Below are 144,179 nucleotides of genomic sequence, written 5' to 3'. Positions count from 1 at the left end.
AAAGCACTGCCATAGTCCTCATTTAGGGGTCTCGCAATTGCTGCTTGCCTTTCACAGGTGTGACAGACAAAAACAAAACCAAACAAACAAACGAAAAAAAAAAAAAAAAAGAAGGAAAGCATTGACATCCTCAGGATGGGGCTCATGACCAAATAGAAAAACAAGATATAATATAAATTTGCCATGCAAACCGTCTACCTCAGAGCAAGATGCTGAATCGAAGGGGAGGAGAGGCCAGTCTCAACTAGGGGTGTGTGATTTACAGCCCAAGTACAAAGTGACGATAATACCATGTTTTTACTTTTTAAATTGTTTTATCCTATTTTTCCAGCCCATAAGGAAGGCACCTTGGTGTCAACAGAACCCCTTTGTCTTGGTAAGCTATTTTGAAGCAAAATATCAGTAAATTACTTCCCAAACCACCACACAACTAGATCATGCTGAGAAAATGGGCTTTGCAGGAATGCAGTAAATTGTTTCTGTCACAGAAGAAAATACAACCAGTAGAAATAGTTATGGATGAGTCATTATGAGAAGGGGCCAAAAAAATTAACCTTCATCCGTTTTCTTTGTCTTTGTGCAAACAAGGGAGGGTGTTGTGTGTATGTGTATGTGTTTATTTGAATTCACCTGCAACACTTAGCAGTTTGGAGCAAGGAAGGATTTCAGAGATAAGCAAGGGCGGCCCCTTCATTGGCATGCACGAGGGGGAGAAAGAGAAAAAAACCAACCTTAGAATAAAATATTGCTGAGAAGGTATATAGCATGACTGAAGGACATAGGGCTCTGTGATTAAATGAAGAGGGAGAAAAAGCTTTCATTTTAAAACATTGATTTAGTGCTACAGAAGGTGTCACCCCAAAATTCATGTGTTGAAACCTAATCACCCATGTGGTGGTATTTGGAGGTGGAGCCTTTGGGAAGTGATCAGGTCATGAGGGCATCAGGCCATGAAGGGGATAAGTGCCCTTATAAGAGACCCCAGAGAGCTTCCTCAGTCCTTCCACCAGGGGACGACACAACATCTATGAACCACGAAGGGAGTCCTCACCAGACACAGAATCTGTCAGCATTTGCTCTCGGACTGCCAGCCTCCAGATTGTGGGGAATAATTTCTTTTGTTTATAAGCCACCCTTGGTATTCTGTCGTTGCAGCCCAAATGGACTCAGACGTTAAGGCACAAGACTAAAGATTTTACGCACGTTGCCTCTTCTTCTCCTGGCAGTTTTGTTTACTATGTGCTGTTATGACCCTCTTTTGCAGATGGAGAAATTGAGGTTTAGAGAGGTTGCGTGCCTGGTCCAAAGCCTCGCAGCAGTGAAGTGACTGGACTGGGCTTCATACCTAGGAGGTCTGACGTCAAGCCCATGCTTTCCAGAATGCGTCTGTACCTACGTGAGTGGGGAAGATGCTGTGTGGGGGTCACCCTGGGCAGAAGCCAGCACTCTGGAGTCAGGTGCACACCTAAAAGAATCAGAGGAAATTATGCTCGTCCTCCAGGTTTGAACGAGTAGTTTCATAATTGCCTGGTAGACCCTCACCCAGGATGCTCCTCTCTGAACTCTCCCGTCACCGGGAGCCTGAGGCTCCGTGGAGCTCCCTCGGACCCTCTAAGATCACTTACCTCAGCTCCAACCTCTCCTCCCTGTGTGCCCATATAAAATTAGTTTCCAGTCACTTGATAATGATTCTTCCTGGCCCCTCTGTGCAAACAATAATACAGAAAAATGCCCTATCGAAGTGTTAAACATGCCCTAATGTGTGGTAATTGATTTCCCGTATGGAGTCAGGGCCAGGGTAACAGTGTGCAGCAATGGATTTGACACAGGCGCTGTCTGACTTGGTGAACACAGCTGCAAGGAGCTGGTTCTCTGGGCAGGTGCTAACTGCCCGGTAGACTTGGCCAAAGGGCCTGTTTCCATGAAGCAGTGCCCTAGGTGGACAAGATAGGACTCAGAGGGTCACCTTAGTCCTGTCAGGGACCATGTCATCTCCATCCCAATGGCAAGTCAAATCTGTTTACAAGTGACATGAATTTGAGGGCTCTGTCCTACCACACGGGTTTGTGGCCTAAAGCCATCTCTGAAGTGAGCCAGGCTCAGCAGACACCCTGAGGCTGGTGCAAGTCAACATGGATTCCCTGGGGAAAAACGAGTGCAAAAGGCATGCAAGTGGGGAGGTTAGGCCTGCAGAGGGAAAGTTATGTTCACTGCTCACCGACGGCACCCACATCTGGAATCCAACTCAGAGAACTCCTGTCCAAAGCCAAAGGCAACAAGAAACCTGTATGCATGTCGCTGTCTAATTTATGAAGAATTTCCACAGACACGATTGCATTTTATATTTTCTCATCAATATTGCAAGGTTGAGATTCTTACTCACATATAGTGAGAAGTACATTATTAATTCTCAGCTTGAGTTGCACAGTTCCCTTGGCAGCTTTTAAAGAGCAACCAGTACCCAAGACCCTTCTTCCCCACACGCAGCCCAGATCCCGTTTTCGTTGATCTGAGATGGGACTCAAGTGCCAGTGTTTTTGGGTTTTTTTGTATGTGTATGATGATAAAACTATTAATGGATACTGAAATTTGAATTTTATATAATTTTCATGTGCCTCAAGTATTATTTTTCTTTTGATATTTTTCAACCATTTAGAAAGGTAGAAACATTCTTCGCTGTGCTGTACAAAAACAGAAAGAAGGCTGGATTTATCCCACAGTCTATAGTTGGCTAACTTGTTTTAAAACAACCCATATTTAAGTTCAATTGTTAAAATCTCTTCCTGCCTCCAATTCCACCTCCCTCACATGCCCTCTGCTCCCAGTTTGTTTTAAATCCCTTTTACAGCCTCATTTGCAGGAAGACCCACTCCAAGTATCCAACACGCTGATGTTGCCAACCTTTCCTTTCTCCCTTCCCTGTCCCATTTACCAGGTATAGCTTTCTAACTAGTTCTTTTTTTTTTTTTTTTTGACAAATAAAAATTGTAGATCTTTAAAGTGTACGACATGATATTGTGCTATAGTCTATATTATGAAATGATTACGGCAATCAAGCTAGTTAACATATCCATCATCTCACAGTTTCCTTTTTGTGTGTGGTAAGAACACTTTTGATCTATTCTCTTAGCAAATTTCAAATCACAATATATTATTACTAACTATAGTCGTGAAACTGAATTTTAGGTATCTAGAACTTACCTTATAACTGAAGGTTTGTACCCATTGATCAATATCTCCCCTTTTCCCTACCTTTTCAGCCTCTAGATGACAGTATATTTTAAAAGTTCCTCCCCACCCCCACCCTGGCCAAGTGAGTCTAACCTATAACCTGATTGAAAGCCACTAAATCAGAAAAATATTTGTAGATGAACTGGATGAAAAGAAATGTGTTAGAGCTGGAGAAGGACCTAAAATTTAAATAAATTAATTTCAGACATAGGAGAGGAAAGACTAAAAACCCGAGAACCCTTAAATCTGATCTGGTCTGACAGACAAAGGCTGAGGAAAATAGATGAAGTCCTAATGTCCTAATGCAAGGTGAGCACATCCTACATTCTTACTAGCAGGATGCTTTCTTGGGTGACACCCAGAACCCCCGTCATTCATCCAGTCCATGTGATTTAGAAAAGAAAAAAGAGAGTTATCCTCTCAGATGTAGGGTGTGCTTGGTCCACAGTGAGCACAAAAGAGGCCTGAGGAAAAGACTGTTCTCTGTCCTTGCTTTATACTCCACAGATTTACTTAAAACAATTTTTAGAAATATCCTCATCTCCTTGGGGACTCATTTAGCAGCACACAGCCTTCTCTAATGAACTACGAATGGTACTGATATACTAATCTCCAGGCAAGGACAACACTGTTTGCAACTGAGTTTCCACAAGAGCTAGGGAGAATTCCTACATGATTTGATGCATTAGCAACATAATAGTAGTAGTAATAATAATAATAATAATAATAATAATAATAATAATGTCATCAACAACATCTTTGATGTATCATTTGTTGAGTACTTCCTTGGGCCATGACCAAAATTCTTCCCCATTTTGCAAATGAGGAACATGGATCTCAGAGAGGATGAATGTCACATCTGGTGTCACAAGATGTCACATGCCTAGCTCAATCCCCTGATGCTTATGGCGAGAGATGTGCAACATGAAATGCGGGTTTGTTACCTGCCACTTGGAGGAGAAAATAATTGATAGTTGCTGTTTCCTGAACAATTCTTTAAGCCTGGCACCGCGTTAAGCCATTTAAATGTATTCTCTCACTTAATGCTCACAAAACCCTGAGAGGCAAATATTTCATCCTCAGTTTATTCATGAATCGTTATAGGCTCACAGGTAATATAAGTGAGCCCGCAGTCGGTAAGGAGCAAAGGCGCCAAGCGGACATTCACTGACCTGTTGGGCTCTGAAGACTGCATGCTTCACCCTGTGCCCTGGTGCGCACAAGCAAGCTCAGGACCTGTCTCTTTGCCACTCTCAAGACTGTCCCTGCATCAGAGAGGGAGTGGATTCTGTCTTCTAGCTCTCGTTCTGCCATGCTTCCCGGTCTGGCTGTCCTAGGACCGTGGTTCTTTGGGCATCAGACCACAGCTGAGGTGTGCCCCGAATCCAGGTGACAGGCTGCATGAGGGTCAGAGCAGAGCTGACAGTCAAGCCTCCTGGGGCTCAAGTCCTGGCTGTATTGTGTGAACCGAGTGAGTCATGTTGCCTCAGTTTCTTCATCTGTAAAATCCAGTGATTAAAACAGGAACTGCTTGGGGTGTCGAAAGGATTATAAGAAATAGTATATATGCAAACACATAGAGTGCTTAGCCTAGTGCCTGATTGCTTGATTAATGGAAGCTATTATAACTCTTAATGACTAAGGGAACTGGGGCACTGACCCCATATTTTACCACTATTTGCAGGAGTGGAAAAAGGTCCATCACAATTTTCCCATCAATAATGGTCAATTCCATCCCCTAGAGAGATCTCAAGGGTACCTGGGCTGAAAATGATGCTGAGGCACAGCAGTAGGTATGGAGATAACCTAAGACAGGTGCCCCTGCACTGCTTGTGCAGTGCCTTACTGCACATGCTTCTACCTGTGGTCCACGCACACTGGCCTATCAGAGGTCAGTGACCATGCACCCAGGGTGCCTGTGGATGCAAAGATCCTGCTACTCCCTCCATCCACCAGCGTGCGTGCACTCACACACACGTGTACATACATATGTACATAGATACATAGACACATACACACGTGCACACACAAATGCACACCATGGACATACATATACAACCACACACATGCACATGTCCATGTGTGCACACATACGCGTACATATACAAGCACAATTGTGCACACAATTGCACACACTTCACATGTGCACACACAGCTCCACACCATGCAACCCAAGGCAGTCAGTATTCACTGCAGAGAGAAGCATGTTTATCAGGCCCTGGAGCTTCCCTGGGATTGCAGGGGAGGTGGTCCTCTGAGGTATTTGAGCCCCTTCAATGGCTGTAGAAATCTGCTTTCCCCTCAGCCTTCTTTCTGCCAGTCACCTTCTGTCAAGGAGTGATTATGCTTCTTTCTGTCAGGAACACTGAGTGATTGTGGCAAGAAAATTGCCTTCAGCGATAGGGATTTAAGAAACGCTTTTCCTGAAAATAGTGCTCAAATTAATTAACTTGGAGGAAAGGGCTGCTGTTCTTTTTTTTTTTTTTTTTGGTCTGGATTTAATTTATTTTTTTCCAAGAGTTTTTTGTTGTGTGATAAATGGTGAGGAAAGTGTCACCTCCGTGGACATCACCTAAGTCAGGGAGGCCTGGCCGAGGCCAGTCCTAGGAGACTCCAGGGAAATCTGCGGCAGGAAGTTTTACAGAGGACAGAGGAAGCATGCTTTGGTGCTCCACTGGAGAAGAGTGCTGCTTACACAGGGGGAGTACAATGTGATGTAAAGTAGTAGTGGGTGTCGATGAAGAAAAATCCACAGTAGCAATGTCAAATAAAGGTAGCAGTGGGACGTGCACAGGGGTAGGAAACTGACGGCCTGGATTCTAGCTCTGTCTGACACTAACTGGATAATTTCACTTCATTTCTCTAAGCAGCTATTCCTTTATTGTACAAAGGGTAATAACAGCTTGGTTCTGCCAGTCAGGCTGGTTGTCAGGAGGAACAGGTGAGGCCTCTCTGTGGTAGCTGCATTTTATGTTCAGCTTTGTGATTCTTGAGCAGTACCAATCAGAATGTGGCTCAGGCAACAGGGCAGAGGCCAGAGGGTAGAGAGCACCAGCTTTGCTCTCAGGAAGATCTGAAATAAAGGCCAGTGTTTCTGTCAATAGCTGTGTGACCATGACTCAGTAAGTTAACCTCTCTGAGCCTTTGTTTCTTCATTGTACAATAGGCATAAAAAATAAACATATCATAGCATCATTGTAAAAAAAATACAACTATTAGGCACTCAAGAAATGTAGGTATATAATGTATATCTGAATGGATACAAAGGATTAAATATTAGATATGCATGTATTCTTAATAACTGTTGTTTAGTTTTTTTCTCATGCACCCATTGATCCTCGTCAGACCCAAATGAAAACTATTAAAATATCATGTAAAATAACTCCCAGATTCTGGGTAGCTTTCAGTTTAAGGCATACCAAATCAACTCTGTAATCCACATTGGGTTACTCACCTTTCTGTAACTGCTTTTTCTGGACCTTGTCTCTGCCTTACACTCAAGGTTTTTCTTATCTATCCCAAGCAGCACTTCCTAATCTGGAATACATGGATGGTCCATAACCCTTTGAAATTAAACAAAATCTTGTGTGAAGTGCATGTGAGTATTCTATCTATAGCCTTCATCAGGGAAGAAATAAGGGTGATTTATGATCCTTCCCAAAAAATTAAGACAGACCAGTTTATATCAAATAGAATATTGATGACAACCCAACTTTTTATGTCCTTTTTTTTAATTAAACTTTATTGGGGTGACAATTGTTAGTAACGTTACATAGATTTCAGGTGTACAATTCTGTATTATATCATCTATATCTCACATTGTGTGTTCACCACCCAGTCAGTTCTCTTTTCATCACCATATATTAGACCCCATTTACCCTCTTCTAGAGCCTCCCACCCCCTTTACCCTCTGGTAACCCCTAAACTATTGTCTATGTCTATGAGTTTCTGTTCCTTCATTTGTTTATCTTGTTCTTTTGTTGTTTTCAGTTTTATATACTACGTATCAGTGAAATCATACAGTTCTCTACTTTTTCTGTCTGACTTATTTCACTCAGCGTTATAATCTCAAGATCCATTCATGTTGTCACAAATGTTCCTATTTCATCTTCTTTTACCGCCGAATAGTATTCCATTGTGTATATATACCACAACTTCTTTATCCATTCACCTATCAAAGGACATTTTAGTTGTTTCCATGTCTTGGTCACCGTAAATAAAGCTGCAATGAACATTGGAGCACACTTGTCTTTATGGATAAATATTTTCAGATTTTTTGGGTAGATACCCAGGAGAGGGATTGCTGGGTCATATGGTAGTTCTATTCGTAATTTTTTTTTTAACAGATTTTATTGGGTAAGGGGGGAACAGGACTTCATTGGGGAAGAGTGTATACTTCCAGGATTTTTTCCAAGTCAAGTTGTTGTCCCTTCAATCCCAGTTGTGGAGGGCACAGTTCAGCTCCAGGTCTAGATGCTGTTGTTAGTTGCAGGGGGTGCAACCCACCATCCCTTGTGGGAATTGAACCAGCAACCTTGTGGTTGAGAGACCACTGGCCAAGGTGGAATCCAACCGGCAGCCTTAGGCATTAGGAACACGAAGCTCCAACTGCCAGAGCCACTGGGCCAGCCCCTCTTTATAATTTTTTGAGGAACCTCCACAATGCTCTTCACAGCAGCTGCACTCCCACCAATCTGCATTCCCACCAACAGTGTATGAGGGTTCCTTTTTCTCCACAGCCTCTCCAACACTTGTTACTATTTGTCTTGTTGATGATAGCCATTCTAACTGGGGTGAGATGATATCTCATTGTGGTTTTTATTTGCATTTCTCTGATGATTAGTGACGTTGAGCATTTTTTCATATGTCTATTTGCCATTTGTATGTCCTCTTTGGAGAAATGTCTCTTCAGGTCCTCTGCCCATTTTTCAATTGGTTTCTTTGTTTTTGGGTTGTTGAGTTGTCTGAGTTCCTTGTATATTTTGGATATTAGCCCCTTATCGGATGCACTGTTTGCAAAAAACTTCTTCCATTCAGTTGGTTGCCTCTTTATTTTGTCGATGGTTTCTTTTGCTGTGCAGAAGCTTTTAAGTTTGATATAGTCCCATTCATTTATTTTAGCTTTTACTTCCCTTGCCTTTGGAGTCAAAGTCACGAAATGCTCTTTGAACCCAAGGTCCATAAGTTTAGTATCTATGTTTTCTTCTATGCAGTTTATTGTTTCAGGTCTTATGCTTAAGTCTTTGATGCATTTTGAATTAATTTTGGTACATGGTGACAGATAGCAGGCAACCCAATTTAAAATATATAAAATTCCAAAATTGATTATGACATAAAAAATCTTTCAATACTCCTTTTATATTACTTTAAGAAGCTGATTTGAAGAAGTCCCTTCAGAAAACACTCTTCTTAAAGTGAAGGTCTACTCCACGTATCTACATTCAGATTTCACTCACACACACACACACACACACACACACACACACACACACACACACACACTCACTGCCCCAGCCTCAGTACCCACAATGGCATCTCATACTACAGAGAGGCAGAGCAATGAAGAGTTTGTGTTTCTCAGTCTCCTGCCTCTAGGGCATGTGCGAGTCTTTCAAAGCATCTCACTGACCTTGCTCCTGCTGTAAGCTGCTTGTTCACAGATTGCAGGTGAAACAGGAAGGGAGATATCTTGCCCTGAGACATGTAGCAAAGACGGTTTGGCTAATCCCTAACTACTAGACCATAATTACGAGAGGAAGGCAAGAGGCAGAATTTATGCAATCAGAATGACTACTGAAGAGATTTAAAGCATAAGAAGGCAACCATCTTAGCGGGAGCTCTGCTGGGACACAGGTTTACACTCTATTCTGGGGTGCCGCCTTGAGATCCCAGCTATGGTCAGAAGCAGTATGGCAGGCATACAAACACCATTCTGATCAAAGGCAAGAGTGAGGCGTGACGGCTTTCCTACTTTCAAAACACATTAGAAGAAAGGTCATGCTAGGAAATGTGCTTAGCATTTTTTCTGTATTGACTGTAGGACATTCTTGGTTGAATATAGCCCTAGACCTTCATTTAGCTACTACTGCAACTACTACTACTGCAACTACTAAAATATTTATCACCTTATTTACCTGACTTGGTTTTATATTTATACAGTAGCTAAACACCCAGAACAGGAGGCCTAGGGAAGCACATGCAGAAGTGTGTACCCAACCATACTGTGACATGGAGACATTACCCCAGGTTGGGAACTTGGAGGAGCAATTAAAGACAGAAGAAGAACAGCTGATATGGACCCGGGACTCTTTCCTTGTAGCCCATTCAGTGCCCACACGGACCGCTACGTACGGTGAGGACTCAAATGCTACGTAATATCAAGAAATACTCACTTTTTTTTCCCTCACCCTCACCTCAAGAATAATGGCAGTCTTTATTCATTCAAGCAGTGTTTCTCAGAGTGTAGTCCATGAATGACCTGCTTTAGAATCACCTGAGAACCTTATTTAAAATGTAGCTTCTTGCAGAATAAACGAGCAAATAAAACAAACAGACACAGATACAGAGAAAAAAACTGATGGTTGCTAGGTGGGAGGAAGCTTGGGGTGCTGGGGGAGGTCAAGGGATTAGAAAGTACAAATTCGTAGTCACAAAATAGTCACGGGGATGTGAAATACAGTATGAAGAATATAATCAATAATGTTGTATAGATAATGCAGGGTGTCAGATGGGTACTGGACTTATCGGGGGAATCACTTCATAGATTGTGTAGATGCCTGGCCACTGTGCTATGCACCTAAAGCTGATATAGAATAATATTGAATGTCAATTATAATTACATATATGTATATAGTCGCGGGATGTAAAGTACAGCAAAGGGAATATAGTCAATGGTATTGTAACAGCTATGTATGGTGTCAGCGGGGTAGTAGATTGGAGGTGGCGGGTTATCACTTTGTGAAGGGTATAAATGTCTAATTGTTATGTTGTTTTATACACCTGAAACTAATATAAAAAATAAAAATAAAGAATTGTGGAAAAAAATAAAATAAATAAAATGCAGCTTCTTAGACCGGCTTCCAGACACACTGAACCAGAGTCTTCAGAGAGGAAGTCCAAGAATTCCCATTTCAATGAACCACCAAGTGAGCCTTAGGTGCTTTGAAGTTTGGGACCCACTGACTTAGACAAATGATTATTTGTCCAGTAGAATCTTTAAGTCCTCTCTGAAAGTGCTTGGTAAATTGATTAAGCCATGGATTGAGGCATCTCTAAAATAGCAGTCTACAAAGCCTTTCCTCTGACTGATTTAAAATTGAGTATTGGAGGGTTTAAGCGAATTGACGTTGTGGGTAAATTTTACTCGTACTTCTAGCTACTTCATTAAGATTACCTGCTTGCAAGTTAGAGATGATGATCCCAGAATGTTCTTCTTATCTCCAGAACTCATCTTCCTATCTGACCGCATAGCCACATAGACCCAACAGATATCTGCTCACCACTGCCATTGAATTTCCCTGGGCTCGTGACATTATAAACTGGCTGCACTCATCACTGCCATTTTCTTGATAGAACTATTATTATGGGAGGGATTGGATGAGATGTGGAAATGAGAGGAGGTAAGAGAGATGAAAAAAGAAATGGGAAGAGATAGAAAGAGAAAAGAGGAAAGAAGAGGAAGGGAAAGGAGGAGAGGGAAGGGGGAAGAGAGAGGAAGAGGAGGAAGCTGATTCTCTTGTTAGAATAAACCCCTGTTGTGTGGAAAGTAGTCTGCATCAACAAGTCCTTTAAAGGAACGAGGATTAAAGGCTTGGCCCCTGAGGAACAAAACGGAGAAATAAAGAAAGGTGACCGACAGAAGGAAAGAGCAAAGAGAAATAAAGACTGGCGAGAGTGAAAAGAAAAAAAAAGTAAAATACAAAGACACCAGAGAAGTGCTTTCTTTTTTTTTTAACTTTGCAAACACTTCATTTTACTACACTTAATTAATCATAACACAGGAACATAAATGTTTAAAGGGTAAAATAAAATGTACAGAAATATAGTCATACTCAACAAAAATGGGAACACATAAATTGAACATAAGGTTGTCGTTCCAATACTCTCCCAGTGCACAGGATTACAGCATCTTCATTTCAATTCCTCCCAGTCATGAACAAGTTCATACCTTTTTTTCTTTCACTTCCTGCTCTGGTACACACCAGCTCCCTCTTACTAGATTTGGGTGATAGGTAATTTTTCATCTCCTTGAAGCCCTAAGGGACCTGTACATGTTCAAATCCTACCCCTGAAGGTTTGTCATGCATCTGAGCCCCGAAGCTTAATACCCTTTCCAGGCTGCTTGCTATTGGGGCCTGACTTTCAGTGGGCTGTGTCCTACTTGGCCGACCAAAGCATGCTGGGAAGGTCACTGGGGGTCTACTGTGTCTTTGAGAGACTCCACAGGAAAGTGGTTCAGAGTCATGCTATGCCTGTGATCTAGCTCTAGCTGCTTCAGTCTTCTCTGCAATCCAAAGTGGGCATTCCATCATTGAAGCTTACAAATCAGGTTAATCCCCCTACCTTTTTCACAGATTTCAAGTCCTTGAGAGGTCATAGAGTCTAATGGTCAAGGATATAGTCTTTAATGTCACATGTCTGAGTTGAATATTGACTCTATAACTGATTCCTCAAGGGCATCCTCAAGTTGACTTGTTCTCAGGCTATCCCATCTGATGGTCTGTCTTGGGTCTGGTAACCTCAGAAGCAGGTGTATCTTACAATCGGCCCCCATTTGTTCTTTGGTCTATGCAGTGTTGATGTCCTCTGCCTTATCATTGCTGGCCTCATCTGTTCCCCAAGACCTGAGCTCTCCACTGTGTCCCCATTCCACGGCAGGCTCTGCTCACACCTGTCTAGACACTCCAGACTGACTGCACAGGTGAACTTCCATTACCTCTCCTCAGCTCCCTGAAAAATGGGGCTACAACCTTACAGAACTGGTGGAAATGATTATGTGAAGTTTTTAGCACAGAGTGTGTTTTAGCACAGCAATACTGCTGAAAAAGCTGATGAATAGGATCTGCCTCTCTTAAGTCCCCAGGGCTCCGTAATTGTGCTGTGACTGTTAGAGACACAGACTTCAGCTAATGCCAAAGAAGAAAAGACCTGTTACCTTATCGAGGATTCTTCCTGTGCTTCCATTCAATCTCCGTGGCTCACCAGTGCTAGGTTCGACCATAGCCTCTGAACCTGCAGGGCCATTCCGAAGGCCCACTAAGTAAAAACATCATCCCTACAGCGAGGAAATCTCATCCTCCCTTACAGCTCCCAGTTCTCTCCACTTTCTCCTTCCATCTTCCAGGACAACAGGAGAACATCCCAAAACTGATTTTTTCCATGCCCTAAAGTCAGACTGAAGAGTCTACATAATGTGTTCAGGTTTAGTTTGTGCCATTCCTGACAACTTCTAGTATTGTAACCACATCTATTATCCTCGATAATCCCAAAACTAACACAACAACACTGTAGCTTAACCCACAGAAGCTCCAAGGACCCCACATGTAGCTTAATGCTACCTGCCCTATGTGGGAAAACATATGGTTTTCTTAACAAAGGCCTTAATTTTCTGCTTTTCACTTGTGTAAACAGATGTTCATGGATCTTGTAATTGGGCTACAATGACCCATGAGGGGTCAAGATTAATACCCGAGTCACCTGTTAAAAACCAGGTAGTGCATATGCCCTGCCCTCTGAGGGTCTGTGGCTCCTGAGCTAATCTTGACTGTTCATAATTGCAGTGCTGAGTGATAGACTACAATCTGTAAATCCAATTCCAAAAGATTCTAAAGTCACTTCCAAGTTCATCAGCAGACTACAATAATCAATTGATGGTGTCTGATTTGGTCACTTGGGGGATAGGGAAACTATTTCATCACTAGCTCTTAGGGCCAGGAAGTCAGATACTCGCATCCGAAATCTGAGATCACCCTGATATCCTGGAAAATGTGAAAGCTCCTACAATTACCCAGACCTGGTAAGTTGATTGTAAAACGGCTCCAATTCTTTTCCTTTCTTTATTCAGTATCTTACCAGATAGAGTCCATTTCTCCACCCCTAAAATCTGTTCTGGCCTCCTGACTTGCCCATAGAATGCAGTGAAAACCACAGCATGTCAGTTCAGAGCCTAGGACTGGAGGGGCCTTACAATCTCCCTCCTGTGTGCTTTCTTAGAAGCCGAATCTGTCATGAGAACAAGCCCAAGCTAGTTGGCTGGAGACTGAGAAACCACGTGGACCAGAGCTGGACGGTCCCATCTCAGACCATCCTGGAACAGCCATTCCCCACTGAGCCACCAGCTGACTAAAGGCACATGGGTGAGTGCAGTTCAGAAAGGCTGCAGGGAGCTGAAAGAATATCCATCACTTTATGCCACTGATCTTTATGTGTGTTGGTTTGGTTTTCCTACACAGCGTAATTATAGTAATAGATAACGGATTTTAAAAAGGTAGCAAGAGATTACATCCTAATGAGTCCAGCCATAACTACTGATATCCTTTTTTAATTATTAATATTAGTTTCAGGTGTACAAAACAACATAGTGATTAGACATTTACATCCCTCACAAAGTGATAATCTCACCAAGACTACTACCCATCTGACTCTGCACATAGCTATTAGAATACAATTGACAATATTCCCTATACTGTACTTTACATTCCGTGCCTATATATTTTTATTAACTATAGTTGACATTCAATATTATTTTACATTAGTTTCAGGTATACATTATAGCGGTTAGACATTTATATAATTTATGAAGTGATCGACCCAATAAGTCTAGTACCCCTCTGACTATACGTAGTCTTTACAACATATTGACTATAGTCTCCATACTGTATTTCTCATTCCTGTGACTATGTTTTGTGACTACCAATTTGTACTTCCTAACCCCTTCACCTTTCTCACCCACCCTCTTCCCCCTCCTATCTAACCACCATCCATTTGTTTTCTGTATCTATGAGTCTACTTCTGTTTTGTTTGTTCATTTATTCTGTTCTTTAGATTCCACATGTAAGTGAGATCATGTGGTATTTGTCTTTTTCAGTCTGACTTATTTGACTTCGCATAATATCCTCTAGGTCCATCCATGTTGTTGCAAATGGTAAGATTTCATTCTTTTTTTATGGTAGAGTAATATTCTATTGTATGAGTGTACCAAAATTTCTTTATCCAATCATCTATTGATGGGCATTTTGGTTGTTTCCATATCTTGGCTATTGTGAATAGTGCTGCAGTAAACATAGGGGTGCATATATTTTTTTGAATTAGTGTTTTGAATTTCTTTAGATAAACACCCAGGAGTGGAATTGCTGGCTCATAAGATAGTTCTATTTTTAATTTTTGGAGGAATCTCCATACTGTTTTCCATACTGGCTATACCAATTTGCAATCCCACCAACAGTGCGCAGGGTTTCTCCTTTTCTCCACATCCTTTGGAGCACTTACCGATTTATTGATGACAGCCATTCTGACAGGAGTAAGGTGGTATCTCATTGTGGGTTTCATTAGCATTTCTCTGATGATTAGTGACATGAGCATCTTTCCACATGTCTATTGGCCATCTGTATGTCCTCTTTGGAGAAATGTCTTTTCAGGTCATCCCCACTTTTTAACTGGATTGTTTGGGGTTTTTTGATGTTGAGTTGTATGACTTTTTAATAAATTTTGGATATTACCCCTTATCAGATGTATCATTGGCAAATATCTTCTCCCATTCAGTAAGATGCGTTTTTTCCCCCTTTTTCTGCCTCTCCCGGCCCTCAAGTTCAAGCCATTGTTTCACAGTCTAGTTGTGTAGGACACAGCTCCCTTGCCCATGCTGGTATTATGAGCCTTGTGCTCCCCCCGGCGGAGGCTGTCAGTCGTCGGTCATCGGTCGGCCGCTCACAGTAGCTCACAGCAGCTCTCACCGGCTGCCAGCCGCTCATGATGGCTGCCAGCCACTCACGCTGGCCACTGGCCACTCCTGGCAGCACACAGCAGCCCACGGCAGCACACAGTAGCCCGCGACAGCCCATGGCAGCTAACGCCGGCCTAGGATGCCTTTTTGTTTTGTTGATGGTTTCCTTTTCTGTGAAAACAACAACAAAAACAACAACAAACAAAAATAAAAACCTCTTTCATTTGATGTAGTCCCATTGGTTTATTTTTTTCTCTTATTTCTCTTTCTCAAAGAGATATATCTGTATAAAAATATTACTAAGGGTAGTGTCTGAAAGTTTACTTCCTATATTTTCTTCGTGAATTTAAGTCTTTAATCCATGTTGAGTTTATTCTTGTAAATGGCATAAGAAGATGGTCCAGTTTCATTTTTTTGCATGTATCTTTCCAGTTTTCCCATCACCATTTATTAAATGGACTGTCTTTACACCAGTCTTCTTTTACTGGACTGTCTTCTTTTACACCAAAAGAAGCAAATTCTTGCTTACTTTGTCATAGATTAAATAACTGCATGGGCTTGGATTTATTTCTGGGCTCTCTATTCTGTTCCATTGATGTATGTGTCTGTTTTTATGTTAATACCATACTGTTTTGATTATTATAGCCTTGTTGTATAATTTGATATCAGGTAGTGTGACACCTCCAACTTTGTTCTTGTTCTCAGGATTGCCATGGCTATTCAGGGTCTTTTATAGTTCCAGATAAATTTTAGGGTTATTTGTGCTAGTTCTGTGAAAAATGCCATTGGTATTTTGATAGAGATAGCACTTAATCTATACTACCCAATTGCTTTGCATATTATAGACCTTTTAACTATATTAATTCTTCCTATTCCTGAGCCTGGTGTATGTTTCCATTTATTTGTATCTTCTTTAAGTTCTCTCTTCAATGTCTTACAATTTTCTGAGTACAGGTCTTTTACTTCCTTGGTTAAATTTATTCCCAGGTTTTTTTGGGTTTTGTAGTAAATGGGCTTGTTTCCTTAATTTCTCTTTCTGATAGTTTATTATTGGTGTATAAAAATGCAACCAATTTCTGAATTGTAATTTTGTATCCTGCTACTTTATTAAATTAATTTATCTGTTCTAACAGATTTTTGGTTAAAGCTTTGGGGTTCTGTCTATGTAGTATAATGTCATCTGCAAATATAATGACATCCTCCTTTCCAATTTGGATGCCTTTTATTTCTTTTTCTTGTCTGATTGTTCTGGCGAGGGCTTCCAGTAACAGGTTAAATAAGAGTGGTGAAAGTGGACATCCTTGTCTTCTTCCTGATCTTAAGGGGAATGCTTTTAGCTTTTCCCCCATTGAGTATGATATTAACTGTGGCTTTGTCATATATGATCTTTATTTTGTTGGGCCTCTATTCCCACTTTGCTGAGAGTTTTTATCGTAAATGGATGCTGTATTTTGTCAAATGCTTTTGCTGCATCTATTGATAAGACTATATCATTTTTATTTTTCATTTTGTTTATATGGTGTATCACATTAATTGATTTGCAGATATTGTACCAACCTTGCATCCCAGGAATGAATTCCATTTGATCATGGTATGTGATCTTTTTAATGTTTTGCTGCATTATTTGCTGCATTGTTTGCTAATACTTCATTGAGGATTTTTGCATCTATGTTCATTAGGGATATCAACCTTTAGTTTTCTTTTTTTGTAATGTCTTTGTCTGGTTTTGGAATCCGGGTAATGGGAGCCTTCCTTCCTTTTATTATTATGTGATGTCCTTCTTTGTCTCTTATTAAAATCTTCACTTTAAAGTCTATTTTATTTGATATAAGCATTGCTGCCCCAGCTTTTTTCTAATTTCCATTTGTATGAAATATCTTTTTTCATCCCTTTATTTTCAATCTATGTGTATCTTTGAATCTGAGGTGGGTCTTTTGTAGACACCATGTGCATGGGTAAGTCTTGTTTTCTTATCGATTTGGCTACCCTATGTCTTTTGATTGGAGCATTTAATCTATTTAGATTTGAAGTGATTATTGATAGGTACATAATTATTGCCATTTTATTATCTATGTTATTAATCTTCTTTGTTTGTTTGTTTTCCCCCATTTTAAAGAAGTCCTTTTAACATTTCTTGTAATACTGACTTGTTGGTAATGAATTCCTTTAGCTTTTTCTTGTCTGGGAAGCTCTTTATCTCTCCTTCAATTTTAAATGACAGCCTTGCTGGGTAGAGTGGCCTCGGCTGCAGCACTTGTTTTTCATTACTTTGAATATTTCCTGCCACTCCCTTCTGGCCTTCAAAGTTTCTGTTGAGAAATCAGCTGATAGTCTTATGGCAGCTCCCTTGTAAATAATTAATTGTCTTTCTCTTGCCACTTTTAGTATTCTCACTTTGTCTTTAACCTTTGCCATTTTGATTATAATGTGTCTTGGGGTGGGCCTTTTTGGGCTTATCTTTTTTCCGACCATCTGTACTTCCTGGGCTTGTATGTCTATTTCCTTCACCACGTTGAGGAAGTTTTCAGCCATTTATTTCCTCAAATATGTTCTCAATCCCTTGATCCCTCTCATCTTCTTCTGGCGCCCCTCTAATGTAAATGTTGTTATGCTTGATGTTGTCCCAAAGGTTCCTTAAAACTATCTTTGCTTCTTTTTTATTTATTTATCTTTATTTTTGTTCTGACTGGGTGTTTTCTGCTACCTTGTCTTCTAAATCACTGATTTGATCTTCTGCTTCATCTAATCTGCTATTGATTCCTTCTAGTGTATTCTTCATTTCAGTTATTGTATTCTTTATTTCTGACTGGTTCCTTTCTATGCTTTCTGTGTCCTTCTTTATGTTTACTATCTCTTTGTTGAAGCTCTCACCATGTTACTTAAGCATTCTTATAACCAGTGTCTTAAAATGCTTTGGTAGATTGATTGCCTCCATTTCATTTAGTTCTTTTTCTGGAGGTTTCTCCTGTTTTGTTTTGTTTTATTGTGTTGTTTTTGTTTATTTTTGGGGGTGTGGGGAACATGTTTGTTTGTTTCCTCATTCTGGCTACCTCTTTGTGTTTGCTTCTATGTATTAGGTCAATCTCCTATGTCTTTCTGTTTTTGCCAGATGGCCTTATATACTATGTATCCTGTGTGGTCCAATGGTGCAGTCTCCCTGATTACCTGTGCCTGCTTTCTGGGAGTGTCTCTTGTGTGTGTTATGTATATTCTCCTGTTATAGTTGAGCCTTGATTGCTTTTGGTGCATCAGTGGGTGGGGAGTGACTGGCACCGCAGATTGTCTACATCCACAGTACATGAGCTGCTGTATGGGGGCTTACTCCTCAGCTGGGGGATTCACCCCAAAGGACTCACATGCCTATTGAGAGCTCCCTTTGGGTATGCCACTTGTGGGACTAACCAGGTAGTGCTTTGGTGTAGTCTGAAGATGGCCTCTGGGTTTGTTGTTTCTGATGTCTCTTGGGAGGGATTTCCATGGAGGCTAATTTCAGCCTTGCCTGTGATTAGCCCACAGCTACCTGGTAGGAGCCACAAAGCTATATGTGGTTGGTTGCTGCCTGTGCTGGACCTGCAGGCAGGTGGGCTTTGCCTTGCTTGGAACTGAAGCTGGCTGCCACCAGTATTGTGCCTGGGGAAGCTTAGCAAAAGACTATGGCCCCACTAGGGCTGTTGCCACTTGCTGGCTGCCTGTAAAGCTCAATCATTAAAATATCATCCTTAGATGCATGGGCCAGGCTGGTTGATCCACTGTCGAGAGTGACTCTAGCAATGCAGCCACTAGCTGGGGGCAGATGGTGGGGGTCCTAGGGAGTCATGAGGCATGACCAGTGGTTTTCATGAAGTTAATGCAGATTCAGATCTTGTGCCAGTGTCGGGCCTGTGACCATTTCACAAAATGCCCTGAGAACACCACTTGCCTCAGGCTGCAAATCCCCAAGAACCACCCAAGAGAGGCTGCAGCTCAGCTCAAGAGAGGCTTTTTGCCCACCACTGAAAGTTCCCCAGACCACCACAGGCCTTCCAATCTGTAAAAGACTTCCATAGCTTGTGAGGCGCAGCTGGCTGCCCAGGAGTGGAGAGTGCCCTGGGCAATGCAGAACTAGATAGTTGGGGTGGGGACCCAGAGTGTCCCCGAGGTGATGCACATGTGCAGATGTTACCAGACCAGTGTGGTCTCAGATTTTGCCCTGTGAGGGAGGAGTCAACATAGAAAAGATGATGCCCTCTTGTAGGCTACACATGAGGCTGGCTCCACACAGGGACAGTGGGGTTGTCCTCACCCAACAGTCCTCACCCTAAAGACACACAACTCATTCTTTCCCCATAGATCTGGCACCTCTTGAGTTATCACCCCTCCACCAGAGCCTAAGTGAGTGAGTCTATGTGTCAGCCCTTTAAGTGGACCTCTGGCTTTCAAGCTGCCTTTCGTCTCAATGGGACAGACAGTCGTCACTGCTTTTCATTGCCAAATGTTGTGGGGACTCCTCTTCCTGGCACAGGACCCCTGGGCTGGGGATCCTCATGTGAGGCTGGGACCCGTCGCTCTTCTTGCGGGACCTCCACCACTGAGGTGTCCCTCCCAATGTTCAACCACTACCTGTGGGTTTGGGGTCAGCCCATTTTGTATATCTGCCCCTCCTACCAGTCTCGATGTGGCCTCTTCTTTGTATCCTGAGTTGTAGGGGTTCTGTTCAGCTGGTCTTTCTCTTTTCAACTTCAAGATGATTCTTGAGGTTGATTGTTCTATAATTTGTAGTTTTTATGTGATCCTGGAGGATAGCAGGCATAGTGCTTACCTAATCCGCCATCTTGGGCTGTCTTACGTGTTTTTTTAAGTGACTCTTCCCATGTATACCTGATTCAGTCCAAAGCTAGTGTTTTAAGAACTATTGCTTCTCTATCTGTAGTGAAGGACCAGCTTTTTGTTTTACATGGTTTCTTTTTTTCCTTTTTATTTGAAATCATTATAGATCCAAAAGTTTCAACAAAACAAAACAAAAAAGCAGAACAGTCCAGGGAGTGCCAGACTTGGTTTTTTTTTTTATTTTTTTCCAATTTGTTGTTGATTAAGTACTTTTATAAAACATGACAGAAATGAATTACCAGGAAAATAAAAAAAAATAAATAAAGATATATGAAATACTAGCCCAGTTCTTTATTATTAGATTCAACACAACAGACAAACAATTACAGAAAATGTTTATTTTCTGTTTATATATGTGTCTCAAGACCAGTGACAAGTGTTTCATTGCTTGGCCGCAATCCATACACCACACCTAAAATAGCATTACTTTAAACACTTCTGGAGATCTTCTGAGAAGAGAAATGGAAACTAAGCCTGAGTATAACATGGATAATTTTAGTCTCAAATGATCCTATCCTAGAGAAGGTCTCCATAGATGATATTTTTAACATATCATTTACCCTAAGTGCTATAAAAGAGTGTTTTGTGGTTATCTAGTCCTGGATGATGGGGAAAAAAATCGTGAAGCATGCTTCAGCTTCCGTACAGGAATTTTCCTTTACTGATTTTCTTCTTTATTACCACCACTGAAACAAACCAGAAAAACAAAATAAGCAAAAACAACACACACACACACACACACACACACAGCCATATCGGTATTGAAGTACAGATGTTCAATATGCTTGTTTCTAAACAATCTGAATCAAAAAGAAATTAGTACTAGATAATATGCCCTGGTATAAGATTGGGGGTTTGTTGTTATTATTGTTTGTTTGGTTGTTGGGTTAGGTTTTATATATTTAGGGGGTTATTTTTAATTTGCTAAACTTGTCGCCCTAAGGAAGAGAGATGTGGTGAGCTGATGAAAGTTAGGCTGTAGCATCCCCCTGTTCCCCCATCCTGGATATAAGAGAAATAAGTCCTGAAAGACAAGTCCCCTGTTATCTGAGATAAATCAAGATGGAGATGCAGTGAAAAACTTGTTTTGTTTGAAAAGGCAAAAGTGGAAGAGAAATTATAAAAGATCTGGCCACAGACCAGGGCTGCTGAGGTTGGTATAATATCCAAATTCATTAAGACAATACCCTGACATCCACATCTATTCCCCTGGCTCTCTCCAGGATGAGGAAGGTGGGGCTGTGCTCCAGAGGAATCATGAACTCTGTGAGCACCATAAGTCATGTCCCTCCTGAGGGAGAGTCTGTCAGCCATTTGGCATAATGACAGTGGGGGAGCAGGTAATTTGTGCCATTTTTCTCTTTTCCTCTTTGTCCACTTACCTAATAAATTGACTTCTGTTTCTTCAGTGTTACAAAAGAGTGTTTAATTCGGTTGGAGCATGCAAAAGAACTAGAGAATGGCAGAAACCATTTGTAAATTTTAAAAATCATGTTTACTCTTCTGCAACATCTTTTACATCCATTGTTATCTCTTTCCAGTACATTCTCCTTTTAATCGGCAGATCTGATCATGTCATGAAAAGGATTCAGTGGTTTTCTATTGACCTTAGTCTTTCCTATAGTTTCTGTGGTCCAGCATGATTGAAGTTCTAATCAGCACCTCATTGCCATAAAATCTCCCTCTCTCTCACTCTGGCTCCTTCACATTGGCCTTTCTCTTTCGTCAGACTTATCAAGGTCCTTCCCACTTCTGAATCTCCACATCCACTCACAGCCTTGCTCCTTTTCTGTTAACTGCTTATCTTTCATTTTTCAGCCTTCAACTCCAGACTAAGGTAAACCCCTAATATTAGTCCTGACCAACTTAGGCTTCCTCCCACCTTCACACACAGAAACTATCAAAACTGTACTCATATAATTATGTGTGTTGATTCCTCTATAACATCTTTTCCTATCACTAGATGTAAAATCCACGAAGGCAAGAAAGCAGTGTCACTTCACTAGTTCATTCGATATATTTCTTGGATGAATTCAAAGCCATTTCAGTGCCAGCTTTACCAGCAGGATTGAAAGCCCACAGCCTACACACTGTCAAATTCTGCATTCTAATGACAAAGGAAAAACAGCACAAGATCATTTTCCTCTAAAGTTTGAGTTCGGATGAACTCAAAACAGGAGCACATATTTTTTGTTCTAGGATAAGAAAAAAAATTATAACTGAAAATCAAGCTTTCTTGGAAAGCACAGCTATATAAAAGCGCTCTTTAAAGTTGAACAAATGAATTTGAATGCTACAGATTCTTGATAGACTCCTATCTTCCAGGAATGGTGATGACAATGCGCCATGGTAGGATTCCTCCAGTTCCTGCTATGAATTAGAGCTGTCTCCTGTGGCTGTGGTATGACCTACACTAATTAAGATGATTTTCTCTGGCTTCAGCTAATGGTTGCCTTGCCAATATGGTCTCCAACAGCATCATCTTTTGAGATACAGAAAGCCTCCTTCTCCAGTTGAGTGGGAAAGCACAGAGTATACTTGTGCCGGTCCAGATTATCCCTTACATTCAAATAAAATCTTATTCAACTCTCAAATACTTAGATACAAATACAAAGATATCTCCATTAAGAATAGTAATAATCTATTTTTTTCTAATCTGTGTAAGATTTTCTACTAATACATAGATCCCTCAATAATCCCCAAGAACAGCTTAGAAACCATGTCTCCATGGTTTCTGCTGTTATGCTGGCTTCTCTGCTTGACAACGCTGGTTTTGACCTTTAAACAAAATTGTTGATATATCAGTTGTTAATACAGTACCCACTGGTAAAACTTCTGAAATACACCTGATAGGGAAGGCCCAATGACTGTGTACTCAGTGTGTGATTTCTTTTAGAAATAATCTAACAAGTATACTAATTGCTTGTCCAAAAGGAGATCTCCTAAAATGCCTCTGATATTTTCTCTTTCATTCGCCATAAAACCCATGAGTATGAACTTTACATCCTGACAATTATCACTCTTATCTGCCTCCAAATTTTGAGGAACTAAAAGACAAATTTGAATAGATATATATTTTTTTCCATCTACAACTTGAATGGCTGCTCGATATCTTTGTCAATGGAGGAAGCCCTATATTTATGTTTCAAGCTTTAATTACTAGACTGCACACACACACTGCACACTCATCCAGGAGCATACCTACTTTGTACCTTGTAGCTGCAGGAGCTCCAGCATATACACTATAAATGTTTTCTATTGACGTGAATCTGTAAATAAACAAGTAGAATATTAAATTCATACTACAGTCATTTTTTAGTTTTTATTAAAAATATTTTGTTCAACAATATTCCTGCCATGTAATACAACAGATGGCCAGTGGTGTGCAACAGGATGTTTTGTCCAACCTATTATAGTGAACATTAACAATTCCTAATTTTAAAAAAAAAAACTGCATACACAAAAAAACTTTAGATTATAACTACTATTTCTGTACAAACTCATTATGTCAAATATTGTTAAACCCAGGCTCATGTCACTCTATAAAACAGGCCAGAGATCACTGAACCTACCATCATTCTTCATTTATTATTCATTTATTGGTTAGGGACTAAACATTTAGCTATGTTATCACAGAAAGACACACTGGTATAACAAATAGGCTGCCTTGTGACAGCAACTCTTTGAAGGGCTGAAAAGATAGCTGCTTTTAGTCATGATGGGGTAACAAATATTGAACTTACAAAACCGTAATGAACAACTAGAAAGCCCAACAAAATGTATCCATCAACCTTTTTTAGATTTTGCACAATGGACAGGAGGAAATAGCAATTCCTGAAAGAAGATAAAGAAATTAAGTGAACTCAATTCAATAATTGCCCCAGATGTCTGCTGGCTGGCAATTTCTAAACTATACATTCAGGAAGAGCCCCACTAACAGAGTACAGCAACCTTTATGAATTAAGGAGAGGAAGAATGGAGTTCAAGGAAACTGTGGCAGGCAGAAGTTGTAGAACAGAGTTCCAGAAACAAGGGAACTATATAGAAAATGAGCTTTAAAAATCTGCATATGAATCCCCTGAGTCTTTATTGAATACTAGGCTATAGAAAAGAGATTGTATGGCCTGAAATATTTATCATCTGGCTATTTACAGAAAAATTTTGCCAATCTTTGTTTTAGAAATGAAAAATACAATACTTAAAGTAAATTTTTCACTGGATGAAATTAGTAACAGATTAGACACTGCAGAACAAAAGATAAGCAAATGTGAAGACAGTAATAAAACCTACCCAAAATGAAATGAACAAAGGAAAAAAATACTAAACACAAAATGAAGAGAGTCTCAGTGACCGGGAGACAATATCAAGTAGTCTAGCATACAGTTGATAGGAGTAGCAGAAAGAAAGGCCAAAAAGAATGACGTATAAAAATATTTGAAAAATATAATGACTCCACATTTTCCAAATTTTATAAAAACTACAAACTCATACGAAATAAGGTCAATAAATTCCATACAGGGTAAACACAAAGACAACCCCACATCATAATCAAATTTCTTAAAGCCAGTGACAAAGACAAAATATTAAAAACTGCTGGAGAAAAAAGTTGTCCAATTATGTTCAGATAAAGGTAAGAATGTGAGAAGAAAACTATGCAAGGCTTAAATCAATACAACATCTTTTTACAAACTGAAAAAAGAGGGGGGAAAACCCTATCATCTTAGTATTCTATAGTCAGGAAAAATGGCTTTTAAAATAAGGACAAAATAAAATATTTTTCGGACAAAAACTGAAAGAATCTAACACCAGTAAATCAGTCCTGCAAAAAAACATTGAAAGATGTTATTTGGGCAGCAGCAAATGATGAAGGATGGAAACTGGATCTACTCAAAGAAGTAAAGAGCACTTTAAAATGTTAGTATTTCCTTTTTCTCAGGTTTTAATTTCTTTCAAAAATAAATGAATTTTTAAAGCAAAAAAAGCAATATTTTATATATTTTCTATATATTTATATAAATATACACATATATACATTATATACATTATGTAATGTATATATATATATATATACACAAATATATACATTATAATATATGTAGAAATAAAATGTATGATTGCAATAGTACAAAAGCTGGGCAGGAGAACAGAAGTATTCTGTTGTAAGAATCTTACATTATACAAGAAATGATATAATATTGTTTCAGGGAAGTCCAGGATAAGTAAAGTTCATATTAGACACCATAGAACAACTACTAAAAAAATAAAACAAAACAAGAGATACAGCTAACAAGCCAATAGTGGATATAAAATAGAATAATAGCAAATCATTAGTTAATCCAAAAGGTGAATGACAAAATAAGAACAAAAGCACATAAGACAACTAGAAAACCAGTAGCAAAATGGTGGACTTAAACCCAACCATATCAATAATTACGTTAAATATAAATGGTCTAAATACACCAAATAAATGGCAAAAATTCTCAGACTAAATAGAAAAGTAAGATTCAACATTTTTAACCACAAGAACCCTTCCTTAAAAACAAAGATACAGATATGGTCTTTAAAATATTTATGCAAATATTAATAATAAGAAAGCGGGAGAGGCTATATTATCATCAGATAATGTACACTTCAGAACAAGTCATATCACTGGGAACAAAAAGGGGAATTTCAAAATAAAGAGCTAAGAAATTACAGATTTACAAATCCAACCCAATTAAAGTGAACTGCTTCATGGGTTTGCCACTATTAAGCCTCCCAAATGATTAGAATTAAGCCTCATTTAAGCTAGTTTGGACTCAAATCTAAAGAACTAGAAAGTAGACTACATATTCCTTTCTTTCAATTCCACCTTTCAATGTGCAAATCTATGTTTGACCCTTTTTATCTAAGTCTAGGATGATGACCCTTTTATCTACCTCAAGTTCCTTTTTCTCCTCTTGTTTTCTTCTTTTTCTTTTTTTTATTTCAATCGCTATCTCAGTCCAAGCAGTAGATCAATATCTTAATTTGAGATCCATGTTGTCTTGCATTCCTTCTATGTATGCACCTGTGAAAGAGCCCACAAATTGTCCACCAATATAACTTGACCCTACTTCCTTTAATAGCAGAACTTCTGTTTTTTACCTGGGAACATTGGTACCCAGGTGAAGGCTGGCTTCCTTACTTGGCTGCGTGGCCATATGACTAAGGTCTGACACTTCCTGGATGTGCCTTAAAAGGAAGAGCATGTGAGCGGCATGCTTCTAGCCACCTTTTTACTGCCTGAAAAGCACTTTTGATAAAGGGTTCAAGATTTCTATTCTTGTTTAAGAACTGTATTGAGCGGATCTCTTCGTAATAGCAGCTTAGAATAAATCCTAACTAATATAATACCTCTTAATTTTCTTTGCATAAAAGAACTGGTAACTTTGCATAGTAACTCAGATTTCTCATGCAGTCCCGGTGTTATCCCTATGTAAAGAAAACAATAATAATAATTAAAAAAAACTACTATCACTTTTTAACTGGGGACAGGAATATTGAAAAGAAAATCAAACCCCTACCACCCTATGTTAATGCTTGATAACTTTATGCATGATAGAATCAACTTATTTCTTTAAAATACAGCAATTTCTTGTTAGTCTTTCAAAAAGTAAAGACCCTCTAGGGATAGGTATTAAATATAGTTTTGCAATATATAGATAGATTCAAGTGTCAATTTGTGTGACGTGGGATGAGTCCCTCATCTTTCTGAATCTCTGTTGGCTGTTGAAGCCATGAAAGGGGAATGAGTATGCCTGCTGCCCATATTGCATAGGATTTCCTAATCACCTAACTCATTTTCTGGGTCCCAAACGTAGCTTTTTCTAGGCTGCAGGCTTCCTGGTCTCCCTGGGTCAGCTGTTCTTATATCCAGCACTTTCATTTTGATCTCAGAAAGAATTGGATTTTGGAACACTCAGAAAATCTGGTTTGAGTTCCTGTTATGGAGTTATTTGAATCTTTCCAAACAGCCAGTGGAGTATCCCATTGAGCCTCTGTCATGCAGGGTGTCATGCAGGGTCGCTGGTCCCGCTCCCCGCACTAGAATGCAGGATATGGTGAGGCCAAACAGGAACACCCACGGAGCCATAGATAGGGGAGTCATACCACTATATTCTCGCTGGCGTCTCAGCGAAACACACGAAGTAGGATCCACACGATCTGCAACCTGCCCTCTACTTCTCTGCCAACCAACCAACCTCACTTGCTAGCTGCAATCTGCCATGCTAACTGCAATCTGCGCTTGCTAGCTCAGCTACCATCTGCTGCTAGTGTAGCCACGGCAGTTATATCAGTGGCTAATTGGCTAATTGGTTACAGCTGATGGCCAACCAGTCACAGCTGATGACCATCCAATCACAGTTGATGGCCATTTACCACCCGAGCCACCATCCTTCCACATGAGGCCGAGAGCCTAGAAATTGCTCTCTGGGACTCTGTCCCCTCACTCCACCCCTCCAGGGACTCGCCTCACAATCTACATGACAAGCGTCTTCCGCAAGGGGCCCTGTGTCAGGAATGCAGCTCACGAGAAAAAGTTTCAGTCCAGTTCAAGTAATGTCAGGGGGTGCTCCTCAACGTCCACCTATTTTCTGGGTACAGCCAGAGCTCCCAAGGCACCGCCAGGGTTCTTAGGGTACCACCAGTACCAGACTTCCTGCGCACAGCCAGCGTTTGCATAAATAAGACTGCAGTATGCACCAGTGTCAACTAGGGCCAAAACCCTCTGCACATTAGAAGAGGACTAATGTATGGACAGTTCCACGTGGGACTTCCAGTCCCCGCTCACCCCCTCAGACTCAGTACTTTGGCCCCAACCCTAATCAAGCTGAAAGGAGTCGGCCTCAACCGGCCGCATGAAGTCCTGGAGGGACATGGTCGCGCTTTCCCAGACTTCTCTTTTAGGCTTCGCCGGAATTACTGTTCCAGACACAACGGTTTCCAAAGTTCCAACAAGATCGCATTGAGTTGTCGGTCTATTTTTTCCCAATCAACCCCTGCTGCCAGGAGATCACGCCACATCTGTGCGCGTGTTACTCTCTCAGGCCTATAACCTCACCCCTTTACTTTTCATTTGGGCTTCCAGATCTTGACTTTTTGGACCTTCTGTCTTAACTTCCCTTGCTGCTGGCTTTCAACATCCCCCAGGGTGGCCATGGCAATTGTAACTTCATGGATCCGCTGCCCCACATAGGGCATAAGAATGGCAACCAAAGATCCAAAAGCACTTGCAGGGGCAGTATCCAAAACCAGATCTCTCATGCTGGTTGTAAAATCCTTGTCATTCAGCCCCCGCCTATTAGGATTGAACATAGCATGTCTCATACCCATTTCACAGACGATTTGAGTAAGTTCTGTATACGACTGCCATTTACTCAGTTTCTGGCAGCTTGACAGCCTGTCCCCATACTGTGCGTACCGCAGCAGTGAGCCACTCCATTAGAGTGTGGTTGCCCTGGTCTTGGGCCAACCTATGGCAATTCTGTAACTTCTGTCGCAGGGACAGATGCCCTGTCACAGAGGCTAACTTTTCCATTTCTCCTGGGGAGCAGAGAATGCTGTCTGCCCCCTCAGCCCATAAATGCAGTAGCCAAGCCGAGACTGGCTCTCCAGGGCGCTGTCGGCACCAGCTCCTACAACTCAGTGGGAGTGTAAGGGGTGTGAACTCAGTTACAGCTGGGTTACTGGCAGCAATGCCCCGGGGGCCCAAATGTTGCTCATGCTTTACCTTTTGCTTCATAATGGGCCGGGCTTGGGGGTTGGGAGCTACATTGTCTCCACTCCCGTCATCCGCCTCTGCCTCAGAGTGTCCATTGTGGGGCTCATCCTCTAACAGGTGGACCCAAGCTTCCAACGCCTACCACTGGGACACCTGGTCCTGCACCTGGGCTACTCCAGCAAGCGCTTCCTCTGAGTTATGACGCAATGCAGTGAGAACCTCCTCCAACTGGTGGTCCAAGGTTCCAGCACCTCCCCCTGGGGCTGCTGGTCCTGCGCCTGAGCTATTTCATTAAGCGCATTCTCCATGTTACGATGCAAGGTGGTGAGGAATATCCAGCCCACACATCCAGCTGTACCCTTTGCCTCCTCTAGCAACCACTCAGCCAGAACCTGCAGGACCCTCTCCACGTTGGCCAGAGAACCATCCATGTCCTCCCACCCCTCTTCAGAGGTCCAGCTCCTGCGAACAGAGGCTACCACGTACCACACACTGTGTGGGGGCCACCTGTCCTCCTGCCCAGAGTCAGACACCATTCCTACCTGGCCAAAATCCTGCTTGCCGTGCCAGGTGTCTGATTGGGTGGAGGCCTCAGCATCAGATGCCCACAACTCAAAGAGCCCACAGCAGCAGTGGACCACTAAAAGGAAGGTGAACCACCACGGCCAACAGGGTGGTGTGCCATCCGGAGGCTTGAGAGACAGACCCACCAATTCACCGAGGGGTAACATTTCTCCCAAGCAGATCGTGCCTCCTGTTCCTGGCGCTGGTACTCACAGGCTTCCTGAAACTAAGCTTTCATATGTATAAACTACTCCATTACCTTTCGGAGAGTTTCAGCCAACACCACACCCTGCTCACTGCACCATGTGTCATGCAGGGTGTGATGCAGTGTCTCTGGTCCCACTCCCCGCACTAGAATGCAGGATATGGTGAGGCCATACAGGAACAACCACAGAGCCATAGATAGGGGAGTCATACCACTATATTCTCACTGGTGTCTGGGTGAGACACACGAAGTAGGATCCACACGATCTGCAACCTGCCCTCCACTTCTCTGCCAACCAACCAACTCCACTTGCTAGCTACAATCCGCCATGCTAACTGCAATCTGCGCTTGCTAGCTCAGCCACCATCTGCTGCTAGTGTAGCCACGGCAGTTATATCAGTGGCTAATTGGCTAATTGGTTACAGCTGATGGCCAACCAGTCACAGCTGATGACCATCTACTACCCAAGCCAGCATCCTTCCACATGAGGCCGAGAGCCTGGAAACTGCTCTCTGGGACTCTGTTCCCATAGCCTCCCAGCCCCTTTGTAGGTCAGGGTCTACCTAACGTCTGGACAATCTCTTCTCAATATAGACTATCTCTGATTATAACCAGGATGCTCAGGAGGGGATGCTTAGCACTAACATGTTGACTTACTGAGGTTAAGCCATCCCTGGTCTGGTGCCTGGTTATAGAATAATAGCCAGGATTATGTGGCGACCCATCACTTTGCTTTTTAAGAAGATGCTTTACCAGGAACAAGCCCCAGGGTGCCATTACTTAATCAACAGCAGAGAGAGAGAGAGAGAGAGAGAGAGAGAGAGAGAGAGAGAGAGAGAGAGAGATCACAATAAACTCATTGCTTTATCTGGTTTCCTATGAGTGGTTGTAGGACTAGTGGAAGTCCTCCAATTTCATCAAGCAACTAGACAGATTGATTTTGAGTTCCTTAATAGTTGCTGGGCTGGAAGAAAGACAAAGGAAGAGGGGAAAATGAATGCATCATTGGGATCTACACCCTTAATAGAGATCAAGATCTTCCAAAGCTGCTTAGCACCCTGTAAGAGCACTGGGCCAAGAAAGCAGGTCCCTGGACTAAAGCCAGGATCAACATCCAATGCCTCTGAGGAGAGCAAAGAACCTCCAAATAGGAAACTGTGTGCTTTTACATTTGTCTACAAGCACTCAAAACTTCAAATGAAAAGGAAAAATCTGAGTTATTTATCTAGAGATTTTGTTCACATCATATCAAATAGCTTTCCATCCAAATATTTGGTACCATGTTGACTTATAGAGGTGTTTTAGCAAACTCAAAATTACCTATCAGCCTTATCTGCCAGAGAAGAAAAACTGAAAATGTTCCTGAAAAGGACATTAAATAACAAGTCAATTTGATTTTTGGTGTAGGTGCTTCTAACTCAATTCAGAATTGGTAGCAGTTAAGCATATCTATGCTACTTTTTTGAAAGAGCTAGTGACTCACTAAAATATGCGTATTTCTGATCCAGATGTTGTCATGCAGGGCGGCCTGCAGGGTCTCTGGTCCCGCTTCCCACATAAGAACGCAGGACATGGTGAGGCCAAAAAGGAACACCCACGGAGCCATCGGTAGGGGAGTCATACCACTATAGTCTTGCTGGCGGCTGGGTTGGAGACACAGGAGGCAGGAGCCACACTATCCACAACTCGCCATCCACTTGTCTCTGCCAAACAATCTCACTTGCTAGCAATCCGCTTCTCTGCAATCTGCAATCCACACTCCGCCGCTTGCTAGCTCAGCCACCATCTTCTTGCTAGCCCCCATTTTCTGCTAGCGTAGCCACAGCAGTTATATTAGTGGCCAATTGGCTAACCAGTTACAGCTGACGGCCAACTAGCCACAGCCGACAGCCATCTACTACCCGAGCCAGCACCTTTCCATGTGAGGCCGAGAGCCTGGAAACTGCACTCCTGGCTCTGTCCCCACAGATGTCTTATTGTTTTATAGAACAGTTACAGTCTTTGAAGATTATATACAAACTAATTCAATAGTAAAATACAGTTAAATGGGCAGGTTTGCTTAGAAGAATAACAATCTACTAAACAGATAACTAACTCAATATTTCAGGTTTTTAATATTAATTTTTATATACTGTGCTTTCTTTAAACCCTCACAACTATTTTCTGTCAGTGTGAGGTTCAATCAAAGTAAGCAAGATGCTTTTTAGACAGGATCAGTTAGAATTTCACAGCAGCATTCTACTAGGCGACAGTTTCCCAGAGCCCTCTTTTCTTTTCAGTGGTCCAAGGTAACTTACAAGATCCCGTCATTAACTGCACAAATATTTACTATCTATTGTGGGCTAGACATTGAACTATTATTAGTGATATAATACCTGCACATGTAAGCATGGTCCTTTATCTCAAATGACTCCAGATTTCTCATGGGGTTGGGAAGTGTGCTCTGAGAGGACCCAGGAAGCAGCCATGACTTAATTTAAAAGAAGGTATAGGTTGATAGAACTCAGATGAGTAGGGTTTGCCCTGGGAAACAGATGGAGATTATCCCGGCAGGACCAACAACTGAGAGGAATCTGAGGAGGAAAAGCATGTTATGTTTGAGGAACTCAAAGAAGTACACAGGAGTTTAGAGAGGAAGGCAGAGAGCAGCAGGACCTAAGGCCAGGTGTGCCCAGTGGGGAACACTGCTGCAGAATTCCTAAGGAATGTATGCCGATTTACATGATTTTAGAGAGAAAGCACGGCCCTGAAGACTTCTTGTCACAGAGAACTGACAGATTTGGATTTAGAAAAGTTTATTTTGAGTGCAGATTGCAGAATCCATAGGGGGTGGGAGACAACAAAGCAGAAGGTTAGGCGATCTGTTACGAAGCTATTGAGGTCATCATGGAAGTAGACAGGGACTGGGTATGGGTAACCTGCATATTCTGTTGCCCCCTAACTCCAGTACTACCTACAGCCTGATGCCCCCACAGGGCTTCACTCACCCCGACCCAGCTCAGTGAATGAACCTATCATTAGACTCTTCCATGCTCCCATTCTCTAGATTCTGTGAGCAAGGCAGCAAGTTGCTCAGTCATGAAAACGTAAAGGCAGTAATAACAACTGTGAAATTAAACCAGGTACGTTCTAAATGTTCCATGAAATAGACACAATTTTTTTCTGGTAGAGAGGAAAGTTTGAGATAAATAACAGAGAATTGGTAAATAATTCAGCCTATGACCTTGATGCTTATTGATTCCTGCAGCTGTTTATCTTTCTTGAGGCTACACAGGGAAAGAAAAAAAAAAAAAACCAAACAAACAAATCTCCAAAAGAACAATTATCACTTAATTATAAGATTGCTTGGTTTGGGAGAGCCTTCTGGTTGGTTACTGAACACTGCAAGGGGATAAGTTAATCTCTGTAAACCACCCTGCCTGACTGAATCTGCTACTTAAAATTCCTAACCATAGCATCATTATTCTCTGGTATGAATTAAAAAAGAAAAAGAACTAAAGAAAGAAACGCCCACATTTTCTTCTCATTTTCAGACACTTAGGGATGGTTAGCCCATGAAACAACTTGGATAGCTGGCTGTTTCTCACCTGGGGGATTTGAATTCTGATGGATTCCAGCCTTGGAGGCTCCAGATGTGGTGCACAGAGGGCACTTGTTCCATGTCGGCTGCTGGTGGTGGGAGGAGTGGTGGTGGTTGGGGTGGTGGCAGTAATAGTTGTGATTGTTGCTGTGGCAATATTATATTTCATATTGGGCTACCAAAGGGAAAAGGAAAAGAATAAGATATTTTTTTTAATACAAATATTTTCTTCAACCTCATTGTGGATGAAATGCTGCGGCCTAAAGCCAGCCTTCGTTCTCACCAGTCATTTCCTGGGGGTGGGGGAGCATTTCCTGGGGGGGGGGGTTTCTCACCACTAGAGTCAACAGCCACTCTGAGCAGGAGGCTTGATCATGTCAGAGGGGTAGATGAGAAGTCAGCCAACTGGAATTTTGGAATCAGAGCTGATAAACTCTTAGCCCAGCTTGCCCATTCCTCTGTATTTGTTACCTTAACTCACTGATCATTAAAAAGGCTTCGTTCACAAACAACCCTATTAGAAATGGACAAAGGACTTGAATAGACATTTCTGCAAAGAAGATATACAAATAGCCAAAAATCACATGAAAAGATGTTCAACCTCATTAATCATTAGGGACATGTAAATCAAAACTACAATGAGACACATCTCATACCCATTAGAATATAAAAAAAATGAAAAACAGAAAATATTAAGTGTTCATGAGGATGTGAAGAAATTGGAACTCCTGGGAAATCTTGGTGGAAATCTAGAATGGTGCAGGCACTATGGAAAACAGTGTGATGGTTCCTCAAAATATTAAAAATAAAATTACCAGAGGACGTCATCAAATGGAGGCATGAGGTGAGCCTCTGGAAATCTCCCTTGGAATTTACAACAAATTGAAAAACCATAACTCCACAAAGGACTCCCTGCACAGCAGACAGGCAAGACGAAGAGGCTCACTACTGAATTCACCTAAAGTTGGGCGAATCACGCGAGCCGGGGAGGAGGGAAGGGAGAAGTGCAGAGACGGAGATGCGCGGGCGCAGGACGCAGACCTACCTCCGTGCTCTGAGCTCGCTGCATCCCGGAACTACCGCAGCTGCACGAGAGGGAAGAACTCAGACTGCTAGGGCTCTGTTTATGGCCCACAGGGCTGAGGGGACAGCATATAACACGGATGAACCCAACGCTCATGGGAGAGACCTTGGCAAAAAGACTGAGGAAAGATGGCTGAAAACGGTGGTTTAAGCCCTCACTGCTGAGCAGAGAACGGAAGCTGTAGGCACTGAGACTAGCCGCCCCCTCCCTACCCTCCCAGAGCTCGCCCCGCCCCCACGTGCCCAGTGCTAGAAGCGGAACAGTAGTAGTGTCAGATCAAAAGAACAAAATATTTGCAGTTCTGAGAACTGTGGTCCACAGACAAGATTCACAGCCCAACTAGTTCCGGCAAAGGGGAGGGAGCTGTGGAAGCAGGACTGGCTGTGGTGGTGGTCGCCCCTATGGCTCTGGGCCAATTCTCACAACTCACCCCACCCCTGTCCCCACCTATCTGGGTGGATCCCTGCAGGAGTAAACAGAACTGCTGAAACATATGGGCTCTGAATCTGGTGCAGGAAGAGCTTTGGAACTTCAAAAGCTCTCTGCTTCCCCACAGGGATACGGAGCCCTATGACCCAGGTGAACTGTTAACAGAGGAGAAGCCCGCCTTCCAGGGAATCCCCCCATTGTGTGAGAAGCTGGAATAGTGCAGAGAAAACATAGCACTACCGTGTGAGAGAGAAAAAAAGGCTGCAGCTGGAGAGAAAATAAAACATTCTACAAACACGTACTGGAAACAAAAGAAAGACCTCTTCCTATCAACCTGTTGCAGAACCCACTCCTGTAGATGTCTAGGAAAAGAAACAATAAATCATTAATTGCCATGAATAACCAAGGCAACAAGACAGCTGAGAAAAAAAGTGAAAAGTTTCCAGAAATGAACTTAAAGATATGGAAATATGTGACTCAAATGATAGAGAATTCAAGATTGCAGTTCTGAAAAAACTCAATGAGATACAAGAAAACACAGAAAGGCAGTTTAATGAACTCAGAAACACAATCAAAGAACAACATGAACATTTTACCAGAGATCAAAATTTTTAAAAAGAACCAAATAGAATTTCTGGAGATTAAGAACTCAATAGAAGAAATTAAGAATCAAATAGCCAGCTTAGATAGTAGAGTTGACCAAATGGAGGAAAGAATCAGTGACATCGAAGATAGAAATATGGAAATAACACGGATGGAAGAAGAAACAGACTTGAGACTTAAAAGAAATGAAAGAACTCTACAAGAACTTTATTTTCCATCAGAAAGAGCAATATAAGAATAATGGACATACCCGAAGGAGAAGAAAGAGAGAAGGGAACAGAGAGTATATTCAAACAAATAGTCGATGGAACTTCCCAAACTAGTGGAAAGAACTGGATCCTCAAATCCAAGAAGCAAATAGAACATCTAATTACCTCAACCACAACAGGCCTTCTCCAAGGCACATTGTTTTGAAGCTGTCAAAAACCAACGACAAAAAAAGAATTCTCAAGGCAGCCAGGGGAAAGAAGACAGTAACCTAAAAAGGAAAACCCATTAGAATATCATTAGATTTTTCATCAGAAACTCTACAAGCCAGGAGGAAGTGGAACCAAATATTCAAACTATTGAAAGAGAGAAATTATGAGCCAAGAATAATATATCCAGCAAAGATATCCTTTAGATATGAAGGAGGAATAAAGACCTTTCCAGACATACAGAAGCTGAGGGAATTTTGTAATACATGACCTGCACTACAAGAAATACTAAAGGAGGCTATTCGATCACAATCAACAGGGACAATTTGTGGCAACCAAAACATAAAAAGGGGGAGAATTAAAGGCCTCAACTGGAATATGGGAATGGAGAAAGTAAGCATGCTGAAGAAAATGGAATACTCTAAATATCAAACGTTCTTTTACATAAACTTAATGGTAACCACTCAAAAAAAAAAAAAAACAGAACTGAAATATATATCTAATAAAAGAAGAAACAGAGGGAAACATCATCGAATACCACCACACAGAAATAACAGACAACAACAAAAAGGCAAAGAAATAATGGAGACACAGCCTTACCAGAAAACTAAAGATAGAATGACAGGAAATCCTCACATATCAATAATCACCCTAAATGTAAATGGACTGAACTCACCAATAAAAAGCCACAGAGTAGCAGATTGGATCAAAAAACTAAACCCAACCATATGCAGTCTCCGAGAGACACATCTCAGCTACAAGGACAAGCATAGACTTAAAGTGAAAGGGTGGAAATTGACACTCCAAGCAAATGGTATCCAGAGAAAATCAGGTGTATCCATACTGATACCAGATGAAAGAGACTCAGGTAAAAAAAAAAAATAACAAGAGACAAAGATGGACATTTCATAGTGGTAAACAGGACTATGCAACAAGGAGACATAACAATCATCAATATTTATGCCCCTAATCAGGGAGCACAGAAATATACCAAGCAACTACTAACAGAACTAAAGAGAGAAATTGACCAAAACGCAATTATACTAGGGGACCTAAATACAAAATTGACAGCTATGGATAGATCATCCAAACAGAAAATAAATAATGAAATAGCACCCCTAAATGACACATTAGATGAAAAGGACATAATTGATATTTATAGAGCACTTCATCCTACAGATCCTTCAGCACTTCATCTGACATCCTAAAATGTCAGACTATACATTTTTTTTCTAGTGTACATGGAAAATTCTCAAGGATAAACCATATATTGGGACATAAAACTAGCCTCAGCAAATTTAAGAAGATTGAAATCATACCAAGCATATTCTCTGATCACAAGGCTTTGAAATTGGATATCAACTGCAAAAAGAAAGCAGGCAAACCCACAAATACATGGAGATTAAACAACATACTTTTAAAGAATGACCAGGTCAAAGAAGAATTAGAGGAGAGATCAAAAGACACATAGAAACAAATGAGAATGAAAATATATCCTACCAAAATTTTTGGGATGCAGTGAAAGCAGTTTTAAGAGGCAAATTTATATCATTACAGTCCTATCTCAAGAACAAGAAAAATCCCAAATAAATAACCTCACAGTACACCTTAAAGACCTAGGAAAAAAAGAACAAATGAAACCCAAGGTCAGTAGAAGCAAGGAAATAATAAAAGTCAGAGCAGAACTAAATGAAATAGAGAACAAAAAGAGAATAGAAAAAATTAATGTGACAAAAAGCTGGTTTTTTGAAAAGATTAACAAAATTGACAAACCCTTGGCTAGACTCACTGAGATAAAAAGAGAGAAGACACTAATAAACAAAATCAGAAATGAAAAAGGAGAAATTACAATGGACACCACAGAAATACAATGGATCATCCAAGAATACTATGAAGGACGATATGCCACCAAATTCAATAACCTAGAAGAAATGAACAAGTTCTTAGAAACATATAGCCTTCCTAGGCTGAACCCTGAAGAACTGGAAAATCTAAACAGACCGATCACCAGTAACGAAATTGAATCACCAGTCATCCAAAACCTTCCCAAAGGAAAAGTCCGGGACCAGATGGCTTCACTAGTGAATTCTACCAAACCTTCAAAGAGGATCTTAATACCAATCCTGCTCAAACTCTTCCAACAAATTGAAGAAGAGACAGTACTTCCTAACTCATTTTATGAGGCCAACATTACCCTGATACCAAAACCTGGTAAGGACAACACAAAAAAAGAAAACTACAGACCAATATCTCTGATGAATACAGATGCAAAAATCCTAAACAAAATTTTAGAAGTCGAATGCAACAATTCATTAAAAAGATTATTCGTCGTGACCAAGTGGGGTTCATCCCCGGGGCACAAGAATGATTCAACATATGCAAATCCATCAATGTGATACATCACATAAACAAAATAAAGGACACAAATCATATGATTATATCAATTGATGCAGAAAAAGCATTTGACAAGATACAACATCCATTTATGATTAAAACACTTAATAAAATAGGTATAGAAGGAAAATACCTTAACATAATAAAGGCTATATATGACAAACCCTCAGCTAATCTCATAATTAACGGTGAAAAACTCTAGCCCTTTGCTCTACGTTCAGGAACAAAACAGGGCTGTCCCCTATCACCTCTGCTTTTCAACATAGAGTTGGAAGTCCTCTCCAGAGTAATCAGGCAAGAGAAAAAAATAAAAGGCATCCAAATTAGGAAGGAAGAAGTTAAACTGTCACTCTGCAGATGACATGATGCTATATATAGAAAATCCTAAAGACTCAACCAAAAACTATTAGAAACAATCAACGAATACAGTAAAGTTGCTGGCTGCAAAATCAACGTACAAAAGTCCATTGCATTCCTATATATTAACAATGAAATCTAAGAAAAAGAAATTTAAAATAATTCCTTTTGCAATTGCAGCAAAAAGAATAAAATACCTAGGAATAAACTTAACCAAGGATGTGAAAGACCTATATGCTGAAAATTACAAGACATTTTTAAAAGAAATTGAAGAAGGCACAAAGAAATGGAAACACATTTCATGCTCAAGGATTGGAAGAATCAACATAGTTAAAATGGCCATATTACCCAAAGCAATATACAGATTTAATACAATCCCCATCAAAATTCCAATGGCATTTTTTAAAGGTAGAGAACAAAAAATCATCAGATTTGTTTGGAACCACAAAAGACCCTGAATAGCCAAAGCAATCTTAAGAAAAAAGAACAATGCTGGAGGTATCACACTCCCTGACTTTGGCTTGTACTACAGGGCAACAGTAATCAAAACAGTATGGTATAGGCAGAAAAATAGACACATAGAGCAATGGAATAGAATTGAGAACCCAGAAATAAAACCACATAAATATGGACCGATAATTTTTGACAAAGAAGCCAAGAACATACAATGGAGAAAAGACAACCTCTTCAATAAATGGTACTGGCAGAATTGGAAAGCCACGTGCAAAAGAATGAAACTGGACTGCTGTCTGTCGCCATGTACCAAAATTAATTCAAAATGGATCAAAGACTTAAGCATAAGACCTGAAACAATAAACTGCGTAGAAGAAAACATAGATACTAAACTTATGGACCTTGGGTTCAAAGAGCATTTTATGAATTTGACTCCAAAGGCAAGGGAAGTAAAAGCTAAAATAAATGAATGGGACTATATGAAACTAAAAAGCTTCTGCACAGCAAAAGAAACCATCGACAAAATAAAGAGGCAACCAACTGAATGGGAGAAGATTTTTGCAAACAGTGCCTCCGATAAAGGGCTAACATCCAAAGTATATAAGGAACTCATGCAACTGAACAACAAAAAAACAAACAACCCAATTGAAAAATGGGGAGAGGACCTGAAGAGACATTTCTCCAAAGAGGACATACAAATGGCAAATAGACATATGAAAAAATGCTCAACATCACTAATCATCAGAGAAATGCAAATAAAAACCACAATGAGATATCACCCCACCCCAGTCAGAATGGCTATCATCAACAAGACAAATAGTAACAAGTGTTGGAGAGGCTGTGGAGAAAAAGGAGCCCTCATACACTGTTGGTGGAAATGCAGACTGGTGCAGCTGTTACGGAAGGCAGTGTGGAGGTTCCTAAAAAAAGTATGAATAGAATTACAGTTTGACCCAGCAATCCCTCTCCTGGGTATCTACCCAAAAAATCGGAAAACATTTATCCATAAAGATACGTGTGCTCCAATGTTCATTGCAGCTTTATTTACGGTGGCCAAGACATGGAAACAACCAAAATGTCCTTCGATAGATGAATGGATAAAGAAGTTGTGGTATATATACACAATGGAATACTATTTGGCGGTAAGAAAAGGTGAAATAGGACCATTTGTGACAACATGGTTGGATCGTGAGATTATAATGCTAAGCAAAATAAGTCAGACAAAAAAAGCAGAGAACCATTTGATTTCACTGATATGTGGTATATAAACCAAAAACAACAAAGGAACAAGACAAACAAATGAGAAACAAAAACTCATAGACACAGACAATAGTTCAGTGGTTACCAGAGGGTAAGGGGGGTGGGGGGTGGGAGATGAGGGTAAAGGGGATCAAATATATGGTGATGGAAGGGGAACTGACTCTGGGTGGTGAACACACAATGGGATTTATAGATGATGTAATACAGAATTGTACACCTGAAATCTATGTAACTTTACTAACAATTGTCACCCCAATAAACTGTACTTAAAAATAAATTACCATATGACCATCCATCAATTTTAATTCTGAAAAATAATTAACAACTGTGTCTCAAAGAGTTATCTGTACACTCTAGTTCAAAGCAGCATTATTCACAATAGCCAAAAGGTCGAAGCAACAGAGGTGCCCACTGATGGATGAATGGATATATGTACATATATGAATATTATCGTGGAAATTGACAATTATGGGATGAGGTACAAGCAGGGGCTGGGGACGAGGTCACAGGAAGTTGTCGTTTAACGGGCAGTGTTTCCGTTTTGTAACATGAGAAGACTTCTGGAGACTGGATACACACCATTGTGAATGTACCTAACATTACTGAACTGTACACATAAAAATGGTGAAGATGTTATTTTATGTTATCTGTATTTTTATCAAATGCTTGGCTAGATTTTGGACATGAGTCTTATTCAGCGGAAGAATGGACAGAAGTGTGGAGCCCTATCTTGTCTCCTCCTCCAAGAGTTGATTTACCGGAAGATCTCAAACAAAATACCTAACTGCTCTCACGGTTTCCACATTTCTACAATATGATGGACAGTAGTATTTAATTATTTTGTCATTGAGGGGTGGGGGTTAGCAGAAGGTTTGGAGAGCAAGAAAAGGATCCAATACATCATAGAGACCAACTTCAAGCCTCTGTCTGAACCATGATGGGATATAGCAGTTCACTTATTCACCTCTGGCAAAGGGGACATTGCAAGGTCCCTGAGAATCTATTTCTGTGGGGTTATTGATTGAATCTCCATCTCTTAATAATGGAAGCTTACCTTTCCTTAGCACTTGCTACATTGGCGTACATACGAGTATAACTACACAACATCACTGGGAGCACTGTGCCACTCTCCTGCCCTGTAATTGTGCAAACTGAGGTCTAGATGTAGGACTTGAATTCACTTCCTGTCACTTCAAGTCCAAAGTACACATTATATTCTCAGTCTTCCACCTTCCCTCATGATTGTTTCTCAAGTATAGAACATCCTGATTTCTCTCTTCTGAGTACCCAGGTACTCTACCCATCTTTCAGACCTGATTTAAATCTCGCCTTCAATCCTGACCCCCCTGGTCTCCCCCTTCTCTGAGCCTTCCCACAATATCATATCAACAGCCCACTCTGATCCTTCTTCCCTTCTATCCCTTACTTGCCTCCACTCCTACGCCACAACAAGCTATTTGGCTTTATTACAAATCTTCATCCCAGACACATTCTAACCTGTGGGGCCAGCCCATTGATCTTTCCTCTGCCTGGAATGTCTTCGGTATGATGGCCACATGGCTTCTCTTCTTCAAATATTTCCCTGGCCACTCAACATACAAGCCCATCAGTCTCCCCTTAGAGTCCTTGTTTCTGTACAGATCGAGATTATTGTTCACCATTGGACGTACTGAATGTTTTACATGTTTACTTATTGTCTGTTTCTGCCCATAAGACGGTAAGCCCGATGCTGGCAAGGGCTTTTTTCATTCTCTTCATTGCTGCATGAGGGCATGGTACACAGCAGGTACTCAAAATTATTTTTTAATGAATGAATGAGTGCCTATGTTGTTGTACAGAATCTATCTTGTAGCTGTATATAACTTTGTATTGTTTGTGATATACTTTGAGAAACAATAACTCTATAAAGTGTTAATAGTTGTTATGCAGAAAAAAGCATTATCCTGCCCATCTAATTTGGCAAAAACTCACCAAATAAAGCCAAACACAGTTTTGAAGTCCCCTTTCAGGACTTCTGAGATCCTTTTGTACTTTAATATGTTGATATGTATATTGCAGAGCTCTAGGAGATGGGATATTGTATGTATCATTCTCCCAGGGTTTTGCCCACAGAGTCAGTTTTGGAGGCACATCTGCATAACTCACTTGGAAACACTGTTGGTGAATTATTTCCTCTTTTGTGGTCTCAAGGTCTTGATTTCTTAGTGGTTCAGAATAGGGTTCAGACTGGTCTAAGGCTTGCTTTTGTGTTAAGATTTCAATCTGAAGGAGCTACTCTTGGTTTAATTTTATTCCCATCCTCTCAAAGGTGCTCTGCTCCATAGGAACACTGGTTATGTCACACACCCATTCTATCTGGCAATCTGGAAAATTACTAAAAAATGGCTGGGGGCAGGGTTCTTGGGCTTAGTAAAATGAAAAACCTCTAAACCAAATGTAGCCTCCCTGCCCTGATTGCCACCTACAGCACTAAGTAGCAGTTGGTAGGAAAAGTGAACAACAGCCGAGAAGGAGTCAGATTAGGATTTCTGCTCTGCCATTAGAAGGAAAGTCACTGGAGGTACATGGGAGACCCATGTCTGGGGACTGAGCTATGGAACCACACAAACAAGACAGCCAAATGCTCACACTTCAGAGCCAGAGAAGATATCCAAGCTCCTTCCGTTGGAGTATTTTGGGACTTGGCCTGTGCACCCAGCCCTGGTTTGCCCCTCACAGCTGTCAGTTGCAAGCCCACTAGATGGCACCCTCATGTCAGCTGCAGTGAAAGAGAGGCAGTATCTGAGAGAGGCAGAGATCTGGTAAAGTAACATTCACTAAGTGCTTACAATGCATCTGGCACAATCAGAAGCTTTTTCATACCTTGTTCATTTGGTCTGCCTAGTAACTGTGAAATACGTATTATGTCCTTATTTTATAAATCTGAACATTGAGACTCAGAGAGGTGCTCAAGCTTATACAGTTAGCTCTCCTGGCTTGAAGGCAATGTTCACAATACCGCAGTAGAATCTGAGAGTGTGTGTAAAAATAGAGGAGAGAAAATAGAGACACAGGTTGGCAAGGAGTGGAAGAGAGGTTGGGAACACAGAAAGCAGTGGTTATTCAGCCACAGACCTCTTCAAGTTAGATGACAGTATACAACCTGTCTCAAGACAAGAAGAACAATTTGAGGGATTATATTTTGCATAACAACTATTAACACTTTTAGATTTATTGTTTCTCAGAGCATATCATTCCTGGTAAGGAAATCCTAACTTTGAAGAAGGAGACAGGGAAAGAGAATGAGAAGGTAAATATAAAGTTTGTAAAGTCTTTAAGTATCGCACTCTTTCAGATGACCCTTGACTCTTCAGTGTCCACAGGAACCGCAAATCTCAATATCCATCTGGTAGATGTGGTGAGAAAGAAGCAAGCTCTTTGGAAGAAGTCTCAAATTTAGGAAAAGTGACATTTAAACAATCAATCATAATTTATTGGGTTCCCACAATAAGCCAAGTCCTTGATTGAACTCCTGAAGAACATGCAAAACGATCTCTACCCTCGCGACCTACAATAGGGCTGGAGGAATAGAGGGAGAAGTCTCGCGTGAATTCCTAACAATGTAAGACAATATATAGGAAATGCCAGGAGTGGTACATATTATAGGTTTCCATAAAAGTGTGTTCAGATATTGAAGGAAGGTATCAAATTGGAGGTAGCACCAACTATACTTTGGAAGATGAGAATAACACACCCAGAAAAGCATGGAAGTCAGGATTCAGCAGTGAATAGACCTAGTGGGCTAGGAAGAGAGCTTGCAAGGAGACAACATAGGAAAGGTAAGGTGAGGTCACTCTGTGGAGGCTTTTAATGCTAGTCTAAAACATTTGAACTTTAACCTCGAAGCACCAAAGACTTACAAATAGGAGAGTAACACATCATAGGGTATATTTTACGAGCTCCAAATGACTTCAGGATGCAGATAAGATGGCACCAGAGGAAAGAGATAGACGCAATGGGTATGTGTTTTCAGGGATCCAGTGAATACAGGTGCTTTTCACCTGCCCCCTTCCCATTTTCCCTTCTCCTGGTAACTGTGCCTGCATTTCCCTTGGGGAACCATTTCTCATCAGCCCCAAGCTCTGTGCTTTGGGTGGGGCTGATTCCACCAGCACTCCTTTTCCAGAGATACATGTGTGACCCAGGCCTAGCCAAACAGAAAGGTCCTTTCCGCTGGCCAAAGTGGTTAAAAAATAAGCTACGTCTCAAGTTGGTCCAGTGAGGATCAGCCCTCTCATTGTTTCATAATCATTGAAAATGAAGCATACTCTTTTGTTTACAGATTGGAGGCTAAAACCCTGAGATGCTGGGTGGCCATTTTGCCAACACTGTGGAGAGGGGAATGGAACTGAAACAGGAAAGAAGAGCCAACAGATGGGGAGAGAAATTTCTAAAGTGACTGAGCTCCTGGATTCAGCCACGTCTGATATGTGCTTAGGAGAAAAACAAAATCAAACAGTATAGAGGCTGAGATTACCAGGAAGGAGGGGGAGTGGTGGCCAGGGACAGCCCTTCCTGGAAGGTGACTTTGGATGTGTTTCTCATCTTATCTCCTTGCAAACTCTCTACCTAGCTTGGCTAGTCTACACTGAAGGAAGAAGAGGAGTGAGTAATGTGGGTTTCCGGGGGAAGAGAGAAAGGGGAGAGAAAGAGCAAAACCCCCGTGGCCAGGGAGTGCTGGCAAGTTTGAGGGTCAGCAAGAAGGCTAGCATGGCTGAAGCCAAGAGAACAAGAGGGAGAGTGATAGGCCGGGGGTCAGGTCATGTAAAGCTTTGTTATCCCTTGAAGGGAGCTTGGCTTCTACTCTCAGAATGAATGGCAGCCATTAGAGAGTTCTGAGTTAAAGAATGACATGATGTAAGTGATGTTTAAAAGGGTCACTCTAGTCACCCTGCATCTGAGAATAGATGGAAGCCTGACAAGGGTAGAAAGCAAGGAGACAAGTGAGAGGGCAATAAACACCCCCTTACTGCTTCAGTCAATATTATTTGAAATTCCATCCTCAGAGGACACTCCAGAAATAGGGCCTGGCATAGGATGGTGGCTAGGAAAGGGGATAGAAGGAAGGGCTGAGCAAGCACAATCACAAAGGAGCAGGCACACAAAGAAAGAAAGCAGGAGGAAGGGTTAGTGAACTCAGGGCTGGACCAGGCAGGAGGGGAGCAGAAGGTGCCAGCAGCTGTCACATTTCCATTGGCAGGATGGACACTGGGGCTCTCTCACCTGTACAGAAGGTGTGACAGTGGGCACCTAGTGGAACTGATGCCTGACCCAGGCTGGGCAGCCACGCTGGCCTGGTACCCTGCTAAGGACTACAGCAGCTTTGTCCTCTGGGCTGCTCCTGAGCTGTTAGGAGGCGGCTCCTGGGGCCACGGGTGGATGTCCATACAGAGTTATAAAAGACTTCTATACAACTGCTGTGCTCCCAACTTGCCTTGGTCCTGTCTACAGATTGGGGCAGGGGGGTGGGGAATGGCAGTCGAGATCCTCTCAATAGTCACGACCCAGTGACTCTTTCTCCTACAACCTGAAGCCAGCCCCTTTCTCCTCTACCACCATCCTTCCAACCCTTTTCTTGCTTTCTTTCTTCCCTTTCTTTCTTCCAGGGAGTACTGAAAAATCACGTGGAGCTCACATATGCATTTGAAGGGGACCTTGGCCATCGGAGGGGGTTGGGAGGGCAGAGCTGTGTGTAAAATCCAGCTTTAAATATGAAGCCACAGTCAGTTCTACAGCTAGGGGCACCTCCACCCAGGTCAGGATGCATCTCCCACACCGAGAAAAAGTCAGAAATTGATCTTGTTTTTAGTATTTGCCAGGCATCCTCTGAGGAGGCCACTTCATCATCCACAGGATTTATCTCTGCCAAAGACAATATCTCGCTCTGCCTCCTCCCTCCCATCCTGTGACTGCTTGGCTGATGCTCCCAAGTCATTCTCTGTCTCCTGTTCTAGCTTTGAATTTACAAATCTTATTCTATCTGATCCCAGGCTTTCTGACTCAAGTCTGGACCCCCAGTTCCTGCTGCAGTGCTTGGCATCCAGTGGGTGATCAGTAAATATCTTTCGAACGTTGTTGAAAGAATGAGCTATTGCTCCTGATGGCCAACCACCACCACCACCCTGTTCTTTGTTGCCACATCACATCTGCAACTTGTCCTTCTCAGAAGAAGATAAAACATGGTCCAGGAAGGCACGTGAAAGACAGTTGTCTTACAAACCTCTCCCAAACTCCGGAAGAGGAAGCTAGACCATGGCCTCTGCTCTCTACACCCCTCAGCAAGTACAGGTGTACACCTTGGTCTTTCATCAAATGAAAACATGTATATTAAGCACCTTCTACTTCAACGGCTTGTGCTGAGTGCTGTGGGGCTCCAAAAGTGTACCACAGCCCCTGCATTCTGGAACACAGAGCTGGCCAGAGGTTCACCAAGCTAGGAGGCAGGGGCCTTGGACTTCCAGTCTCTGCCCTGTTAATCACTTTATGTTACTCACGTTTTGAAATCTGTTTTCTCATCTGTAAAATGAGAGTGTCGGGATGAATGACATGCTGGCCCTTTTCAATGAGGGCATCTTATGATCGGAAGTGAAGTAAATGCTAAGGGAACCACACAGAGACATCACAGAGCAAATGAGAGGGAGGGCGGTGAGTAGTGTAAGTAGCAGAGTCCGGGAGTCAGGAACACGTGGCTCCAGTCCTGGCCTTGCCACTGACTGGCTGACTTTTGATCTCTCATGCCTTCTGATCTTTAGTGCTTCCTGTGTAAAACGGGACTAGTAATAGCTCCACCCTCGTGGCATTGTTAACAGAGCTAAATTAGCTAATCTATATTAATTTGGCAAGTATCTAACCATAATAGAGCCTCAGTAAATTTGCACGTCTAAACACCAAAGTGGTAGCCTAGAGCAGCACTACCCGAGAGAACTTTCTATGATGAGTGAAACTGCTCTATATCTCATCTGTCTAAGATAGGGACCACCAGGCCCACGTAACCATAGAGCAGTTTAAATGTGGCTAATGTGACTGAAGAACTAAATTTTTAATTTTACTTAATTTTTAATTAAAGTTTAAATAGCCATACTCTTTAAATTTTATATAACTAGTGGCTCATGTACCATACAGAGCAGGTCTAGACATTAAGAACCACAAGAATTTTCAAAACAGCAGAAAGGTATGGCACATCCAGACAATGGAATATTATTCAGCACTAAAAAGAAATGACCCATCAAGTCATGAAAAGACATAGAGGAAGCTTAAATGCATATTACTAAGCGAGAGGAGCCGACTGCAAAGGTTACACACTGTATGATTCCAACTATGACATTCTGGAAAAGGCAAATCTGTAGAGACAGTAAAAAGGTCAGTGGTTTCAAGGGATTAGGGGGAGGGAAGGATGAATAGGTGGAGTACAGATGCTTTTAGGGCAGTGAAACTGCTTTGTATGATACTACATATCATTCTCTATTGGTCCAAAGCCACAGAATGAGCAGCACTACTGTGTAACCAGGACCTGGGGGTGATAATGTGTCACTGTAGCCTCATGGGTTGTACAAATGTACCATGGTGGGCATGTCGCTGGGGGAGGCTGCGAGGGTGTAGAGGCAGAGAGTATATGCAAACTCGCTGAACTTTCTGCTCCATTTTTCTGTGAACTTAAAACTGCTCTAAAATATAAAGTCATTTTTTAAAAAAGGAGCGATGAGGGAATGCATGAAAGAAGGGAGATCCGAAGTCAAGTTTCAAGAATGGGTAGGGCATGAGTAGCAGGGGCTGTTTGTAAGGTCCAGCTGTGAGTCAGGCAGCGGGTCAGAGCAGAGGGGTTTTATGGAAGAGAAGTTAGAGACAGGCTGCAAAGTACCTGGGGAAGACTACAAATTCCAGGTTAAAGAACCTAAAATGTTTTCAGCAACCGAGTCTGTAAACTTTTTCATATAGGGCTATGAGATACTGAACAAAGGTGTCTTTAGAAATATTAATATCCTAAATAACCATGCTATTTGGGACTTTAAGGTTTTGAAGTCCAGGTCTCTGTCTTTAAGTTAAATTCAGCTATCACATCAGGAACTATAAAGTGCTTAAAACAATTTAAATCAAATAAATAGAGAGCTTAGCTCAGGACCATGTGGCTTTACAAGAATAGTCCATTACCAATGTGATATGTCCCATATTCCCTGGAAAATTACAGGCTTTTAGGGACTCCTGCTTGACAGATTTGTCTAAATGTGTCTAAAAGGAAGTGCACAATGTAGACGCCATCAGCACTGGGGACTCAGCCTTCAGAATACTTAAGTATCAAGAAAGGATTTTCATTTGTGCTCTCCTACAGTCCTCTATCTTCAAAGTTCCCCGGATTTATTATTTCATCAAGAGATCGGAGAGAGGAGTTTGTATGAGATCAAACAAACACGAGTACTATGGGAAGGCTGGCAGGTGATAGTGTATAAATTGTCCGATGAAAAATGTCAAAAGTTGACATCAGAGCAGTAGGAGGGTGGGGAGCATACGGAACTGAGAACAAATAACCGGTGCCTTTCTGGGAGCCAATTCTTTATACAGTCTGACTGACGCACTGCAAGAAACGCGGGCCTCAGAAACCCACTGAGAATCCACTGAAACCCGTTAACTCAAAATATATCTGTTATTGAAAAACATTTTTTAAAGCATCTCTTCATTTTTATACCTGTTCTCATTTCTGTTATGTTCTCCTCTCTCTCTCTCTTTCTCTCTCTCTCTCTCTCTGTCTCTCTCTCTCTGTCTCTCTCTCTCTCTGTCTCTCTCTCTGTCTCTCTCTCTGTCTCTGTCTCTCTGTCTCTCTGTCTCTCTCTCTCTCTCTCTCTCTCTCTCTCTCTCTCTCTCTGTCACACACACACACACACACACACACGCACTCACACACATGCATGCCCACCCCTGTATGCTTTCTATCTACCCTACATATATCGCTTTGTTTCTTTTACATCTCATTCTTTATATCTGCTTGACCAATCTTTCAAAGGTACTCTCTGGATAATTAAAGCATCTTTCAAGGTAGAAAATTATAAACCTTTGTTACTGCCAGAGCCTTGCAGACTCACAGATTCAGATACAAGAAAGAGTTAAAGTCTCTCCTACCAACCTCTGTGCTCTTGAATAGAGGCTTTGTCCTGTGTCAGTCCCTGAATATCGGGATGAGAGAGTAACAAGCAGTTATGGGACATTTAGTTTAAGTCTGGAAGACAGTGTGTGCTTTCTGCGTATCAGTTCCTTCCCTCCCCTTGCTGCACCCAGTCTCTGCTCAAATGCCATCTTTCCTGCCCTCCCTATCTAAATAGCCACTGACCTCCAGGCAACTAGCTATCCCCTAGCCATGCTTTTATTTCACAGCACTTTTAATTACTTGACACCAAAATAAATATTTATTTCTTTGTAGATAGCCTGTCTCCTCTGTTTGGATGCAAGTTCCATTACATTTTTAATCCTCAAATCACCATGAGGTAGGTGCTAGTAAGAACCGCACTCTCCAGAAGGAGACAGGGTAGGATTCCAGAGCTAAGAGAATTCACCAAGGCCATGCAACCACCAGTCACAGAGCAGGGACTGAAACCTGACTGAAACCTAGGTCTGCCTTTTACTCCAGAGTTAGTGCTCTCAGCCACAGCAATGGGATATGGATTCTAAGATTAGACGTTTATATTCAATGGGAGTCAAGCTTGCAAGTGGATTCAGTGTAAAAAAACGTCCTCTACTCTCTTCTTTCTCAGTGAGAGGTACTAGAGAGTACCAACTAATTCTAAACTCCCATAAAACGACAGACTATCAGAATTTCTAAGAATGCAAATTCTTAGAGGACAGAAATTATGCTATTTGCAGGCAGCACTATGTACAGTGGCTGGCATAGCATGAAGCTTAATCACCAATTTGGTTATTTTTATTCCCATGTGTCTATGATGTTCCTAGCCTCTCCAAGAAGATGTCGTTGGTATGCTAGCAGAGTCCAATAATTGTCACTTTACTTTATTTCTCAAAATCAGACTTAATTTACTGTAAGCTCCCAGCCTACCAGGCTCAGTAATTTGTGGCCTTCTCCTTTTTTCTCTCCATTTTTCCCTATTGCTCCAGCCATCTGTGGACTTTGCTGCCCAGCACTGGCCCTTGTCCTCGTCATCTGCCACCCATCTCTTGGGCATTCTGCTTTGGGCAGGCTTAAATATGTTTTTGCTGCAGTCTGCCTGTGCTGCAGTAGAATCCATGTCTCACACATGGAGCTGAAGAATGGGCCTCATCTCTTCACCTGTCTCTGGGAAAGCTCCAACTTTATCTCTAAATGTATAGCTTCCGTCTCTGCAATGAGAACATACCATCTATGCCTTTTTCTTTAGGAAAAACCCACACCATCGTCCGCAGTAAAATTTTACAAACATCATCCTGTCCTTTCTTTCTTGGGCTGAGATGGGAAAGGAGATACTAACTTCAGTTACTTTAAAAAAAAAAAATTAATTCAACCCGTGACCAACAGTTTGTATATTAGATTCGTGAGTATTAGTACAAATTTTTCATTAATTTCCTCCGTACCTTGACCATTTGGACTGCCAAGTTGGTCTCATGTTTGACTAATAAATAAGTCTGCTGGAGTCAAGAAAGAAAACTTTTTTCCCTTCCCCAGAAAACACTGGGCACTTGATTTCTCTTGGGATTCTATCACATAGGCCACTTCCCCTCGGTGGCTGGCAGCACCTCAGATAACCCTCTGTGAAAGGAGAGCCCAAGGAAGTAAAGGTCTAGGGGTAGGGTTCCTGTGCTGCTTCTCTAGGTCACCACTAGCTAATGCTGCTTACATTGCTCTAATGCTGCTTACATTGTGACACCTCTCACAAGTTCTTAACAGCTGACCAGAACTCTGAACCTTCTGTTCCTAACACATTTCTCACACCTTTCATAATCCACACTTGTTATCAAAAGGCATTTGCAGCTGCGAAGAAAAGTGGGTGTCCGGGGTAAATGAATTAATAAGTAAAGAGTTTCCATGTAGAATACTCAGGTCAGCACAGCTTGAAATTTCACCATGACCCATCTTGGAGTAAGTCAATTAAGCAAGTTTCTTTTCCTGTCCTGACCTTGTGCAGGAGAACACACTGCTAACGTCAGTCAGGTAGTCAATCCAGTTATAGAGCATTTATTGCATGGAAAGAACCATCTTGGTGTTGATGAAGAAACAAGTAACTAACCAGGAAGATGAAGGTCACTTACAATGGCCCAGACCCAGTAGCAATTATTCTTAAACATTCTGAATGTAATGTGCACTATGAAAAATTAACAATGCTCAACAAATAGAAAAGAAAAATAAAAATGAACAATGGGTATGTATGGGAGGGGAACCTCAAATCCACCAAAGGCAGAAGGAACTCCCTTTGCTTTAACCCTGACATCTACCGTGTTTTCCATCTTTACTGCCTCTGGCTTTTAAGCATTTGAATGGTGGAAGAAACTGAACATGGAGGGCTGAACGACTCAATACTTCACAGAGAAATAATAAAAAGTAACTGATTTCCCACCTCACCCCACCCCCCAAAAAAAGTGGTTTACTAGTTTCTGGGTTGAGAGGGCTTCCGATCAATTTTAAGGTCTGAATATTATCTAAGTTAGAGTGTCAAAAGAAAAGGTAAATGATTAGGCTGAACCACCCATGATTAATGGATACAGTCAGTCTGCCATCTTACAAATATTTATTATTTCCTCCGTCTCCACTATGTCAAGCATTGTGCTAGTCACTGAGGATGAAATGATGACTAAGATATATTCCCTGCCCTTGAGACACTCCGGAGCTAGTGCGGGAGACAGAGAAATAAGCAGGTAACTCACGGTATGACATGCAATATTATGGCCTGCATTGGATACTGTAAAAAGCAAACAGAGTGGACAATGGAGGAAAGAGTTAAAGGAGGATTTCTAGAAAGATGGAATCTTTGGGATAAATCTTCAAGAACAAAAATAAGTTAGTCAGCTAGCTAAAAATGTTAAGGATATTTCAGGCAAAATGTACAGCAGGTGCAAAGGTTTATAGAGGAACGAGGAAACCAATAGCATTTGGAGAATTTCCACTAGTTCTGTGTGATTAACTTATAAGGTCACTGTGGGAGTGGCAAAGAATAGGTCTAACTCATATGAAGAAAAGTCTTGTGAATCATGCCAAGAAATTTAAAATTTGTCCAGAGGTTTGAGAGGAAGCCTTGTGTGCATTGAAAGGGGAGAGGAATGGACAGAGTTATAATATGGCAATATCAGTTTCAAATAAATGTAGACACTAGAGACTGGATAAATGGAAAGGGCGGAGACTGATGACGGGGAGACCTGTCTAGAGAGAATTAGAACATCGCAGGTAAGAATAAACACGGTCCTAAATACAAAGAAAATAGCAATACATTTCAACCATGACCATTTGGAAGTATTTCGATTCTTATGAGTGGTTTCCTCTATTGAGAATGAACCATACAGAATAACCACTAGTGGTGCTAATTTTACCATAATAACAGTATTTTTGCGAGCATTAAAATAGTGAACTCATCTGGAAACCTAACCAAAAGCACTCAATAGTTTTATGACATTTCTAATACCAGGAGGAAGAGAGATCCCTTTGCTCTTGCCTACAGGGTCTCCTACTTCAGTCCAATTCTACTTGAAATAAGAGCTGTTAAAGAAAGGTACTTCCTATCTAGTGAATTCATTCCTACTGAGATTTCAATTGGCTTAACATAGTATCCCTTCTATATTCTTCCTCTCCCACTCCCTCCCCTCCCCACAGCAGATCAAGATTTAACTTAAGGTAAAAGGACAAACCCTCTAATCATGAATCTCTGGTGTGGCTGAATTTAGGAAGAGTTGAGAGGGAAAGAAAATCTTCCAGAAGTTCAGAAAGTCACATCCTTAGTCTAACTAGACCACAGAAGACATTTCTGTCAGGCTTCTCCATAGACTTGTCATGCACAGTGGCTGTCCCCCTTTCAGATAATGTGGAACAGACTCCGTTCCAGTGAGAGACTAGTGTTAACAAAGAGCCCAAGGCCTTGGAGTCCGATAGATCTGAGATCTTGTTGCAGCCTGGTTTCTTGTCTGTTCGATGGAGGGAGTAAGTCCTGTCTATAGGGAGAATTACTTGAGCTAACATGTGTGAAGCACCCAGCACACAGTTTAGCTCAGGGTTTCTTAACCAGCGGTGATTTTTTTCTCCAAAGGACATTTGGAGATGTCTGGAGACATTTTTGGTTATTACAGCTGGTGGTGGGGAGGGTGTTACTGGCATCTAGTAAGCAGAGACCAGGGATGCTATTAAACATTCTAAAATACACAGGATAGCACTCCACAATAAATCATTATTGGTCCAAAATGTCAGTAGTGCCGAGGTTACAAAACTCTTGTCCAGCTCAATAAATGTTCCTGTTAGCACCTCTCTCCCAAGCAGGAATTCTCCCAAGCAGAGATAGCTACTCTATCTCTGGAACAAAGCCTCTGGCTGCTGACTGGAGAGAGATGACCCCCTGATAATTCTCCCAGCTGCTTTCCCCATCATAATTAGAATGACCAGTTTATGAGGAGTTGGCTCACTCAGGGTCAAAGCTGTTTATTTTCCGCTTTACTGTTTTTTGGGGGTGAATTTTATTTTCCACAAAATTAAGCAAGAAACCCTGATGTCTTGCTGGACTCATCCCTTCCGTTCACTGTGCTTTTTTCGTCCTGCCCTAGCACCCATCCTTGTCATCTCCTTTCTCCATTCCTTCACTGCCTCCTCCTCCCAAGCCCAGAGAAGTCTGTTTACTGACCACAGAGCAGGTGTGTGTTCTCTGCAAGTATTCCCAGGGACCTTTAAGAGATGTTTTCTCACATTTATAAACCAGCTTATAAAAAGAGCTGCTCTGATTAAGAGTCAGCATTGCATATTGGGTTGAGCCCCTCCCTGTCCCTGCCACCTCTCTGTGTACGCAGTTGGTACTGGAAAGCTCTGCACTGTCAGAGGAGGCATCCTCCAAGTGATACTCCCTCCCAGACCAAAGAAATGCAAACCTGTGAGGGAGAACAAAGGAAACAGCCATCTCCTCTTTTCTTGATTCTTCATCCGTATGTATGTATGTATGTATGTATATGAACACAGACGCAGAGATCCATGCACATACAAAAGGAAAAACAAAGGCATCTGAGCAGGATGCGCAGAACAAATGCCAGTGCAAAGGGAGCCTGGCTTCTGGCTGTGGGGGCTCCAGGGGCTGGCTGTTAGCTGGTTCTGCCTGCAGGACTGGGCACTGGGCACTGGGAGTTCAAAGAGCTTATTTTACCTCCTTCCAAGGCACCAGCTCCACTCTGTGCTGTTTGTAGTTCAGCTCCTGTTTCCAACTGTTCATTACCTATCCCTCAAAATAAAGCAAATGTGGTGATGGACACTGATCAGAGTCCCTAATTATTATTAGCTCAAGATTTTCCAGTTTAAGACTTCCCTTCCCCATGTCCCAGTGCTGGCTGAATCAACCAATGACAGTGAAGAGGTAAAGGAGAGAATCAGGGACAAGTTTGACGGAGCAGGGACAGTTCCAATCCCAGATAGAAGTCTGTGGATTTCTTCCTCTTCTTTCTCTGAAGCTTGTTACCCCTTTGGGGGTGCAGAGGTGGGGGGTAGAGAAACCTGTCTTTCTGACTCTCTCTTAAGTTCTAGGAGCCTGGCCTAATTAGGCTTCGGTGAAAAGAAGGACCTAAAAGGTCCAAAGAAATAGAGGAAATTTTATTCCTAAGGTACTGACGTTTCATGCCAGAAGTCACTTTGGTTAAAATATTACTTCTTGATTTTTCATTTCACATACTATTTTAAGCTACCAGAATTTATTTTTAGTGCTGCAAACCTCATGGAAGCCAACCCATGAAGGACCTCAAATTCAACTCCACCCACTGTGTGTCCTCCTGGAGACAAAAAGTGAAGGAAGCAAGCAGGTTTCTCCTGAAGGCTGCTTTCTCACCTGTAGTTACCTCTCCAGTCCAGCAACCTTGACTTTGACCTTGTGTACACATGCCAAATCCTTCAGCTGAGCTGGGGATTCAAAGATGGCTGCCATAGTATGAAAAAAGTACCATGAGAAAGTGCTGTGGGAGCCAGCTGAGGGAGCCAGGGAAGGTTTTCTGGAAAAAGTGATGTCTGAGGAGAAGAGTTGTAGAGCTGAGTGAAAATTATACTGGTGCTGAGGGAACTGGGGGAGAAGAAATGTTGCCTAAGGGAACAACATGAGTAAAGGTGCTATGGTATGCACCATTATGGGAGGTGCTGATGTTTCTAAGTATTTAGCATGATTGGAAAATAAACATAAGAGGCAGGAGGAGCCTGGAGAGGTTGGGGGAGAGAGTGGAGATCACAGAGGACCTTGCTAAGACATTCAGACCTGATCCTTCAGGCATGCAGACGCCCTGAGGTTTTTAAATTCAGGAATAAAATAATCAGATGCACATTTTAGCTAGAGCACTCTGGCAGCTGGAGTGGGGGGAGGGTTGTAGGGAGAAACATGAAACATTGCTTTATTTTAACATGACATTTGAAAGTCTCTGAAATTTATTGGCAATACACAAGGCTAGTGTCTGTGAATCACAGTCCACAAATTTAGGTGTGTAAGAAATACAGCTTTTTTTTTTTTTAATGGTGGAATATTGGGGAACAGTGTGTTTTTCCAGGACTGATCAGTCATTGTCCTTCAATTTAGTTGGGGAGGGCGCAGCTCAGCTTCAAGTCCAGTCACCATTTTCAATCTTAATTGCAGGGGGTGCAGCCCACCATCCCATGAAAGATTTGAACCAGCAACCTTGTTGTTAAAGAGCTCATGCTCTAACCAACTGAGCCATCTTGCCACCAGCAGCTCAGCAGCAACTCGTTTTCTTCGGTCTAGTTGTGGAGGGCACAGCTCACTGACCCATGTGGGAATCGAACTGGCAACCCTGATGTTCAGAGCTCACACTGTAACCAACTGAGCTATCCGGCTGCCCCAATATAACTTTTTATAACTTGCCTTAATTTTTCTTTCAAGTTCTAGACTAGGTTGCTAGAAAACTTTACTTGCCATCTTTTTGAGGTGACACCCTTCCACAGATTGTGCCAAGGTGTGAGAAGTGCTTCAGGCATTCCAAGTAAGTGGGCACACCATCTCTCCACAACCGTTACTCTGAATCCTTGATCCTGGCCAGGCCTTGTGGCCTATCTGTTTAGGGATGAAAGAAAGTGGAGACATAAAGTGGGGAGGGTGATCACTGTTATACAGAAAGTGGCTTACTCCACCACCATGAGTTGTTTTTTAAAAAAAATCAAATAAATATACATATCAGAGAAGAATACACAAATACTTTAGGTAAGAAAGTATGAGACCCTGAACTAGGAGAGAGATAGAAGGAATAAAAGAAGGGGACTCAAGAGAAATGTAAAAAGTAAAATGAATAAAAGCTGTTAACTGATGCGAGGTGGAGGGTAAAGCTCTGAACTCTAGGCTCCTGCACCAGGCAAGCCACCAACTGAGCTAGAAATTACGGCAGGAGCAGGACTGTGGGGCGTGGGGGCAGGGGAGAAAGGTCACCTGAAGACGGTTGAGTTTGAGGGGCCCAGAGGTCATCCATGAAGGCGGTACCTCCAGCAGCTAAACTGCCTGCTCAGTACCGGAAATCCCGAAGCTAGTGTCCCATGGGGGGGGGGTTCCACTTCCTAGGCCCAACAGAACCCCAAATCCCACCTTCAGGTTGTGTCTTTCTCTTCCTGATTCTTCCACCTCAGTGTCGCCCAAACATTTGTGTTTATTCTTCAACACGGACTCGATTGCATCACCATCTTTACATGTTTTGTGCATATGTCTATACATTTTTCCTGTACATAATGATGATTCTCATTTAGCCTGTAGGTCCCATGACAACAGCTGCTGTGTCCTCTGGACACTAGAGGAGCCATCCCAGTGTAGGAGATGGGGGGCTGGGGTGCGGGGGCGAAGATCTGGGTGTAAGAGCTGGTTGTGTCAGTGCCAGCTATATGATCTTAAGCAAGTCACAATCTTTCTGAGTATCAGCTCCTTTATCTGTAAGCTGAGGGCAATGATACATATTCTGACCAACTCCCAGGGGTCTTATGGTGCGCATATGATATAATGAATGAAAAAGTATTCTTTACATGGACTGTGTTGTTCAAGTGTAAATGGCTGTCATCTTTACATTACACCTTCTGTCCTTATCTCTGTCCTGTTCCCCATCTTCCTTTTACTTAGCAATCTCTCACCCTGTAAATCTAAGCTTAGAAAACCATCGCAGACAAGGGTCGCTGTTGGTAGAAAAGGCTTGGGGCTGCAAGGAAGAATGTGTGAGGAGAAGGATGGGGACACTGTGCTCAGGAATCCAAATGGCAGCGCCTTGATCAGGGCCAGCATCAGAACCCAGCTGTCACAGCCAGAGGCCCCGGGCTCTGCACTGAGACCCCCACAGAATGCGTTTTTTTTTTTTCCCCCTTTCTTATTCTTGGCGATCTGGTAGAAATGGCACCTGCTTATTCCCATTCCGAGCCCAACAAAACACAGCTTTCATCACTTGATAGTGTACATGTACAGCCCATGCAGAGGCACAAAAATCAATGTGCATTGATTCTTAAGCTAGAAATTCATAAACTTCTTTAAGGTCATAGATTGATTTTTTACTTTCGGTAAAAAAAATGTGAGACGCCAGACCTTTCCCTCATTTCTGCCACCTTTCTCATCTACAGGGACACACACTCTTGCACACACGCTCTCCCTCACCTGTGTGTGTCCTGCCCTTTCTTCCTTGGTACCACCAGGAGGGAGAAGCACTTAGATACAATGAGAGAGGGAGAGAGAGAGAAACACTTAAACACTCCTTCCACTGCATCAAAGCCTCCTTGCACTGGCCTAATCCTCAGGATTAATCTAATAATAGAACAAATGGATTTGAAGGATGACACCACAAAAATGAGCACAGTGGTGGGAACAGACTCATTAGCAATGGCCAAATCCAAGCTGGGCAGCAAGGGGTTGCTTCCAGCGCCGAGGCCGGGATCAGATCAGTGCTCCATCTCCACACTGATTCTGCCAGTGGCACCAAGCAGTGAGTGAGAGAGAACGTGAGCTAGCATCCACAGGTGGGTCTTGGCTACGTTACCAGGGGAGTCTCCTCATCGCCTGGACCTCTCTGTACCCACATCAGAAAAAAATGGAGACAACATCTGCCCCACTCACGAGGTAGTTAGGAAAACCAAATATGGTGATAGATGTAAAAGCACTGTTTAGACTGTAAAATATCAGATGAGTCCAAGATGACTATTACTCCAGGGCTCCAAATCTTCCTCAGTTATATTTAGAATCAACAAGAAATTTTAAAGAAATTCATGAATGATCTGACTGACAGGGTCATCATGGATCTCTTCCTTCTTTTCTCTTTTTAAATTTTATTTTGGTAAGAACCCTTCACATGAGATCTGCCCTCTTCACAGATTTTTAACTGTACGATACAGTAGCGTTATCTATAGGCACGCTGCTGTACAGCAGATTGCTAGAGCTTATTTATCTTACACAACTGAAGTTTTATACCCATTGATTAGCAACTTCTCCTTTTCCCCATCTCCAGCCCATGGCAACCGTCATTGAATTTTATGCTTCTATGAGTGTGACTATTTTAGACACCTCGTGTAAGTGGAATCATGCAACTACCATATGATCCAACAATCTCACCTCTTGATATTTATCCAAAAATATTGTAATCAGGATCTCAAAGAGATACCTGCACTCCCATGTTCTCTGTAGCATTATTCACAGTAGCCAAGATGTAGAAACGACTTAATATCTATCGAATGATGAATGGATAAGGAAAATGTTGTATATATATATATATATATATATATATATATATATATGTCATTTAACATACATATAAAACATATATGTGTGTGTACATACGTGTGTGTTAATATATACATACATACATACATACATATGGCTGCTGTCTGCTATCTAACCTCCCTGAGCCCAAGTCTCATTATCCCTAAGATGGGGTAACAACATGCAGTATGTGAACTTGTGCAGAGGATCAGCAAGACAGCATATGAGCTGCAGGTACTGAGCTACCAGTGGGGGCTGGACCGGTTATCCCCGTCATGACTCAGAAGATCTCGGCCCTGCCAGCTGGAGGGTTTGTGTGGTGAAGAGGAGCTTCTGAGCCAGGCCTTCCTCGGGACTGCCGCCAGGCCCCTTGGATGTCCACTGGCTCAGAGGCCCTGCCCAGACCGCTCTCGCTGGCACGGTGAGCTTTCTCATCAGCCCACGACAGTTGGTTCTCACTGCTCCGCAGTGAGCCAGGGGAACTGGAGTCTCTGGTCTCAGCTGCATGGGGGTCACGTGGTTTTGCGGCTGCCAGACTGCTCAATTAGCAGCAAATCAAGATGTTCAGATGATGCAGCCACGTACCGGGCAAGCCAGGGCCCCCCACCTCCCCACTGAGGCCGGCAGATTGTGCCTGTGTTGGCTACTAACTTCCTGTCGGCCTTGCAGGCCTCTTTGTTGCACACCAGTCTCCTCTCTGAATTCTCGAAGTCCTTTTTACCCTCTGGCTCACGTCCTGTGGGCTGTCAGCGCAGGTCGGCCAGAGCTGAGGCTCAGTTCTGCCTGCCAACAGGTTCTTTTCCATAGCAGAGCCCCCTGCTGGAGGGTGGATGCAGAGCATGCAGGGAGCCCCAGGGGGTTGCAGGCACCCCTCCCCCACCCCAGAGCTCCAGGTCCTGCCGGCAGAGCATAGGCCTCCCTGGCCTAGGTCTCTGCCATGCAACCCTTCACCCTGCCCAGCCGGTGTCACAACCAAGGTTCACAGGAGGGCTTTGGCAGCTATGTTTTCCCCAGCTAGCGTGCCCAGGTAGTATATTATCTTAGGCATGACCTGATCTTTTGGTTCTGATTCTGGCAGAGAGTGTACCCAGGATGGAGAAAAGCACTCCGCAGCCAACCAGCCGCTACTACCATAAACACAGGGAGATTTAATGATCATGGATACACTATGAGCTCTTCCATCTTTGAAGTAAAGAAATAAGATCATTCTTCTTCCTTTCCACGCATCCTGTGGGTATCCTTTTATCGTCTTCTTTTTGACCTATGTAGGAATGCTAGGGATTATGGAGGAAGGGGAGTATATGGGACAGGGGAGGACCATATACCCATAGCTAGGTAGCAAGGATCAATTGCTTACCCCTGTTTCCTTGCTACTTAGCCATTGACCACCTCAGGGCCCTGCACTAGGCCCCATGGGGGGCAAGGCACGGGAGGCAGGCCTCATCATCCAGGAGGGTAAGGTCGGAGGAGAGGCACACCTCCTTCATGGTGCAGGGAAGACGCGTGAGGGAAATGAGCTAAATGTCAGCCAAAGGGGTTTCAGAGAAGGACCAGCATCATGGGCAAAGGCCTCACCTCTGTTAGCTCCTGAAAAAAAAAAAAAAAAAACCAACAAATTTAATCCCAAACTGCCTTTCCCTGGGGTTGCCAGCCATCCAAAAGGAGGGGTGCTTTGGAAATACCAGCTTGTTAAATGGGACTCCTTGGAAAACATGATTGGAAAAGTAACGGAATACACAACCACCCATGACGGGGACATGAGATCACCTACACATGTACTGCTCCCTATGGGGGTCAGAAAAATGGGGTGTTACGGCTTTCTATGAGAGGCAGAAATATGGGATCAGTTACTGCTTCCTATGGAGGGCACAATGAGTTGAAACAAAGTCATTGCTCTCCCTCCTCCCACTTCTCTTTCCACATCCAATCTCAAGAGACTGGACAGCTCTCAGAATGCGAAGCCTCCACACTGAGCTACACATTGGGAGCTGGAAGTTTCCCTCCGCCAGGTATCACCAGCTCCCAACCTGTCTTCCCGGTGAAGGGGAGAGTCACAGGGACATCTGCTACTTCTTTAGTAGTTAGAGTGGGACTCCCATGAAGCCCTTTGGGGATTGGCCATCCAACTCCTACATGATATTCCATTATCTCTTCTCTCTTATCTACTTCAGCATCCAGCACGGAGATTGCTGGGGCTCCTTCCTGAGTACTATTGCTGGGATTATCATCTTTCTTCTCTGTTACCTCCATATAGTCCCAGCAGATGTCTACAGAGATGTGATTCCTCAAAAAGCAATTCAAGCTCAACTTCAGGCAAGTAAGGTTCTAACTCACGCCCAATGATCCTATCACAAAATACCTGGGGAAAGACAGAATGAAACGCATGTCATCTTAGCTTGGAACAAGGGCATTGCGGTGCCAGCCCTGGCTATGGGCTGTGCCTGAGCAGTACCTCTGTTTTGGGGAGGTGGTTGGTACTGGGGTTGTGTGGAAAAATGACGAGGATCTGAAAAGGTCAGTGCACATGAAAAGGAGTTGGAAAGTTATTTTTCAATGTACAAAAGAGATTCTTGCTCAAGGAGTTCTAGGGACTCCTGCATTTACAGTTGAATTTGCTATGGTGGCTCCTCTCCATGTGCTATTCATCTCAGCTCTCCCCCCTCATTGTTCATCTATACCGATGGGCCGGACAGCTCCCCCTAATCAGTTCTTCCTGTATTCCATGCAGTGATGCAGGCTAAAGAAAACATATACTACCTCTCTTGCTTCATGAAGTTGGAAGTTTGTGGCTTTTGTTCAACAGTAATGGCACCTAATCTCATTCTACTCCAATGGATTTATTTCCAGGATGTGGCCACAGCCCACAGGAAGACCTTGGGAAGAGGCAGAGACATAGACACAAGACACACCTAGGATTATGCAGGGTCCCAGACCTAGGCAAATGGGCTAAAACTGTTACCAGATGCTCTAAGCCCCAGGATGACAGAAAGAAAGCCCAAGGCATAGAAATAAGACTAGAGTCTGGAAAATTTCCAGAACAGGCAGTGGAGAGAGAAAAAGGCAATGGCTATTCCTTTACTGAGCTGTGATCAAATTATTTTAAGTATAAATTGTATCCCCATCCTGCCTTCACCCCAGTACATCCAGGTCTTGCCAGTTCTTCTTATAGAGGCCATGATGGGGAGTGACATGTTTATAGCACACTAATGACAGTATGGGAGGAGTTAGGATCCCTTTAGCCTTTTTCTGTCTTTATAAATAATTTCCGGTGATTCACTGTCCCAAAGGCAAATTCCCTAAAGCATCCTCGAGTCCCAGGCTGAGAACAATGCCTGATGTGAGCAGAGAATCTGACTTGGTCTAACCTCCTGGATACTGTGTTCTTGTGCAGCTGTAGACTGTCCTGTGGATTGAGTTGTGACAGCCCAGTGTTGTCCTGAGTGCAGGTGTGGACCCCATGGGAGCAGGAGCCCCTGGGACCTTCAGGTCTAGCACTGTATTTACAGTGAGCTATCAGGTGGGTAGAGGTACCAAGGATGGAGTCATCTCCTCTGTAGCAGACCACAACTTCCTGCCCATCTCTTTACCTCACTGGCTTCTGGAGTTTCTCCAAAGCCAGCAGCAGGCACCAATGGCTAATTGCTCCAAAATAGCTAGTCTCCATTTCAGGGTGCTGCTTGCTTTTGCTTTTGTAGCTGGCAAATGAATCCTCCTAGGGATTATAATAACCCTGTCCTGGCTGCGTTCCCTGGAATCTTGGCCTCTTTCCCTGGCACTCGTCCCAAAGGGATGGAAATCTCTTAGTATTTATCCCCTTGAAAATTCCCCGTGCCTGCCTGGCTCCCAGCCATCCTGCACGCAGACGGCCTGCTTCCTCCTTTCTCCATGGAGCAGAGCGTGCCCTGGCTCTCCCCCATACTCATCACCCCGAAGGCTGCCATCTTCCTTCTAGGGCTGCCCACTGCTCTGCTCCCTCCTCCCTGGCCTCTCTGTTGACGCTTTCATCCTACTGAGGCAGAAATACTTTTTTTCCTACAGTATCTTTTCCACCAAAAAGCCAGAAGTACCAAGTGAAGAACTGGGATGTCTTCTCTGACTGAAGGAAGACACTAGCCATCACTGAAACAAATGAGTGATTACTTCCTCAAAGAGTTGTCATTCATCTTTGCTCCTAACAAACATATGACTGTGAGGTCGACCCTGCCAACTTGTTCGTCTGTACCTGAAAACATTAATGTAGACAACCTGGTAATGATGCAGAGCTAGAGAAGAGAGGAGGGGGCAGGCAACACTGCTCACTTGCCATGGGATGTTTCTCTGCATTTTGTGTATCTACTGCTCCTTCACCTGCCCCACTAGACTGAGCTCCGTGAAAATAGGAACTAGATCTTATAATTCTTTGCAGCTACTACCAGACACTCCCTAACCCTGTCACCAAGAATGGGGCAGGGGAGGGAGTACCTAGCACAGAACTGGCATATATTAAAAGCTCAGTGTATCATTGGTGAATGAATGAACTGTGATGGTCCAGCTTGTATGCTCCTAGCAAAGCCGTTTTAGAGAGAGTTGAGTTTTAGTGTAGGTGAACCACACACGCCGATGGCCACTTAGAATGTGAGTCATCAGTGGAGAGCAGTGATGCCACCTGGGACATTTTTATTTCCCTCAGTCCTTGGCTACTAATCACAGTAGGGATTGGGTAAAAGGGTAGGTATGTAGCTGGATCCTGGTAGAGCCATAATGATTGCTAGAAAAACACTTCCCTGAGAATGAGTTGAGAGTGTTATTTTGGTATAGGAAGTTCAGCATGTTTTACTTAAGTCAAGCGCTGTACAATACTCAGGAAGATTCTCAGCAGCTTGTCTCTAGAGGCTTACTCTACTCAGAAACCTGACTGAGCAACTCAATGCAAACTCGCAATTCCATACCAGCCAGGCCAGTCAGTGGGACTGCCCAGTCCCCTCTGTTGCTTCTTGCTCCAGGGTTCTCTCCTTTCAATCCAGGCCTGCTGCCTCCCTGAAAGCCATATCATGACACTGTCATTGGGTGCCCTTTGCCAAGTCACTATTGACTCTCCACAGCAATTCAAATGCAATCATAATAAGTAAACAGCAGCAATTAAGGCAGCATATAATAGATCATATGAAACCTTTATATGGTTGAAAGCCCAATAAGTGGTATTTTAACAAGAGAGGAGGGGAAGGGTGGACTAGCTCAAAGGGAGTCTGTTTGGAAAAATAAACTGTTTTCAAGCAACAATTGTAAATTCCCCACATTCAAAGTAAATTCATGGTTTCACCACTCCAGAACCAGACTGACTTTCCCCATGCAACCACTTGCAAAGACTGTCGGAAAATAGAAAATAGTGCATAAGGGAGAGCCTGAAATTTGGTCAGAAACGGTTTGGTTAATCTTTAATCAGAAGGCATGACACAGAAAGTAGGTGAATATTGCTTGGTCTCCCTCCTGCAGGGTCAAACAAACTCTGCAAAAGAAGATGGACAAATCCCACGAAGCAGGAAAGAGGCAGAGGTCTCAGAAGAAGGTGCTCCTGGTAAAGAGGGGAAACCTCCTTTTCAGTTACCTTCTGAGGAGGCATCACAGGACAGGAACATGTATGTGCTTTAGAGAAAGAGAAGCATGAGTTTGCAGAGGGGTCCATCAACCTCTCTAAGGGGTTACTAGATAGGGAGTTACTAGCCTCTCTACGCCTTCCCTCATCTATTAAAGGGAATGGAAATGCCTACTTCATGAAAATTAAAGTGACATAGAAGGGACTTAACACTGCATTTAGCACATAGCAGATACTAAGAGATGTCAGTCCCCTTCTAATAGATTCCCTAGTATTTAAAAATATCAAGGTGACCCTCACTCACTGGAAAGCCTTGTTTCCCTGGGGATTTAGACCCACTCTGGCCCCATGTGGGGCCTGCCTTTTGTCTTGATATCCTCCTTGGCACCAAGGATGTTAAGATAAATGGGATGGAGTCCAGATCTCAAAAGGAAGTTGGCTAATGGAAGAATCACCCCTCACCCTGAATTGCTTTGACTGTGCCTGAGGGCAACAGGGACTCAGAAGAAGAGGGACTAGGTCAGCTAGAGGTCACTGGGGAAAGCCTCCATAAAGGAGCTGACTGTTGAGCTGATTCATGAATGAGTCTCATAAAAAATAGAGGAAAAAATTCCAAATGAAAAAGAGTATGAGAAAGGGCATGGAGGAATCCATGTACGTGGTATATTTGCAAATCCCTTAGACACACCTAATGCTCAGGGAGCAGGAGTGTGGTTGTGGTGTGTACACCTCCTTCTGCACCACCATCGTCCCATGCCTGCCTTTCTCAGAGCAACCAAACACCACATTGCTTCAGAGTGCTAACCACACATCTTGGAACTGAGCATAACGGGAAGCCTATGGGAAAAGATTTGGGGGTGCTAGTGAGTGGGATGGTGGGACACTCCCGGTCTAGAACTTGTTTGAACTTGGGGCCAGGTCCGACATGAGTGGGTGTGGGCAGTAGGCAGCAAGTTGACTCCATAGTTCTCTAATTGATCTGTGAGTCACTGTCCCCCTCCCCCATTTTTAACACCTTGTCGTGTAAAGAGCAGAAATTTGAAAAGAAAGCCAAAGATGACATTTGTAGGGTAAAAAAGGTGTGGAAAATAGGCGAGGAACAGAAGGCTCAGAATTCTGCTCTGCTGTTAGTAGCTTATGAAGTGCCCGTAAGAAAACCAAGCGAGCTGGGCGCGGGGCTGGAGGAGATAGAAGCCTGGGGATTGGGGGACCTGAGGAAATGGGTCACAGCTACCAGTGATTTTTCCCTTCATGCTCACCCAAGGGAGGAAGAGGCTGACCGCAGCTGTCCGGGTGTATCCTAGGCCTGGGGCCACTTGGCTTTTGTTTCCAAATTGCCTTCTCTGAGTCCCTCTTCTTTTGCATGGACTTCACAGGCTGCGGTGGTAATGCTGTCAGTAAAGTACTTAGCACTTTTAAAAGCAGTCCTCAGTGAAATCATTGAGACATGTGAGTTAAGGTGCTGGTTGTTTAATGTTTACTTGAGAAAAGATAAAGGAGGATGATAAATAGAGCTTTGTCTCCTGAACCAGGATGGCCTATTATCACTAGTTAAGCCCATTTTCAAAAAAGTGAAGCAGAAAATCTTAAGTCATCCAATCCACATGCCATGTCCTCCCTAACTCTTATACCTTCTTTTCTCTCAATAACTGAGAGCCCAATCGTCTTCATGTACGGGGGGCTTAATTCTCCCTGACCTGTTGGGGTACACAGAGGCCACTCCCCACCTGATTACCCTTCAAGACCACGTTTCCTGCCTTTCAGGGAGCCAATGCTATAGCTAGCATAGTCCCTCCTTCCCTAAGTCACCAGACACTTGCCTGCTTACCTACATGTGCCCGTCAAGGAGAAACAAGGAGAGTCCTTCTGCAGTGATAAAAAGCTAAGAAAGATGAACAGTCATTTCTGGAGATGAAGATGGGCTTTTGAAGTCCAAGACAGCATCATTTAGTGAAAGAAATATCTCACCATTGGCTTTACAGGTTCTTGTGGCCACAGTAAGCAAGCAGCTGCTCCAGGAACCAAGGATGTGCTCGTACTGGAGCTGAAGGAATGAGCAGGGGGAGGTCCACACCCAGCTGTTCCCTCCTCTTAGTGTCTGGAGACAGGGACTGTCCCACCCTCACAGGTGTCACACACCAGTGGTATCTGCTTGACATGGGAACCAGCTTTCAATTAGCTGAACAAATGTGTTTAGCATTGTTACAGATACTCTCCAATCCATTTATATTTGGCTTTATAATACATGATGGCAGGGAGGTGGGATGAGGGTGGGAGGTGGTAGTGGAGAGGTCTGGGCAGGAGAGAGTTGCTGAAGATTTATCTTTCTAATTATGCTTCGCTCAGGGCTAATATTAAAATTAGTTTTAATTCCCTGAGCACACAGCAGCTCAGGAACATGCCGGGCACTGGGGAAGGCTGGCCTCGGATTTTAAATTTGCTTGGGATAGACACACACGGGTACTGGCAACTCCAAGTGTCCCTCCCAGTCTGGCTGCCCCCGTAGTTCACACGAGGAGGATGGGAGAGAGCAATCACACTGCCCTTGACTTGCAGATGGCATCAGCAGGTGAGCCACGCAGCTCTTTGCTATTGTTCTGTGGCAAAATAACCTCAGATATGGTAAATAATATACAATTATCAAATTAATACCGAATGCTGTGTCTCCTTTACCCCCAGTGACAGGGAGGTGTTGTCCTAACGACTTTTGCTCCTGCTGAGTGTAATTAGTGAGTAATCTGCATGGGTGTGTAATTACTGGGTAAACACATGATATTCCAATAACTACCTAGCAGGTAGTTATTGAACAGTGACAGGCAGATTAGGACCCAGTTCAAGTAAAATGAGAAGTAGCCTAGACTTTGCCTTAAATCTAGGCTCTAATGAAAACTTTGTTCAAGGAATATAACTTAATTTGTCAGCAAGTTTCCTAACCAACACCATGCCCTCCTGGCTTTTCAATCAGATCACAAAGCACAAATCCTAAGCATCCTAAGGCATCTTATTCATGTATGAGAAATAGCTGTGTTTAGGAAGCAGGAGAGCTCTATAAGTCTTGATACCTGATGTTGAGTGAGACACTTGAGGCTAACTCCAATTTCTTTATCTGTGAAATGGGGATAAGCCTAATTCATGGTCTTGTCCTGTCCAGTGAATGAAACAATTAACATGGGAGCAGGGTTAGAAATATAAAAAGTTTCACAAATGTATGTTATTAATGTTATGATCCCAGCCCGGCTGACACTATGAGGACCTGGGAATCTTGCATAGAAGATTGTAGGATAGATATACAGATAAGGTTAGACGGGGACTAGAAACCCCCACCCCCACCCTCCCATACACACACCACCCAGCCCACTCCCACCCTCAGTGGAATCTAGAAAATCTTCAGTACTAAGAAAGGAAATGAAGCCTTTTTTTCATCCTGCATCTCCCTGCGCACGCATGCCTTCAAATACACATACATACACACCCCCTGCCTGCCAGTCTCGGAAAACTTTCTCATGAATAAACTATCACAAGTGCCTTGTCTTAGGCAGAATACAAAGGAGGAATTAATGCCAGGTCTGAAGACTCCCCAAAATATGTTCAGATATTTATTTTGAACTTCCAAAAAAGCTTTTTAGGCATTTTAACCATCTTAACACACTTGTAGACTTGCACCAACCCTGGCCATGAAGTCTAAGCCATGTGCAGAAACATGGAAGGAGAGGGTGGTCGATGGCTGGAGCAACCTGCTAGGTTGTCCTTTAACGGACCCGCTCCTGCCACAGAGGAACACCAGTGTGCAAGTGTCCCACTGTACTTCCCAAGCTCTTCCCATCTTGGCACTGCCCTGCCCCATTTGCCTCCACCCTTACAAGGGGGCACCTCTGATCCCCTTATTGCCTTTCTCCTCAGCAATGAGCCTAGCTGAGGAGCCTGTCCCCAGAGGTGTTCCTGCAAGGCCAACAGCCGCATTCACAGTGAGCTGATCGGGGGGAGGGGCACAATGTGCGCACCCAGAACAGACTGGAGTGAATTGGCCACCTGCGGGTCAGACCCAAGACCTCGGCTTCACTGGGGCTGAGCCCTAGCCAGATGAACTCACTGTCTACACACACACACACTAACACAGGGACTAACTATTACGACTTCTGGGAGTTCGTTTTTGCTGAGATAGTAACAGGTACAAACTAACGTGACTTTCACTGGGTAGTAATGAAAATCAACATTTTATTTTTGAAGTACATTTTCCATGGCGTGCTTTTACAAATGTTTAGGTAACTTCTTAGAAATTAACAGGAACCACTTTGATTTTCACTAAATACAACCTATAGTTTAACTTTTAATGTAATTTACGGTTTTTTTGTTTTTTTGTTTTTTGTGTTTTTTCTTTTACATCAAATAGGTAATCAATACACTCACATAGTTCAAAATTCAAAAGCTACAAAGGGCACCCAGTGAAACCATTTTTTCTAATTCCTGTTCCACACAACCAGCTTCCTGTCCTCAGTGTCATCCAGTTATCGATTTCTTATGAATCATTCCAGAAATAGTCTATCATACATAAGCAAACATATAAGCTCTTCCTCTGTCTTATTTTACATATATGGTAAGATATGATTTATACTCTGCTAGGTAAAGTCCCTTTAATGGGGATCTTCAAAATATTTTAAATGACTCAAACCTAATTTTATGACATTCTAAAGATTGGAACTTAGACATGACTCCTGGAAGACTTTTCCACTTCTTTGATTTTTTTAAAAATTTGCATGAATAGCCATCCATTCCTAGGGTGCCTACGAGGTCAAACATACTATCTTTACATATTTTTAGAAAACACACTATCTTGGGTTCAAACTAGGAGGTGGTAGAGCTAAAACCATCCATTTCCCGTCACAAAAATAAACACAAAATAAAAGCTTAGTTGTTGGTTTATTTCACTCTGCCCTTTAGAAGAAGCAGTGACATCTGATGATTACTGCTGAGGGTGAGGGGACACAGAAAATAATTCAGCACCTGGTACGTGCCAAGCAAGAGCATGCAGTGACTCCCTCGCCATTCCTACTACACTGGCAGGTGGATTATCATTCCTGCTTTCAGGTAAGCCAGTGGAGCTCAGAAGAAACTTCACTCACCGTTCCATGGTTTGTTGTCGGGAAGGGATTTGGAGTGGCAACTATATTCAAAGCCCACACTCTTCCTTCCTTACCAATCCAACCCACAATCTCATAAAAGTGTTTGGAAGTCCAGGAACTTTAGGGCAACATGTGTGAATGTTATAGTGAAGAAAACAAAGTGACTTCTCCCTAGGCATTAGTGAGGTGCCACAAGTAAGCCAGAGGGCAACACTTTCACCAGGTTGCTGACTGTAAAGCTAGATTTTCCTACAAAAGATGTCAACTTAGATCCTTATTTTTCTCCTCCGGCCAGCACATGCACTCACAATAGGGGTTCTCCTGGAGGCTCAAACAACCAGGTGTCAGGCTACACACAGAACTAAGCCTACTCATGTTTGCCTTGATAGAAAATCAGGTAACTTGCATCTTGACTCCTGCTGTTTATTTTTATCTCCATTTCATACCATCTCAAAATTGAGATATAGAGAAAAAGATCGTATTTTCAATTATATCTCTAAATTATTGTGGGGAAGGACTCTTTCTGTTTCCCTCATTTTCATCTTCTCAATTTCCCTGGAAACAGAAAGACTTCAGCTACAGCAGCTTTCATCTGGATAAACTAGAGAATGAAGACTTTCGATCTCAAATCTCAGACCATTTAGTACCCAAAGATGGTGTACAGCCAATATCTTTTTCCCATTTTCCAAGAAGGAAAACTAAGATACAAAGGGCCTAAGAAAGAGCTCCCAAGGACCCCCAAGGCCACCCTTCTGAAGAATGGCTCCCTGTCATGGATCTGCATGCAGGAGCTAGCCCACAGGAGCACACAGCCTGGGCTCTGGGCAGAGAACATAAGGGGAAGGAAAGGTGAGGTGTCTCTTAAAAACACTGTGCAAATTGTTGCAAGCAACCCAGGATCCATTTCATTTAGCAAGTACGGTTGGTCCCAGCGAAAAGCACCAGGCCTGGAAATTCTCACCACAGTATGAGAATCACGTTTCCCCAGCTGCTTCTAGCACAGGGAGCAATTCCTGCCATCAACATCCCTCCCACCTCCAGAAATAGTAAACACCTGGCAGAAGATATCCCCATTAGCAAAATTCCCTACTTCTAAGGATCAGCGATTGGATTTCTTCCAAGCTTTCAGCACATTTCACTCATTCCTAGCAGTGATGTGCTATTCCTCTCAGCCCATTGGAGCGAACCCAGACACAGCCACGTGGACATTCCCAAGCTGCCCCTTCTTCCCTCTTCTCAGCCCACAGTTCTTCCCCCTCCAGGATCACAAACTCTGAGCTGTCATGTTGCTGTCAACCAGATGGGAGCCCAGCCACAAAGCTGCTAATGCCTCTTGCAAGGATAGGGCCTTTTGTCACAAGCAGGCTTTCTGTGCAGTAGTGGGTGGGGGCCTCTTAGTCATTTTGGTCACTGTAGGGGAAAGGGGCTTTTTTGCCACCAGATTCCCACTGGCAAACCTCCCTCAACCCTGCCCCACAGCTCTTCCTCTTCCTGTCCCTTCTGCTCTCACAGCTTAATTGCAGCTGGCATCGTAGCAGCACGCTGACAGCCGAGTGGCTGCAATGAGCTGCCATTCCAGATGTCAGGAACATGCTCACAGGTAGGAGCCCTGTAGGATATTTATGGCTTTAATTCCTCAGTAGAGGTTTTTGTTCTGTCATGCAGCGACATATGAATTGCTACTCATTTGCTCCTGTATTTCCACGTCAGTGGCAATTATGGAAGGGCTGCTGGCTTCTTGTACGACCCCACATGTTATGATCTCTACACATTTCAGACTGAGTGAAGCTGAGAAGGATTGCAAACACTGGTGAGAGAGGGCTGAGAGATGACAGAGCTACAGATATGAGGAACAGGCTTCCGGTCCTTAAGGCAGTTGTAAACTTGTAAGGACAGGCAGGGGCGTGCCAAATGTTTCTAGAGGGGATTAGGCAGCCTAGGCTTCCCTGATCGGGTCAGGAAGGGGCTCTGTGGCACTAGGGGGATGAGGGTCGAGGCCTACCTGTAGAGAATTGCCTCTGCTCTGCCCAGCAGCTACTATCAACTTCATCTACCTGTGACCTTAGGAAAGTCACTTTCCTTACCTGGCTCCTACTCTCTCCAGTTTTGAAATGAGGACAAGCAGTTTCTAGTCTACAGGGAGGAGGGCAGAATTCACTGATACATGTACAGATAAAAGATTCTATCCAAAGACCTAGAGTTGTGGAATGGGGGTGTAGTCCAGCTCATCCATAAGCGTTTTTACACTTATAAAAGAAAGGTCTGTCAAAATCCAGCATGTCACCAACTGCAGAGTATAAATGCCCCCGTTTTTTGTAATCTACCACAAATTCATAAAACAAAGAGGTGGGTTTTTTTTTTATTTCATTTTGTCAATAAACCTGGCAATGGACATACCAATTCAAACAGCAATTTTTCTCGTGATCTAAGCTGGAATTGGCTCCAGATAAATGGGTTTCCAGTTTTTACATGTAAATTCTCTCCACACCTCTCTCTTCTATAGACAGTCCTGAGACATTGCCATGTTTTATAGCCACTTCTCTGCCCAAACCTTTGATTCCTGGAAATGACATCTGTTTATGCTGCAACAACTCCAACATTTCTGCTCCAACGCTCAATCACAAAAGGTATATTGCTTCCAGAAACTGTGGGAAGACTTATGGGTACCACACAGCCAGCGGGCAAAGGGAGGCGGCAGCCTGTCCAGACAGGGTGGAACTAGGACTAGAATACAGATGTCCTGAGGCCCAGTCCAGGCCTGTCCCACTGCATCTCACTGACTTTCATCTCTTCCACTCCCAGAAACACTGCTCAGATTCCAGCCAAGCCCTGAGACCAAATCATAGGCTTAAGTTCTGGTAGATTCTAAACAATTCTGGACCCAATGTTTTCCTATCTTAGAGTCTCCAGATTTAGCAAATAAAAATACAACAAATAATTTTTTGTATAGCATGTTTCAAATTCTGTATGGGATATATTTATCTCACAAAAGTATTATTCATTGTTTGTCTGTAATTTAACTATAACTGAAAGAGACTTTGCCTCCAAAAGAACTGGCCCGTGACTTTTGGACAATCAAGGATCAGTTCATCCAACAGTTCTGCTCCTCTCTATCATTATTATACATCAAATCCACAAGTTTATAAGAATGACAACCAATTGTCCCTCATGATGCTAGAATGGAAAGGCCAAGGTGGTCCAGGCTTTAGAGAGATGGGTGGAACTTCAAGTTCTGGCTTTGCCATCCAGCAGCTATGTTACGTTGAAGTCAGATGTTAATTTCTTTAAGGCCTTAATTTACTCATTGGTAAAATGTAGACAATAAATAGTATGTACTTCAAAACAAGATGCCAAGGTTTAGACACTACATATACAAATATCTTTAGTGCAGTACCTGGCACACAGTAAGCACTCAATAAATTACTACCAAGGATTTGTAGTTTCTCTATGTAAAATCAAGTTTCAAATAGTATAGTAACATGAAAACAGGTAAACCAGAAGTTACGAAATTTTTCTCAGACATCATATTTAACTTTAATAACCAGGAAATATATTAGTATTCCTTTTTATAGATAAAGGTTAAATAAATTTACAGAACCTATTAAAATTAAATGACAAAGCTGAAAGTTGAACAAAAGTATTTTGCCTCTCCTGTCAGTATTTTTCTAATTGTATTTCAGTTTTCCTAGTCCCTGCCTTCAAGTAGATATTTGTTTTACTGGGAGATACAATAAAATACAAAGTTACTCCCCAAACTAAAGTGTGTGATACTTTGTTTCTTCTTAAACTGAATTTTGAAAGTTTAGTCCTTTCCCTTAGTTCTCCTTGGTAGTAGGCTATTCTTACCCAGCTGGGATCAGCGCCAGGAGCCTAAGAACACAACCTACATAAAATTCTGCAAATTACAGGTTCATAGTGTGGGTCCAGCTTGACCAGCCCAGGAAGAGTCTGGATTCTCTCCTTAGTTCCAAAAGCTTCAGATATTTAAAACTAGCCAGAATTCTATGTCAGCTTCCATTCTTTAAGAAATGCATTCTTCACTGTTTTCTATACACAATCCTTGGGTTTAGGTTAAAATCTAAAGTAGTTCCGGGCGTCCCAAGCGGGTTGATATCTTCTATCTTTCCAGGTTCTAATCTCCCTGCGCTACTGGAAATCAGATATGCTGCTTCAGTTTCTCTCCTGTGACTGAGAACGGGAGAACCCCAGAAATGTGCACATGGTAAAATGAACAAATAATACACCTCTGGGAGCTGTGCTCATGAGAGCATGGTGACCACTTCTATTTGCCACGGCAAAAGGATGGCCCAGTGGTGATGGTAGATGTATTTGGTGATACTACAAATTCTGCTCATACTTCCAGGAACAACGCCCACTCTCTATAGATATTGCTAAGGTCTGGCTTTGATCACCCAATTATTCTTCACATTTCAAAACCTCCAAAGCAGCAATGATGGGTGAATAATAGATTAATATACAAAAAAGACAAACGGCAGGACCTAAGAAAGCCCAACTTCATGAAAAAAATACTACACTCATTCCACAGCTTATAGAAATCCATACCTAAAACCCAACCCAATAATTATTTCCTTTCCTAGCTTTTGCAGCCTAAGATATTCTCAAGAATGCTCCGTAACTTCCTCTTTGAATATTCTAAAACACTCCAGGTTCATCTTTTTTGCTTTCCTAGTCCCACTTCCAATCAATTTTCTTTCACACTTTCCTGTCCCCCAGATAAATCAAATGCCAATTTATCTTCTTCTTCCCTATTTTCTGCCTCCTTTCATTTCATCTCTGGCTCATCACTAATCAACTTGTGCAAGCATCCACATGTACATTCAGAGTATATTTGATATCTCTTGTTCGCAGCAAGAAGTGGTACCTCAAATTCATCAAATACCCAAGCAATAAGGAAGGACACTATTAAATACAAGGAAACAAAGCAAAATATTTAAAGCAAATAGAGAACAATTCAAGCCAGTAATACAATTACCATTTGTATGCAGCGTTACAGGGCATCAAAAACATAACAACCTGAATCCTATTTGGTCTCCACAATATGTGATCTAGCCTGCCAATAGAGAGTACAGAATGGTGAAGTGAGTGAAAATGGCATTTATCATAAAATAGATTGGGTTTGAATTGCAACTCTGCCAGCTAATGCATTATGTTACTTGGCTAATACCATGCAGCCTCAGTTTCCTCAGCTCCAAAATGGGGTAAGACTTTCCATGATGCAGATGTTTGTGATACTTAGTAATAATACATACATAATATCTCACTCATGGTTGGTAATATATTATTATCCACATTTTTTGTGTAAGGAAATAGAGGCCTAAAGAATGTTACCAGGTTGTCAAGGTCACTTAATTAGTAAGTGGCAAAGCTGGGATTCAAATCCAGGCATTTATGAATTAAAGTTTTTGTTTGGATGTCCAGTCAAGATGGCAGAGTAAGTAAACACTGTGCTTGCATCTTCTCATGACCATATCAAAATTACAACTAAACTACAGAACAACCATCACTGAGAATCACCTGAAGTCTAGTTGAACAGAAGTCTTACAATTAATGACATACAAAAGAAGCCACCTCAAGACTGATACCATGTTTCCCCAAAAATAAGACCTAGCCAGACAATCAGCTCTACTGCGTCTTTTGGAGCAAAAATTAATATAAGACCCAGTATTATATTATATTACAATATTATATTACATCACACTACATTACATTACATTATATTATATTATACCCGGTCTTACTTTACATATTATATTAATTTTTGCTCCAAAAGACACATTAAAGCTGATCGTCCGTCTAGGTCTTATTTTTGGGAAAACACAGTAGAAGGAGTGGAGATGCTGAATGGGCTGGTCCCCATACCCATGTGTGGTGATTAAAAATTAGGAAGGCTATCTTTGCTGCAGAGGTCTTTCCTGAGGAGTGAGGGGTCCTAGTCCCACACCAGATTTCCTAGCCCAGGGTTCCAGTGCCAGGACGAGAGGTTCCCACAACTTCTTGCTGTGAAAACCAGCGGAGATTGTAGCTGAGTAAAACAGAAGGCTGCTGGAGTCCCAGGCATTCCTCTTAAAGGGCTTGTTCACTAGCATACTCACTGATGGATTCACTTGCTCTGAGTTCCAGCACTGGCACAGCAGCTCAAAAGGCACCAGGGATATACAAGAAAGAACTGAATTGGCTGGCTTCAGAGCAGGGTCTAGAAGGGCAGTTTTCTTGCAGACAGAAGTTGAGCTCCTCCCCCTTCCAGCATGAAGACATAGGTGGCTGCCATATTGGAGTCTCCATCAACTTGGCTGACACTGTTCGTCCTGCATTGGTAATTCTCTGAGACTCTGCCCCATCCAACTTCCAGGCCCACCCAAGATGCTTCCGGTGGCTTTTCCATACAAACAGCCTATCTTGGCTCATGCTGTGAACTTTCCTAAAATCTCTCAAGGGTTCACAATCCCCAAATAGGCAGCATCGTGCCTTGATGTGCCCCATGCCTCTTGCTAAGCAGCCTCAAGCCTGACACTAGCAGTAGCTGGCCTCAGTTTGCAGCTTAGCCTCTCCCAGGCACTTCTAAACCCAGTGTGGGTGGAAGACATCTGCAGAGTATTTTGTGGCTCTTACCAAGTGGCCCTGGACAGGGCACAGGCTGAGGCTGAACTTGGCCTGCAGTGCTGACCCTCTCAGTAGGCTCTGGGGCAAGCATGCCCAGTGGTACCCTTTGGACCACACTGGAGCACCACTAGGCCACCTCTACAGATAACACATCCAAAGGGAAGCCTGAGCAGGCAACAGAGCCCTGCTAAAATTAATCTTGCTCCGTAAGTTCAGGCCCTGCATAATAGCTCCTGCACTGTAGTCACAGCCAGTCCTCCCAACCAATCAACCTGAGGGTCAATGCTTCCTACTGATGTGCAACCAGCAATCAGGGCTCAACTACAACAGGAGGGCTCACACAACACACACAAGGGACATATCCAAAGCACCCAGTTCTGGTAACTAGGGAGACTGTGCCACTGGGCGCCATAAGAATACCTACTACATAAGGGCACTTGACTAAGGCCAGGAGACATAGCAGCTCTACTTAATATGTAGAAACAAACACAGAGAGGGAGCCCAAATGGGGAGACAAAGAAACATGTCCTAAATGAAAGAACAGAACAAAGCTCCAGAAAAAGAACTAAACAAAATAGAGACAAGCAATCTACCAAATGCAGAGTTCAAAACACTGGTTATAAGGATGCTCGATGATCTCAGGAAGAACTTCAATAAAGAGATAGGAAACATAAAAATGGAGATAGAAAACATTTTTTTAAAGTCAGAAATAAAGAATATAATAACTGAAATGAAGAATACATTAGAAAGAATCAAGAGTAGATTAGATGAAGCAGAGGATGGAATCAGTGATTTACAAGATAAGGTAGCAGAAAACACTCAATCAGAACAGCAAAAAGAAAAAAGAGTCCCCCAAAAATGAGCCTAGTTTAATGGTCCACTGGAACAACATCAAGCTTACCAACATTTGCATCATAGGGGTACCAGAAGGAGAAGAGAGAGAGCAAGGAATTGAAAGCATGTTTGAAGAAATAATGATGGAAAACTTCACTAAACTGGTGAAGGAAATAGACATACAAGCCCAGGAAGCACAGAGAGTCCCAAACAAGATGAACCCAAAGAGGCCCACACCAAGACACATCATAATTAAAATTCCAAAGGTTAAACACAAATAGAAAATCTTAAAGGCAACAAGTGAAAGGCATTTACTTTCCTACAAGGGAGCTCCCATAAGGCTGTCAGTTAATTTTTCAACAGAAACTTTGCAACGCCAGAAGGGATTGGCAGGAAATGTTCAAAGTGATGAAAAGTGAGGTCATACAACCAAGATTACTCTATCCAGCAAAGCTATCATTTAAAATTGAAAGAGAGATAAAGAGCTTCCCAGACAACAAGAAGCTAAAGGTGTTCATCACTACCAAACCAGTATTACAAGAAATATTAAGGGGACTTCTTTAAGAAAAAGATAAAAAATATGAATAATAAAATGCAATAACTACATATCTGTCAACAATTACTTTCAACATAAATGGATTAAATGCTCCAAACAAAAGACAGAGTGGCTGAATGGGTAAGAAAACAAAACCCTTACATACGCTACCTACAAGAGACTCACTTCAAATTAAATAACACATACAAACTGAACGTAAAGGGATGAGAAAAGATATTTCATGCAAATGGAAATGAAAAAAGAAAAATAAATAAAATTAAAAAGCTGTGTTAGCAAGATTTATACCAGACAAAATAGACTTTAAAAAGAAAGCCTATAATAAGAGACAAAGGAGGACCCGGTAATGCCACTTCTGGATATTTATGCAAAGAAACTCAAAATGATACTTCGAGGAAACATGTGCATCCCTATATGTTCATTGCAGCATTATTTCCAATAGCCAAGATATGGAGGCAACCTGGGTGTCCATCAGTGGATGAATGGATAAAGAGTAGGTGGTACATATGTACAATGGAATATTACTCAGCCATAAAAAAGAATGAAATTTTGCCATGTACAACACCATGGATGACCTACAGGATATTGTCTTGAGTGGAGTAAGTCAGACAGAGAAAGACAAATGTCATATGATTTCACTTGTATGTGGAATCTAGAGAACAGGATAAGCAAACGAAAAAAACATAGAAACAAGCTCATAGATGCGGAGAGCATTTTGATGGTTGCTGGATTGGTAGGCAGGGTTAAGAGGTTATGTGAGTGGGGGATGAGATTAAGAGGTACATATTGGTAGTTACAAAATAGCCCTGGGGAGGTAGAGTATAGCATGGGAAATATAGTCAGTCGTGTTGTCATAGCTATGTACGGTGTCAGACGGGTACTGAATTGATCAGATTGATCACTTTGTAAGTTATATAAATATATAACTTTGTAAATTATATAAATCACTTTGTTGTATACCTGAAACTAATATAATATTGTATGTCAACTGTAATTGAAAAATAAAATTATTAAAAAATAAAATAAAATAGAAAAAAAATTTAAACCCTCTGCTTGGCCCATTACATCATGACTAGAACCTTTTAGTCCAATACTTCTCAGAACCTAATGTGCATATCCACTGCCTTGTTAAAATGCAGGTCTTGATTAAGTCTGAAATTTCCTGAGATTCTGCATTTCTTACAAGCTCCCAGGTGATGCTTATCTTGCTGGGCCACACTTTGAATAGCAAAGGTATAAGCTCTAAGTACTAACTAGAATTTAGGGTTATCCAGATATGTTGCAGTTGGGTCTTTAAGATTTGAGACTTTTAGTGATGTGGATAGGATGTTAGGGGTCATGACCGTTTGTTCAAGGTGCTGAGTGCTTACCATGTGCATGGCATGGTACCAGGTGCTGCAGATACAAAGATGAACCAGAGATATTGGTGAGCGCGTATGTAAACAACTCACTACAGCAAATGGGCCAAATATATTCGGAGAATGACAGGGAGACCCATATGATAAGAAGAGAAAGGTGAAACATGCACTTGCAATTGTAGACTAAAGACAGCTTATGGAGGACATGGAAAGATTTATATAGGAGTGTAACTTAGATCCCACTCGGTAGGGATCCACTGTAGGTTTCAAAACAAGGAGTTTGAGTTTAAATTTGGATTGAAGTAGGGAGACAGAAATCCAGGACACCAGCTACAAGGCTGTCACAGAAAACAGAGGTGAGGTGATCTGATGTCGACTTAGACTTTGGTGGAAACTGTGGACGTGAAAAATGAAAGAAAAGTATAGGAGACACTCAGGAGAACCATGCTGCAGGGAACACTGGACTTTAAACATGAGGAAGATCTGTGCTCCATTAGAGCTCTTCCTCTGTTCTGTCTGTTTGATTGTGGTCCTCTCTGAACTTCCATCTCTTCATCTGGTAAAATACCAATCAGCCATTTCAGGGGCCATTGTGAGGACTGAAGATGATAATGCAGATGGATGCCCTTTAAAAATTCTAAAGCACTATATAAATTAAGAAGCTATTATTAAGTTCCTCATGCAATATCTGACACATTATCACTGAATTAATTAAGTAATGAAAGAATGGAACTTAATGAATGCTTAGATATGAAGAAAGAAAGAAAAAGAAATCACCAAAGGTGATCTCAACATATCCAGAGTACTAGAATAAGGAAACAGTTGCACTGCCCTTGATGGAAACGGGAGGAGCAGGAAATCTGCAGGGCAATGTGATGTGTTACAGGTTCATGAATCTTATGAGAGACTCGGCCCTGCTGAGTCTAAGAGTCCCCTAAGCAGGACATTTCTCTGAGTCTCAAAAGCAACACTGGGATCCTTAATAGTTGCAGTGAAAAAAACTTCCTTTGATTTTTATCATTCCCATTACCCCGTATGGCCATTTGGTGCCCAGCTGGATGGCCTTGGGCAAGGTTTTGCCGAGCGTCCATCTCATTCATAAAATGGGCATGCAAATAATAGCTACCTCAGAAGGCTGCCGTGATGATCACAATCAATAACCCTTACAAAGCTCCTTACCCTGTGCCTAGCACATCCAGGATTCTCAATACCCCACGCCCCAATTACCATTGACCTCATTGCTGTTATTATGGCAGTATTTCGAACAAAAAATAGAGAAACTGGAAACATGTGTCCAGACCAAAGCACAAAGAACATTAAACTTAAAAGGGACCCAAGAGGTCATGGGTCCACATCTTCCCCAGCCACAGCACACTTCCACCATTTTTCAAATGAGGAAACTGAGACCCACAGAGGAGACTAATGATCAACAAATCTTTGAGAAGAGCTGCTCTAATACTCTTACCCTCTGGTTCTCCCAGTGATACGGGGAGTGCAAAACGTCTCCAGGAAACTAAGAAGAGGGGAAAAAAAAAACCTGCTAAAAGCACTGATTTAGGTGAGCGTGTTCCATAGTTAAGGCCATTCTTTTCTAAGGCGAAGTATATTCCTTCCAAGCTGGACTATTAATTAAAATTCAGCAATGCTAATTTTACTGCCAACTTAGGAGATTCGTATTACATTTATTTTCCAGGTAATTGCTGCTTGTACGGGAGTTCATATAGATGTCTTTTTAGATGGCGCAATACATCAGAATTATAATAGTTAAATTCCTCACCCTTCATTTTCCTTCCCTCTAATTCTGAGCCTGCTTATTTAAATTACACTAAGATCTCTCTCTCTCTCTTTCTGATAGGATCCACAGAGGCATGGAGTACCAAAATAGAGTTTCTGTTTTGTTGTTCACAATTTTATCATAGCACTTTCCCTTAGAGGAAGAACCAAAAATAGTCCCTCACATATGTATGGGAATATATACAAAGCACTTTCCTTACATCACCCATTTTTATCCTAATTTATATGCCCAGTTTACAGATGAATACATTGATACTCAAATGAGTTATTTTCCCAATGCCGCACCACTATTAAGTGGCAGATTCTGGTTCCATCTCTTATTTTTTTTTTAACCTTAGCCAGGAAAAAATTCCAGGAAAAAATATAATACACTGTGCTCAAAAAAAAAAAAAAAAAAAAAAAAGGAGGGAGGCAACTTTATCTCTGGTAACAGAGGCATGTGAGAGGAAGCGGGGAGACAGTAGAAACTCTCAAGTCATCTTCAAAGTCAGGTTGTTCTGTCTCCCTGCTCTGTGTTACTGGGCCCATCTCTTCAAAGGGGAAGACTTTCTTCCCTCTTCTCCATAACACTGAATGCCACAGTGATGGCTATGGATAAGGCCACAGCTTTAGACACCTTCATGGAAACCTGCCCTAGAGGCACTTTTCAGGGGCCTTGAGACCTTCAGGAGGAAGCAGCAGGTGCCTGAGCCCCAGCTTCCTAGCTATGAGCTTCAGTGAACACTGAGGTGCTAGAGTAACAATTACCTGTATGCTGGGGAAGGAGATGGTTGACAGGGGGAGGCATATATTAATTTTAAAATTTTAGTGGCAGTTGCCATTTATTGAATCTTTATCATGTGTGTGATACTGAGCATTTTACATGCTTTATCTCCATTTGTCCCAGCAACCTTGTAAGTTTGGAACTATTATTATAATGAGGTTCATTTCACAAGTGAGAAAGCTGAGTCTCATTAAGTTAAGTAACCAATGTGATGTCGCTTGGATAAAAATTAGTGGAGCCAGGATTTTTAAACCCAGGTGACTCTGACTGCACAGCTCCTCTACTCTGAATGGCTCTGCGAACTGCCCACCTGGAGGTTTTCTTTTGTCTAAATCCCTTAGGTCTTATAAAGTCACATTAGGTAAAACAGGGAAAGGAAGTATTGTATCTATAGCAGTTGTCTCCAAACTAGAAGGCTTACACTCAAGGGAGGTGTAAGTTTACCCAACGGGGACCTAGAAGAAAATACTAACTTGTCTATTTATATTTAATGTCACCCTTTGAAAATATGTATATAGGAATTTTATAACATAAACGGTACATTAGTACAATAAAACATACATAATTTATAAATAAATATATATAAGGTCTTTCTCAAATTTATTTTATAGATAGGGATAAAAAAATATTTTGTCTTTTGCTATAGAATTGTTGGACCTTAGAATTAGGGAGGAAATTTAGAGAACTTCTAATCCAACTTCTTGTTCCCACCCACCCTGGCTAGGATTCCCAGGATTGGCCTCCAGCCTTCTCTTAAGCACTCCGAATTCACAGCTTTCCAGGTCGCTTTCTCTGCTGCTATAGTATTATGGCAATGGAGATATCAACCGGTTTTTTCCAACAACGCAGGTCTACGTATCCCATCTCTCAGCTCCGTGAGGCGCTGTGCATCCCGCTGACCGGGCACACACAGAATGGGATGGAGGTGTTGGGCATAGACTTTCACTTGAATGGTGCCCATGGACCAGTCATCTTGGTGGCCAGGCATTCATACCTGGGAGAACCAGCACAAAGTAATCAAGAGACGTTAGAGACTCAGGTGAACCCTGAACACAGAAGCCCCTGCAATGGGGAAAGCTCATCATCCATCCAAGCAGCTAGCCAAGTGCATTAACTGGGAGCCTGCGCTTTCCTTCCAACCACAGCCCCTCCCTATTAGGTTCCTTTCTTGTTCTTATGAATTGCAGGAGTCTTCAATCAGCACAGCTGATCTGATTCCTCTGGAAGAGAACTGTCAGGGACCTGACAGATAGCTGGTGGAGACGCAGAACGACATGAGTGAGGGTCTTCGCACTGATGTGGAGATTGGGGAGGCAGTCACCGGAACCCTACTTGGGCGAGAGCTGTGACCGACAGAGAAATGACAGGTATTCTTAGAAGCCCAGGCTGTTCCAAAGAAATCACTCAGTGCCAGCCAGCTGGCTCCTGCATGAATGGTTCTCTAGGCAGGCTGACCTTTGTTACTCAGTAGGGTGTATGCTGCTTCCAAGCCCATTTCCAAATTACTGATACCTGATGGATATATATTCACCATGAAGTGTGCACTGAGGAGAGCTGCCAAATGGGTTAGACCATCCATTCATTCATTCAGCAGCAGCAATCACTGTGATCGCCATTGACAAAAGTCTCTATTAGCACCCATGTTGCTGCTTTACGGTAAAGGGCCATTTCAGTAGAAGTAAGAACAAAGACAGTTGGGACAGGGCATCCGAGTTCAAATTCTTCTTTGCCAACCACTAAATAGGGAACATTTGGAAGCTGCTGAACCTTTCCTGGTCTCCCTTTCCTAGTCTACAAAAGAGGATATCATTGCCTCCTTTGAAGTAATGTTGTACAGATAGATGAGATGAGATGGACGGCGCAGGTGCTGACCCTTACCAGGGTCACATTTCTGCATCTCTTTACCTGAAGGTGTTCTTTTGTGGCTGAGGACTGCTCTGCCCTCACCAAGTGCTGGCAAGAGGAGTCGGAGAATCAGGCTTCCCAATCCCACAAGAGCAGCCCTCAAGCAATGATTGATATGATTGGCTTATAAATATCTTAGCTCCCTACCTCTTAGGTATAAAAAATCTGAGGTGTAAATTTCACACTGGGCCCAGCATTTCTCAGTGAGCTAAGCTGCAGGCTCCCATGGTGCTAACTTGCTAATGCTGCCAAGTATTGCCTGCCTTTCTTTTGCAGTCTCTGTCCCCACTCTCCTCCTGATGTGTCTTGGAATCACCTCCCAAATAAACTATACACTTGTGCTTGAATTCTTTGGGGTTTGCTTCAGAGGAAACCCCAAATAAGAGAATAGGTATTGCTCTGAATACAGTGTTTGATACGCAGCAGACAATGAAAGGGAGCTGGCAGTTATAACATGGAAGTCTTGGGCAACTGGTAGACCTTATCACTGAATCCTCTACAGTACATCTAACCCCCTTCTCCTCACCATGCCAGAGTCAAAGAATCCTATCTCCTAAGCAAATTTCTTTAACTGCCTGGATAGGTGCTATTATAAGAGTACATGTCAATTAAACCAGCAAGAATGTATAATTGTTTATAATGTGCCTAACACTGTGCTAACCTCTGTAGAAAACATTAATAGCTGAAGGCATGTTCCCTGTCTTCAGTTGGGGAGTGGGGACATAGGACATGCAGAATAAGGAACAATACCTTTCTAATCCATGCTGCTTTGACAGACGTGGTGCTTCTCAACACTCAGGCTGCATGTAGTAAAACCTGCTGGTATCCTGCCCAGGTCCCTTTCACTGGATGGTGTTCCTATGCCGCAGACAACATGTTGGTGGATAACAGCTCACAACTGTCTCCTACAGAGAAATGCCCTTGGTCAAACCTTCTGTGTGGCTACTTCCCACCACCATTAGCTCCTCTTTCAGATTAGACCTCATAACTGAGTGGCCTGGGGATACAAAAGATCAGCCCCTTGTCTCAAAATGGGACTGAGCTCAGTGTGATTTGCACTCCAAAGTTTTCCTATGGAATCAACCTGAAGTCAGTCTCCAGCTAAGACCACATCCTTGCTTAACTTTTTTCCATTGCCCTGTTCTGCTTTTCTCACTCCTCTTCTCCAGAGAGCTGTTCTCCAATGAAGCATGTGGTCTCACACTAGGCTTCTAAGAAGCCCAGCCAAGGACACTGCACATCAGAATCACTTGTGGAATTCTATAAAAATACCTATGCCTGGACTTAATCATCTATATCTGAATCAGAATCTATAGATTTTCACAGGTGGGGTCCAAATAACTGTATATTTTAAAGCCTAATAGATATTTCTCATGCATCATTTATTTCTCAACTTTTTTATTTTGAATATGTGAAACCTACAAAAATAACAAAAGAATAATATAACAATGAACACCTACTACTCGTCAATGCAACAATTATTTTCTCCCATTTTCTCTCTATATCCCCATATCAAAACTATTTAGAAAGTAAAGTATAGGCAGCATTACACTTCATTCTTAAATAGTTCAAATATGTTACTTCTGAAAAGAAAAACATTGTATATAACCTATACAAAAATTAATATTAACTTATTAGTATCACACGACTATACAGTCCATATTTAAGATGCATCCTCTTTTTTCAGGTCAAGGCTTGAGATTTTCTCAACTGTAGATACAATAGCAGTTCAGAGAAGGGAAATATCTGTATGCGTTGAAGAGCAAGAAGTCTTCAAGAAGGAAATAGGATTTGAATAGGACTGTGCAAGACTGATATTTTAAAAGGGGGAAATGAGGAAATGGTCAAATAGGAGTAGGTGAATATATATATGCAAAGTCACAGAAATGGAGACCAGCGTGGCTTTTAGTGGGAGGTGGTAACTGGGATGGAGGCTGCATTGTGAAGAGGGAGGCTGGACAGGTCACGTGGAATCAGAGTACAGAGAGGTTTGCCGTTTAAGCAATCCAAAACAGTGACCATATACCCAGAAAATTTAAATGTGACTGGTCTTCTGAGAGTCACCTCAGATTTTTGGAACATATTCAGGTAGAAAGTAGGAAGAACAATGTTTAAAGGTTTCGAGTCAAATTTAGGGAAATTAATCAGTGATTGAAATCCATTCTTTCACACATACATTCTACAAATATTTTCTGAGTACGTATTCTTTTTCAGGTATCAATCTAAACACAGGAAACAGAAGCCTTGAAAAAGACAAGCAAGGTCCCTGCTTTCCTGGGACTCAGTTCAAATAAGTAATTGAACGGGAAAAGATTAGATCAATAGTGATAATAGTTAAAGGGAAAAATAAAAGAAATGGATTTAATAGTGATTGGGGCCTACTTTAAATTGGGTTGTTAGGAAAAGCAATATTTTAATCATTTATACTGAAGCCAGCTACCAATTCAGAAGAACAGAGTGTTAAGATTTCCACAATTTTGTGAGCAGTTTGACATTACATTGGTAGCTTTAGGCAGACCACGGCAGAATATTTACACAAATTAACAAATGCTACAGATCACAGCTTCTTTCGTCCGGAGAGCTGGCTGTTAAACATTTACCAGCACACCACTGCATTTAAACTAAAGCCTAAATGGCAGAGAGACAGCAGTATGAAGATCCAAGGGGGAACAGTGTAGGCAATTAGTGCAAGGGCCCTACAAGGTAGAATAAAGGAACACAAAGAAGACTGGCATTTGGTGACATGGGGGTAAGGAGCACAGTGAACATGGCGATCAGCAGAAGCTGAATCACTTAGGGCTGGGTAGGCCTGTCACTGGAGGATCTTAAGTATAAGGATCATATAACTGGAATTATGTTTCAGAAAGATCACCTTCCGGAGACTAGACTTTGGGTGATGAGCACAAAATAGAGTATACAGGTGTTGTACTATACAGTTGTACACCTGAATTTTATATAATGTTATTAATCAATGTGACCTCAACACACTTAATTTTTAAAAATAATAAAATAAATTTAAAATTAAAACAAAAATGATCACCTTGGTTATTAGAGAATGGATTGGGGAAAAGGGAGAGTAACAGAAAAGAACTCAGCTAAGAATTTAGTGCTTATGAAGCAATGCATGTACAAGGTTATTTATTGCAGCATTGTATAATGGCAAAATATTAGAAATAGCCTAACTGGCCATTAATAGCAGAGAAAATAAATTGATAAGGGTCTAACCAAATAATGGGACTGTTCAACAATTATTTTTTTTAAAGTCACTCTTTACTTAAAGTTAACAAAATATCTCCTAGATATATTATTAAATGGAAAAAAAAATGTTGGTATATATTGTCATATTGTAAAGGTTGCTACTTTTGTGTAAAATGTGGATGGGGAAGTGTACAGAAATTGTACTGTTTTGATTTTGCATGTATACACATTGCAAAATATTTAAAAGACATCATAAGAAACTAATAGATCAAACCATACTCAATTGCCTTTTTTGGAGGTCAAAAATGATGAAAAATTGACAAGGGCATATGGTTCAGATTAAAAGTTTTTATTTAGTTTTGTTTCTTATTTTATATTTACTATAGGAGAGACAATAGCTGTGGTACAGTATTGAGAGGTGCACTTTTTACTGTATGCCATTTATGCTTTATTAAACCATAAGAAAATGCTCCTTTATTCCCTATTTTAAAATTAGATAGATAAATGATTGATAGATGAGAGAGCCAGAGAGAGATGAGAGGCTCTTGCAGAAGTCCAATAAAAGTTTATGGTAGCTGAGACTAAAGTGGTAGCAGTAGAGATGAAGAGATGGATTTGGGATATTTGTGTGATAGAGTTGATAGGACTTGCTGTTAGATTTTATATTTAAAGTGATGCAATTAAGAAAAAAGAGGAAACAAGGAGACATACTCAAGTAATTAAATATAGTTGCTTGGGCAACTAAATCAGTAGTGGTACCATCTATTAAAATAAGAATGACTGCAGTAGGAGTAGGTTTGGTGGGGGAAATCAAGAAGCTGGGAAATGTTCAATTTGAGAGGCCTTTAGACCCTCAAATGGAACTGAGAGAGACAAATTTGGGGTTCAGGAGAGAGTTTAGGACTTTGAGCTATAAAGTTGAAAGTTATCCCAACTGTCAGAAGGGAGAGGAAGATATTTTTTAAGGGGATTCTGGCAAACTTCAAGGCTCTTTCTTTTCCGTTGGTCCTGGGATATCACAGAGCCTTTACATTAGGTAAATCAAACAGAATGTCAAGGAGAAATAAGTAACCCAAGAAAATCTGAACAAGTTTCCTCACATTAAGTGCCCTCCTCGTGCCTACATATCATGTGTTATTCAATCCATGTGAGCCCACAAATGTCACCTAGGAAGTTGGGAGGAAAGACTTTCAAGTGTGGCACCATCAGCCAGGGGCCAATAGTGGCTCTCCATTGACAGAAAGACTGAAGGTAGCTTCAAATAACACACATCTTCCCACTACTTCCGTGGGAGGTGTGGAGATACTAAGTAAGTTCAAACAAGGGCAAAACTGAAATGATTCTATTTCCCCCTCAAACTAGCTAATCCAACTTTAAAAAATGACTCAGAGAGACATAGAACTCAGTGATTGAAGAAGGCAATACACTGACCTGGTCATATGTAGGAATAAAAGAGTAAGTGACAAAAACAAGATAAATGGGGGAAATGATCAAAATAAAGACTTTTGTGAGATTTAATGGTTAGGATTTTTCTGCCTAGGATTCAGGCTCAGAACACAGCGGGGTGTGAAGTGAGTTTGGCAGTGGGGAATGGAGCAGAGTCTCTGTAGATTTGCAGAAGAAGCATGAAAACCCAGGCTCTGAACACACTGCACACAGTCATCTTCAGAAGATGGTCCCCGGGTGCTTCTGACAAGTGTTGCGCTGTTAGCCTTGCATTCTCGCTCCATTCTAAAAATGGATAATTAAATTCTATCACTCTAATGAAATTCCCCCTGTCGTTTACACTGCAGAGAGTGTACATGGAGGCTTCCGGGAGACTGGGGACTAGAGTGGGATAAAACCTAAGCAGGAAACCATCCACGCATCACAGAATAAAATAGAAACGAGTCTTTAACTAACGAGGGTAAGCCCTGAGGGTGGCTGGGGTGAGAAATTCAGGATTGAAAGTGGACAAGATTAAATCAAAACATCTTCTGTTCTACGGGTTCAGGGCTGTCCCCAATGAACAAAATCCAGATAATTGCCAAATGTGTACTTAGTTTGGTGTTACAAACATCTGGTCTTGGTTCACCCTGGAGAAATATACACATAAATTGTTAGGCTAACAATTCTCTTGCTACTCAGGAATCTTCCAGAAAAAGAGGATATGACTGTATAAAAATGCATACGTTGCTCTTATGCTCACTTCTATTATTGGATCCATGACTTACAAGAAAGGAACGACGACATGAAACTTATGCAAAATTATAAGTATGCACATTTATTAATATACATTTGTGGGTTCCTCTTGAAAATTAAAAGCTTGGTGCACTGAAGATTATTACAGAACATGGAAGAAAATATTAACTCATCATGTTCACTCTTTGAATGTGAAGAGGTCACTAAGGCCCTCAAGATTATCTTGGTGCTCTTACATTGTTCTGCCCTGGTCAGTGAGACAGCATAAGCCCAGGAAACTCTGGTTTTAGAATCTGTGTTATAAGTGGGAAATTGCCACTGACCCTTGCAGGGAGTTCATAAGAAAACTTTGGGATCAAAAGAGATACCAAAAAATGTATGTTAATATTATACACCGAAGACAGGAGCAAGGGGTAGGTGGGGGAGGAATGAATTAAGGAAGCCATTGTGACAGTTAAATGCATTATTACCTAGTTATTCATGCACTCTTGGCTTTTCAGTTGATGAACTTTTCACACCAGAAGTGGGGAAATTAATCAACTTTTCCTCTCTATATGTCTTCTTCTAGCTTCTCTGCTGTCTCACCTAATTATTTTGCACTCAATATGGACAAAGACATTGTTCTCATTTCAACTTTCTCTACAAAGCTCAGGTGCCCTTATCTGACTCCGAAACACATTCTCACCCATGCAGCATAGCGTGCCTTTAGTTTCTGCAGCAATTCCTCACATAGACACAAATGGGGAAGTTCCTTGGCTTCTTTTGTGATACTAGAGCGATATTGGAGCCTCTCCTCCTGCTTGGCTACACTAGTAAAATCTTCTGCTTCCCTTGCTACACTCAATAGCCTCTTTTCTCCTCTCCTAGTTATCTAGACAAAAACCAAAGTGTCCAACCGTGTTGGTGGCAGCTATACCCAGGCCTTGTGAAAACCCTGAAAATTTTCTGACTCCACCTCCCTGCAAAATGACCTTCCCTGCGAAAACCATCACAGATGTTTCTAATTCTGCCTACATGATTAACAGAAAACAGAGGTGGGGAGGGGGACTTTTGGAATGTATTCAATTTCTGAATATTTCATGACATATAGGCTAAACTTCTGGAAGGCTAAATAAAGTTCGTAATTATTATACCCAGGGTTTGCATTTTATGTAGATAAGCTCCTCGCTTCTGTGAAACAATCCATTGACATGCCTCTGAATTATCCTGGGAACTTAAGACCTTTTGAACACTAAGCTAACTAAGGCCCTGGACATTAACTCTCGGGTTTAACAACCATTTATTTGCAGGCTGTGTTGACACCATTCCTATGTGACAAATTCACAAAGGAAGAGACACAGCCTAGCACGTGAAATATAAGATGATTTTATGTTTTAAGTACTTAAAGCCTATTACCAAAATAGGTGTGCAATGTCGCCATTATAAATATCATGCTTAACACCTTTTGATTCTTTTTACTCTGAAGTGCTCAACCTATTATGGAACAAAGAAAGGCTGCCTTTTAAATCTCACTGACTTTGGCTTCTTCAGAGATGGATGTGCCCCCCTCCGAAGCTCAGCCTCACATAAAAGCCCGGCAGTGCACTGTTGTAAATCTGTTTTACACCAGTTTTTATGTGAGCCAGGCCTGGGTTGGGCTTCATTATCCTTTTTTTTTTTTTTTTAACTTAAAAAAAAATGCGGACTCCAGCCGACTCAGATCATTTGCTTTGTAAATAACACAAATTAATTTTCCTTTAGAGAAAACCTCTCGGGATGCCTGGCGCCCATGGTCTCTGCTCTGGTACGATGGTATGAGCCACCTTCGTATGGATGTGCCTTCTTGGGCCATTTTCTAGTCACTGTGCTTCCCCTGACCCCAGCCAGGAGCTCCGGGCCAGACCGCTTTGGTCTGGTGGTGCCATCACTGACCCTAACTCTGCAAGAGCAGGTCCCCAAAATGCCATGTTGAAACCAGGGGAAATCATTACACATCTACATCCTGAGTCACCATGTGGTCCTCCCAGAAATGTACTAAAAGAGTTTGCATTTTATTTTAAAGTTGCTATTAGAAGTTGTGCTTTTCTGAGATGATCACATTTGTGATTCTTGAGCTATGTCTGTTCAAATACAGCCTTTTAACCACTAGTTAAAGGATCTGAATTATATTTTAATCAACAGCAATTTAATTAAAATTAAGGGTGGTATAGTAGAAAGAACAATGGCATGAGAGAAGATTTAGATTCATTGGCTATGTGATTTGAGAAGTTTAGTTTCTCTGAGCTGCCACTTCCTCATTTCTAAAATGAGAAAATATTACCAGATAATCTGAGAGGTTCCATCTGATTCTGTCTGGGACTGTAGTTTTGTGATCAGAGTGCCTATCACAGAGGATATAAACCACTCGATCTTGACTCAGAGTGGATCTTGATTCAGTGTACTCGATCTTTTATCCAGCTTAGGGTAATATTGCTTGTACTCCTGACAATTGAGTCCAGAAAATGTTTTCTTTCTCATATCACTGTCCTATCCAGAACAGAAATTTGGAAGACTTAAGGATAAATTGGAGTTGAGGACCTTTTATCTAGCAACAATTTAATATCTTAAAAAACTCGGCTGTGGTTAAAATGGTAGAGAAGACAAAAGACACACATTAGCCTCCAGTTCCTTCTAAGAAACAATTGAAATATAAGTACAGAAGTGTAAAAGGGAATAAAAAAAATATGCAAAAGCTACAAGAAGAGGAGCTTGGATATGTGGGTGTTGCTTACAAACAGACATTTTAAAGCATTTCTTGGAGACAGAAAGCAATGAAGCAAGGACAAAAGGCCACTGCCCACTCAGAGCTAACAGATGAGGTGGGATTCAGCTTGTCCCATGGAGCCCTATGATGTTCTGGGCCGGGAGTGAGCAAGCATAGAAGAGGGAAGAAATGAAAAGTCAAACTGAAAACAAAGGAGAAAGAAAATGTCTGCTAAATAAGTTGAACAAATTGTAGAAAGTTCAGTCTTTTAGTTAAGCATGTCGGTACTCTTTGTATAGTTCTGCTCCATACTGCCCAGAGTCCAAGGTCAGAATTCCAATAGTTTTTTCTTAAGTATTAATATACAAACAGTGATCACTTTAAATATGACAACCAGAAGCAGGAAAGAGAAAGGCTTAGATAAACAAACAAACTAGAGGACACTGGAACAAAAAGACGTAATTTTGAAAACAGAAAAGAAATTTCATCATCATCATCATCATCATCAACTGAGAGAGATGCAAAAAGATACTTCCTCCATTATGAAAAAGAGGATAATTGGAGCTTAAAAATGAGCTCATAAATACTAAAAATACAACTAACAAGATTTAAATGCTACAACTGGAAAACACAATTAAGAAAATCTCCCAGCTGTAAAGCAAAAACTCAAAGACAATGAAATTATGAGGGAAAACTAAGAGCTAAAGAGGAGTGACTCAAAAGATCTAACATCCAACTAATGTGAACCCTAGAAAGAGAAAACGGAATAAATACAAAGAAAGACTTAGCCATGAAACAAAGAATTTCCAGAGCTGAAGGACATGAGTTTTTAAGATTAAAAGAAACAGACCTACATCTAGACATATTGTCATTGATAAAGGGAAGATTATAAAAGCTTCTAAGAGACAAAAAAAAAAAAAAAAAAAATTAAAAAAAAATAGGCAAAACAAAGACAAACAAACAAACAAAAAAAGCTCACCCAAACTATATTCTAAGTAGAAGAGTCTAAGAGCTTCCAGAGGGACAAAAATAAGTTACCTACAAAGGTCTGAGAATCATGTATGCATTCCACCTGACTTCCAATTAGTCAGCTGGATACAGGAAGATGACGCAGCAATGCATTCAATGTTCAGAAGGATTATAATTTCAATCCATAATTTAATACTCACCTAGACAATCAATCACTTGTAAGGGTAGAATAAGGTCACTTTTAAAATGTAAGGGCTAAAAGATTTACTTCTAAACTACCCTTTCTTAGGAAATTGCTTTATTAATAGAATTCACTCGATAACCCCAGAAAAAGAAAATGTGTGTGCCAAGAAACAGAGGATTTCATTTAAGAGAGCAGCAGAGGACATTTCACAACAGTTGCTGTGTGTGAAGCCTAAAAAGTCACCCATAGAGATTGGAGGAGGAGGATGGAGCTCCAGGATGGAGATAAGCGGAAAAAAACAGAGACTCATGAGGATAGAAGATGTAATTCAGAGTTTGAAAAATAACTGAAGGCATGACAAAGGCAGTAGTCCTGGAGAAAGGTAATTAATTCCTCATGAAAAATATTGTATAAGAAATTCATGTTCTATATAAGAAACAATGTAGAATGAGGCATAATTTTAAGCAAATGATAGGGTATGAGAAAAGAGAATCTATTTGACTTGGAATCTAGGAACGGTCTCCTAGAGGGGACTCCCGTAGGGAAGGAAATGTAAACCCAGCTCTCTCCTTGGCCAGAGATTGAATAATATTTTTCATGGTCACAATAAAATAAATGCTATTTATTAGTTTTCAACTTTTAAAAGAAAACCTGGGGACAAGAAAACAGAAGCCTTGTTTGTGCTGCAGACCAGAATGTAAATGATGTATCAGCCTTGTCAATGTGAGAGAAAAGGGGCATGACAGAGAAGGGGAAAGGAAGGAAGAATGGCCAGTTCGGGCACTGATACTCTCATCTTAACCAGAGGTTATGCAGAAGATACTGTCAAAAGGTGACGCTGTAAAAATAAGGATTTAAGTACATATAAGAATACATATTCAAATGTAACCAAATACAATAATTTTTAATACTATAATAAAATTTCAAGTAATGAGAAGAGATGCTGTGTGTGTAAGAGGGGAGAATTAATAATCTAAATTCTCACCATTCATAATGTTGAAGTAGTATTAAATTGATATTGACTAAAATTGAAAAGCAAGAAATCAAGTTTTAAGCTTATTTTCTAGGTTACTGTAAGGCCTTAGATTAAAACATGGTATCAACCTTGGCTCCATGTCACAATTACTTAGAGAGCTTTGAAGAAGGCTGATGTTTGGGTCTCACCCCAGAGACTCCACTGTCATTACCATAGGGCAAGACTGGTGCCCTTAAATTTTTTCAAGTCCTCAGATATATGTAGTCAAGGCTGAGACTCACTGACCTGAAGGGCTAACGTAGGATTGGGAGTAGAGGATGGTGGGGTGGGGCCCAGGATGATTTATTCGTATCATCAGGCACTCTACACTGTTTGGTTTATTACCATATGCATATATTATTGTGATAGACATTGATTTTACAACATTAAAAATGGATCAGATAACAGGGAACATCACTGAGGTAGGTACAGAGCCCAGGTGAAGACAGGCCATGGTGGTCCAAGAGCGTTGTAGACTCCAGGGCTTTGGAGTCAAGGAGTCCGCATGCATCCTCTCACCCTCCCCTCCTTACTTTAGAGAAGAGAACACTGGTTACAGTGTGAGCAACTGGCTGCCTCAGGTTCCAAAATTAGTCAGAAGCAGAGACAGGACTCATAGGTGCCAGCACACTTCTCTCCTCTGTGTCTGTCCCACTGTTTAACCATCTCCCACTCCCTTTTTCCTCTTCTCCTAGTTCCATTTTTATCCTTTCCCTGCAAGTGCACCCCTTCTTCTTCTTCCCCCTCTTCCTGACTCCCTTTATGTAACTACAGGGTAAAGAAAACAGAACACACCTCCTAGGGAACACAGTTCACAGATAGGTCTGATTTAATTGGAATGTGTTTTCTTGTTGTTAAAATGGATATGCTTAATCTGCTTTAGGCCACTTTCTCTTTCAAAATAAACTAAATTATCTTGCATTTTACTTCTGCTCAGAATTCAGTTTCCTTTCTCTGTGGGCTGGCCAGCCTCCATGGAGAAACGGTTCTTCTTCGTCCTGCAGCAGAGACCTCACTTCAGAGAAGAAAGCTGAGCTGACTGTGTGATACATCATGTTGTGGAGGAGCTGAGTTTACTTTTTGCTTGGCTGTTTCTGCTCTTTTTTCCTTCTTTTCAGTTATATCAATGTGAAGGACACATATATCTCCATCGTTCTCCCCACAGCCAAGGAGAAATATGACAGGGCCAAAAACAAAGGTAAGAGATTTATAGACCCCACGAGATCCCAATTAATAGAAACCATTGGGATTCTCCCCCGCCTTCCATTTCCGAAGACCTTAGACATGCAGCTGCATTCTCCCATAAAACAGAGCATGTTGACACTAGAAATAAAATATCTCTACTGATGTTTAGATAATGTTTTATATGCATTCCTTAGCCATACTCTGTGCTTAAACTCCAGCTTTTAGTATAATTTTAGCCTCAGAACTTAACATTTTATTGCCTTTTCCTCCAAATAATCAATATTGATTTTACTGTGTCTGTTATTATCCTGACATTCAGATTTATTTTCTTGCTTTGCTTTGCATGAGATTGTAGTTTATAGAATTAACATTTATTCTATTCTCTCAGGAACTCATGGGATACGTCTCTTGCCCCACTGGCAAATCATTCTGCTTCTTCTGTATTGAAAAATAATAATTGGCTTTGCCCCCTCATCAGGTTTGAAGGCTTTATTATTATTATGTTTGCTGATACATTGTGATATCATCTTTACAGGCTTTGTAACTGTTAGGGAGTCAGAAACCTGAATCCACTTAAGTGAGGGCCCTGCTGCTAGCTTTCTCAGAACCCTGTTTGCTTTGAACAGTCATAAGCACACTGATGCTCTGCTTCTCAGATCCAATTTCTACCACTGCCTTTTGCATGTGTTTTTACTGATGCCAGAAACCTACCTGAGGCCCAGAGGTAAGGCATCTTAGGTGGTGGTCATAGGGAGCAAATGGAGGAAATGATAACACCAAGAAAATGAATCTTTATATTCATATATTCACCATGGTTTATGAACTGGACTATTTCACAAGGAAGCTAACTAAACTTGAGAGAAAGCTGCAAGATGTAGTGGAGAGAGCATGAAATCAGAAGTCAAGGAGCCTGAGACCTACTCTTTTGTATAATAGTTTTGTGGCCATGAACAAATTACCTAACCTCTCTGAACCTCTGAGTCCTGTCTTAATAAGAACAGCATGTGAATATGCCTATTGTTTGGTTCTGTGTCTTAAATAAATAATATCATGTATAATGGTTCATAAATGTAGTTACATATAAATATGTGTTTATACTAAGTCAAAATGTAGGAGTTTATGCAACATGGTTTTGAGACGATCCAACTATCTCCTTAATTTATTTACTCAACAAATATTTATTTGGCACCTGCTCTGTGCTAGATGCTAGCATTCCAAGAGGGGTCAAACATGACCATGCTCTTCATGGATCTTACAGCAAGTTGGAAACACAGACATTGGTCTAATAGTGCCACAAACAGAAAATGACAGCTGTGATGAGGTCTGAGAACAGGTATGAGGAACTACGAAAACCCATCATAGGGACAACCCCTAGGAAGAGGCATTTAAACAGAGGACTAAAGAAGGAGGAGAGAGTAGCTGATTGCCAAGATGTTGGGAAAAGCACTCTAGGCCAAGGGAACAACATATAGAATTGGCAGAAGGAGCTCAGAAAGCATAAGAAGCTGAACAAGACTCAATGTCCCTGCAGAGGGTAGGGCACAGTGGTAAGAACAGAGGTAGCCAGCAGCAATACTAAAAAGGTCTACAGAGAAGGGTCAGATGGCAACGTTTGTTCTGGGTGACAGGTTTATGAATGTTTGCATTTTCTCCTTCAAATTTTCTTTGTATTACAGAAAAAGACAAATAAATAGCCAACTAAGAGGTAAGGAAGGAAATGAGAAAACATGTGGCCAGGACAGTGGCAGGGGCAGTTAAGAGCAGAACACACAGGGGATGACTGAGGGAGGAGTCTGAATTGCAGCCACGCAGGCAGGGTGTGTGCTGTATTCATGAATGTCCAGCGCGTGTCAGGGGCAGACATGGGATTTGCAGGTGCTGGGACAGGGTAAGGTCACAGATGGACAGACACATTATGTTAATCAAGACGGAAAACAAAACAAATAAAAACAGGTATGATAGTGAAAATCACACTGGGGTAGGCTCAGGGCTTATTCCAGCATTTCCCACAATTAACTCAGAATCTACTACTCTCATCTCCAAAGAAATCTTTAATGCTGGCAGATAAGGTTCTCTGTCACAAGGGATCCTGTAGTTCCTTCCTGATGCTGATTTTGCCAAGTTCACTGCCACCCCATCCTCCTGTCTCTCTCTACAGCTGGGCGAGGAGTGGTTAGAGGCCTGTGCATCCCAGGAGCGTCTCTGGTTCCATACAATCTCAGTTCTGGAACAGTCTTTGGTGGAGACTTCGGGAAGCCATCAGAGTGCAGGGACACGCTGCTCCAGCTGACCTGCCAGGAGACGGAGCGTCTGACCCTGACACTCAATTAGCAGAACAGACGGTGTATAACGTATGCTTGACACTGATATGATTTAACGTTAATAACTGGTTTTCAAATATTTATTACAATGGCTGTTTTAATAAATATTTCATGAACACTATTTTTTTTTCAAAAACCCTCTGTTGCCAGCTTTGCTGCTTTAATTTGCCATAATGAGGATTTTTAAAAATGCAGTGATAAATTACTTCCCTGCCAGTGTACAGGAGGTGAAGAGGGCTCTTATGGAATATCTGTCATCTGGGGCAGCAAACCCAGGAAAAGATGAAGAACCAACATAAAACGCCCCCTAAGAGGGCCAGACAGCTGCTCTGCCGCTCCTCACAGGAGAAAACCAAATTTGCACTGTGGCTGTGTGAGATGAGGAAGCATTGCCGTAACAGAGAAGGGCACAGAGCCCTTGGACAGGTGAATGAGGAGTGTGGGATCTCCCTAGAAAATCCTGCAAAACCCTGGCAAAGGGAGCATCCGGCCTAACCCTGATTGGAGGGAGGAGGGAGAACCAACCATTCTGGGGCTTAGCAGCCTAACAAAGAAATGCGGCAGAACTGAGCCAAGCAGGGGTGGGAGAGGGGTTGAGGACCCCCGAGTCTCCTCACACAGTTTCCTGGGGCTGCCTGTCTCTGCCTTCAGCTGTGGGAATGCCCACCTACGGGATTGGTCCTGCCCCACTTCCTGAGCCACTTCTCACAGATCTCATAAAAACTGTATTCCTCTTGGCAGAAGATGAATTCATTTCTTTTTTTAATCTGAAATCAGGACACCTCTCACAACTCCTGAGCTCGTTCCGTGTAGAAGTGTGTACTTTTACAACGAAGCTTTGTCCTGTCACCGAGATGACGCTACATTTAACAAAGGGAAACCATGGCCCCGCAGCAGGGACAGCAACGCTCAGTCAAGTTTGGGATTGACTGCCTTCGCCAAACAAGGATCCCAGTGCCAGGGTCCAGCTCCCTGAGGACCCCATTGCTCCAGGTGGCTTCCAGCTGCCATTCCGTCCTAGGAGACAGTGCCAAGGATGGCCCTGGGCGTCCCCATCACCACTATCAAAGTGTACCCTGACCCACTCCTTGTCATACTGTGTTCAGACAACTGGATCCTGCCTGAGTGACCTCTCCTTGGTTCTGGCTGATTATCCTTCCTTATACCCCACTTAGCAACTGAAAGTCATGGATACCCTGCTTTGCTCAAGTTCACGTGCCTTCCTGGACTGGGAGACTGGCCCCATAGACCTGCCCAGGAGCAGAGGAGTATCCTTAAATGACAGGCAACCCAACTAAAACCCCGCTATCCTCCAACATCTGCCTCTAGTAGGGGTCACTTCAGGAACGGTGCTCGTCCCTTCTAGCTGTGCCTCTGTAGGCCACATCCTTGACTCTTCTAGACCCAGTCTCAGCCTGGTGTTTCAGTGTTCTGCATTTCATTACCTGTCCCCTGTTGCCTTAACTGACCTCAAAAATGTTATATATTAATCATGTTCAGAGCAATTGAATCCTAAAATAAGATCTAGTCAGACAATCAGCTCTAATGCTTCTTTTGGAGCAAAAATTAATATAAGACCCGGTCTTATATTATTTAAGACCCAGTCTTATATTATAGTAAAATAAGACCGGGTCTTATATTAATAAGTCCAAAAGATGCATCAGTAGAGCTGATTGCCCAGGTAGGTCTTATTTTTGGGGAAACACGGTATGTTCATACGGCCATAGCCTCTCCTGGAGGGCCACTGTGCTACACAACTCCAAGAGATATCATCCACGCTGTATTCTACCAGAATGAAAACCCTTGGAATTGTGCAGCCCTGATCTCCTACTTCGCCAATTCACCAAAGTTGCAAAGCAGTGGTTTCCCGGGACCCATCTAGAGAGGACCTAAACCTAGACAGAGGAGACAATTGAGCACCGTGAGCATTTTCAGACATTTGCTATGTGCTGTGCCACATGTTGTGAACACAAAGAAGAGAAAGATGTAGAGGAGATAGACACATAATCGCACGCAGAGTTTGTCGAGTTCCATGATCGAGGTATGTGTGAGCCGGCGAGGTAAGCGTGCTTAGGCAAGTCTAGGGATCCAGGAGGACACACATGGACTAAGCCTTAAATTAGCTAGGACAGGCCATCGGGAAAAAAATGTGAGTTCAAAGTGGAGGCGGGGCACTCCAGAGAAAAAGAATTACACAGGAACCTACTCCTCCATCTCCTGTCGTCAAGTGATTATGTACACAGGTTGGTAGTGACAGAAAACAAAATACGAGTCAGAAAATGCCAGGGGCAAAGCTGGAGAGCTGGGCAGCGGCCATGTCATGGAGGACCTCCTTTACCTTCTTAAGAAACTCTTCTCTTATCCTGTAGGTAACGGGAACACTTGAAGAGTTTTGAAAGAGAAAGGATACACTTGGACTTGTGGGTGAAATCATCGATCACTCCGGTAGCTCTGGAAAGAATAGTTTTAAGCAGGACAAAATAAGGAAGCAAGTCCAATAGTCAATAACATAGTAGTTTTGCATAGAGAAGAGGGTGAAGACTTTAACCAGTAATAATATAGCTAATATTTATTGAGTGCTTTTCACGTGCCAGATCTCATTCAAATTCAAAGTATTACATATTTAATTTCCACAGTAAGTTTAGGAAGGCACTATTAAAATTTCTATTTTACAGAAGAGAAAAGGAGGTATAGGGAGGTCAAGAGCTTGTCCAAGGCCATCCAGTCAAGGTAGTTGTAGGATTCAAGAAAGGTTTAGAAGGCCAACTGAGACAAGTTGCCAAATGGTAGGGTAAGGGGTGGGAAGACAGGGAGGAGTCTAAAGTGATTCCCCAGTGTCCAGCATAGGTCACGAGGGGATGGGGTTACTAACAAAGAAGGTAATTAATTTAGGAAAAACAATTTAAATATAGGAAGAGAAAGATAATAAATTCAGTCTGGAACCTGAGTGTGAAGTGTATGTGGGACTTCCAGGCAATCATGACCTCCGGGCAGATAACAAGACAAAGCTGAGAGGAGTGGCCCAACGTAGAGGAAAAGACTGGGTAATCCATACAAAGCTGGCAGCTTGTGACACTCAGAGAAACTTGTCTAAATGCTGAAAATACCTCTGCCTAAGTAACTGTAATCAGTAAAGTGACTCTGGTTTCCAGTTCTAAGAATTCTTAGAAGGTGCCAGCCTGTCCTAGTATAAATCACTGTACTTTCCAGCAGCTTGGGCCACCTCTCCAGCTAAGCTAGACTGTGGCTGACTCCCTTACTTATTCATCTCCAAGGCCCTTTGCTGATCCTTTCTTGTTTGATAGCAACTGGAACAGTGAATGTATCACATGGTCAGATGAGCCAGTGGGAAAGGGACTGAGCTCACGCCAAATGCTGGCCTCCCTTTTTTTTTCAGGAACTATTGAATGAGGAAAAAAATAAACAAAACAAAAGAAACCTCTGATGGAATAGCCTGGTACAAGGGTTGAGGGCTGCTTGATCCCCAGCTGCAGGTTCTGTCTCTGGCTGTGCCATTACAGTGCAAGACAAAGAATGTTTGGAAAGCAAGGACAACTGACAACACAGGATTTGATTAAAGTTTGTGTGTATGAATCCTGCTGTCAATGGCCTCTTCTGATAAATTTAATACACTTTTGATTTCGTGTCAATGTGTGATTGCTACTTTTGATTCTAGCAAACCCAGAGGAGGTCGAATCAACATAGACTGTGGGAGTTGGGAGCAAAAGGGGAGATGTGACTGAGGTTTGGAATAAATTTGAGCAGAGTCCTCCAAAATGACCACGGGACTTTTAGCTAAAACTTTGGAAGAGGGGTATGTGGACTGAAAAGAGAGGTTGATCAAGGAGGGAACCCAGATGAAAGCCAATGTTTCAAAGACTGGCAGAGGGAGGGAAGGCCAAAAGGAAGGAGCAGCCACACAGAAAGGATGGACAAAGCCGATGTGATGTCATAGAGGAAGGAAGTAGAAACAGAGCAGGCCTGGCCACTGGGCTGGACCACGAGGAGTTTATTGGTTAATTAGGGCTGGGAAGCTCGATTATAGGGCAATAAAGAGAAAAACACACAGTGAAGAGGTAGAAAAGGATTCCAGACAGTTAAATTGAGATAATAAGGGTGGGAAAGAAATTCAGCAGCTGCTGGGGAGAGAGAGTTTTTAGGAAGGATGATTTCATTCACTGGAACTATATTCATTTTCTAGAGCTGCTGCAACCAATTTCCACAGCCGGGGTGGTTAAAACAATACAAACTTATTCTCTCACAGAATCTGAGGCTAGAAGTCCAAAATCAAGGTGTCAGCAGGGTTACACTTCCTCCAAAGACTCTAAAGGAAATTCTGATCCTTGCCTCTTCCAGTTTTGGGGGGCTCTTGGCATTTCTTGACTGATGGCTGCTTCGAGTCAATGTTGTGAAGGCTAACTTTATGTGTCAACTTCACTGGGTAACGGAGTGCCCAGATATTTGCCTAAATATTATTTCTGGGTTTGTCTGTGAGGGTGTTTCTAGGTGGGATTAATTAGCACTTGAATCAGTAGACTGAGTAAAGCACATTGCCCTCCCCAACGTGGGTGGGCCTCATCCAATCCGTTGAGGGCTTGAATAGAACAAAAAGTCAGAGGAAGGGAGAATTCCATCTCTCTGCCTGACTACTGAAGCTGGGACAGGGATCTTTGGCTCTCAGACTGAAACTTACTCCCCCGGCTCTCCTGGTCCTCAGGCCTTTGGACTCAGACCAGAACTACACTACTAGCTTCCCTGGGTGTCCAGCTTGCAGACAACAGATCGTGTGGCACTTCTTAGCCTCCATAATCGTGTTAGCCAATTCTTCATAATAAATCTCTCTCTCTGTTTATATACATATACCGGGGAGCCAAAAAAATCTATACAAGTGGACACTTTTGTCAGCATTGCTCATGAGGTAGTTCGCCGTAATCAGAAGTGTCTGGATGTTGATGGTAACTACTCTGAGCACATCTTGTAATTGCAGAAGTCAAACGTGACTTGTATTCATCTTTTGTTATTGGTGTATATTGAGTATTACAATTTTAATACAGTTTTCCTTACTTAAAATGTGTATACATTTTTGGCACCCTCTGTATATAATATATCTCTACATATATAATCACAAATGCATATATAGTCATATATATGCATATATATATAATCCTGACTAGTATAATTGTCTCTCTCTGTTTTTGCCTTCTCTGTGTACCTGTCTCAAAACTTCTATTGTCTCTTTCTTATAAAGTCACTTACAATTGAATTAAGGCCTACCTTGATAATCCAGAATAAACTCCCTTCAAAATATGTAATTTAATCCCATTTTTTGCCATACAAGGTAATATTCACTCTTGGCTATATAAGGTGATATCTATAGCTTCCAGGGGTTAAGAAGTGAATATATCTTTGAAATGTCACTTTTTCAGCCTGCCACAGGGGAAGCAGTATACTTCCAGACAAAGGAGGATAAATCAAAGGAAAGAAATGGGAAGAGTAAAATATTGGAGAAAAATTCTAAGAGCTAGGAAGCATCAGGAGGAGGAACCAAATACAAGGGAAAACACTGGTGAGTCACATTAAATTCTTAGGGCACGAATCTTCATTGCTGCTGGGTTAAATGTGTCATTTCCATCCACTTGCTGACCCAGGTAGTAGTAGCAGTTGTGTACCATGAATTCAGAACTAGGGTTTTGCTACATAGTGTGTTGCCAGCATCATCTTCTGTGAGTGCCGCCTTGCAGGGGAAGAAGACGGCACAGTCAGGTTGCCTGAGCCAGCCCATCGCCAGCAGTGGACCAGCATAGACCAGTGTTATCCGCCTTGCTAGTTGTCATCTTGGTCATTTCAGAAGACACAGATAAGAGGGGATGAAAGTGGAATATGCAGATTTCCAGTGGCGATCATGGACGCAGGGGAGAGATTACCAAGGGAAAAGAACTGAGGGCAGAAATGGGTCCTATGTGGACTTGGGAATGCAGGGGGTAGAGAGGGTCAGGAGCAGAAAGGGAAGAACCAAAAGGCAGGGCAGAAGTCCCCACAGGAATGCCCAGGGAGGGGAGGTTGGCATTGCCAGGAGAGGAAGAGACTGCTGGTAGCGCCCCAGACTGTTTACTCACAATCTGAAAACAGTGTATTTGCAGGATGCTGCTAGTTTCAGTCACCAAGGGCTCCAGCTACCAGGGGTGTGTTCTTGGACAACTTATTTCAATTCACCTCGCTAGGCTTCAATTTTTTTTCATTCATAAAATGGGTATAAAAAATAACCTGCCCACTTCAACGGGATGTTATGAGGACTCATAGAGAAATGCATAGAGGGATTAGAGCGCAGCAGACAGTCGTTTCGCCATTATTACTTGTGTCTGGGACTTGGACCTCAGTGTGATCCATACACGCTACTCCACAGTGAGTCCCTCTCCCTTCTCCAAAGTCCACATTTTTCCACACTCTCTACAGAACCCTACTTTACAGGATGCTAATGAGGAGACTTGCTCCACAGCTCTTCCAGAGGAATGCTGCTCCCCATCACTGGACACAGAAGCCGTACAGCCTCCCCATGGTCCTGCTGGCCCTCCTTTCCTGCCTTTCCTGTGGAGTCAGGAGCCTCTGTTTCTCTTTCTGATGGCAGCCTTTTCTCGCCTGCTCCTCTGCAGCCCAGGTAACCAGAGAGCAATTTGTTCCAGATGCTAGGCAATTTGCATCACCCTGCTCAGAATGAAAAGTATTTCCCCAATGCTTATGGGCCGCTGGAAAAGCTCGTGTTTTCAAGCCTGCCAGCCAATTGCCAACACTTAGGTGGAAACGTGGGCCTTTAATCATCATTGTCCAAACCTGGGAAGAGCAGCAGCGAGTGGAGATAGGATTCTTACTGGCTCAATCCCAGGAAGTTGTGCGATCTCTCTGTCACCCACTGCGCTCTGGATGGAAACCCCAAGAAGTCGTTGCGTGTTTGACTTTCCAGATGTGTCTCCAGGAGGCAGGGGAGAATGCACCTGCTGAATCAAGTATGATTTCCAGCTGAAGCAGAACCAGTGGGTGTAAAAAGTGGTCCAGGGAGGAAGTTTACTGAATCAGGCCCCTCCTGCCTCCGACAGAGGTGCAGTACTCCCTCAGTGCAGGGGGCAGAGACAGCTGCTAAAATGTTGTACCTCGTTACTCAAAATGTGGTCTGCGGACCAGCAGTACGGGGCAGCTTGAAAAATACAGACTGTCAGGCCCTGCTCCAGACGAGCTGCTTTGAATCTGTATTTCAACAAAATCCCTGAGTAATCCCTATTCAAATATGGTTTCAGAAGCACACATCAAGACCCTATCCCCTCTTCCAGCCCCAAATATCTCCTGCTACGAAGCTCTGCTAGAGACGCTTGCAATATATACATTAATCACTTCTCAATTAAGAAAATGTTTTTTGAAAGAGGTTGCAATACAGAGTCATTACAAGGATGTCTCACCTCTGTAGGCCTCAAACTTCTTCGGTAGACCTTCAATGACTGATAAGGTGAGATTTTCCCTTAAGCCTTTGTTTCGCGCCCACAGGGCTTTTTTAATAGTCTGCAGCAGCATCAGCAGCAGCAGCAGCAGCAGCAGCACTCACAATGTTTATTACAAGCCCATGTGTTTGTTTCCTTAATCACCAGTGATGTGAACCAGCCCAGAGGCACACTGAAGTGGCTCTGGTAGGAGAATATCATTAACATGTCAAAATGCCTGCCTGCTATCACACTGCACAGCAATCTCCAGGCATGGATACTATGGCCTCAAAGATTACAGTGGACTCTGTAGTTTCTTTATGTAAGAAATTAAAAATAGTCTTAGACTCCCTAACAATTTCCTATGGGATGTCTGTCTTTCCTCCTGTGACCTCTGTACCTAGGTCAGTGTTTGCAGGACAGCTGAGCTCTCCAGCCTTGCCCGGAGGGCCTGCTATATGCCAGGTTGTGAGCTAGGCACTTTCAGTCTGGCTCTCTTATTTCCACTGCTCTATCTATGTGTCTCTCTACCTCTCCCGACAGGTACCGTGTTTCCCCGAAAATAAGACCTAACCGGAAAATAAGCCCTAGCATGATTTTTCAGGATGACATCCCCTGAACATAAGCTCTAATGCGTCTTTTGGAACAAGCCTTAATATAAGACCTGGTCTTATTTTTGGAGAAACATGGTATGTATTCCACATGACAATCCCACTCAGTGAGTGATAGCTGTCTCCCTTTCCCAAGGTGACACAGCTGGTAGGTCATTTGCATGGTCATTTGGCTCCAAAGCTCACATTGTTTCCATCACGTCATGTCACCTCCAAGTAAAAGACTGAATAGATGGATGGCGGATGAATGGCGAGAGACCATGGTAGGGCTGCTTAGCAAGGTTTGCACTTAAAGGGACTCACCCCAAAATGCCGCTGAGGTTAAAGGCTTATTTTTGTGGGCCTAGAGAACACTCTAAACAAGTAATGAATGGGAGAGCCGCACTGCTGTTGTCCAGTCACCTGGCCCAGGCTAAGGGAGCAGGTCACCCTAGTCCCAAGGCTGTCCTACACACCCTTTAATGTCACCTTCGATGAGCATGTGAAGAAATAAGCAGATTAGGATTCAGCACAGCTTCCTAAGCAAATGTCCAAATACTTCAGGGGGAACCAAGCTATGGAAATTAAAAACAAAAGTAATAATCAAAAACCAGTTTCAGTGAGTAGCAAGGTAGAAATGAGGATACGTACAGTTTTTTCCCCACCACTGGATTTTCTCCTCATGGTTTGAGAAGTCCAGAATGCCCCTCGGAACATGATTCAAATGTTCTATTTTGGTGGTTCTGCCCTCTCCCCTTCATCTTTTTTGGTCTGAGCCGACACCAGAGACAATTAGGGACTGTATAATCATTGCCGCTGGGGCTGCATGAGCTGCTACATACATTCTCCTCAGAAGGGGCTGATTACCATATTAAGCATCTTTCACTTGACAAAAATCAGTAAGAATGTTTCCCTCCGTTTTCCCCAGAATGCAGACAAGAGAGTCAAGAGGGAGAGGCAGCAAGCCGCCAACGAGGTCTAAATCATCAAAAACTTCTCTCCATCTTTCATAGCATTTATTTCCTTTGATGTTGAAATCTCCTTTCTCTACTTGTGTTTTATTTATTTGATTTTTGATTTCTTCTTCTTCTTTTCTTTTTTTTAACTGCCATTCAGAGCTGTTGTCCTCTCTGCAGAGCCCTGAACCTGCCAACATCAATTGGAAAGGTCACCCAGCTCTGGCAGTTTGAATCATCACACAGCTGTGGCCCTGGAGGCTGACCTGCACATCAACTCAAATCTGGCCAAACGGACCCCGGGATATCACTCATGATGGGCAGCTGGCTTGAGAACATCAGATTTTATTCACCATTTTCAGTAAACAACCTAGAAAAGAAAAGTAAACCCCAGAAGCCAATTGTGCGACTGCTTGCTTTCCCATCTGAGGGCAAGTGAAGTGGAGACTCAGATCAATTATCTGAATAATTTGAGCCTCAAACACATTTCCCATAGAAACACTCAAATAATTGAAGCAAAGGGGGCTTTGGGGTGACCTATATCAATAACTTCCTTCATCTGCCTCTTCATTTTGTCAACCTGACTCAGAATGGTGTCAGTAAGGCCAGAAGATGTAGGGAGAATGAGAGTAGTTTATTAAGTGCTTATTATATTCCAGGCTGTGCTCGAGGGCTTTGCATACATCATGTCGTGTAAGTGTGTACCACTAAGATCCAGGTCTCCTTGTGACCCAATCTTGGAGTAGTGATTCATTCAAAGGATCACAGTCTGAAAGTCATAACTAAGTTTTCAAGGGATTATAATTTTAACTCTCTTAAATATATCAAGAGAATCCAATTCATAAAATAGAGTAGTATTTCCTAAAAACAAACAAACAAAACATATTGACTACTCAACCACAGTTCTGCTGTGCTCCAGAGCGACCGTGAAGCCCTCCCTGATTACCCCGACACTATCCCCAGATGCCCCGGAGCTCCTGTCATAAGGCCCTGGTCTTTTATTCCTTTCTCTGTTACCTCCCACTTCTCTAGTCAGAGCTCTCTTTATTCATTTATTTGATTCGACATCACAAAAAAAGCAGCAGAACTATCTGTCACAGACGAAATTCTCATTAGAAAGGAGGAAGGAAAGCTGTGCAGGCTCCCAGCAAAGACAAAAAGTTCTTTGGTGGGCTAGGGCTGATGGGGTGGGGAAAAGAAAAGGCTGAGAAAGCTCACATGCTGATGAAATGTGTACCTGTCTCACAAACCATGTGACAACCTTGAGAAGAAGATATTATCTCTATTCCATGGTGGGAAATCTGAAGCTCAGATGAGTTGTCTAAGGTCACAGAGCTAACAAATGACACCATGAGAACCAGGGCGTGTATGACAGCAAAACCCACCATTTTCTCACCAAACCATGAGTGTCACCAAACCATAGAAGAGATGAAATGAATCTAGGATGATAATAATAACAATAACAACAATAAAATTAGTATGATCTGTTTCTCATCATCCTTTAGTGAAGCAGATGGGAGAGAGCATCAAGATCACTGCAAATGACTCCTCGTTGGCTTGGGATCCACTATTACTCTTTCAGCCCTTATATAATACTAGTTCAGTTGGTTCTTCCTGATTACATATGGGCATAGTTTGACTCTCCTTAATAAGTGCAAAATCATTCATTCCACAAATATTAGTAAAATTCCTGCCATGTTAGAAATTTATGAGAGAAGGTGGACAAACAGAAATACATGATTCCTGCAATGAAAGAGTTGGAGGTGAGTTCGAACAGGAATTTAAACAATTAGGACTGTATTAGGTGGTGAGGGAAAAGGAGCAGGAAACATCCAACTGGACCTGAGTTGATCAGGAAAGATTTCTCCAAAGACATAGCATTTGACACTACTCTTGGAGAATTGTGTCCTACTACCTTCTTTAATGGTTCCTGTTAGCTTTCAAGGTTATCTTGAACTGTCTTTAATTTTCATATTTAACAATTGTGTTCTACCCAATCCTTAAAGAAATCGTTAGGTTGTCCAGGTCCCAAAGTCATACCCTCCCAGGACAATTCACATAGTAAAATCATACTTGCTTGGCTTCTACACAGTTCAATTCTATTATGATTGGCATAATTCAATAAATATTTTTGAGTACCTACTGATTATAATCATGAGCTAAGAAAGACATAGCCTCTGGCTTCATGGAGCTTAAAGTCTATTGGAGATAAATATTAATCAAATCTTTGTAAAGTGTACGCAACATTTCATACGCATGGGTATAAAATTTCTACTGTGTCCTGAGAAGGTAGAAGAGAAGAATCTGATCCAGGGGGTAGGAGAGGTCGTCAGAGAGGACTTCTCAAAGAATCAATGCTTGATTCTTTGCTTGAGCCAAAATCTGAAGGCAGGGATGGGGAGAGAACATCCCATGCAGAGGGGAGAAGAGGCTGTGGAGGGACAGGCAAAGCAAGTGGATGGAGAACAGCAATGGGGAGAGTGTGGGGGCAGCAGAGGCAAGATGAAGTCAAGAGCCAGACCTGGCCAAGCTCTATATGACCTGTGGGCATGTGAAATATATTAGGCTTTATCTCATGAGCAAAGTGAAGCCATTTATGGCATGATACTGCAAGATCAAACCTTTACTTTGAAATGACCACTTGAGCTTCTACTTGAAGAACACATTGCATAGTATCAAGAGTGAATGTGTGTTGCCTTTTCTCCACATCCTCGCCAGCACTTGTTGTTTGTTGATTCATTGATGATGGCCATTTTGACTGGGGTGAGGTGGCATCTCATTGTGGTTTTTATTTGCATTTCTCTAGTGGTTAGTGAGGTTGAGCATTTAAGTCAGACAGAGAAAGACAAATACCATATGATCTCACTTATATGTGGAATCTAAAGAAAAGAATAAATGAATGAACTAATCAGAAACAGTCTCAGAGACACAGAGGAAAAACTAAGTGTTGCTAGATGGGGGGGGTGGGGATAAGGAGGAAGGTGAGGGGATTAGAAAGCACAATTGGTAACCACAAGATGGCCTCGGGGTTACGAAAGTCAATTTGGGGAAAGTAATCAATAATGTTGCAAAGATTTTGTAGGGTATCTGATGGACACTTGTCTCATAAGGGAAACCACCCCAGGGAAGATGTAGATGGCTGATAACTGCACTGTACACCTGACGCTGAAGCTGAACAATAACGAATGTCAACTACAATTATATATATATATATACATATATATATATATTATATATATATTTTATATATATATATTTTATATATATGTGTGTGTATATATATATACATATATATATATACACACACACACACACACACACACACACATAGTTACAAGAAGCAGAGTACAGCATTGGGAATAGAGACAGTGGAAATGTAATGGCTGTGTGCGATGTCAGAGGGGTAGTGGATGGGGGGAGGGGGTTGTCACTGTGTGAGGGATATAAATGATAAATGTCTAACTATTACATTGTTTTGTGTACCTGAAACTAATAAAAAAAAATGTTATTAAGAAAACGAGTGAATCAGACAATAGTTTAGTGGTCACCAGAGGGTAAGGGGGGTGGGAGGTGGGAGATGAGGGTAAGAGGGATCAAATATATGGTGATGGAAGGAGAACTGACTCCGGGTGGTGAACACACAATGGGATTTATAGATGATGTAATGCAGAATTGTACACCTGAAATCTGTGTAATTTTACTAACAATTGTAACGCCAATAAATTAAAAAAAAACAGCAAACGAGTAAATGTGTGACATGCAAAAGAATGAAACTGGACTGCTATCTGTCACCATGTGCCAAAATTAATTCAAAATGGATCAAAGACTTAAGCATTAGACCTGAAACAATAAACTACATAGAAGAAAACATAGGTACTAAACTTATGGACCTTAGGTTCAAAGAGCATTTTATGAATTTGACTCCAAAGGCAAGGGAAGTAAAAGCTAAAATAGATGAATGGGACTAGGTCAAACTTAAAAGCTTCTGCACAGCAAAAGAAACCATTGACAAAATAAAGAGGCAACCAACTGAAAGGGAGAAGATTTTTACAAAGAGTGCATCCGATAAGGGGCTAATATCCAAAATATACAAGGAACTCAGACAACTCAACAACCAAAAAACAAAGAAACCAATTGAAAAATGGGCAGAGGACCTGAAGAGACATTTCTCCAAAGAGGACATACAAATGGCAAATAGACATATGAAAAACTGCTCAACATCACTAATCATCAGAGAAATGCAAATAAAAACCACAATGCGATATCACCTCACCCCAGTCAGAATGGCTATCATCAACAAGACAAATAGTAACAAGTGTTGGAGAGGCTGTGGAGAAAAAGGAAACCTCATACACTGTTGGTGGGAATGCAGATTGGTGCAGACACTATGGAAGGCAGTGTGGAGGTTCCTCAAAAAATTAAGAATAGAATTACTGTGTGACCCAGCAATCCCTCTCCTGGGTATCTACCAAAAAAATCTGAAAACATTTATACATAAAGACACGTGTGCTCCAATGTTCATTGCAGCTTTGTTTATGGTGGCCAAGACATGGAAACAACCAAAATGTCCTTTGATAGATGAATGGATAAAGAAGTTGTGGTATGTATACACAATGGAATACTATATGGTGCTGAGAAAAGATGAAATAGGCCATTTGTGACAACATGGGTGGATCTTGGGATTATAATGCTAAGCGAAATAAGTCAGACAGAAAAAGCAAAGAACCATATGATTTCACTGATATGTGGTATATAAACCAAAAGCAACAAAAGAACAAGACAAACAAATGAGAAACAAAAACTCACAGACACAGACAATAGTTTAGTGGTTACCAGAGGGCAAGGGGGGTGGGGGGTGGGAGGTGAGGGTAAAGGGGATCAAATATATGGTGATCGAAGGAGAACTGACTCTGGGTGGTGAACACACAACGGGATTTATAGATGATGTGATGCAGAATTGTACACCTGAAATCTATGTAACTTTACTAACAATTGTCACCCCAATAAACTTTAATTTAAAAAAAAAGAGTGAATGTGTGGACGACTTAGGAAACTATTACAGTGATCCAGGGCAGCTAGAAAGGGTGGAAGAGCAATAGGTGTGGGATTAGAAAAAGGGGGGGGTGGATCTAGTTCCAAAGTCTGTCCCTTACCAGTCAAGACAGCCTGAGCAGTGCAGTTGTCTTTGTTTGGGTATTCTAATCTATAAAACTGGGGGAGATACTGTCTTACCTCCTGTCAGGTTACTTTAGAAGATGAAATTATAAAAGATGAAAATACCAAATATACCCTAATAGGACCTTAATAGCAAAGACGCAATTAAAATCTATGTAGAAGGTACCTACTGCTCTAGGTATGAGAATTCAGGTATGTAAGCTCACCCGAAAAAAAAAATGCCTGAAGAAAATAATGTAACTTTTTTAACTTAGCATGTATTCTGGGAGGTAACTGAGAAAAAATTTGGAGAAAATGTCAAGCAGAAGAAAGAGAGAGAGAGGAAGACAAGGGGAAAGAAGGAGGAGGAGAAAAATGGGGAAGAAAAGGAAGGAGAAAGAGAAAGGATGCTAGAACAGTTTTCATTTAGCTGTTTAAAACAGAGAATGGGAAAAAAGGAAAAGACTAATTTGTGAATATTATAAAAATACACAAAGGGTTCATTCCCATCCTCGGATGTCAGTTCTGCCTTTAGCTCCATCATCTCATGATCTATTTATGAATCAGAAGGCCTCCTTTTTGATTAAGCCATGATGCTATTTACTTTCCCTTTTAAAGAGCTACCTCCATTGTCTGCATTTCCCCCATGTGAACCTCTGCAAAATTACTCAGTTGATAACATTCTCCTGACAAAAATCAAGCCAAGAAAAGAAAGTCTCATTCTAATGTTCAGAATGCTGATTCCAGAAAGAACAGAAATGATTTCTTATTTTGCTCCCATTCTGCAGTTATATAACAACTTCTTGCCTTTTTAAATGATGAACAAGTCAATCCTATTGTTCACCTTAATAAAAACAAATTCTATTCAAACCCTTTTAAATTCTATTGCAAACGGAATGTCTTGAATTCACAAATTACTTGGAACGTGGAGCAAAAATTCCTCACCAAATCCAGATGTGTTCTCAGATCACTGCAAATCTCCTCAAAGTTACTTTTTGATATCTATTTATTCACCAGCTTTCCCTCACCTCTTTTTTTTTCCTGTTGGCCCACTCCCACTGATGGCTTTCTTCCTAGAACCTTCATTCCGTGCAGTGTCAAATGCTTCTGAAAGCTTGGAGAAGCATGCATGAGTCTCCCAATGCCAAGCCCCACTGTGCCAACTGCACAGAAATCCAGGGCAATGGGGTGAACACCACCTGCTTGTTGGATTCTTTTCCCTCTCACCCTCCATGCCCACTTCACCCAAGCTGTGGCAAACTCTCTCGAAGAGTGACCCAGTCACCTTGAAGCAATACATCAGTGTGTGAGTTCTGTGCCAACGAGATTAAAATTATCCTTGTAGCCTGGAAGATAATTATCTTAATAAGAAATTTTCTTTGAAAACACAGAGTCTACAAACTACCTCTTGATCTCCAAACTTGAACCAACCAAACAGTTCCATCTCAAAATATGATCTTAGAATGAAATTAATATTGATTATGAAGGATAAAAAGTGCTGCATGGAAGATAGTAAAAATTATTTCAGATTGGGGGTAGAGAAATAAGATGAGAATAAAAATGAAGTATTAGCAAAGCACTATAAAATGACAATAAAGTCCAGTGTTGTTAAATCACTAAGTTAATTAACAGAAGATTCTGGAGGAATATATTAAGTTACCACTGAATTGCATGATCTGTTTTTTAAAATATTCAACAAATTAAAAAATTCAGAAGGCCTTTTGAAAGAGGAATCTGAGGGCAGGAGACTAAACATTAGGTTTGGACTACATTAAGTTTACTCATTCAATCCATGGAACACATATTTTGTATGAAGCCACCATGTGCACGTGAGAGATGCGACAGAAACCAATGGCACACCACTGTGATGTGGGGCCTACAGACTAAGCAGAGGAGACTACAGCAGGCACCATGATTAATTAAATCCAGAGCAGGTTACAATGGGGAAGAGAAACAGAAAAACAAAGAGGTGGAGAGAGAGACAGAGATGAGTTCTCTCTAGAGGAATCAGGAAATTGCCAACCACCCCCTATAGCAACCTACACAACGGTAGTACAAGTGGGCAGTTCTTGTGTATATTTTGGACTTGCTCTGTTGATGGAAATAAAAAGCTGAGACCTGTGCCCTGGTAAAGATACGCCCAAAACAGAAAAAGTACAGAATTGCTGTGGACAATCTCCCAGATAGAGGAGATGCCTCAGGGAGAACTCCAGACTGTTGAAAGCAGGCTTTAGAGAGAAAAGGACTCCTTTTATCTCCCTCTCTGGTCTTAAAACCATATGGCCTGGGCTTCTAGTGGTAGAGATTCAGTACCCTGAGCACTGGGTACTGAAATGATGTCTAGAATAAGAGACTAGTCTAGGAGCTAAGAGGGACCAATTACTCCCTATGTGCCATGGATCTTTTATGGAGAGGACGCTGGACCTGATAGGGCAAGCACAGATTGCAAGATTCCTTAGCTATGTCTTATTTTCTGTTTGCTGTGAAGAGGTGATGGAGCAGGTAAGAGCAAGAGCCCAATAGGGAAACAGTTTTCATTCACATCCTGACTCCACCACTAATCAGCCAAGTCAGCTTGAAAGACTTATGGACTCTCCGTCTGCGTCCCTTCATTATTTTTAAAATGGGAATAATCACAGGGTTTCTGTGAAGATAAAATAAGTTTTTGCATGTAATGCACTTCAGATATCCCCCTGCATGTAGTAAATACTCAATAATAATGTACTGTAAAATATTTGTCATTTTAAAAACTCCTTAATTTTAGCAAAGTATCATTTGAGTTACTGAATAATCATAAAATCTTATGATTTTATTAAAATAATGAATGAAAACATCAGGCCTTACTGCAAAGATATATTAAAAGTGTATAAAGGGAATGGTCATAGAGTAAAAATGTCCCCATCATGCTGAATTGGCCAAAACAGTAAAAATTAGAAAGAAACTTACAAAAAGGTATTTTTAGAAGAAGAATCAGAGTTCTGAGTCCAGGATACCCTTCTCTACCATGAGATACTCCTTTCAAAGATAGTCTTAAAGGATCTGGGTCTTTATTTTTGTCATGAAACTTCATGTTAGTATTCCAAAAGAAAATTGAAAGACATGTCATTCTTTTGCATAAAATTCTACATTGATTTCTGATTGGAATAAATTATATACTCCTAATCTTTCTAGTTAATTCTCAGTAAAGTCCTACATATATTAGCAAGAACTTTGCTTTTCAGGTCATTTCATTGACCCAAGTGTCCTTTCCTCAAGTCAGGTAAGGATAGATGCCATGGAAAGGGAGCACAGACAAACACACCACAACAACCACCACCACAACCAGTGTCACGTTTTGAAAATATAAAAAAGAGTTATGGGGAAAAACCTATGAAAGAGAAGTTGCAGAGCCCATACAGCTTTGATCCTTGCCCACAAAAGCGACATCTAGGCTAGACATGGCTGGATGCACCATGGGAAGCGCTCTAACAGAGAGACTGTATCACTTTGTAAATATTTATATTACAGTACCCATGTATAGCAGAGTTGAGAAGAAGCAGGGAATATCTAGTTGACACTTGAACAGTAGGCACTTTCTTTTCAGAGAAATGTCATTATTAGAAAGAGGGAAAGGCTCTGGAGTTCAGCCTGATCCAGTGAGCTAACTCAGGGCTACCTAGTTGGCATCTTGCTGAGCTGTCAAAATAGGGAAGAAATGAATCTCCAAGGCCCAGAATGCCTAATCCCCATAGGCCCAATGTGTTCTATCTCATGTATGCTTATGGCTTTCCCGAAGCCAACGCATCCACTTTCATTATCTTAATTGCTCCATGTAAGTTAATGTCTCCTAAATCCAAATTTCCAGCTGTAACTCCTTTCCAGAGCTTCAGATAGATAGTTTTTCTTGCTCATCTCACAATACCTCAGACACAGCATATCTAAAAATGGGTGACCCCCATCCCCCAAAACCTTCTCTTCTGCCTAATTTTCTTCTTATAATTGATTGCTCCACTATCTACTTTGATGGGTCTACCATCTAAAACAGAAACTTGGCAGTCATCTTTGACTCCTCCCTTTAAGTATCTTTTCATATTAATGCATCACTGTGATGGTTAATTTTATGTGTCAACTTCACTGGGCTAAGAGATGCCCAGATAGCTGGTAAACATTATTTCTGGGTGTGTTTGTGTGGTACCTCTGGAAAATATTTAACATTTGAATCAGTATACTGAGTAAAGTAGATCACCCTCGCCAATGTGGGCCGGCATCACCCAATCCGTTGACAGCCCAAATAGAACAGAAAAAGCAAAGGAAGAGTTAATTCACTTGAGCTGAGACATCCATCTTGTTTGCCCTCAGACGTCAGACATAGATGTTCCTTGTTCTCAAGCTTTCAGATTCACACAGGGACTTACACTATTGGACCCAGATTCTCAGACTTTCAGACTCAGACTGAATCACACCACTCGCTTTCCTGGTTCGCTAGCTTGTAGATGGCAGATCATGGGATTTTTCAGCCTCTATAATCACATGAGCCATTATTATGGAAATACACACATACACACACACACACACCACTGGTTCTCTTTTTCTAAAGAATTCTGACTAGTACAATCACCAAGTCAGATCAATCGTACTTTCTAGTTTTTAATTCTTCTCATCTGCTCCAGGCTTGCAGCCAGGGCCTTAGCTGAGATATACATCATCTCTTATCTGCATTGTCCCATGGTCTCTTAACAAGTCTCCCTATCTCAAACCTTTCACATCATCATTGGCTGCCTGAACTTCAAGTATGAACATGTCACTTTATTCTCCAGTATAACATGTCACTTTATTCTCCAGTATAAAATCTATTAAAGGTCTTCATTTCCTAAATTCTCTAAAATGACCTACAAGGATTTACTTGAAACTTTTTCTTGTGATTCCTCTCCCTCTACCATGTCATACCTTCAACAGGCTGTAAACAATGTAGTTTTTCTTGCTCGTGGGCTTTTGAACACAGTATTCTCTTCTTAAGAATACTTTAGAGTTATGTTATTATCACCACTGATCCCTTGCCTCATTAGCTCCAAATCATCCTGTGGATTTCAGTGACAGAAGTTTGGTGATCATTTATCAAGAAAATACCAAAATATCCAGATATCTTTGAAGGGTCTATTTGTGCCAAAAGAGGAACTAGAAAGTCTGAAAATCTCCTCCAATTACTGCCAAACCTTAATTAACCACTTGTCCCTGTTGGTGTGTTTTATCACTGATGCCATCCAAATTAGGGCTAACAATGACAGTTTTATGGTCATTGGCACATTCATAAAATGCCCTGCTTTCTTTTAACCAAGGGACTGTATTTGTTTATCCGAGAAACATTCCACCTCCATGAACTAACACACCCAGTTATCTTGGCTGGAGACCCCCATTTGTTTTCCAGTTTTGACAGACCTTTGTCTTCACTTTGCAACTTCACCCATTCTATCCTCCTTATCCTAGGGTGACAGACAGAAAGGATAATGGCCTCGAAGAACCTTGCAGTGTTATTCCACCCACCACCAAGATGATCTCTCAGAAGGTCATCTGGGCCTTCAAACAACACAACAGAAGAACTAAGTTTTGTATTTAAGTTACCTTCTCTATGGAGTGCGCCAGCTATTGACAAATTTCCTAGAAATGTGCCATTTCACAGGCTTCGGAAGACCAAAGAATCATACTAAATTAAAGTAAGTCAAAAAGCATTCGTTCCAAGACAAATAAAGGATATATTTGATTTTCTATGTAACGGTTTCTTCTAATCCAACCTTCTGAAGATAAAATTAACTCCACTCTCATCACCAAGTGCCCCTATCCCCTCAAAATCTATCTCTGTTTCGTTGATTTCGACTCTGTACCTCCAAATTTAAGTGTTCAAAAACCTCCTTATGTCCATGCACTGTGGAAACAGCATTTCATTAACAGCGTCCCACTTTGCCTGGGAGACGGTCTGCCTATTGGAGGATATAGGAAATGGGTCTACTAGCCTCACGAGAGATAAATCACATAGCAAGCCTATAGGTTCCTAAGATTTAGTTTCTCTGTCATCCACTTTCGTTGTTCTGCCTCCAGACTCATCTACTGCTCTGCTTAATAGCCTTCAGTGACTCACCCCCGCTCCCCACCGCCCAACACACACATACTCCCACAGTATAAAGCTCAAGGCTAGCTCTTCTACACAAATGACCAGCCCTTTCTGATCTGGTTCCTGTCTACCAGACGAGCCTCACCCATCCCAGGTAGGAGACAAATAGTGCTCAGGCTGGAGTCTATCTCAGAGACATGTCAGCACAACCAGCTATTTGAGGAATATATTAGGGGGGAGTATAGCTTTCCATAGAATTCAGCTAAGACTCAGGTCTTAGAAAACTCCTTTGTAAAAAGTGTATCAACAAATAAGCTCCTTTAGCAAGGAATACTTATACTAGCACGGATATTTTGAGTTAAGAACAATACAGGAAATACTCAAGAAGGATCTGGACTATATCAGAACCAAATGGGTTAAACCAACCCATTTTCTTACTGAAAAGAACCTGAAAACCTATACTTCCTTTGCTCTATATTGCAATGTAGAATGAACAGTAGACTGCTCTTATTATATGTTGTGAGTTCTATCACACTTAAGTCCTTTTGTCACCTTCAAAAAGCTCCACGTTAAAGTATCTCTCTGGCCATTGTTATATATAACTGCCAGGTCCTGGAGGTCAGATCCTTCCTGATGACTGGAGTAAAGATTCTGGCACACAGCAAAAACAGGACCAGATGTGCCCTTCTCTTCCGCACAGAATGTTATCTTAATGAGTCAATCCTCTCTAGGTCGATCAATCCCACATTGAAATGGCATTTGGTTGCAAGCCTCTTTCAGGGAAACTCCTCTCTCTGTTGGTAAGTTTCTTGGCATCCATGGACCCCAAGCTGGTGGACACCTCATCTCCTGGCTTCGACTAATTAGACCTGATTAGACCTCAGACTATCCATCCTTCTCCTCCTGTCCCATTCTCCGTACTCGCAGGGACTCATTTGTGACGTGGCCAGGATTTTGCTGTCGAGACAGGGCATTTCTACTAGATTTCCACCCCTAGTCACCTGACCAGATGCGTTTATGATTATTGGGACACTCTCTGGCTATCTAACAAAATCCAGCCTGGGCTTCATTTTAACTTCATCCTGCCTATTCAGCCAACCCACATTTAAGAGATGGGGCACTCCCTGCTTCACTCGGGCAGTTCCTCTGGCTTGAACTCTTCTCCATATCCTTCCTGGGCAGGCTGAGTAGGCAATTTGGCTGAGGCATATGTTACGTGTAGGACAGTTATGGGCAACGAGACTATAAAAGCAGATTGGGGTCAGCCTAGTGAGAACTCGGAGTGAGTGAGAGAGAAAGAAGCATCCTCCCTCTGCTCTGCAGTCCCTCCTGCAGCACACAGCACAACTCCAGATTTCATTTACTGGATAGGGAGCAACTCCATTAAACTACAAAGCGTCACTTGAGAGAGGATTATTTTCTTACCAAGGTGACTGGAGGTTTTTCAGTTCTAAGACTTTATGATCACATTGTCTCACAGGCAGCTTGACAACGTCTTATGTCTCTGACACTGGAGAGATTTATTCACTTGAAGCACGGCTCTAAATCCTTGGCGGACACTGTATGTAAAATCTGGCTTTATAAATAAACACTACGTTGCCCTTCTACTTTCCCTTCTTCTGAGAATCTGCAAGACCCCACCATCTCATAATGAAATAAGTTTGTGCTCCTACCTTAATGGAAAGTAGATGTTATTCTTGGTGAGTTTTAGAGGCTTCATTCTCTGTCGGATGGGAATGATAATATCCATACCTCTTTCTATCCAGAGATATGAAGAAGTTTGAGTGGATAATAGCGTAGAATTATTCCACTTGGAGATTTTGAGGAACAAGTGAGAATCCTTTATTAAACACCACTGCTGTGCCTTATTGCTTCACCCTTTTCCCCAACTCTCCTTCTACACCCCAATCAAGCACAAATCAAAGTATTCAATAGAAAATAACATTGGGTTAGAAGAAACCTGAGCTTGGTTATTCTTCTTGACATGATCATCTAACTTTGCTTGAATCCTACTGGTGATGGGAGCTTACTGCCCCCAGTTACATGGGAGCCAGTTACATGGAAGAGAGCTCTCTTTCTCACATGAAGCTAAAATCTCCCTCCTTGTAATTGTTGCCTTTGGGTCCTAACCATGACGTTCTGAAGCATCTCTGAGCAAGTATTATTCCTTCTCTACAGGACAGCTCCTCAAATATTTAAAGGCAGCTATCAGAGCTACTTTTCATTATTTTCTTCTCCCACATGGGATAGGGGCAGACCTTGGAGAGCACGAAAAACTGTTCACAGTGACTTGTAATATTTCCATTTCTGAAGGAAGAAATAAACATGGAACAATTTGTCACCCACTTACTGTCCTATTTTTTCAGGTAAAATAAATGCTATTTTCAGCATTGAATCTACCTTGGTTAACTCTTTGTTCTCAAGAAGCCACAAAATTTGGTTGTGCACTGAAGCTTTTGCTGACCCTACACCTGGGAAATGTTTGTTGTTCTCTCCTGTGTGCTCCCAAGATATTCCATTTAAATTATTGCATTGTTTTGTTTCAGCTCATTTATATACATGCCTGCCTCTCAAGACTTTAAAATTCTCAAGCACAGCCCATATTTTAATCATAGTGGTATCCCCAAAGCCTAGCAGAGTGCCTAGAACTTGGTAGCAACAAAATAAATGTTTGCTGCTGTATGAATGCTGTCTATACATCATAATAAAAAGGGTTGTCAAGATTTCCTCAATGCCTTAAACTATTGGGAATCTGTTACTTTACAAAGTTGGTTTATTATTTCTCCTGTCAGCTTCAGGTTCCAAAAATATGGAGCACGTGTACAAATGTGGAAGCAACTTTGTATATATATACCCCATAAAGAAGATCTATGCCAGCACTATGCTGTATTTATCTGGCGACTAGCATCAGTGGTGACACATGAAACTATACAGTTAAAAGACATTAAAGTACAGCTTAGATGAAAACAGATGAAAAAGACAGAAACTGCTCAAAAGGCTGCTGCGAAAAAAAAATATCGTTAGGCCCATTCTTTAAAGCATTTACATAAATAATCCTGGTAAGACATGTACCTTTTTTTAAAAAAAATTCTGATGTGTGTGTGTGTGTGTGTGAGATAGGGGAGGAAGTGGTGTTTTTAATTTAAAGCTAACGTTAGCCATGATGCCCACTTTCCTCTCCTGCTTCTTCAATGTTTTAGGAGATTGTTATGTTGTCTTCAAATATCCTTCACCTTACTCGTAAGGGTGTTGGTAGAAATGGGGCTCTTAATGACAAGGATAGCCAGGGGGCCCCTAAACAGCACAAATATATGAACAAATCTGGTAGAGTCCCAGGGAGAGGGTAGTAAAGTTTAATTGCTCTGTTTAGTTTCCTATCAACTTAGAAAAGAAATAATGGCTTATGCCAAGAAAACAATCAGTTTAAGATTCATCCTAACCAGCCAAATTTGATGGAAGAAAACTGCTGTGTAAGTGTGTTTGACAAATGTTTCCCTTACTCAAATTCCATTTTGAATGTTCAGTAGACTTAAGAGAAAGAGCAAGTCTCACCCTAACCCTTTAATGACAAGGAGTCTTTCACTACAAAATCTAAAGGATGATTTCTAGTATTGTACAAAATAATAATAATAATAATAATAATAATTCAATCTGTCAGTTGAGAGAAAGGACTTCATAGAGAGAGATTAGAAGATTGGTTGCTATATTATAACTTTAACCTAACTAAAAAGAGATGGTCAGAGTGTGTCACAGTGGAACCATCTCCACATTTATCTCTCATGTAGTTTCAGACTAGAGAAAAGGAATGGGACACAGAGTAATTTTAAAGCAAGCTGAGATGCTAAGAGAAGGTGCATGGAGGAAGGTAGCTTTCTTTTTTTCTTTTTCTTTTTCTTTTTCTTTCTTTTTTTTTTTTTTTTGGCATGAGAAGTACCTTGCAAGGGACAGGTAATAGGTCACATCCTCTACAGATTAGTTCACGCAAGTCAGTAACTAAACAAGATGCAGAATTTGATTTTCTGAAATGCTTAAGTCTCTAAAACCTTAAAGCAGCCAGAGTGGCCCTTTAGATTCAAAACTAAAGCCTGGAAGGAGGAGATCCAAGATGGCAGAGTAGATAAACACTGTACTTGCTCCCCTCAATGGACAAACTAAAATTTCAACTAAACTATACACTGATTAACTCGGGGAATTATCTGAAGTCTGGCTAAACAGTTTTATAACCAAGGATATAAAGCAGCCACATCAAGACTGGTAGGAGGGGCAGAGACTCAGAACTGGCTAACCCCAAACCTCCCCGTGGCAGTGGAGAACCGGGAGGGATGCCTTGGCCACAGAGTTCCCCTCTCAGGGAAGCGAGGGACCTCAGCCCCAGACTAACCTCCCCATCCAGGAGTATTGGTGCTGGGAAAAGGAGACCCCACAACATCTGGCTGTGAAAAACAGTGGGGATTCCAACCTCCTTGGTAAAACGGAAGGTGGAGGGAAACTGAGGTGTCTTCTTAAAGGGTTCAAACACAGACTCTCTCACTCCCAGGTACTCATCTTGGGCTCCAGTGAAGGGTTAGTAACTTGGTGTGTGTTAGAGACATATGGGGAGCAGACTAAGTTGTATTGCTTCAGTTTGAGGGCTGGAGGACAGTTACTATTTCTCTGTGAGGAGGTCCACCTCCCGTGCAGCTGGCAGGTGGGCACCATCTTTCCTGTGTTGAGACAGCCTCTCTATGCTTATGGCCAAATCTGAATCTGATTAGTCTGGTAAGCTCCTCAGCTCCACCCTGCTGACTCACTGGGACCCCAACCCACCCAAATTCCCCAACACTAGAGGCACTTTCTCTGAGAGCAGCCAATCCTGCCCGCATGCACTCTTTCTTGGAAAACTATCTGAGTCCTACAGACCCCAGGCCGATGGCTACTGGCCTCAGTGTGCTCTGAGACTTTTGCTGAGTAGCTTCAGGCTCAGCGCTGGCACCAAAACAAAATTTATGTTATCCTTGTGACCACAACTTTTCCCACTGTGAATCCCTGAGATCCTGTGTCACTCAACTTGAGTATTGCATGAGGTTTATCAGTGGCTGAACCTTAAGGGAGCCAGCAGGCCATGGGGTGTCCTAGCATTTTGTAGAGCTACCCTAAGCCTCGTACTGGTGGCAGACATCCTCAGTTCACAGCATGGCCTCTGCCACATGCCTTGAGGTTTATCAGAGGCAGTGAACAACAGTGGATCACTTTGTAGCTCTTATCAGGTAGTTCCTGGCATGTCACAGGCAGTAGGTGACATGGGCCTGCACCAGAGCCCCTCTCAAGAGGCCCCAGAAACAACACACTTGGAGATTGGCTTCAGACCACAGCAGAGCACAATCTAATTAGCCCCACAAGTGGCTCACACAAAGGACGATGTCAACAAACAACAAAGCCCACAGGGGTGAATCCCACTCAGTGGGGTAAGTCCCCTGCACAGCAGTCTATAAACTGTGGATGGAGCCAAAACCCACAGCCAATCAGCCTGAGGGTCAATCCCACCCAATGACATGCCACTAGCAATCTAGGTTCAACTACAGCAGGAGGATACCCACAATCCACACAAGGGACATTCCTGGAGCACTGGTACAGGTGACAAGGGAGACTGTGCCACTCAGCCCCATAGGGCACCTACTACATAATGCCACCTGGTCAAGAGTGAGGGATGTAGCAGATCTATCTAACACATAGAAACAAATAGAAAGGCAGCCAAAATGGGGAAACAAAAAAATACATTCCAAATGAGAGAATAGGAGAAAACTCCAGAAAAAGAACTAAACAAAATGGAGGCAAGCAACCTACCAGATACAGAGTTCAAAACACTGGTTATAAGGATGTCCAATTTCAACAGAGTCAGAATTTCATCCGAGAGATAGCGAGCATAAATAAGGACATAGAAACCATAAAAAAGAACCAATCAGAAGTGAAATACAATAACTGAAATGAAAAATGCACTAGAAGGAATCACCAGCAGACTAGATGAAGGAGAGGATCAAATCAGCAATTTAGAAGACAAGCTTGCATAAAATACCCAACTAGAACAGCAAAAAGAAAAACCCACCAAAAATGAACATAGTTTAAGAGACCCCTGCTAGAGCATGATCAAATCATAGAGCAAATATTATGAATTAACTTGAGGAAGTAGAGGCAAAAGAAAGTAAAGATTTTTCTTAAAAGAAAAAGGAAGCATACTGTATTAGTACTATGGCTACAGTAACAAATTAGCACAAACTAAGTGACTTGAAACAAAAGAAATTTATTCTCCCACAGTTCTAAATGTCAGAAGTTCAAAACCAAAGTGTCAGCAGGCTCTACCTCCCCTGGAAGGCTCTAGGGGAGAATCTTTCCTTGTCTTTCCAGCTTCTGGGTGTTCTAGATTTTCCTTGGCTCAGTGCTGCAAAAATCTAACTCCTGCTTCTGTCTTCACATGGCCTCTTCTTCTCTGTGTCTGTGTCCTCTCCTCTTCTGTCTTTTATAAGGACACTTGCCTTTGGACACTTGCCATGGTATTTAGGGTTCACCCAGGTAATCTCATCTCAAAATCTTCAACTTAATTACATCTGCAAAGACACTTTTTCTAAATAAGGCCACATTCACAGATTCTGGGGGTGAGGATATGGACATATCAGTTTTGGGGGGCCACCATCCTATCCATTACAGGTATTGATTAAGCAACAATTGTTAAATTTAAATTAAATAGTAAAATTTAGTTAAGAAGATAATTTGCAAAATAATAGTCCCAAGAGTATTAATTGATGTCAGTCAATCAATTATTGTGGGGAAAAAAACTACCTCTAATCAAAATTTATATGTTCAAAGGGCAATAATGATTTTAATGCAAAAGTTTTTCTCTACTTGAGATGTGTGTGTGTGTGTGTGTGCGTGTGTGTGTGTTGGCACAAAATAGGTAAATTTAAACTTCATAATGCAGGATGCTGCTTTTATTGATAATTAAGTAAAAGTGCATTTTCTTTCTAAAGTTTTTCTTATAAGTGTTATTTATTAGATCAATCAAAGCCCTAAGATCTTAACAGTTTCAGTGTAAGTAAACAAAGGTAAGGTCACTATAATGGAATGAAGTCGTTGAAGTTGGAGTAGAAGTATGTGGTTTGCAATTCTTCATCCACTGTCTAACCTCCAGCCAGATGTCTAATTATATGACCATCTCATATATAGTTTCCTCATCTGTAAAATGGGCAAAACCCTCTTTATCTTAACTTTCACCATAAACAGCCAGTCTTTTGAATTTCTAATCTGTTCTCCAGAGCTGGTCTGAGCCAGGGGGGCAGAGCACCCCACCAGCAATGTGGGGACGTGAGGACAAACTTTTCCTTCAAATTTCTTTGGTTCAAAGAACAGAGACCAAGCTTACTTATATAAAAGAGTTTACTATAACATTATGGGTGGACTGAGATTGACACTGGAATGTTAATAGGGATCCAGGAAGTTCTGGGAGCTAGCTGTTGGTCCTTCTCTCGGGGTCACATCTCTCACCCCACCCTCACCCTCACTTCTATTATGGCAATCAGTTTCTGCCTGTATCAATTCCAGTCTTATGCCCGTGAGCACTTTCCTTGGCTTAAATATGGCTTTTGCATCCTTATAACTGAGCAGCAGGCAGCTTCGGCTATCCTATTAGGCTCAAACCTACTTTTGTCATCTCCCAATGCACGCTTTCAGCTTCCCCCACTGATAACTCCTTCAATCTCCAAGTTTACCAACTCCAAGTTTCCTAAAAAATAACCTAACCAGGCTCAATATTTCCTTCTGGACTACTGCATAAGTTATGAAGAATTTGGATGTGTTGCCCTTGGGCAAAAGCGCAATCATTTGTGGATAGAAGGTATGAGCATGTGGAGAAAAACACAAGCATTGTCTCTCAGAGGGATTATATATGGATTAGCTTCACCTAGAAGGTGGTTGAGGCCAACAGTTACACGATTGTCTGCCATTCTTTGAGAACCGTCTTCCCGTCCCCCGACTATTCCAGTTCCATATGAGCTAGTGTGTTCTTATCTAAGTCTTTCTTCTAACCACAGATGATTTGTTCAGGATACTACACCAATAACCAACTGGACCAAAAGTTCCCTTCTCCTCCATTACTGAAGTTGAGTTTATGAGAGAATCATATGGGCCTCCCTCATTTCACCAAAGCCATAAATCTTGAATGTTATAGGTGGCCATGTTTTTTGCCATATGTAGAAAACTGATATCCAACATGAGAAGAAGGTGCCAACACACAGCAGGAAGATGCAGGATGAAGAGGTTCCTGCCAGCATTTCAAACACCAGCTCTGCTTCCTCCAGAGACCCAGCTGCCTCTTGGCTTTCCCAGATCTTCCTTGGTATTCAAATTCCATAGATTCTATAAGATACCCCGGGGTACTTCCACCAGGGTGGCCACTTTGCTTTAGCTAGTTTATATTGGGTCTCTGTTGTTTTTCAATCACAGCAGTCTTAAAGGTCTTAGAGCGGTACAGTCAGGATGGGCTAGGAGACTTCTCCAGACCACCCCGTTACACTTTTGTCTCCAGCCAGCAGCCTGACCCAGAGTTGGCCAGGGTTCTTATCTGTAACATCAAGCCTCACGTGTGATTTCAACAGAAACCACATATGTAATCCCCAATAGAATATATTTCTTTACTAATATTTATTGAGTGCCTATTATGTGACAGGCATTACGTTCTCTGCTGGGAATTTAATGAAGAATAAATCAATCTGCTGTCAGAGACATGGTATTTCAAGGTCATTTTTGTCCTAGAATTCTCAGTAAGAATTGTTCACTCTGACTGAACACTCTACCTCAACCCACACCATCGCAAGACAAGAACATTTGCAAACCCAAAACTCTCCCCCTCTACATATGCTTCAACTACACTGATATACTTAAGCCAAACAGAAAGTACTGGGGTCTGCCAGTTTTAGTGATTGGAAGGAAGCCCTCCAGAGCCTCTTTTCTATCACTACATTTGAGATTTTCCTTTCCCATGATTCCCACACGCAACTATAAGAAATAAATACAAGTCAAGTCAAGCCATTTCTAACAAGGTGCCTCAGAGGATAACAGAACATACCTGGTCTCCCCCATATCACTGCTAAGCTCCTTGAACAGAAAAAAGTTACTTGATTTCTGCAACATTTAACAAATATTTTCCATGGCCTTTCTAAGTACCCTCCATTTTTCTAGGGGCTGGAGATTCAGTGGTGAGCAAAACAGAAAATCTTCCACTCCAAAAATAAAGAATAATCAAACCATACCATAAGGTCAGGTGACGTCTAGGACTGTGAAGAGCCATGGGTTAGCAGAAGAGAGAGGCCAGGCCAGGTGGGAAGAGCATCTCTGAGTTTAGCCTTTGAGCAGATACCCGAATGAAGAGGTAGGGGGCAGAGGGTAAAGGTTGGTGTGAATGTTTTGGGGATTATCCAGCATTTACAAGTGTCTTGAATCAGAAAAAATATTCAAGAAACAGCAGGAAGCTAAAATGTCTGGAATAAAATGAGCAGAGGAAATGAAGTGAGAGTGGTGGCCAGAGACAATCATGTAGGGCATTGTACTCCATAAAAAAAGAATCTTAATTGTATTTTTAGCATGGTGGACTCAAAGTGGCTACAAATTCTTTGCTATCCCTCCCATTGAGAGGAGAGGTGTGTTTCTCCTCCCCTTGGATCTGGGCTGGCTTGTGACGGCTTTGCCCAATGGGCTATGGCAGACGTGATGCTGAGACAGCTCTGGACCTAGGCTTTAGGAGAATTGCCAATTTTTATTCTGGTCTCAGGGGGCCCTTCACTACCATATAGAAGTCTCGCTAGAGAGATGATGTGGAGAGTCCCTGGACTACATGGTGAGCAAGAGGAGCCCAACCCGGCCCAATGGAGCTCAGCCTTTCAATCCTCCTTGCCAAGGTGCCAGGCATGAGAGCAAAGCTCTCTTGGACCCTCAGAACCAGAACAGCTTTAAGTTGAATCTTACTAAGTGATGCAAGTCAATGTCATTTAGAAAGGAAGAATCACCTTGCTCCATCTTGCCTGGATTTCTGACCCACAAAATCTGGAGACATAATAAAAATGATTGCTGTTTGTCTTAGTTACCATGGGCTATTATGTATAACAAAACTACCACAGACTGGGTGGCTTATAAACAACAGAAATTTATTTCTCACAGTTCTGGAAGCAGAAAGCCTAAGATCAGAATGCCAGGGTAGTCAAGTTCTGATGAAAGTCCTCTTCCAGAATTACAACTTTCCACTGCATCTTCACATGGAGAGCAAGGAGAAGAAGGAAGCTCTCTGGTGATCTTATAAGGGCACTAATCTTATTCATGAGGGCTCCACCCTCATGATCTCATCTAATCTTAATTTCCTCTAAAGTTCCCATCTCCTAATACCATTACACTGGGGCAGGGGGTAAAGTTTCAAAATATGAATTTGGAAGAACACGAACATTCAGTCCATAATATTGCTTTAAACTACTAAGTTTAAGGATAGTTTAAAACCAGAGCACTTAGTGTGATGGTAGCCACTGGAGGTTTGTTAGCAGAGAAATGACCTGACCAACTGTTATGTGAAGAATAGAGCCCAGGGGTACATAAATGGCAGCAGGGAGATTGGTTAGGAGGTTCTCCTATTAGTGCAATGAGAGGTTCAATGGGCTTGGAATAGAGGGCAGAGTTGGAAGAAGTGAAAGGTAATCACATCTTAGATATATTTCAAAACGTAATTCTGAATAATTTGTTGATAGTTTGAATGTGGGATGTGAAAGAGGAGTCAAGGATGACAGCACGAGTTTTGGTCTGACTACCTGGTTAAAAAGGAGAGGAAAGGGGTTTAGAGGAAGGGAAAAATCAAAAGTCTGTTTTGAACTTATTGACTCTCAAATATATATTAGATATCCAAGTGGAGATGGTTAGACACACCAATCTGGAGGTAAGCAAGGAAGAGATAAAAGACGTCAGTAAAGCGTTACTTAAAGCCATGAGATCACGTAGGCAGTAAATTGAGGTAGGATAGAGGTATAAAAACTGAGCCCTGCAGCATTCCAATTTGACAGATTGTGGAGATTAGGAGATACTAGGTATGGAGGCGCAGGTGTGACCAGTGAGAAGAGGAAGCCAAGAGCACAGTGTCTCTGAAACCAAATGAAGAAAGTTTTCCAAGAAGGAGAAGTAAAGAAAACTACAAAATGTAGCTGAGAAGTCAAGTAAGATGTAATAAATAATGTGAGATGATCTTGACAAAACAATTTCACTAGTGTGGTGGAGACAACAAAATCTTCACTAGACTGAGATCAAGAACAATTTGAAATGAGAAAATGGAGATGAAGAGTATGGACAACAATCTGAAGGAGTATTACTAAGAGAATTGCAGACGTAAGATGCCAACTAGATATCTGTCTGCTGGGATGATAAGGAGCAAGGAGCAAGATTCTTGAGCATTCGAGCAGGAGGGAAATCTCTTACACAAGTGGAAGGGCCTGATTTTGATGGGAGCAGACACAGAGCTCATCAGCTCTTCTGGGCAAGAAGGCAGGGTATGGGGGTACAGATGCAGGAATATTGATAGGGATTGTGTGATGAATTATTTGTGAGTACTGCTATTGTCTAAGTGAAATAAAGTATGGAAATTATCTGACAGTAGAAAAGGGAGTTTCAGAACTTTATGCCAATTAGCTAACAGCCTCCCTATGCAGTAGGATCTGACAGAACATTTGAGTCAAAGCCATGTTTTTCTTGGCAGCTCCTCATCCATACTGATCACAGAAAAAGTGCCCTCATGGCACTTCTCTATGGGCAGTCTCTGCACCAGGGCTCTTCATTAGGTTGGCCAAGACGTTCTCAGAATCACAGGGTTCTCCTTACTCTCCCACACATATCAGATTTGCCTCATACTCTGAAAGTTTTCCTTGCCTACCACTGCTCGCTCCTCAGCTTTATCTTTCCAGTGGGTTACCTGTTCCCCACCCATTTCAAATTCCATCTTGATATCTGCTTCCTAGAAATTCCACCTCACATGACATGGTTATGAGTCATTCCCTCCAGTCACTTTCAGCTGCTCCAGTCATGGTCTGCACAAGAAGTTAGCAGACAGCTGGACTTTTCCAAATGAGCATGAAAAAATAACAGGAGAGCAAAGGAATGGAGAGTTCCTGATATATGCAGATTCATCTCCAAACATGGACTCCACACTGCTTAAGAAGAGGAATGGGACCCTGAGAATGCTGATGGCCCCTAAACATTGGGAGAGTCAAGCCACACAGTCAGAGCAGCTTGTTTTTATCTCCCAACCATCCAGTGGACCACCTTCCCATTCCTTGGAGAACTAAACCTGGGAATACAGAGGCTCCTGCCAAAGACTGCTCTTCGTGCTCTTCTCACTTTGGGCCACAATCCTGAGTTGTGAAAAGAACGGATTTAAATTGCACACCTTCTTTGTGCTAGGCTTTGTGCTAACTACTCTGTATCTATTATTCAACTAGCTGAGAATTAAACAAATAGATAGATGAGGTAGATCTTGTTTTACTTATTTTCATACGTGAAAAAAAAACTGAGACTCAAAGAGAAAAGTCATATAGTTAATAAGTGGTGGATACACGGAAAGGCTTCAAATCCTGAGCTCTTACCACAATTCCTCATTGTTGTACTTGTTAGATACAATTTACATATCAGAGCTACTAATTAATTTAATCTTATGTACACAGTTTTAACAGTATGCAAATGTGTATGTAAATGATTATTTTAATTTATACAAACAAAGATGCAAATGTATCCTTAGGTTTATAGGAAACTGGTAAGATAACTTTACCTCAGTTGACCCATCCTTAGGGCTCCAGCAGATCTGATTCATTCTAATATAAATAAAACCCAGCTTTCCATATGAGAGCTATTCCTTCAGAATTTAAAACATTGAGTCTCTGGCCCCCCATCAAGGATATTTTAGACTCCTCATGATGTTCTTCAGGACTAAGATAAATGTAAAAAATGAAACCTCTCTGGAATTTTCTGTCTCCACACACAAAAAAAGAAGAATCTATGCCTGAGTCTTATCCTTGGGGATTCAGTCCGGGACACAGCACTGGCCTTTAGCAGTCTGATTTCTTTAATCACACACTTACCGAATTTAGAGCACCCAGAATTCACTTTCTCTGTTCTTACCTCTCATAAGCAGAGGTGTATTATGAGTAGATAGCTTAATTTGAGAGGTGCATTTGTTGGGAAAATCTACTGCCTCCCGCTACATTCCACCCAGTTCTCTGGGATCTAAGCTCTGAAGTCTGTCTAATTATGTTCAGGAGTTTCCATTAAAATGTAACTGACCTTGGGCTCATCAGCTATTGTCACCTAATACTTAACTCAGATGAAAATGCTGATGGAAATGTACTTTAAGATAAGGTAGCGATGGAGGAGGGTAGAAATGGAGAAATGGGGAAAGGAACCCTAAACAGGGGAAATGCACAGGCTAAAGAGCAAATCCTGGCTGGAACAGTGAATTCCCCAAGGTTGTGTGCCTTTCACCGATGGTACTTTGCAGGGTGGGGTTTGTGGCTTCTCCAGCCACCTCCACTCACACACCCCTACGCTCCAGCATGCCCAGTTCTGGCTGAAACTTCTCAACCAGACATTTTCTTCCTTGCTCTGAGCCTCTCACACTGGTTCCTCTTCCTACATGAGCCCTTGTTGCCCCACGTCTGCCTGGCTACTAGTTCCCCACCAAGAGTCTTCTCCAGCACTGTTCCAGTCTTTATTCCACTTCAGATGGGGTTGTGCTAGGCCCCTCCCTGCTCTGTGCTCCCCAGTACTCTCTGTGAAGTCCCAGAGGACACTGATCCTGTTTTATCTCCATATTTCCAGCATCTAGTTTAGTGTTTTAAACAAATAGTTTTAATAAATATTCGAGTGACTCAATGAAACTCCATTACCACATTTAGAACATTGTCCAATAGCTGTTAGATTGTCTGTCCCCGGTCCCCATGAGCCTGTTATAGTCTGAAGAATTGTGTCTGTCTGTGCCTGTATCCCTAGGAGTTTGGCACAATGCCTGGTCCATAAGGGATGCTCAATAAATAGTTTTGGAGTTACTTAATTAACTTAGTTAGGCAAAATACCTATAATCCAGTTCACCGATAAACTGGATTACCTTAATGGCAGAAATGGCTTCTCCACCTTCCTGTATTGTTGTGCTCAGTTCTTACTAGAAGATTGTATGAAGCCATATGCTTGACTATCTGCACTGACACACCCACAGTGAGTGACCCCCGTCAGCTACACCCCCTGCACCTAGTTAAAGACCCAACCCCATCTCAATGCTTCATTATCCTGAGGCAGGCACACAACCCTCCATGGCCTTTTCTTCCCTCCTTTTCCTGCTGCTTCGGGAATTAAGGTGCTGCAAGCCTGGCCTCACTTTGACACTCATTACTCTGGTATTGATGGCCTTCCACCTCCTTGTTATTCTGTGAAGATTAGAAAGCAGAGACCTTTCTTGGGCAAGGGAATGGGTTTTGTCAGTATTCAGTGTGTAACAGCAGAAAATATAATAAATTCTGGCAGTCAATCGAATATGACATGATAATGAATGTTAACATCATGTGCCCCCCTTGCCAACAGAGGGGAAAGTCATGTTAGATTACAGCTACACACAGCCACTGTGCGATTTCTATTTGCCTCTCTCTCTTTCTTCTCCTTTCCCAGGTTTGACCTCAGTGCTTGCTCAGCTCCACCCTTACATCCCCAGCTTCATTTGCCAGCATTGCTCAGAAACACTGCTTCAATTCCCAAGGCTCCACATCCTGTCTGTAAGAAGCCTGACCTCGGATGGAACTTCCCTCCCCCAAACTTAACAGAATCCTCTGCTGGAGAGCCTTCCCACAGTGGCAGGGCAGCCCCCTGAGTCTGAAGCAGGCTGGGTGGGTAACAGCGCAGTGTGAGATGAATTCCAAACTCAGTGCCATCTTCATGCAAGTCAAAAGGCAAGATTCCTGCTCCTCTCACACACAATAAATACAAGACAAAACCAGAACTGAAAACCTGTTTCTTGCCCTAGTTTTCCTCCAAACTATTTGGTTTCAAGTGCTTTGCCTGCTATTTTGAGTTTAAAAAACTCAGCCCCATAACATAATTCCCAGGATCAATATTTGCTTAGCTGTATTATTATTAATAAAGGTAATATTTATATGTGTTTAAAAAAACTTAATATCATTGACTCCATAAAGATTTCTTAGAGAAATATTATTTAGCAGTCTCAGGTCCCTCCACTAGCCAATGTGAACCTGCTCTCCTTGGTCAGCCAAAATATATGACTATTGGCCTTTTATAATGCAGCTAAAGGTAACCTTCAACTAATAATAATCATTAATAAGCCATGATGATATGTCAAGCATTATGCCATTTACTCAATATACTCAACACACACACATAATATATATGTGTTATGTATGTTATATAAGCCTCAGAAAATTATAGGCACTCATCCTAAGTGTCATAGCCATAAAGCCATGAAGTGTCAGGGTAGGGATAGCATCAGTCTCTCCACTTTATCCATCAAGCACCAATGTAAGGAATCACTGTGGACCACATGACCAGGTCTTGTTCTTTCTTTTCCGGAGGCATTGCCAGTGCTCCTCAGTAGAAACTGATTGAAGATACTGAAGGCTTGCTTTAAAAGCTTCAGATAATGGAAAGGCAGAAAGGATGGCTAAGTTAATGATAACTATTATTATTATTAACATCTGATTAATATTTTATAATTTACAAAGCACTTTGTCTATATTATTTCATATGGTCCTCAAGAAAAAATTTAATATGATCTTCAAGAAAAAAAAGTAAAGTAGACATTAATGATATTACTAATTTTACAAATGAAGAAACTGATGTGGCCTAATCAACATTCACAAATACTTAAGTATTTAAAATACATACTGAAAAAGAGGTCCCCAAACAGTCAAATTAAATTTAATAGCAATAATGATCTTAGTATTATTTGGATGACATTTTACAGTTTCAAAGTATTTTCACATACATTTAGTTTGAAAATTGAAATGCATAGGAGGAGGATATCCAAGATGGTGGAGTAGATAAACACTCTGCCTGTAACCTTTCATGAATACATTAAAATTACAACTAAATTATATAACAATCAACTTGGAAAACCATCTGAAGTCTAGCTGGACAGAAGTGCCAAAACTAAAAACCTAAAGAAGAAGCCACATCGATACTAGTAAGAGGGGTGGATACACGAAATGGGCCCCACACCTGCATGTGGCAGATGAGAATCAGGAAAGATATTTCAGCCATAAAGTTTCCCCCTAGAGGAGCGAGGGACCCCAGCCCCCACCAGGTTCCCCACCTGGAGTACTGGTGCCGGGAATAGGAGACCCCACAACATCTGGCTATAAAAAAAAAATGGGGATTCCAACAATCCGGGTGGAATGGAAGGTTGCAGGAAACCAAAACATACTCTTAAACAAAGAGCCCACGCACAGAATCACTCGCTCTCAGGCACTCACCTTGGGGTCAAGCGGAGGGATAGTGACTCATGGGGCATCAGAGACATACGGGGGGCAGACTGAATTGTGAGCTTCAGTATAAGGGCTGGAGGACAGTCGCCATATTTTCTGTGAGGGGTCATCTTCCCATGCAGCCAGCAGGTAGGTGTCATCTTTCCTGTGTTGAGCCCTCCCCCTATGCTTACAGCCAAATCTGAGTCTGATCGGTCTGGTCAGCTCTGTTGCTTCACCCTGCTGACTCACTGGGTCCCTGCCCCACCAAATTCCCCCAATGCTAGAGGCAGCTAGCCCACCCCACATTGCACTCTTTCTTGGAAAACTATCAGAGTTTAAGGGACACAGGTGGGCCATGAATGACGTTGGTGTGCTCTGAGACTTTTGCTGAGTCACTCCAGGTTCAGCACTGGCACCAAACCAGAATCTACATTAACCTGGTAACCACAACTCTTCCTACTCTAGTGATTCCCTGAGACCCTGCCTCACCCAACTCACATACCTCACAAGCTTTATCAATGGCTGAACCTTAAGGCAGCCAGCAGGTGGTGGCAGGTCTCAGGGTACCCTGGCATTTTGCAGAGCTACCCCAGCCCTGGTACTGGTAGCAACAATTCTTCATTTATAGTGTGGCCTCTCCCACATGACTTGAGGTTTAGCAGAGGCAGCAAACAACTGTGGATCACTTTGTAGCTCCTACCAGGTAGTCCCAAGCTGGTCACAGGCAGGGGTGACCTGCGCTTTCAACAGAGCCCCTCCCAAGAGGCCCCAGAACCTACATGTTTGGAGGTTGGCTTCAGACTACAGCAGAGCACTGCCCAATTAGCCCCACAAGCAGCACACACAAAGGATAGTCTCAACAGGCATCAGAGCCTGCTGGGGTGAATCCCACTTAGTAGGGTAAGCCCCTCCTTACACATAGCAGCCCATAAGTTGTGGATGGGGCCAAACCTCACAATCCATCATGCTGAGGGCCAGTGCCACCCACTGACCTGTCAATAGCAATCAATTCTCAACTATAACAGAAGGGCACACACAATCCATACAAGGGCCACTCCTGGAGCACCCAGTACAGGTGACCAGGGAGATTCTACCAACATCCCACAGGGCACCTACTACATGAGGCCACCCGGTCAAGACTAGGAGACACAACAGATCTACCTAATACATAGAAACAAACACAGAGTGGCAGCCAAAATGAGGAAATAAAGAAATACGTCCCAAATGAAAGAACAGAAGAAAATTCCAGAAAAAGAACTAAACAAAATGGAGGCAAGCAACCTACCAGAGACAGACAGACTTCAAAACACTGGTTATAAGGATGCTCAGTGATCTCAGGAAGAACTTTAACAGAGAGACAGCAAGCATAAAAAAGGACATAGCAACCATAAAAAAAGAACCAGTCAGAAATGAAGAATACAATAACTGAAATGAAGAATGCACTAGAAGGAATCACCAGCAGACTAGATGAAGCAGAGGATCGAATCAGAGATGTGGAAGACCAGGTAGCAAAACAACACCCAATCAGAACAGCAAATAGAAAAAAAAAAAAAAAAAGAATCCAAAAAAATGAGGGTAGTTTAAGAGACATCTGGGACAACATCAAATGTAACAACATTCACATTATAGTGGTAACAGAAGGAGAAGAGAGAAAGCAAGGGATTGAAAATCTATTTGAAGAAATAATGACTGAAAACTTTCTTAACTTGGTGAAGAAAATAGACATACAAGTCCAGAAAGCACAGAGAGTCCCAAACAAAATGAATCCCAACAGGCCCTCACCTAGACACATTATAATTAAAATGTAAAATGTTAAAGACAAAGAGAGAATCCTAGAAGCAGCAAGAGAAAGGTACCTTACAAAGGAGCCCCCGTCAGATGTCAGCTGATTTCTCAATAGAAACTTTGCAGGCCAGAAGGAATTGGCACCAAATATTCAATGTGATAAAAATCAAGAATCTACAACCAAGATTACTCTACCCAACAAGACTAGCATTTAAAATTGAAGGAGAAATAATGAGCTTCCCAGACAAGAAAAAGCTAGAGTTCATCACCAACAAACCAGTATTACAAGGAATGTTAGAGTGACTTCTTTAAGATTAAAAAAAAATCAAAATTATGAATATAAAATGGCAATAGCTACATATCTACCAACAATTATTTTCAATGTAAATGGATAAATGCTCCAATCAAAAGACATAGGAGGGCCAAATGGATAAGAAAACAAAACCCTTACATATGCTGCCTAAAAGAGACTCACTACAGATTGAAGGACGCACAAAGATGGAAAGTAAAGGGATGGAAAAAGTTATTTCATGGAAATAGAAACGAAAAGAAAAACAAAAAAAGGCTGGGGTAGCAGTACTTATACCAGACAAAACAGACTTTAAAAGAAAGGCTATAAGAGGAGACAGAGAAGGACCCTAACCCCACTTCTGGGTATTTGTCTGAAGAAACCCAAAACGCTACTGTGAGAGGACGTATGCATCCATATGTTCAATGCAGCATTATTTACAATGACCAAGATGTGGAGGCAGTCTGGCTGATCTCAGTGGATGACATCCATTGTGTGGATATATCCACCCAATGGATGAATGGATAAAGAGGAGGTGGTAAATATATACAATGGAATATTGCTCCACCATGGAAAGGAATGGGTTCTTGCCAGCTGCGGCAGCATTGATGGACCTGGAGCGTTCTCTGCTGAATGGAGTGTAAGACAGAGAAACACAGATGCAATTTGATTTCCACCTAAAAACATAGGTCTCAAAATGGTTCATACATATAAAAATACAGTATGACCTCAATTGTGTTTAAAACACTGTTTTTAATGGCTAGAGGGCTAATTATACTCATATAAATGCTTACTATTACTTTTGTAATTATCATTTGTTACTTTTATAATCAGAAAAAATATAATCAACAGAATGAGTGAGACTGGATTGACAGTGGGCTGTATGAAAAAGAGCCAGGGGTTTTAGTAGACCTAACCTCAGCATGAGGCTTCTAAAAGTCACCTCCATAGTAATCTGAGCAGGTGGAAGTCTCTGATCTAAAGAATCTACCAGAAAAAAACCCTTGTACAGAATGTGACCATCCTCCAGGGAAAACAGCTCAATGTATATCAAGCCACTAACATCTGCCTGGTACATGTAAGTCTTTAAATGCCAGAATTTATAAGTAACTTATGAACACATGCTTCAAGATCATTTAGGTTTTTGCCTCAAGTTGCTGAAAGAAGAAACCAAGTGTCTCCCATTTCCTGCTCTTACTTGCTTGGCTGCAAATACTCAACATCCATACTCCCAGTGGTAAGTACTTAATAAAAGGCAGGAGCTGTGGGCCAGGTATTATGCTAGACATATTTCAACCTTTATTGCTTTAATCCACAAAAAAAACAACCTGTGATTTGTATAGTGTTTTATAAATTTAAAGAATTTCTTCCTCCTTTTCCCCACTGTAACTCCAATCCCCCCTTAGAATTCCCTTTTCTTTAGGCCACTGTACCCCTGTTAGTATCTGTTAGCACTGCTCAGAGCCATTGTTTTTAGAGCTGGAAGAGGCGCGGGAGAGCATCGTACTTAATCCCTCATTTTACGGATAAGTAGTTGGTGCACTTGCCCAAAGCCAGCAACGTTGTTAGTAGTAGGGCCAGGCCATGGGCACAGACACAGGACTCTTTTCATTGCACCTTAAAGTTAAATAATTTACACTTACCTATAAAGATAGGGCTGGGTACAGGGGAAAGCGCCCTGGAGTTATCAGTTCTGGATTTGATGACCCTCTGACATCAACTAATCCTCTGGCCTTGAGCAAATCACTTTGCACTCTAGTCCTGAAGTTCTGCTTCTATAAAAATCATCCAGAAAGATTTTTATTGTGGTTGGATGAGATAATATATGTAACAAAAAGCACTTTGTAAACTGCAAAAAGATTAGATAAATAATTGTAGGCTTTGTTATTTTGACTGCTAAACACCTTTCCAGAAGTATTTGCCTTTTAAAAGAGATTTTAACCTGGTCAGAATCCTGGAGTTAAGGCACTCTCAAGCATTGCTGGTGGGAATGTGAATAGCTACAATGATTTGGCAATATCAAGACCTATTAAAATTCAAAATATACATATACTTTGCCCCTCAATCACACTTATTAGTCCCTAAAACAAAAAATAAAAGTACAGTGCTAAAGAGTATGCATACAAAGATGATTACTGCAGCATAATTTGTGGTGGCTACAAGTGGAAACAAATAGAATGCCCCTTCATAAGGGAATGGAGAAATACCCTGTAGGACACTCATACCACAAAATACTTTTCAACTAATGAAATGAATGTGTTCTTGTTCGATCTACATCTATTGACCCAGTGGGATTTCTGTGATATATTGTTAAGAGAAAAACAAGTTACAGAGAAGAAATTGTACTTACTTGATTTAGGTTTTGTAAAACTATCACTAAAATAACCCCCTCTATTTGTGTTGAGAAAGAGCAAGGGAAAACGTGCATGAAACAGAGAGAGAGTAGAAAAGAAAGTGAATAAGCAAAAAGGAGGTCTTGTTAACTCAAAGTAATGAGTGTTCAATGGTGGAATTTCAGGATGTTTAGTCAATGAGAAGATACTGTATATTGCCATGTATAATGTGCACCTTTTTGTCCAAATTTGTGAGGGAAAAATAAGGATACACATTATACATTGGTTGTACTGATTCCATATCTATATAAACGTTTTTAATTATTTTATTTATGCTTATGAATTAAAAGTGTAACTCTAGAAATCAATAATGATATCTGTACCCTATAATATGATAATTATACCCTGAAATATGATCATCGGTTTTGTTGAACTTACAACAAACTTGCAACACCGAAGACTTCTTGGCATTCCATGATGTGTACATATCATAAATTTGTTACTGGTACATAAAATTTCTTGTACCTCGTATCTCTTCTTGTGTTTTGTAATTATTTGTTACATAAAATTTCTTGTACTATAATATGTTAAAAAATAAAATTACTTTATAATACAAAAACCAAGTACCAAAATGTAAACAAATAAAAATTTGAATTAAAAATTAAAACCAAAGATTTTGTTTCTCCTGAAAGTTTGGACCCAAAACATGGGTGCACATTATACATGGCAAAATACGGTAAATTCAAAACAAAGTCAGGGCAATACCAAACATGATCAAAGGTAGGAGTCTCTGCCTGGGCTGTGGAGGCCTCTCCATGCATCTACCTCTCTGTCTCCATGGCCCCACTTTACCTGTTCCTCATTGTCAGGTAGAGGACGCTGCAGCTGCTAAGGTCAGGCATCTCTGCAGGGAAGCAGGGATCTGTAGGTGAAGCACATCCACGTTTTTGGATTTACCACTGTCTCATTCTTGGTTTCTCCACTAATATTTAGGATGGAGCTTCTAGTGCAAGCCCAGATTATAAAACAAGAGGCAAGCAATCGAGTGTTCTTGACAATAATGTTGCACCCTTCAGAGCACAAAGCTGATGGACCTCAGCACATAATTACCAATATAGATTGTTGTTTTAAGGAATAACGTTTTTTAATCATAATAAAACACTCCTACACTGGCAGAGATTGCTGCATTTACACACGCCTTGTTACTTCCCTATTGCCAAGCATCCAGACTGAGGCTCAAAAGGAACCTCAGACAGGGATGGAGGATTAAGCATATAGTTGAAAAAGCAAATTTTAGTTTTAGTCAGGAAGCCCACAGGTCAAGAAAATGGGACAGCTGAGTAACAAACAGGGGCAATATTGAAATTATATAATCTTAGAATTTGTTGTTACTTCAAGGCCACTGTGAGTTGAGCTATGCATATTCCAGTAAAGATAGCTGTTATTAACTCCTCCAATGTCAAGTTGTCTGGAAAGCCTTCTCCCTCACCCTGCAAATTTTATTGTTTCTTTCTCTGTGCATCCTTAGAACTTTGCTATACCCCTTCTACTATTACTCACTGTACGGCACTGCTACTATTTATTTGCATGTCTTACGTTGAGATCATTTTCATATTTATGTCAACCCTTTCTCACGGTGGCCTAGCAGAGTGTGGATTGTGATGATGGCCAATGTCTGTTAAATGAAACTGCTCTTCTCCAAGGCACTCCACAGACATGGCAGAGGTTAAAAAAGAAACTAACCAGGGAATCAGGACAAGTGAATTCCAGTTCTGGTTCTATTCTCAACCTCTCTATGATTTCAGAAAAATCACTGATTTCCTTTAGATTAGTTTACCCATCTGTAAAATGAGCACAGCACAAAATATTGAGACTGGAAAAAGAGTAAGAAACTGATGAGAGAAACTATGAGCAAGTAGCATCCCCACTGTCTCAGGCTCTCCCTACCTTCCCCTCCAGTAGAAGATTGCTCAGGCTTCATCTCCTCATTGAAGCCTTCCATGCCTATCCAAGGAGACTTGGTACTCGCTGTATTTACTCTGTTATTTGCTTAGAGCTCTTTTTCTTCACTATACTGCAAGTTTTTTGGGAGAGATGGGGGTGGGGGGACAAGGTAAGTGTATTTTTTATCTGTATATCTCCAGGGCCTAACACAGCACCTGGACAATTGTCAGCACTCAATAGAAATCCAATAGTGAACAAGTGAATAGATGGATGGATGGATGAACAAAGCGAGAGAAGAAAGGGGAACAAACTGTATCTTGGTTTCTGGTTTGATTAAAATGACTCTGAGCTGATCTAAGAATAAATATGATGTTTCCATGCTCTTTGTTGATTCACAAATATTGAAATAGCATGGAAGTTCTCTAAGAGATCTCTAAGACTTAAAATTTAAACATGATTCCTCTCTTAATCTGCCTTTATTTAAATTAATTTCATCCATCACCAATATCAGGATGAATCACACTATCTATAGAATATTTTCCCAAATATGAGTGGAAAGGAAAGAAATACCTGTTATGTGTATTATATATGGTCTTTCATTTAATCCTGATAACAATTTTCTAGGGTCAATATTATTAAGCCAATTTTATGGGTGAAAAAACTCAGATCTAAGAGGTCAAAAATTCATCTAAGGTCATTCTGCAGGAATGGTCATCTTGCAGAGTCAGGATTCACCAGAAGTCAAACACAGTGGCCTACAAGATATCTATAAGAAAATTATTTCCTATCCATCTCTTTAGAAAACCATGGAGATGTAATGTGCATTGAAAAAGTATGGGAAGAGAGAGTGGCAACAGGTTCATTGTAAATTTGTTCAGGCATCATCACTTGTTCACCATGCCCTTTCTGGCCCATCCACCAGACCTGCCTCGACGCTGTCGCGCCTGAGTAGATACTGGTGTATGTACTCACCTAAGAGTCTACTTACTCAGCTCCCTGGAGTGAGGAGCTGACAATGTGGAAACCCACCTGTGGTGGCCTGCTCGGTAGGCATGAAGGGGCCTTGCTGCATATAAATGGGCTCTTTCACTTAGCAGGCGGCAGGTAATTTCTTTTGTCCCTGCTGATGTATTATTGATTGTGGTGAATGTCTGAGTGGTAGCCCATTCCAGAAGCCATTAAACAATAATTTCATCTCCGGTGGGTAATTGATTGTCAGGGACCCACAGTGGCCAGTTGTGAAGTTGTGAATGTTTTCACTTGGGGCAGGGTGTGAAGGGAAGATTGCATGATTTATTTACCAAATATCAAGCCCAGTTTTCAGAAAGAGGAAGCTGAGATGTGAAGTCGACCTTCTCTATGACTTAGGCAGTCTGTCTCCAGAGGTCAGATTCCTGCTTTAGGAGTTATTAGGGACATATCAGACTTTCTCTTCTACCTACTCCCAACTGCCACAATCACTGATAGCCACCCTCTCTAGCCAGTTAGAAAATCCTAGGCACTGACTTTCAAGAATCCGCATTCCCCTCCACCCGTCTCACACGTCTTCATAGCCTGTATACCCACAATGAAAATCCAGATGTGCACTGTCTTAGTACAGGACAGTTTAGATCTACCGGTCCTCTGAGTTCACACCATGTAACGCCCTTCTCTTTGCCTTCCCACCTATCCAATTCCTACTTATTCCTTTAGTCCCAGCTGACATCATCTGCTGAGGGAGCCCTAATTCACATCCATCCCCAGATGAACATGTTAGTTGCTCCTGCTTCTGTATTCCATCGCAGTTCATTCAGATCTCTACCAAAGAACTATATTATGTTGTGGATATTTGCTTAGGTTGCTGTCCTGATCACATACTTAACTTTTTCTGGATTACCACCTCCTCACAGAATTTTATTAAAAACAAAAACAAAAAATACTATGAAATTTCTTCCTAGGAAAAAATGTGAGCATCTTGGCAGAGATACAAAATGTTGCATACAGTCTGAGTGTTTACAGATCCACTGAAAATCATTCACGGTTCTTGGGTTAAGAACCTCTATCATGACTGAGCTGTGTGAGGCCAATATCTTATTCACCTTTGTATCTTCAGACACAGTGCAATGTGTTAAGCACACAGTATGCTTGGTGAATGGATGCAGATCGTCTCTACATGGCAGCTCAAGGACATGGGTGTGTAGGTTTCACAAGGAGCATGCCTCATACATTATTGATTTAAGAGCTATGAAGTATTATCTGGAATGATGCAGGATGAGTTCTTGCTGCCATCCTTGGTTCTATGTCTTAGAGTTTCATAAATGGGAAGAAAAGGAATCAGAAAGGGCTTGAGTATTGGCAGAGTACAACAGGGCTCTGCAACTGAACTGGAAACGCCATAGAGCACCCAAGTGCAGAAACTAAGGTCAAGGAAAGCCCAGAGACTTACCTAAATCTCTGGTCTTCACTCATCTCATTTTTGTTTTTACGATCAGAAAAGTTAGGCAAAAAGTTTGGACACAATAATCCTATCCACAATAAAACAAACCAATAGCAAAGTAACTCACGTAATCAAGCTAACTCAGGACACGGGCTTTGTCCTCAGCCCCCATAAATATGACTCCTTATGTTCCCTGGAACTACTTCTTGTATAGCGTATTCTGACTATGTAGCTTTAAACATATCAGCTCCTAAAGACAAAGGCTGTTACGGAAAAAGCTATATATTGTCATGTGGAGAATTCTAGAATTAGATTCTACAATTAGAGCTCCTGGATTTGAGCATTAGCTTTAATGCTTAAATACATGATCTTGGGCAAGTTACTAAACCTCTCTATGCCTCAGTTTACTTGACAGTAAAATAAAAGCATCACATTTCCTACTCCTTAAGACTCAGAGGAACAAGTAAGTAATACATAGAAAGAGCTCAGAACACACAAGCACTTATGAAATGTTAGCCATCACTATTACTCCAGGATAAGTTGTAGACAGATGTTGTTATTGCAGTAAAGAGTTTTTAGAGTATATGTATGCAGAAGGAAAGGCTTCTTCTATTTTATTATTTAAGCTCAGATATCAGTTGAGCAGCAATTCCTGTGTTAAGATCACACTGTCCTCCAAAGATAAGAAACCAACCTCTCCAACAAGCTGCCCATCAAAGAGACAACATTCTCTCTCCATATGAAGTAGCCAGCACTCAAAGTTGGCCTCCAGTTCTCACTGCTGGAACCATCCTCGGCAGCTCCAGCCCACATGGAAATGCTCCGTTCTCTTAATCTTGTGATGTAGTCAATGTACATAAATGTATATTCTCTTGATACTCATGCACTGTTTAACATTTATTATATAGTTCATGCATTAGATTTCTCAAAGACTGAACAATCCTTCAGAGCAGAAAATGTGTCTCATCTTTGGTTAGGGTTCTGCCAGTGCCTGCTATGTCCTCCTTGGACTGCCCACATGTACTGGAAAAAGTGCTGGACATTAAATCAAAGACCTAGTATTAAGTTCTTTCTCTTACTGGTCTGGAGCCCTGGGCAAAACCCCAGGCAAGAGACTGTTATTTGCCCATCCAATATCTGTTATCTAGTTCATCCCTAATAATAAAACCTGTGTTTTTAATTTAATCATGACCATTTGGAATAAGGGCAATATTTCCCAGTTTCCTTTGAAGCTAAGTGTGGCCATGTGACAAAGTTCTAACTAATGAGGTAAAAGGAGCAAGTGTTTGACATTTTGCCCTTCTTGACCTATTTCTTCTTTCTGATGCCT

The 144,179-nt window shown here is 41.7% G+C and overlaps 1 long non-coding RNA gene across 1 annotated transcript; it reads left to right on the top strand.

The window, feature by feature from the left end:
• The first annotated feature begins 93,045 nt into the window (after positions 1 to 93,045).
• Positions 93,046 to 97,434, top strand: LOC117017828 (uncharacterized). The gene is made up of 3 exons (XR_004422130.1): positions 93,046 to 93,181; positions 94,752 to 95,012; positions 97,158 to 97,434. It is a non-coding gene; the product is annotated as an uncharacterized LOC117017828 (long non-coding RNA).
• The last annotated feature ends 46,745 nt before the right edge of the window (positions 97,435 to 144,179 follow it).

This window comes from Rhinolophus ferrumequinum, chromosome 25 (assembly GCF_004115265.2).
Source record: "Rhinolophus ferrumequinum isolate MPI-CBG mRhiFer1 chromosome 25, mRhiFer1_v1.p, whole genome shotgun sequence".
In the NCBI taxonomy this organism is placed as follows: domain Eukaryota; kingdom Metazoa; phylum Chordata; class Mammalia; order Chiroptera; family Rhinolophidae; genus Rhinolophus; species Rhinolophus ferrumequinum.
The sequence above is the reverse complement of the archived record's forward strand: the minus strand, read 5'-3'. Positions and strand labels throughout refer to the sequence as shown.